The sequence below is a fragment of the Epinephelus fuscoguttatus genome, linkage group LG12 (assembly GCF_011397635.1).
Source record: "Epinephelus fuscoguttatus linkage group LG12, E.fuscoguttatus.final_Chr_v1".
Classification (NCBI taxonomy): Eukaryota; Metazoa; Chordata; class Actinopteri; order Perciformes; family Serranidae; genus Epinephelus; species Epinephelus fuscoguttatus.
In genome coordinates, this window is record NC_064763.1 from 1305412 (window position 1) to 1449590 (window position 144179).

Genomic DNA, 144179 nt, shown 5'->3' on the forward strand with positions numbered 1-144179 from the left:
CCCCTCAATTAGACAAAATTAGGAGGCCACCCCAGTACACCACCACCATTCACTATGACCTCAATAATAAACAAAGTAGAGTCATCACTTTCTAGACAATGTCAACAATAACCGGAAATTTATAAGCTTCGGGGAAAAAATCATGGTATAGCCGTTCTACTGGATTTGCATTAGATTACACAGGTGTACCTAACAAAGTGGCCAGTGACTGTATGTTACATACATATGTTGATGGTGGGATGGGACGAGAGTACGCCTCAAAATAATCAACGGAACACGGGGAGAACATGCTAACTCTACACTCATAAATCACCACAACTCCTGAGGGAACAACAACATAAAATGTTCCCTAGCAGCCTGTTTATTCCCAACAGTGAGAAGTAATGCCACTCACTTCACTATATGCTCTGGGCAAGCACTTATCCATAACATAACCACAACAACATTTGCATTTTAGCCTTATTTACTATGCTTGGGTTGTAGGCTAATGTTACTCAACATGGAAGTAACGTTACAGCAGAGATTGCTGAGCAAAATACACAATGATCACTTACCACGTCTGCTCGTTTTGTGATGCCGACAGATGGTATGGTAGTATCTTTCAAGAAAAGCGTTTGAACCATTCCTGAGCTTCTGTACTCCATCCTTTCACTGCACTCCTCCAGTAAAAAATGGTTAGAACGAACAAACATTTTCCAGACCATTTCCACAGGCATGTTGGGGTTGATGTCCAGCACAAATAGCCATTGTTTCATCCTGTCTGTATTTTTGGTCGGTACTACGTGAAACTTCACTCTGCTCCATGTCTTCGGCTTGTTACCGCAACTTTTTCAATCAATCAATCAATCAATTTTATATATAAAGCCCAATATCACAAATCACAATTTGCCTCACAGGGCTTTACAGCATACAACATCCCTCTGTCCTTTGGATCCTCACAGCGGATAAGGAAAAACTCCCCAAAAAACCCTTTTAACGGGGGAAAAAAATGGTAGAAACCTCAGGAAGAGCAACTGAGGAGGGATCCCTCTTCCAGGACGGACAGACGTGCAATAGATGTCGTACAGAACAGATCAGCATAATAAATTAACAGTAATCCGTATGACACAATGAGACAGAGAGAGAGAGAGAGATGCAGGACAGACGGTAATGACAGTAGCTTACAACATTAATGAAAGTAATAATGTTATAGTTATAGTTCTGGCTATTGTGGTACAATATGTTGAAAGTATATATTAATATCTGGCAGTATACATGTGTGACAATAATCATATGTGTATAATAACAGTAGAAGTATGACTAATGACTAATGATGGCAGCAGCAGCAGGAGGCATCTGGCAGGACCACGGCAGCAGCACAACCACACACGTCACGCTATTCAGGCACCACTGCGATATGAGTTAATCTGAGAGACAGTGGAGCACAAAGGCTCCGGAGAAGAAGCCGAGTTAGTGACATCCAGAATGGCCGAGTTAGGAAAATGCAGTAATAGGATACGAGAGAGAGAGAGAAGGAGAGAAGGTGCCCGGTGTATTATAGGGGGTCCTCCAGCAGACTAGGCCTAAGTCAGTCTAACTAGGGGCTGGTACAAGGCAAGCCTGAGCCAGCCCTAACTATAAGCTTTATCAAAGAGGAAAGTCTTAAGTCTAGTCTTAAATGTGGAGACGGTGTCTGCCTCCCGGACCGTAACAGGAAGATGGTTCCACAGGAGAGGAGCCTGATAGCTGAAGGCTCTGGCTCCTGATCTACTTCTGGAGACTTTAGGGACCACGAGTAACCCTGCGTTCTCAGAGCGCAGTGTTCTGGTGGGATAATAAGGCACTATGAGCTCTCTAAGATATGACGGAGCTTGACCATTTAGAGCTTTATAAGTTAACAGTAGGATTTTAAATTCAATTCTGGATTTTACAATACATGTGTAACCATGATTTACAGCAACACTCTGTAAACTTTTCTCAAACTTTCTGGTGCATCCACCTGACAATACCGCAAATGCAAGGCTGCAAGCAATAACAACGGCATTGTCTCAGGTGCACACTGTGTCATTCCACCCGGTGATTTACTCAAGAAAGTAGTTCCGAGTATTTGCTTCATGTGTTGTAATGTTACTTAATTATACATTATTATTTCATAGTGTGGGGAATGCGCAAGCCATGTGTTGTCCACTAGAGCGTTTTGGAGTCATTTGATGGTGTATTTGATTAGTTTTGAGGGAGGGAGGGGGCTGTACCGTTCACCTCCATTTCAGTGGGCAGCTCTGCCCCACTGATCTCAAACAGCAGGCACTGACAATTAAAGGTAATGTACCTACTCATATGACTATAGGGATTACGGCAATAGGCGAATTTGCCAAAATGTCGAACTATCCCTTTAAGACCATCTGCTTCAAAAATATGCATTATCGTTGCTGGCTTTTTCCTTCTATTGATTTGCAAACACAAAATGATAAGCTATATACTAAGGTTATATAAAGTAGACTACAATGATAAAGATCCAGTTGAGGAGACCAGATGAAGGCAGAGAAATAAGGGATGTAGCTGGAATGCAGATATTCAGATGGAGCTGTTTCTGCCAAGCGTGCCTCCTCTCCCTCCTATCACATGGACAGCAGTCAAACTTGTTATTTTAGCTTAGCCGGTCCTGACAGTTCAGGAGGAATCTCCTGACGCACAATGTCAATGTAAACAAGGCCTCAGTCTAAACACAAGGGGGTATAGAGATGGAATAAGAGGGTTTGTTTGCTTGTGTCTTTGTTTTTATTTTTTTAAAGTTTTTTTTATGCATGAATTCATGATGATTCATGTACCCTTACCTTGAAGCGTTACCGATCTGTGTACTTGGTTGACTCCAGATAAATACATGTTGTTCCCTTTCTTTGTTAATATTTGTGGTCTGTATATTATATATTTCTGTTTCCAATAAACATTTTAGGGACATTCTATTTTAATACAGAGGTGCCAGGAGAGCTAGCAGAAGGTCTGACAGCCTCTGGCCTGATGTCTTTCTTGTGTGCTATTAGATTTTATCTTTATTGTTGTGTTGCACATTGTCGTGCATAATATGTACATATGTGTTTTTCTTAACATGCCTTTGTATATACCATACATTTGTATATGACGTATGTAATGTAAATTGTTACCTCTGGGGGGGGGCGGGTGTTGTGTTTCACCAGGATCATCATGTGACTGTCATGTAACCAAAGCATGTGTATTTAAAGAAGCATCTTTATATATACAGCTAGTACATATAAAGATGCCATCTAAGTCTAAACAGGAGCGCCATCATTTGTGCATGTAAAATTGAGGACATGATGTTAAGCTCAGCTCACATCCTAGCTACGTCAGCTGATCTCAAACAGCTCAATCAACAGATAGAGCAGCTGACTGATGGAAGGGAGTTAGCTGATATATCACATGATTCCTTTTATTTCTATGCAAGCAATTGGCAAATTTATTTAGAGTACCCTATTTAAATTGCTTTGGCCTGCCTACCGTTGCTGCTCCCTCTGCAAGGTGCTTTGCAGCCCGCCTCCACCCCAGCGCTCCCTTTTCATGTTGTGTCTGAGTTATCAGTGTCATTTCTGTTTATCATTGATGCTGCTCTGTTCTGTTCCTGAGGGGTCTTTGCTTGTACTCTCTCTCTGCCTTAAGGCATTCCACGTAGGTGTATGGAAGGGCGGAGAGGTGTGCTCTCTCCACCTTAGGCTTTCCACATAGGCGTGTGGAAGAGGCTTTCTGTGTAGGCCTAGGAAAGGCAGAACAGAGCCATACCACCAAATATAATGCTGCAATTGGAAATAAAGTTTTCTTATTATCAGCGGTCCTGACTGAACTGTATTTAAGGGAGCTTCAGTTTTCAGACAGACTTTATTAGACAGAGCCATGCTAGCTGTTCTCTGTCCATTTCCTTTTTTTATGTTAACCTAAGCAAACAGGCAGCTGCCTGCAGCATATTTAATGGACAAATGTTAAAGCGAATCAATCCTCTCATAATGTCAAAATTAAACTGTACTGAATGACTGCAATAATGTGTGTTCTGTTAGTAGACTGGTCTCCATTTATACAGGAGGAGTGAAGTCATTTAAGAATAGCAGATAAACAATGGTACAATGGAAGGTGAGGTGGTGTTTTAACTGTCATTATAATGATAATGCGAGGTGTTGCATTTAACTGTTTATGTCCTCACATCCACCACAAGATGGCACCAGAACTCTCTGGTGATAAGGCAGTACTGCAGGTCTTATATCCAATCAAATGACATTGAGGTCTGCACTTGAGTATTAGAGTTGAGGATATTAGACCACAGAGAAAAAACAATACTGACTTGTTACTGTGATATTATGAAGCTGAGGAACATCTGGAAAGGTCAATTTTCAGAGGTGTACAAACTGTACCTGTTTAGCCTAGCAGAGGCCACAGAGGCCTAAAACATCTGGGCAAAGATCAGATAAAACAAGACTACAGCCACACTAGCATCACTGCAAGCCTGTACTTGGGCACACTGTACTTTGAACTAAATGCTGACATCTTCATGCTAACATGCTTACAGTGCTACACAGTACTATCATGCTGACGTTTAGCAGGCATAACGTCCACCATCTTAGTTTGGCTTCTTAGCATGCTAACATTTGTTTATTAGTACAGAGATGGGCTTGACTTTTTCAAGGGCATATATAGCAAATAACACTGTTTTTAAATGTCATAAGGGCCCATTCTCCATCCAACACGTTGTTGGTGGGCCCACTCTCTCTATAGACCCCCCAACTCATGGGCCCCAGTGCAACTACACTGCCTGCACTGTCTATATTTACACCCCTGGTGGTGGAGCTAGAGGAAAAGTCACCAACGTCAGTAGGATTCAGCCTCTGGGAACCATTAATGTCTATCCCAAAATTCATGACAACATGACAACAAATCAACTGACGGACCAACATTGCCATCCATAGAACCGCTCGTAGCTAAAAATGTGAATCCTTAGTACTGTGTTTCTAGAGAACCCATTCTTCTTTTGATTTCGGAAACATGGGTAGTATAGGATACAGGCCCACAGCTTTTTTCTTTTCTTTTTTTGGAAAATGAATTTGAACTGCTGAAAGACTTTTTATACGTGGTATTATTGTATGTCGCATGATAATTTTTTTTTATACCATCAAAGTAGATGATATAAAACAAAAAAAATTTAAAAATAAAAAAATCATTTATTTATTCCAAAATGAGTTTGAGATATGAACTAAAACACAACTACTCTTTACAACTCTTTAGCAATACATACACACATTTTTCTTTTGCACTTGGATTTTGAAAAGCATATCTGCAAAGTAAACACAAGTTTTTGCACATATTCATCAGCTGATGACTTTACTACTGAAACCACACGCAGGCACACACTCACGCACGCATGCACACACATACACACACACACACACACACACACACACACACACACACACACACACACACACACATACTTTCAGTCATACTTTGTGGCTAAGTTTATGTGTTTTCAAGCCACATTTGCAACATTTGAGAAGCTGGTGGGTTTTTTGTTTTTTTCCTCAGTATGAGATTCCCGGAGGCCACTACAGAGACAGAGTCAGCAGATTCTGGTACATGTACAAGCATGATGTTTATTTTACTCATCAGAAAGTCCTCTGTGCACAGCAAGAGTTGGATTTCCAGGCTTTAGAGAGGTCTCTTTGAGCTCAACGTAGCATTTGCAAGCTGTGGTTGAATCACAGTCACAGCTCCTTCCATGCACAATGCTGCACCTAAACACATCAGAGGAAGGGGGGTTTATTGTTATTTATATAGTATCACTTCTGTTGAATTGATACATATAAATTTGTTAAATCTTTTGAGTTTTGTACTTTTTGTAAAATATTGTGTCAGTTTCTCAGTGACACTGAGACTTTTTAGTAGGCTACATGCATATACGACAGCTAGTGCTGCCCGCCCCACAAAACTTCTCAACAGATTACCTGTAATCATATCTAATTTTACACTAATGAAGATAAAATACTCATTTTAACACACTGATTCAGCATCCCACATTTATGTAAGTAGGCTATGTAAGCTCAGTAGGAAGTCACAGAAATTTCACTGACCACCTTTTGCTGTGTTCATGTAGTATCAAAATAATCTGAAAACTGAGTTCCGAATCATATTTAATTGCTCACCTGATCTGTTTTCTTTGGTCTTTGTTATCAGTGGGTCGTTTAAACGCTGAGCATTAAAATAAAGATTTTTTTTTTTTTTTTTTTTGGCCCACCACCACCCCCCCACTTTTGGAAGACAACTTTATTTTTATTTACAGAACTAAAAAAAGTTAAACAACATAAGGAACAAGTAAGGTAAATAATCAAACAGAAAGTCAATATTTACATAATAATACACCTTGTGTTGTTAACATTGATCTTTGATGGTAAACAAGTAGGAGGAGGGTTATTGTGTGGCCTTATATACTGACAAACAGACCAGCAGACAGACAGACAGACAAACAGACAGATGACGAGATGGACAGACAAATGGATAGACAAGGAGGTAGCCTAACTAATTGGGGATTTTTGTGTATATGCTGCACATGTGTATGTGTGTGTGAGTGTGTGAGTGTAAGTATGTGTGTAATCTGTATTTATAAGTGCTTGTATGTGTGGATATTTCAGTGATAATTATGATATTAATAACAACAGCAGCAAAGAAAGAATAAAAAAATAAATAAAAATAAATAATAATAATAATAATAATAGAATAAATAAGAGGAAAAAAGAGAGAAAAAAAGAAGAAAACAAAACAAAACAAAAAACGAGGTGTGTTGCAAGATTCTGTGGAATTGAGATCAGGCATTTGTAGAGGTGGATTTTTGAATAAATGTGGACCAAGTTTTGTTGAAACGGGGTATGCTTGATTAATTGATGCAGACATTTTTTCTATTGTGGTTTGATCTATTAACAGATTCTTCCAGTGTGTGATGTTCAGTTGATTTCTTGTTTTCCAGTTTAGGAGGATTGTTTTCTTGACGACAACTAGGGCTGTGAACAGTGTAGTTTTAATGTGATTATGTAATTGTACAGATGATATGTCTCCTAAGATGCAGAGTTGAGGGGATAGGGGGATGTGGCAGCCTAGTATATGTGATAGGTGATCTGTGACCTGTATCCAAAATTGTCTAATTGGTGTACAGTGCCAGACAGCATGCATGTAATTGTCTGTGGTGTGCTGTGTACAATAAGTGCATTGAACTGATGTAGTGAAACCCATTTTATGTAATCTCTCACCTGTGTAGTGTGTTCTGTGGTTAACCTTAAATTGAATGAGTTGTAAATTTGGGATTTTGCAGTGAGTGAAGTTATTTTTGCATATCTGAGACCAGAAATCTGCATTTGGAGTGATGGAAAGATCCTGTTCCCACTTTGAGGTTGGGAGAAAAATTAAAGTGTCAGTAGTGTTTAGAAATGTATATATCATTGAGAGTAATTTAACAGAGCTGGAAATCTTTGAAAATTCATCTATAATAATTGTTTGATCTTGCGTGTTAAATGTACTGTTGATTTTGGGGAGAATGGTGGACTTAAGCTGTAAGTATTGGAGATATTGACTGTTACAAATGTCAAACTTATGGATTAATTCTTGAAAACTGATGATTTTGGAATCCTGTACAACATGGTGGAGATGTGTGATACCTTCGTGTTTCCATGATGTGAAGTTTAACGGTTTCCTGTTTATTGTAAAATCTGGGTTGTTCCAAATTGGTGAGCGAGTGGATGGTGCAACCGTGGAGCCTTTGATTGGATGAATGGGAGACCTGAAAGGTTTATATTCTTGCATAGTGCCTGTTCAGTTTCTAACCAGTGAGAATCATGATGTGAAGGGGTAAGCCATTGTTTTAGGTATTTTAACTGACTTGACAAGTGATATAATTCAAACTTGGGTGCATCTAGTCCTCCTTGAAACTTGGGTTTTTGTAGTGTTGATAGTTTTATACGAGGTGTTTTATTTTTCCAATAGAATTGAGATATTGCTGTATTGAGGGAGTTGAGCCAGGGTAAATTTGGAAGTGAAGGGATCATGGTGAATAGGTAATTAATTTTAGGGAGGACTGACATTTTTATTGTTGAGATTCTTTCTGACAGTGAGATTGGTAGATTTGTCCAGCAACTGAAGTCATTTTATATTGATTTGAGTAATGGTGTGTAATTTAGATTGAACAGCTCTGACAGCTTGGGGATATGTGGATTCCTAAATATTTAATATTTCCTATGGGAAGGTGAAACTGTGAGGTGAGGCCTGCCACATCCCTTTGGTCCATGCAGAGGGGCAGAATGGTAGATTTTGATAAGTTGATGGAGTAGTTGGATAGAGATGAGAATGATTTAATGACTGACAGACATTCTTGTAGTGATGAGTAGGGTTCCTGGAGGAGGATCAACACATCGTCTGCATAGAGGATTGTTTTGTGCTCTGTGGATATTGATCTGATACCTTTGATGTTATTGTTTCGTCGTATGCTAGCTGCAAGTGGCTCCAATAAAATTGCAAAAAGTGACGGAGAGAGTGGACATCCTTGTCTAGTGCCGTTGTGAAGCGTGAATTGTTGTGAAGTTAACCCATTAGTTGTGATAGTGGCTGTCGGTGAGGTGTATAGTGCCTTAATCCAGTTAATGAATGACTCTCCAAATCCAAATTTTTGTAATGTTGTGAATAGGAAGGACTCTATCAAATGCTTTTTGTGCATCTAATGAGAGGATTATGGTTTCGGTTTTCTTATTGTTTGAGAGCTGCATTAGGTTAAATAATTTCCGTGTGTTATAAGATGACTGCCTTCCTTTGATAAATCCGGTTTGGTCCGGATGTATTATGAACAGAATGACTTTTTCAATTCTATTTGACAGTGCGTTGCTTATGATTTTAATGTCTGTGTTAATTAGTGAGAGAGGTTGGTAACTAGATAGGTGAGTAGGATCTTTGTCAGGTTTTAAAAGCAGGGTAATTACGGCTGTATCTATCGTTGGAGGTATACTGTTGGTTATGAGCAATTCTGACAAAAAGAGGTGAGATGGTGGACCAGAAATGTTTATAGAACTCAGCAGGGAAGCCATCAGGACCGGGTGCTCTATTATTTTCCATTTTATTGAGTATGTTATGAAATTCAGCTGGGGTTAATGGTTGTTCAAGTAAATTAGTTTGTTCTGTTCTGTAAATTAATATTGTTGAGGAATTGATGTATGTCAGAAGCATTTGGGTTGTGAGAGGATGTGTATAAATCTTGATAATAATTCTTAAATACAGTGTTGATATCTTTCGGATTATGGTATGGCTTCTCTGCTGAGTCTTTAATTACTGTTATAGTTGTTCTTTATATTGTTTAACCATATTTGCCAGATATGTGGTTGATTTATTACTGTTTTGAGATGTATTAAGTCTGAGTCTTTCAATAAACAGATTGTTAAGTTCCATTGTGTATTTCTGTAGTTCGCAAAAAATGTTATCAGTAGGATTGGTTGCATGAGCGTTTTCAAGTTCTTTAATGTTCTTTTCCATTTCTAGTTGTGACTTTGTGTCTTCGTTTTTTGTATGATGAGTATGAAATTATTTTACCTCTTAGAACAACTTTCCCGGTTTGCCAGAGTAGAGTTGGCGAGGTATTCGGAGAGTCATTCATTTCCATAAAGAATGTCCACTCTCTCTTAAAATAACTGTCAAATTCTTGATCCTCCAGCAGTGATGTGTTGAACCTCCATCTGGAAGAAGTACTGAAAGTTGTCTTTGTGTGCAGTTATCCAAGACTAGTGCTTGATCACTGATTGTGTTTGGGTGGATTTGTATTTCAAATATATCAGAATGTAATGAGTTGCTAGTGAGAAAAAAGTCAATTCTAGAGTTTGTATGGTGTACTTTTGAAAAATGGGTGTATTCTCTGTCATTAGGATGATTTAGCCCCCAATCCTCCATATACTGTTTGAAAACTATAGTAGATTTAAGTGTTCTGATATTTCCTGTTGTGTTTGATTTATCTATTGTTGGATCGAGTATTGTATTGAAATCTCCACCTATGATTAAGTCTGAGCTGGGTAGGTTTTTAAGGATAGAGAAAAGACTGTGAAAGAAAGAAGGGTCATCATTATTAGGGCCATAAAGATTAACCATTGTGAGAGGGTTGCTATCAATGGATATGTTAATAATAATATATTGTCCTTCTGGATCTGAAATTGTGTTATTGTGATTGAATTTAACTTTGTTATTAATCATAATTGCAACCCCTCTTTGTCTTGAATTGTAATTTGAAGTAAAGATATGAGGAAAATGTGTAGATTTCAGAACAGTGTTTCTAATATCAGTGAAATGAGTTACTTGCAATAGACAAATGTCAGCTTGTATTTTGAGCAAATGATTAATGACTTTTAGTTGTTTTGCCTGACTCCCAATTCCACATATGTTCCAGCTTACAAATTTAATTGTGGACATGATTCAATAAACAGAAATATGTGCGCTTTGTTTTGTTTTGTTTTTTTCTTTCTTCCCTTTCTTGCTGTGTTTTGAAAAAAGTAATGAAAAGTGATTTGATTTGATTTGATTTGATTTATGTGTGTGTCTGTGTGTGTCTGTGTGTGCCTGTGCGTGTGTTGATTCGTCCCCATTCATAACATTCAACATTTCCCCTTGACCTGTCCCAATCCCTCCCCCATGTTCCCAGTGCCCTCCTGCAGGTAAAAACAAAAAACACAAAACACAAAACAAAGCAATCAAAAAGACAAAAAACGGGATAAGGGAATTCAACATTATCCGACGAGAGAGATAACAAAAAACAAACAAGAAGACGAACAAACAAACAGACAGAACAAAAAAAAGAAAAGGAAAAATTAAGGAAGAAAGCAAGCAAGAAAAAAAAGATATGTATCAGCCATACCCTACCTGCATAATTTGAAGTCACTTAGAATGAGAAGGAAAAGCAAAAAGAAAAAAAAAAGGAAAAGAAAAAGAAGAACAATTGAAGAAAAGAAAAACAGTGGACTACATCACCGTAACGAATCTGCAGTTTCTTATCACAGCATAGCCCAGATTTGTTGACAAGTATCCATGGTAACCCGTCGCTCTGATGACGTTTGATGTATGCGACTGTTTACATGAGCAAACAGCAACAAGTTGAAATTTTACCGGCTCGTGTTTACATCTCGTCCAAATAAAGATCTTCTTTGTACTGTAGCCTCCAGGCTCAGAGTGGCCATCAGACAATTCTGGCAAATGCCAGATGGGCAGGGCTATGAAAAAAGTTGTAGAAAAAAAAAAAAGAAAGACCTGCTGGCTAAGGCCCACTTCATGTTGGAACAGTACATGATTATGAGTTACATGATCCCAAAATTTTCAGTAGACTACCTATACGGTAAAGTAGGTGCAGTGTCACTGGCTGTCGGCACTTCCCCCATTCCGTCAAGTGGATTGGCCCATCATGTTATGTCAGTGGTCGAGCAGGAGAGGTCAACCGGGAAATAAATGAAATTATAGTTGCTGCGCAGCGATGGGTCGGGTCCGGGCATTTTTAGGCAATTCTGAGCAACAAGCAGAAGAATTGGAAGACATTTAGCAACACAATCTGCCTTTTGCATCAGCTGAGGCTTGAATTCACAACCTCTGAGACTAAGGATCAATTTCTAGCTCATTGAGCTAATTAGTCAGTGACAATTAATGTATAGCTTCACAAATTGACTTAGCCAGATGTGCAGGTTTAGCAGCCGTCCATGCATGGAAAAGCAGATTTCACACCACTGTAAAAAAAAATCAGTTATCGTTACAAAAATCTGAAAATACATTTATTGCATCTAGACAGCATGGAGATGTTGGTAATTTGTTAGTAACAATGATTGATTTGCTCCATAAGTGAAAAACTGATGTTTAAAATTGCCATTTTTACATTAACTCTAATTGTTCACATTAGAGCAAAATTCAAAATGCTGTCAAAAATTCAGTTTTTGAGATAAAATTCTGAAATTTGCCACACATCACCTACCATGACTCTAGAATTTTGTCATTTTTTCATGAACATTGAAGATTTATGTAGCAAGAATTTGCATATATATGTTTACAGTACCGTTGACAGTCAAACATTTTGATGCACTGTGGGCTCAATTTTTGATACATCAAAAATCTGAGAAACGTAGTTTTTGTAGGACAGTCTGAAGATGCTCTGTAGCAAGTTTGGTGTCAATTGAGCAAAAAAATTGTGGGAGGAGATAGGTTTAAGAAGTTTTACAGTTTTTGAAAAAAACAGTGATGAACTTCATAATTTTTAACAGGTTTGAATGTACAAAAGTTTCTGGGGTGCCGGTGGCTTAGTGGTAGAGCAGGTGCCCCATGTACAAGGCTGCTGCCGCAGCAGCCAGGGTTTTCACCCATGGGAAGTATGATTTCCTTGGAAGAAGAAAGAAGAAAGAAGAAGAATACCTAGGATTACAATAGTGTCCTGGCAGCTTAGCTGCCCGCACCCTAATAATGCACTGCATAATTATTATTATTATTATTATTATTATTTGACATAGACGCAGATGTTTCCAGACACTTCTCCATCAACTCTGCTAAATTTGGGCTACTTCAGTGGGGGTGTGTACCTGTGAGTCACATACCAGGATGAGGAAATCAACTCACCAGTCTATAAACTCTCCTCCCACCAACTTGTGCCATATAGCCAGCTCAAAATTTTCAACATCAGTAAATGTTGAGGGAGAGAGAGAACAGATTGGCTGAGCTGAGCTCAGCATTTGACAAAGGAAAGGAGAGAAAGGGAGGAGGTGTACGCTTCATAATAAATACACACTGGTTTGACAGTGGGAAAGTGAGGAGCTGTCTTGTTCCAGCTCTGGATCACTGCCACATGCTCTTCAGAGGTGGCTGCAGAGCGGCGTTGCCTGTATTTTGGAAGGGGTGACCATGCAGCCATCTTGTTGGGGTCAGGATGTATGGACAGACTATGATGCATCCCCCAGTAACTCCAGAGATGGAGCCATCCAGAGTCTGGAGAACCTTCCAGGAGGACACCATCAATGTCACTGATGGCATCACTAAATTCATTGAGTCTGTGGTGGATTTAATCTGTAAAACAGAAGCAATTGTACCAAAACTACAGTTAAATCATTCCATAACCAGAAACCATGGATTACCAGATCCATCCACAAACAACAGCAGCAGACAACAATATAAGAAGAGGCCGAAAGGACTAATTTACAATGCACAAGTTAAAGGAGCTGATGGGATCACATTTCTGCAGTTGTACTAAAATGATATTTATCTATATATGTATGTATGTATGTATGTATGTATCTCTCTATCTATCTATCTATCTATGTATATATATATATATATATATATATATATATATATATATATATATACATATATATATATATATATATATATATATATATATATATATATATAATTAGATAGTTGGATAGATATAGATACATAATGAAGCCTTGCCAATAGGTAAATAATTCAGACAATAAAATGATAATTGCTCTGTGCCGACATACTTAGTAATATAATTGTTGCTTAGTAGTGGAGGGCATTCTGTTTCATGTTTTTTACATGTATGAAGTTCCTGAATTGTTTGAGTCCATGTTGTTCAGTGAATGTTTTTTTTTTTTTTGCTGTACTGTTAACATAAGTTTGCAGACAAGTATAAATCTTCTGTGTAAGCTACAGTTGCTGGCTAACATACATCACCTCCCACCCAGCATGTGAATGGTTTGTTTAGTACTGAATGTGTTGGAGCCCACCAGCACATTCTACTGATTTGTTATGAGTAATCAAAGATCTAAAAAGCAGGCCTTGTTCTCACAGCTTCGCTAATAAATGCATGGGTCCTGATAGAAGTCATTCTCATATTAGCCCTAATCTGAAATAAAACAAACTCCCTCACAGCTCCTTGTATTATTTATAACCACATCACATGAAATGTAATCTTCTGTCATTCTTTTTGAATAAAAGTGGTTTGAATATTGTGATATTTTCATTTTAGTAGGATAAGCAGATCAACATGATTAACGACAGAGAAATTCTTGTGCTCTTATTTGCTTTATTTTTATTTATCGTACATGTGAATGCTGAAAATGAATCAGAACAAGAAAAAGCTTTATTAGCCCAATATGTGTACATATAGAAGGAATTTGACTCAGTTTTTTGTTGCCTTCAATAAACTCACACAGAAATAGACATTAAATATAAATAACATATCTATCTAAATATCTAGCTACGGTGTACAGATATAAATCCATTTTCTTTTTTTAAATTAAAATCTAATTCTGCAGTCATAGAAAATAGACAAGCAAACATGAATCCATTTCTTTGACAGTAAAAGTTTTATTCCATGAGTTAAAAATCAATTGGATTCATTACATTTTCTGTCTTTGCTTCTACTTCCAACAATTACATTATTTACAAGGAGCAAACTTTTGTTTTGCAGAATTTGGGAATGAGATTTAATGTAATTTTGTACTGAGACACATGGCCGTAGCCAGCCAAAAATTTCACAGATAAAAAAAAATAGAAGAAGCCCCAAACAGCATGGTAAACATATTAACACACTGGACAGCTTTTATTTTGAAACGACATGCAGGAAATTATCTAATGTATCGGTGGAACATGGAAAACTTGAATTCAATTGACAGGAAGACGACAATACTGCTCGCTGACAGATGAGGTGGGTTACAGTGTTTCCCATACATTGACAAGACTATGGCGGCCCGCCAAAGTCTAATTTGCCCCGCCATAGTCTCCAAAAATCGGCCAGATATAAAATGCCTCCGGTAAATGAACGTCACTTTGTAGCGCACCGGCTGGAGTGCCTACTGAGAATTCTTTGGCTTTGTTATTTACATGCTAACGGCAACGCCTGAACGCAACAACGCGAGCCCCGCTCTACTGTGCTGCCCTGTGTGTGTGTGTGTGTGTGTGTGTGTGTGTGTGTGTGTGTGTGTGTGTGTGTGGGCATCGGGGTGAAACTCCGACGTGCACGACACAGAGAGCAGAGGAAAATTGTAAACGTGCGACCATGTACAGAATGACAGAAATGACATGCCGTCAGGTAAATAAGATAAATAACATAAGGCTATTTAGTTTGTTTAATAAAATGACATGGTATAGACCTGTTCTATAGGCCTGAATATGAAGCGTCCGTAGCGCCAAATAATATAACTGTAGTTTCTTAAGAGCTAAGACCAAAAAAAAAAAAAAAAAAAAAAAAAAAAAATCAGCAGTGGCGGTCATATAGTTGCATATAGGGGAAACACTGGCCCTCCAGAGGCAGATCAGTACGTTAGTCATTTTTATTTTGATTACTGAAATCCTTAGCCATATTTTAAGTGTAACCCTTAACCATAACATACCACTAGTGTTTTTATCAGTAAAAGTAGAACATTCACACATAAAAAGCACAAAGATGTTGAAATCTAGGCATATTCTGCCATCATAACTTGGCTCTCAGAATTCACCAGATTGATGCCTTTAAATCAAATATATAAAAAAATTTCTCTCGGGGGAGCATGCCCCTGGACCGTCCTAGAGGGTTCTAAATTATGGTGATGCACCTGTATGTTGTACACTAGATTTGACTGAAGTGGGTATTTCATATATAATGCACTGGGAAATAAGAGCATCCCTCTATCTATCTGAACACTATTCAGTGGCTTGAAGCCTTAAACCACATCAAATAATGTTGTTACATTATGCAGCGCTTTATTCACTTATTTGAAGAGTACATGACCTTCATGTTTGTGTCATCTAGACTACTATTTATTTGTTGTTGTTGCATTACTCTTGCTAACCTAGAATTTGATAATAATCACATGCAATAATTCAACCCTTCATTCCAAATTATCTTCAAGCATTATAATGTAATCTAATCAATAAGGTCTGATCACTATCACAAAACTATCGCCTCACTGTATAGGATTATGTACAGCCTACAATAAAGTAGCTACTAGCTAGAGTGGTCAAAACTGATGTTAAAATGCATATATTTTTTGTCAAATAATGTGAACATTTTCTGCAGCCCGGCAGGCTCTCTCTCCACTCCCCTACATAAGAATCAGCTCAGATTCTGATGTCCTGTTCCAGTGACACTGAAAATGAGCACATTATGAGCATATTATCCATATAAATTTATTTCCACCATTTCTCCACTATTATATATTAGACTCTAGTGAGTGCACATAAAAATGAGACATATTATTCATGATTGTAATTAGACTTGAAATGTGATCTGACATCTGACTCCATCTCCATGTGAGAAAAGGTTTTAAAAGCTTTCTAATTTCCTGACTTAAGTGAAACTACAAAAGTCAAATATCAGGCAAGGGGTTTTAAAGGGGTTTAAAGGGTTTTTTGGGGGGAGTTTTTCCTTATCTGCTGCAAGGGTCCTAAGGACAGAGGGATGTGGTATGCTGTGAAGCCCTCTGAGGCAAATTGTGATTTTTGATACTGGGCTTTATAAATAAAATTGAATTGAAATTGAACTGAAAAAAAAAAAAAAATGCTAACACTTACACATGACACATTACGACTATAAGCATCATGGCCAAGTTTACTTGATGCCACAGACCAGAGATGAGAAATACACACGTGAAGAGATGGGAAATGCTGTCACATAGAACAAAAGTAGAATGTCTGACAACAGCTTTATAACATCATTAGTCATGGCTAGCCAGAAAGCATGTAATCCAGTTACAATAGCTACTGCCGGCAGGACATTTATTTTTAAATACACTCTCCAAATGTCATCAAGTATTAGTAATATGACCTCCTAATTGAATATGACTTATGAAATAAACTCATTTTATGAGGTTACTCCTTCTGTGCAGCTTGAAAATCAAGCAAAATTGAAAAAAATTAAATTCCCCCTCAGGGGGATTAATAAAGTATATATATAAAAAGAATAAAATAAAATAAAATGAAATAACCAGTCTTCAAGGTGTTATGAAAATTTTATAAAGTGGAGTTCATGCAAAGTATCACTGCATAGACTCACGGCTGGTAGATGACGGGAGCTGATATGACTTGCAGCCAGTGGTAGGCCAAGCTGAGCTCCATGCTTTGTTCCTGGATCGCGGGTTAATGGTTTCCCATATTGGGTAGTGAGGGAGGAGCAGCCCAGGTTTCTCAAGCATTCTGTGTCAGAAAATGAGGATGCTGCCTTTGCTGTCAGAGCCAGGGAGCTGTCTGCCACTTTCCCAGCAGCCTTTGGGCCAGTGACAGGGAGATGGATGATATCTGCAGCCTGGCCGCACTGCTTCCCCAACACACATACACACACACACACACACACACACACACCAATGAAGTTAAAAAAAAACACCTGAACACAAACTCTTTTCCTCCTTTTCTTACCCTCTCCTTGTATTCTTTTTCCCTCTGACACACACACACACACATACACATACATACACATTAAGGGGAATAAGAACCTCACAAGTGAAAACAGTGAAAATATTTTGAGGGTAAAGTGCAAGATTGTTTGCTAAAGTAGAACAAAACTATAATAACAATTTTTAAAATGACAAGCAGTTGTTGTAACATCTACAATTATTACATTTTCTTCCAAGACATAAAATCCCAAAAGAGGTCCTTAAAAGAAATATATCCCTCTCATCTCCTTGCTCCCATCCGTTGTCATTGTCCTTACTTGCTATCCCGCTCTCTGCCATGTTGCTGATGTTCCTACAGTTGAGACTCAATCCAGCAGCTTGGCAGGGGGCAGGCTGTTGAGAGAAACATTCATCATTGTTTTAAGTGACTGCGATGGGACAGAGCTGTGCAAAAGGTCGTCTAGTCTCTGCACAGTGGGCACCTGGGCAGCGCTGGGCAGCTTCCACATGACTTCAGGCTAACTGGCTCACGTAGGCTTTTGTTACAGCAGTCTGACACTTTTACTGACTCACTGCAACTAGTGCGCAAGCAAAACAAGGCAGTCGCACTCCAAACGCTATCCTCCACTGCACAGACTACACAGAAAAAGACTGAAAAGCAAGGCTGTAGACTTACCTTAGACTGTGGTGAACAATGGACAGTTGTCAGGGCTCCTGAACAAGAAGAGATAATGTTAACAATTTCGAGTAAGTGGGGGTAACAGCAAATGCAGAAGGGTTTAGCATATATGTTCACTGCCTTTACAACGATGAAAAAAACCCTCAGGAAAACTGCAAGGAAAATGTAGCAGAATTTATCTCTCAAACATCAATTCTTTTATGGTGGATTATTAAAAAAAAACACATGGTGATTATCCAATTGTCCACCTGCACAGGGCTGAACACACTAACTTTGTGGAATTTGTGGTCATGAGCTGTTTGATGGACACAAAGCAAACATGTGTGTGTGTCAGCTGGAGCTACAGTGAGAAGTTTTACTTATAACCCTAAGTCAACTTTTTTATTGTTTGTTTGAACAAAACCACTGACTGCAGCACTAATGCAGTGTCTGCATAAGGAAATGAAAAAATCACAGTTAGGCTGAAAGTGTAAACTCTGGCTGGGCACATCTGCTAAAGTTAGGACAGATCAACTGTCTGGTGGCCAAGGGGTTAAACGCATTTGCCTGTGGCTACAATTCTAGGCCAGCTATAAGTCAGATTCAAGTGCCAACCTGCAAGACAGAGCATAATTATCCCAGCCAGTTACAGTTCAATAACTCCATCAAGCTGCTAGCCAGATACCAGGTTTCCCTGGCAACACCTCCCAAGTCATAAAGAGAAGGGGAGATAAGACTGGGCCCAGTGAGTGAGCTGGGCAAGGAGGACTGAGGGGGGATTCACCCAGTAATACTGTGGACCTTTAGACAGTGCATACATGTTCAATGCCAACGTGCGCACACACACACACACACACACACACACACACACACACACACACACTCACACACATGCACATGTAAGGGACTGAAAAAATGCTCTTTGAATATGAACGTTTTAATATAAAACAAAACAGGCACAACAGACTGAGAAAATATTTCAGTATAAAACAGACAGAAAATGTTGTGATTTAATGTGTTTTAACATAAAACAGTCACCCCCTATTTTTTTATTTTTCAGATATCACATTGAGAACTGAACTAACCCTAACTTGAATACAGGGTGAAGTTATCCCACCAGACCAGTAGATGGAGCTCTAACGCTTCTGTGGGTTAGGCTGAGAGATATTTCCTGCAAGCCCAAGGTAGCGTCAGAAAAAAAATGGCGCTGGCCTTGTGAAGACGCTAATCCATCGTTTCTCTCTTCATTGATCCACAGGTACTATAAACATATGTTTAAAACTCTTTTGTTTATACTCACACAAAGATGAAGGATTAAGAAATGGTTTTGTGTGGTTTGTGATGATTTGGTGATGTAAAAGTATTGTTTTTTAAAAGCAATTTCATGTATCTCACAGTCATGATTTATATATATTTACTATAGATATATTTTGATTTGTGTCAGAAATAAAATGGCGCTGGCCTTGTGAAGACGCTAATCCATCGTTTCTCTCTTCATTGATCCACAGTGTTCATCCTGTGTATCACATGTACCGGTCCAGATACCCCTATGTCTGGAGCCAGTTACACACACACGCACACACACTATGGGGTACCATACATTTCAATATACGTGTGCAGCTATCGACTGAACGTGTCACACGCACGTGCTTTGATGCCTGTGCAGCAAAGCAGCACCTGACGTGTCATGTAGTTTCCCCATTGACTTATAACGGTCACGCGTGCATGCGCACATCTAGCCTACGCGTGATGACGGCTGCACGACGCGGAGTGACTACGCGTAACATTTATGCGTTTTTTGTCAACGCAGGCATAAACGCACACATGAAGATGCATGTAGCCTGTAGATGCATGTGCACGCACACGCACGCGTAATATGACGTACGCAAAATACAAACAAGAAGATGCGTACTGTACTTAAAGCATGTGCACGTTTGTCTGTGACTGTTGGAGAAATGTGCATTTATCTAATCTTTGTACCCAAATGATGATTGTAAACTTTTAACGCCATAGTTTTACATAGTGCAACATTATATAGCCTACAATTAGCCAATTCGCTTGCTGTCAGAACTTGTATTTAACGTTACTTAGCCTATGTTAATATACTGCATTGAGAGTTAGCTAACGTTAGCTGTAAAATTTTTGTAACGTTAGTAGGACGTTCATTCAAACGCTCCATAAACACTCCGAGGTTATTAAATAAGCCTTTACCAGTTTATTTCGTTATATTGTTATCTACACATAACAGGGCTCAACAATAAGGATTGCCTGATTGCCCGGGGCAAGAAAACTCGCGGTCGGGCATGTAGTTATTGTAAATAACAACTTCCAACACTTAAATAGGTCATAGCACAAAACAGCAGCATGTCAAGTGACTTTTTACTTTATTATTAGTGCTGCACGATTAATCTAATCGCAATCGCAATCGTGATGTCAGGCTGTGCGATTACATAACCGCATAAAAGGTTGCGATTTGCAATTTAATGTAGGCTAAATAAATGTTAACGTGTGTGCCTGTGAACGTGACTGCCTCTCCTGTAGTGTGTGGAGTTTGTTGACATCACGCCCACAAGCTATCCTGGTGCGTGCAGCCAGCGTGCAGCAGTGACCAGCACAGACGCTGAAGAAGAGCATGAGCTCGACCGTGAACAGCCTGAGTTGGTGGCGAGAAAAACGTCTGTTACATGGCGATACTTTGGATTCAGATACGGCGATGTTGAACAGAAAGACGTGCTGTGTAAGTGTAAAAGTTAGTCACCATGTCCCGTGGCAACACCCAATCTATATCAGCAGACGGGACATGGCGACTTTAACTTTTAAACGTTTATACAGCACGTCTTTCTGTCCAACGTCACCGTACCTGAAAGACGTGTTGTGTAAAAATTTAAAAGCTAAAGTCGCCACATCCCGTGGCAACACGACCAGTCTATAACAACACTTGAGACAGCTGTGTGTACAGTTTGTGTTTATGTTTATTTTATTTAAGAAGAGACAGTGCACATTAATTGACATTATCACTTAAGTCACGTAAATGTGCCAAATTTTGCCATACAGGCTAATTTTCATCTGCAGATGTGCTTCGCTGCTGTGAGCAGCGTGTTTGACTGTGCTCAGTCTGTTAATGGTCATTGACACACTGTCTGTCCATAACACTATGTCAGGTCAGTGCCCCCCTAATATAATGTAGGGGAAACACTGAATCAAGCAAAAAGACTCATGATACCATTTATTTATTACATTTTATTGTAATTATATTGTAATCGCAATCGCACATTTTTTTTCAAATCGTGCAGCACTATTTATTATATTCATTAACTGTATGTTCCTAAATCTTGAGACACCTCATATGTAAGCTAGACTGACATTTCACCTGCTCATTACTGTGCACACATGTACTGTATGTACTTAGTCCTAAAGAGCCCTTCTGGTGCCAGTAGATACACAGAAACATCCCAGCAGGCTGTGCTTTGCAAGCATACAAAAAAGTTTCACGCATGTGAAAATGATTTTTTAATGCGTGTGCTTCACCTCCGCTGCTACAACTCCATCCTAGGGGAAACACTGCTGTGTGCGTTTTGTGCAACAGGTGGATGTGGTAGTCTACTGGTAGAGTAGAGAGAGAGCTAAGTAGCGTTGAAATAGAGAAGAGTAGAGCAGAGAAATGGAAGCAAAATATATTAAACCCGGTCTTAACACAGCAGAACTGGAGAGAGGGGTGAAAAATAAATAGAGGTGGGCATGGCTCAAGTAGGGCGCAAAATTATAGACGGAGAACGATTGACAAATTTTTCACTTTAAGCCCTGACACTGTCATTTTTGTGTAGGAATTAAGCTACAATACATGACGTATGTTGTTTTAATTAATAAATACAGTGTGAATAAAGATTACATAACATAAAAATAACTGCAGTCTTTGTTATTTGATAGCTGCTTAAATTAAACAATTTTTATAGGGCAAGTAAAAACTGACTTCGGGCAAGTAGATCTCTGACCAACTTGCCCGACCGAGCAAGTGAAAAAAAACCTTAGCGTTGAACCCTGCATAAATAGGAGGTGAAAATATCGATACCAGTGTATGCATAACCTAGCGTTAGCATTAGCGGTAGTGTTAGCTCTCAAACGTAGCCTTTGTGAACTGTAGATGAGAGGACAATGTCAGCTTGGTTCAGCAACCAAGGATGCACACAGTCCCTTTTATCAATCAAAGCAATCGGATCAATTTGTAGCTGTTTTATTTATTACAGAGCCATGAGAATGGATGCGCTAACTGCGTTAACAAAGCATTGTATGCTAGCGACTGTGACAGCTGTGGATTGTGCTTGGATACAGTCGGCATAATTATTACTATAACTTATCGAAAATTTTAAGATAAAGATAAAGTCACATTACATGCACAGTATTCAGTCAAAACAGATCCACTCAGACACATACGTCACACTGGTGAAAAACATTGTTTATTTTTAATTGTGGCTTATTTGTGTGCAGTGTTTAATGTTGTTTAAGTGCACACAGCAGTTTATTCATGCATTTTGAGGATGAGCTGTGTAGTCACTGTTGCCAACTCCTCAGTAAGAAAAGTAGCTATTGGCTGTCCTAAAAGTCGCTAGAAGTCGCTAAAATACGTCACTGCCTAATTTGCATAATTGCCCATATGCATGTAATTGTAATGACTGCTGTAGGAGAGAGGAATAATGTCGTGGGAGAGACAAAAACTGAGTAAGAAAAAACACCCTGAATATGTGTAGAACTACAAATGAACCTTCTTTCAGTGATTTATATTAGACAAAGAAAATTTTACATTTACATCCCGCCCTGACTGTAAACCAGGTTGGGATCAGCCAGCGGTGGTTCCGCGCATGCGCGATTCACTTGCAGTCTGGACGTGGAGGAGTTAACACAGAGATATTGGATAAAGGAGATACCCCACCGTAGGCTTATCCAATGTTAAGAAAACGGTTACTCTTTCTGTCTCCTAAGTGGGCACGGTTAGCTTTCCCTCCAATCAGAGCCTGTTCTCCCTCAACCCCCCCTCCCCTCCCCACCACCATGTTGAACAGAGGCTCTGTGGATGTCTGTGTATGCGGATCGAGAAGCAGGTGGAATGAAAATACATTCTTCCTATTATTGCAGCCTATTGCTGTACAAAGCTTGGGCATTTTTTATTTATTACTAGCGGTAAATAACTGTTTGTAAGCTAACTGTGATTTTACCACCTGTTTATCAAGATCACAAGATCTCGCGAGAACTTGTTTTCTGAGACGGACAGGGCTCAAAGTTAATTTTCTCTTGATCTGTGCGGATGAAAAATGCAGCTTTAGTGTCAGAATGTTGGTAAGATGTGTGACTTGTGGAAAATGAACCCAATATTTATTTTAGTGACTATAGGCGAAAGAATTGACCATAAATTGTGATCACGTTCATTTTCCTCATTGACGACAATACATTCAGAGCTGCCGCAAGTCTCCTACGGGGGCGTGGCACTGACGTCACTGAATTAACATCTCCTGCTCTGACTGCTGCTGGGAAGGAGGACTGGGCCGTCTATGAGTGCTTTGGGTCAAGAGAGGAGCCCACGGCAGCATCCGCTGCTCGTTGAGAAGAATAAGAATGATACGTGCACTCACAACAAGTCTCCAGAAGTCTTCAATAACATCAGAAAAAGTCACTAGATTGATCGCTAGTCGCTTTTTTGAAAAAGAGTCGCTAGAGGGGTCTGAAAAGTCGCTAAATATAGCGTAGTTTCATTTATTTTACCTGTAAAACTAAGATTTGAGAGCTTATAAAACTAGTTTTGCCTTTAACGTTATGTGTCTGGCTTTCACCATTTTACCTTGTGGGATACACTAAGCTTGTCCTGTTTTCATGTTAGGCGTGTTGCGAAGATAGAAAGCCAAAAACAACGTTTTGCTCGCTTTGTGGACAGGTATGTGTATGCTGTACTCCCATTATCACGTTCAGTAAATGTATATTTCACTTCTGGTTTATTGTGTTAAGTGATTGTGTTTCATTACATGATATGTATTTTATTTTTGATGAGTGTGTTTCAATTGTTGACAAATACAGATGCTGTTAATATAAGTTTAATAATGTAATTGACTGTCACATAATTTCAGACAAAAATTTGTGGCATTTGTTTCTTCATATTTTATTGTACTTGTATTTCATTTACATGTTATTGAGTTAGTCTCAAGTTTAAAATCAGTCTGCACTGATCTTGACTGAGAGAGGTGTGTTGTGAAGATAGAGGCCTCTAGTTTCACAAACCGGGCGAGGCGGAGGCGCAGCCCACCTGCACTTCGCCAACTGGGTGTGGCCAGGCGGATTTTGCAAGTTTGGCACACTGTGCGCGCTGGCGCAGCTACTCCTTTTTCCCACCTCCGTCCCTCCTACCTGCGCAAGTCAGAAAGAGGGAGGAGAGAAGGCGTGGAGTGGGTTTTAAACACATCACACCAATCAAATGAGCCCCTCTCCTCGCCCTTAAATGCGCCACGCAAAGGCGTAATGAGAGTTTACTCAATTCGCCATGGCAGAAGAGAGCAGCAGCGTCAGACGGCCAAACTTCTCCCAGAAGAAACTGATGTTTTGGTCTGGGAGGTCCAAGCTTGCAGTGTCCGAATATACGGAACTGCGAGCAGACCTCCACGGGCTGATGATGCAAAGGTAGCCTGGGAGATGTCAATGTTGCATTTCTCTCGTGCGCGCGTGCTCTCTCTTTCTCTCTTGCAGTCTGACTCTGTTTCTTTTCTTTTGAATTTTCTAAGATGACAGATGCTGAATATATACTCCCTATCTGATGCTGTGGCTGTTTGTGGTTGGCTGAGAGGGATGTGAAGTCATTAGTTTGCAGCTGTGTTAATCAAATCAGTTTGGGTTTCCATTACGTGTGCCAAACAATGCCAATCCCCTTTGATCTGACATGAGATCAATCAATCAATCAATTTTATTTATAAAGCCCAATATCACAAATCATAATTTGCTTCACAAGGCTTTACAGCATACGACATCCCTCTGTCCTTATGACCCTTGCAGTGGATAAGGAAAAACTCCCCAAAAAAACCCTTTAACGGGGAAAAAAAACGGTAGAAACCTCAGGAAGAGCAACTGAGAAGGGATCCCTCTTCCAGGACGGACAGACGTGCAATAGATGTCGTACAGAACAGATCAGCATAATAAATTAACAGTAATCCGTATGACACAATGAGACAGAGAGAGAGAGAGAGAGAGGGAGAGAGAGAGAGAGAGAGAGAGAGATGCAGGTAATGACAGTAGCTTACAACAACATTATCGAAAGTAATAATATTATAGTTATAGTTCTGGCCACTGTGGTACAATATGTTGAAAGTATGTATTAATATCTGACAATAGTCAGATGTGACGGGACAGTCGATATAGAGATACATTTATGTGCTGATTGCAGATGGTTGCATTGAATAGTGGTTTTTGTGGCTATTTATTGCATCGTTAATATGCCTGACATTCTGGAGACCTGCCTGTGAGGTTTTGGTGACATGTGCGCACTGTCCGCCGGTCAGCCAAACTTCCACTTACACCGGCTGTGCTCCGCCTGCGCTGAAAGTAGACCTGGCTGGTGAGCTTTTAGCGCACCTTCGGCGAAGCCTTTTGGCACCAAACTGTCACTGCGACAAGCTGGATCTGTCGACACCTCCCCCTGCTGCGCCGCCACACCCACCTCAGAGCACCTCGGTCTGCCAAACTACCAAACTGAGCACGCCTCGGGTTGCGCTGCTTGAAACTAGCTCTGCGCGGGGTTTGCCACCCTGCGCCACCCTGCTCCGTGCCGGGAAACTACAGCCCAGAAAGTCTAAAAACAGCATTTTGCTCTCTTTGTGGACTCACTCAAACACAGACAGGAATAAACCTGGGTTCGACAAGAGTTGCCAGTGTCCAGTGTCTGATTATACACCAGAGCACAGTGCAGAGTGGTCGGGGCCTGCAGACCATCCCAGTTACACCTGCACCTGCGAGCGGGTACCTGTGGACTTTTAATTTAGCAGACTTTAATGCAGCGAGCAGACAGAGGAAGAGGAGTGTGAGATCCACGGGGAAAGGAGCAGGAGAAAGAGATTAACAGCTGTCGCCAGCGGACGGGCCTTGACTGCCAGACTAAGGGAAAATCCGAGGGCTCGACATTGAACACGGGCAGAGATTATACTCTGCCCCTATCGTGTGAGTAGCGATCCCTAGCCGTGGAAAGTTACTGTGAATGTGTGTAAAAGTACAGTGTAAACGTACAGTCAAGGCCGACGCCCGAGGACGGTGTGACAGCAGTGGTGCCAAGCGATGAGAGTGGTGTTGATCCAAGGGCTCAACAGGGAACACGAGCAGAGTTGATACTCTGTCCCATCGTGTGAGTAATGATCCTAGGATGCGAGTGAAGTGGTGTGCATGTATTGGGTGTAAAAGTGCAGTGACGGCCATCTTGTTTCCCTGACAGCTTTCGAGTCTGGACAGTCGAAGACCAGCGTGGTCGTGGACAATCAGTGTTGCCAAGCCACCACAAGAACGGACCCACGTCCTCCCATCAGGATCGAAATGTTTTATCATAGGATACAGTTGATCAGTCACAATAGCATAACTGATAAGTGAATCCTCTAAGCCAGCGTACAAGTGGATCGAAACCATGACATAATTTAAAAATGCTATGCCACTACATAAGACTCCATGGACGCAGTCAGCCAATACAGATCTAACAGAAAATGTGTCATTTTATTAAATCAATGTCTACTGTTCACAGCTGTTTATGGAAAATGAACTAACAACATTATGCTACAAATTTGTTGAGTCAACTGATTTCAGTTACTGAAAAATTCATTCGTAACATTTTGAGGCTATACAGGCACTGAGTTCATAAGTCCCTCTGTAACCTTTCACACAATTTCCAATATTAAGTTACAGAAATGTTGCTACAGTCAAGAAATAAACCTGCGCAACCTTATATAGAACAGCAGTCCTGCCTATGAGCACATTCAGATTGTTTGAGACTGCCCTGTACTGACATCTGCATTGAGAGTCGAGACCCATGAGATAATTCTATTATACACAGGAGGGGTCTCAGTGATGTCATCTCTTTTTACGCTCCATGGTTGACACTGACTTATGCGTAGGATTTGAATTTACCATTTAACCCAGATGAGGCATAAAATGAGATTTACAATGCACAGTTTGGCATATCCTGCATGGTAGTACAAATAAACATTGTATTGTCATCGATTAAAAAAAATAAAAACACTAAAATTATCAACACTGTTCCAAAACTTTATATATGTGTCACATGTGGGCTGTGTATAGCCTGTCTGTCAAAGAATTGATTTTAAGGTGCTGTTGATGGTTTATACGGCTTAGGGCGAAAATACATTGCTGATCTGCTGGTACATTATGAACCATCCAGACCTCTCAGGTCATCTGGGACAGATCTGCTCTCTGTCCCCAGAGCCAAAACTAAACATGGAGAAGCAGCATTTAGTTTTTATGCTCCACATATCTGGAACAAACTCCCTGAAAACTGCAGGTCTGCTGCAACTCTCATTTCTTTTAAATCAGGGCTGAAGACTTTTCTGTTTGCTGCTGCCTTTGATTAAATCAGATCTGAGCCTTCTTCTTCTCACATTGCACTGTAAATTTTATTCTGTTTATCTGTGTTCTGTTTTTGTTTTATTCCTGTCTCCTATCTAGGTTTTAATTCTAACTTAACTGTAGTTACATCAGTGTGATTAATGTCTTTATATATTGCCTATTGCTTTTACTTGTTGTATATTTTATGTAAAGCACTTTGAATTGCCTTGATGTTGAAATGTGCTATACAAATAAACTTGCCTTGCCTAGTGAGCTTTACCATAATTTATTTCAGTCATATATTTTCTTCCAAAATTGTCTGATATTGAAGAAAATACAAAATTAGGCTTCAGACTTTCTGTTCTTCTTTTGCAGTTTGATCTAATAATTTTTTTTAATACACACACACACAAAAAAAAACATGGTAACGGTGGGATTCAATCCCATAATGTTTAGACTGTAATCCTAGCACCATACCCAGTGAGCGAACCCTGCTCTCTGTGGTAATGGTACAATAAATATTTCATGCAAATACTTCCTTCCACAATACTAAAAAAACTGTATCTAGGCTAATAACTGTCCGTGTTTTTCCAATTACATCTAATAGTACTACTTTTTAAAAAACCTATAATTATATATGTCTATATAGAGTGTATTATTGGCTCGATGGCACATCGACTGGATGAAAATGGAACACAGAAATAGAATGAAATAGAAAAGGCAACTACATGAGGCGTTCATGTTCATGTAATGCAGATAAACTTCCGGTTGCGTAGTATCAAAAAATGCGAACGCGCGTGTGTGTCGACACTTAACCACATTTTTCCAACAGTCACAGACAGACGTGCGCATGCTGTAAGTACTGTGCGCATCTTCTTGTTACGTGTGAAATACAATCCGTATGTAACAATGCACGTGAGCACGCACGCGTACCAAAATTTAGTATGTTAATCACGGATGCACACACGTTGCTGTGCGTGTGTCTGCTTATTTTGATATGGATAGGACTTCATACACACACACACACACACACACACACACAAACACAAACACAACAAAGCAGGTGTGAGTGCATTCCGGTGGACTGTGCAGAGACCTCTGTCCTGCCAGGCCACCAGTCTGCTCCCTTTGAGTTTTGTTGTTTGGTTTTTAATCATTAACTCCACTTTCCAGACTCCTGCTCTGTGACCACAGGCCAGCCGTGAAAATCCTTAAGTCTCAGCACAGCTTGACTGTCCTTTAGATAGACACCCCCACCTCCCACGGCACATACTGTAATCTGAAAAAGTTAATGGAGTTTATCTGTCATCCCTGTCAGCCAGAGAAACTTTAGTGCTGTCTATGCATGGGGATAATTACATTACAAGTGGCACTACACTGTATACTCTTGATTGAATTAAAAACAAAATTGAATTGGCTTTAGTGCAGACTTTAGGGGTAGGGGGTGCAATAGGGTGGGGGTGTGGGGCAGTGTTTTGTGTATAAAATGTGCACCTGTGTGTTTTTGCTCAGATGTGAGTGTAGACGTGTGTGTGTGTGTGTGTGTGTGTGTGTGTGTGTGTGTGTGTGTGTGTGTGTGTGTGTTTTCTTCAGGTAACTGTCTGGCCTCCTGCCGCAGTGTCTGGAAACTCAGATCCCCCTTCTGCATAAGCTGAATTTCTGCATCTTGATCAGTTTCTGGAATTCAGTTTTTAAAGTAAATTTAATCTCTTACTTTCATCTCACTCGGTTTCCAGTCTTTTTTTGTTCTAAATTTTCACTAATTTATCATTTTCTTTTTAGTAAAATAATTTGGTTGGCTCTCTGTAAACACAGTACATTACTGTTTTTATTGAGGCACATAAAAAAACTGCTGTTGTACCCTGCTGTTGAGTAATTTGACCTTGACAGGCACTTTCACATTTACAATGACTGCAATGTTATTATATCTAAATTAGACGATGTTATAATGAGCATTTCCAGAATCAAGCACTGTTCTTATTTTAAATGAACCCTGTATTTGCATTTCATACACTTCTTAAGACCTGACTGATGTTAACACCTCTAATTCTGCATTTTTTTTCTTAAAATATTAATGACTTAAAAGGAAAAGACAAAATTTCCTTAACCTTTGTATTAACATGACTTATAAACATTATGCCCAGATGGTCAAAGATGTAAAGGTGAATTCACTGGCCTTTTTTCCCAAATCAATAAAATAGCAGCTTTTTCAGAAAACGCTGGCATGGTTTTCCTGAAGGAGACATCCTTTTTCACTGTGTAGATGGCACAAAGTGATCAGTTTAGCAGTTACTCATGAGGACTAGTTTGACTTTGAACAAACTTTTTATCCCCCATTCAACAGAGTTACAAACTCGCCAGGAGCTGGTTTTTACGGGGTGATATTTATTGGATCCTTGGCAGATTGCTCTGAGCATGCTGCTTTGTTACCGTTGGGGGAGCGGTGAGGATTTCATCAGTGGGCTCGGGTGTTGCCAGACTTTGCTGAGTGTCAGACAGACCCTAATAAAACTGTCTGGCTGTTTTGTGGGCACCAGCTCTGCTCTGGCTGTGCTGCATCTGACTGCTCAGCACTTGTCGCACTGTGCCTGGCTGTTTGGTATTCATGGGGCATGGCACTCCTTCAGCTGTTGCTGGGGGCTCTGTGGCATAGGCACAGAATGATTAGTTGGCATCGGCATTGTTCACTATGAAACTGAATGGCGAAACGGGAATAAAAAAAACATAATTAGGGAGAGGGGGACTGGAGACGGGAGAAAGATGGAGAGGAGAGTATTAGAGAAAATCAGTTGTTTTGAACTGCATTTCTAATATGGGTAATTTAGCAGAAATTAGGTTTTCAGAAAAGCCTGCTGCCTTGGGAAAAACTGAAAGTTTAAAAACCAGGTCAAGCTGTAATGGTGAATGAAGTCACATCTTTGAATAGCATAAGGAAAAATATATTTTGTAGCAGGCCTAATTTAATGTTATTGCACAGTTGTGTTAATAAGAGACCAGTCCAGTATTTTCATTTTCTATTCAATGTTCCATCGTGTCTCTTTACCAGGCTGTCTTGCTGAATTACAACGTCCACATCCAGTTTAGATATTAATTTACACCAATAATTCATTTGGTTGTGTCATCTCATGACAGTGGAAGATCTCCACAGAAATGATCAAATTAAGAAATTCCTGTGGAACTGAGAAAAACATCTCTAATTAATTTAGAAGTGTGCTTACTGATTTTTATTAAACATACTTTTTGTCTGATTTTAACTCAGTCAGCAACTTATTGCATCTGCTGTCAGTCACTGATCATTTAAATACATTTTTACAATCATAAACATGATGCATGTGATTCATTTGAACCGTTCCAGTTTCTACTAAAATAAAATAAAAAACAAACAGAAACTTGCTCTGTCATTGTGATAATACTTTTTTTTTTAAAATTTGTATTTGTAAATAAGTAGGTAAAAACTTTGGAACTTGCTTTGTGAAATGACTACTTTTTAGGGAAACACTACATTCTGATATTGATTTTGAAAAAAAAAATATTGTCCGATATTTTCACACTTTCTGATAGTTTGCTGAGAAATGTTGAAAATGATGGAGCGGTATAACTTAAATTACAGAATCTGTTTGCAAAAAAAAAGAAGAAAGAAACGAGGAGCACATAAATGAGTTCACTGCTGTCAAGGCATTGAGATAGCCATAATCTTTAGATTGAAAACATGGAAAGAGCAAAAGCAGATGTGGCAGTAGTCTCACAATTCTCCTGTACCGTCTGAATCAAGCTGGAGTGACAACACTCACAGCAACTACCTTGGTAAATATACTGCCTGGGTCTCTGTGATGCTGTGCTGTGGGGGTGACGGGAGTTAATCAGCACGAGTCTGGGGCATAGGGTGAGGAGTGGTTGGTTTCCTGCCATTTCTAATCAGATCGTTTGTTACTCGAATGGTATTAAAACAAAGATGTTGACACAAAGAGAGATTACAATGTCGGTGGACAGAACAGTGCAGTGTAGACCAGTGTTTCGCTTTTGTAGTGATGACACTGCTGTGATCATGAAAGCCATTTATAATGAATTTAAGACAGAAAAAAAACAGGCATACCAAACATGCAAATTCCTACATCACTGGTTTATCAGTTTACTTTAAAAAAAAAAAAATAATAATAATAATATGATGAACAAAAATCCTGCAACATTGCTCTTTATTACATTCAGCTACTTCCTTCTCATGTCCTCTTCCTTCTTATACATCATCCCTACCACAAGTACATTTTAACGGTGAATCAGTTGATGCTTCTTTCCGACTCCACCCTTAGAATGTTCGGTAGAAAGTTGATTGTGCCCTCCACCCGCGTCCCAAGAGCCTAACCCGTGATTTTTATTGAGAGAGCTCACAAGTTAGGGTCTCAGGGAGCAGGTGAAGTACGACAGAGTCTACTGAGGAGCCGCAGTCAGCTGCAGGACACTGAGTGGCACTGACACCTTTCCCCCCCTCCCTCTTTCTCTCTCTCTCACACACACACACACACACACACACACACACACACACACACACACACACACATGCACTCACACTGTCTCTTCCTCTACCACTGCTTAATAGTACCCACTTGCTGCCCAAAGGCAGCCTGTCTGTATTTTATGAGACATGGGCTGCAATCAAAAATCAAACGGTCTGTGTCCTGGACATAGAGAAAGCTGTCCATGTTTCTCCTTTCCTCCACTGCAGATAACTTGTTTTGTTCAGGAGGCTCAGCTTGGTTGTGCACTCAGAGAGGTGCTAAGGTAGACACATTTTCGGACAAATGCTTTCATACACCAAATACCACAAGACAACCACAGTGGCAGCGAACAAGAACATAGATAAAAAGGCAGACAAAGAGGTACATTTTTGGACAAAGCAGTGAATTCACTGAAGGCAACCAGACTTAAATTATCTTCATCGCAGCACCCAGACAGAGGCTGAAGCAGAGGCTCAGACAAACAGACAAGCCTGCCCTGCCTGCTCTGTGCTAACTAGCCTTTGTGCTGGAAAAGGACCCCCCCCCCCCCAGAGCCAAGCAGCCGGGCTTGCCTCTTTGTCCTAAACAGCATCGGCTGATCCTCACTCTATATTTGTCTCTTCCAGGATAGCTGGACACGGACCCGTCTGCTGGACCATCCATCTGTTTGCACTGACTGATGGATGCAGAGAGTCACCTAGCATGCTCAGCCTCTGGCTCTTCAGCACAGGGACAAGCAGCAGTGTTAACTCAGAAAAAACAACACAGAGCTTTGAGGCTCTGCTCTGTGGCTGCTCAGCATCGATGAGAACACAAGGCAACCTCAACACTGACTGCAACACTCTCGATGCTAGACCCTACCACCTACTCGCACAACTCTGCTGCCATGGCGGTGAGCTTGGCACGCAATGAGTTGTCAGCATCAAAGGCAAAAAGCATCAGTCATACATAAAACAGCCACTATCAAACTAAAACAATCTTCAGGCACAGTTACAAGCAAACAATCAATTGCCTTAAAATGCCAAACTGTGGTAAATATTAACAAAGTAACATTCCCTTGTCATTTTTTGCCTGTCATGTACCCAAACACACCGCTGACTGCACCCACCCCCCTCTACCCAGTCCCTCCATACTGCCACCCACCTCACAACTCCTCCCCCTCAGACTTAAAAAAAAAAAAAAAAAAATTGGATAGATGTCTCTGACTGTCTCCTTCTCTCTGGGGAACGCCAGGCAAAGTGGAGGCTTCCGGAAATGAATGCTCCGCGCCACCCGACGTGTTGCCTCACACGCTCACTCTTCTGTCTGCCACGACTACTCCTTTTGTTATCCGCCTCTGAGCTGAAGATGAGAAAGAACAGAGGGAAAAAAGGGCAGTGGTAGAAGAAAGGGGAAGAGGGGGTGAAAAAAAGAGATAGGTGGGTTGGGGTGAAGCCAAGGTGTCCACGGGAAGGTGCAACCAGACGCAGGTCAGTGAGGTGGGACACCTCTTCCAACCCCCCCCACCACACAGAGCGTTGTCAGCTCCATCTCAGCATCTTAACCCCCACCACTACCACTCCTCCTCCTCCTACCCCCTGCTCCAGACACTAAGACATCAGCCATGTCGTGACACTGTCATCTACCCCCTCTACTTTTATTTTTCCACCTCTCTCTCTTTCCTCTATCGTCACAGGTCCAACACGATGGGCTGCCATTACCGAAGAAAAAAAAGTCAAAAACAGTTGCCTCCTCAAGCTGCCGACACCACCACCTTTCACTCTCACTCAAACCCTCCCACATCTGACCCTTCCACCCCCAAGCCCTGCCTCTCCAGCATCTACTGCCCTCTACCACTATCTCTACACCCACAACCCCCACTCATCCCCTCCCATCACACCAGGTCTGTACCTGTCTGCTTGTCTTGCTTGTCTGTTACTCCCTGTCTGCAGCTGCTTGCCCAAAGTGAGATACTGCAGCAGGAGTCTGCAGCGACAGCCCTCGCTCTTTCTCTCCCTCTCTCTCTCTCCCACACCCTCCATCCAGCCTTTGCTAGTGAACACGTTCCTCCCTGTGCTGATCAATTTCTTGTCTTTTCCAGCGGCACACACACACACACACACACACACACACACACACGCACACTGCAGGGAACTGGTTGGCCATGGGGAAGGACGCACTGTAGCAATTCCAGTGTCTTATAACATGAATTCAGCTCTCACTCCCACATGCAAACATATACACAAACACCTATAAACAGATAACAGATATAGCCTGTGATACAAAATTGCAAACAGTTGAGACAGACAACACACACCTACACAACTACACACACACACACACACACACACACACACAACTGGCAGCACATGCACAGGCGACAGCAAACAAACTAACACGTCCACCCAAAAAAGACAGAGATACACAGAAAGGCATTACAGTGGCTCCGCTCGGCAAACACACACACACACAGTCACACAGACGGTGATGTGGTCACTGCAAGCATGGACACAAACGGTCACTGTCACAATATTGTGACTGAAGCTTGAAAGCAGCAAGCAGCAGTGTAAGGCACACAACAGTCCGAGTCACATGGGAAAGCCACGGCTAATATTACGTCTAAAAATGTGTTTGTCAAGAAATAGTATTGTTATTTTTTAGCTCCAAATACTTTAATATGTGTAAAATGTCTTCATCTAAACAAACACGTCTCTGAAGGGCCTTTGAAACTACACCATGTCACCACACCATGGATGGCCACAATATATACTTACAGCTATTAAATATAATATGCATAAGCAACCCATCTCACAGGATCACAAATTGCAGGGGTAAGTGAAATAGTGTGTTCATTTCAAAGTTAATTTACTTTCGGGGGTCAATTTTCTTTACTTTCTCGACTAAACATTCTCCAGATAGACTTCCCCTGTCTAATGTTTAACAAGCACGGCACAAATGGACAGAGCAAAAATCCAGTTTCCCCAGAGACTTCAAATGTGATAAATGTTTTAATTTTGAAGTGTGGGATATTTTATATGAAGAATGCTATCAAATCGAGGGGCAAGGCTGTAGAAAGAAATACCTAAAAAAAGAAACATTTCTCTCACTCTCCGTCTGTCTGATTGAGATCTGCCCTTGGCAGCTTGTTCTAACCTCACAATTTAATCACCCTCAACACCCTGGATAGATTAGGGTTATGACCCTGTGTGACACACAGGGGGCAGGGAGAGGGGTCTGCAAATGTTATCATTGATTGATTATGCCCTTTAATTCAAATAGAAAACAGAAGTTTTTTAACTCTGGTGCGACACACACAAGGTTGAAATGGAAAATGTGAGTTCATCAAAAATGGCAAATGCGTTGGTACCTTTCTATACTCCAGAAATGTACAGATACAAGGCGAGACTAATGCTGAAGAGGTATAGAAGCAAATCCTGCAGCCAATGTCAAAACCGTGGCCAGGTTGAAGTCTATGGGGGATGGTGGGTCTTCGCACATTGGCTCGGTGATGGCAGTGGTGACGCAAAGAAGGGGGGTTGGGAGTTTGCTGTATATTAAAGCCAGCAGGGCTAGCAGGGCCAGCAGGCAGTCGTATAGGTGATCAATCAGCTCCATTACAGCCGTGTCACTGCAGAGTCTGGAGCTGTCGCCGCATCCCACCCATCACCCCTCCACACATAGACACACACACTTACTCGCTTCGTTGCCAGTCTAGACTGGAAATCTGACCCACTGACATGATGAAATTTGTCCACAACAGCAAATGGGGGGACAACACAAGCAGACACACTCCAGTCATTATGTACCAATGACACATTTTCAGAGAGGCAGTGGGAATCGCAGCACGTAGGTATTTTATTAGTGTGGGATTTGCCATTGATCAGTGAACACTGAACCAAGTTGTTGTGATAGAGTTGAAGCAGATTCTAATTCACTTGCTTTGAACTGTACCAAGATAGAAATTTTCAAAGCACCCAAAAATAGGACCAGCTCCATTGTGATTGGTAAGTAGCACGCACAATGAACCAAAAGACATTATGCAGCAGACACTTGCAATGACACTCTTCCGTCTTCTACAATAAGCTCAAAATATCTTCATGCAGCCTGGAGATGCATATCTAGGCCACAGATGCCAGGCAAGCATCAGACAGGTATCCAAACAATGGACTTATCTCAGTCAGCGCAAGCAGCACAGAATGGGAACACAGAGCAGCAGAAGAAGGAGGGGTGAAGGAGGAGAGTGAAGTAGAAGGAGGAGTCTGGCAAAGGGGGAGGGGAGCAGGAGGCAGGAAATATAGGATGCACAGCGCCTTGTCAGCCAGCCAGCCAGTGGGACATTAATGACGATCATGTCTTGTCACACTAGCTGTCAGACCAGTCAGCCCCCTGGTCCTTGCCCTTTTCCAATCAATGGCATTGATCTGTCCCAGGGGTCAAGGGGCAAGTGTATCAACAGGGGGAGAATGGCTGATGCAGCAGGGGGAGAGGGGCTGACTCCAGACAGATCAATGACACCCCCAGTCTGCCATGGGTGTGTTATGATTATTCATTTGCCATTAACCTGAGCACATTAAGGGAATATCTTTCCTTGCGAAGAAATAGTACTTGAGGCTGCTCACTTTTATAGGGAAGTGAAATTTTATGAGTTGGGGGGCTGAAGTACCAGTCTGGCCAGAACTGACAGTGTTCTGGTCTCAGACGATTTGTTACTGAGGTCTCCACCCGTTGGAGACATCAGGAAAAAGACCCCAATCACTGCTCGCACATCAGTTACAAACACAAGCGGCAATTGGCTGATTTTCCAAGTATTTGTGCCTAAGAGTCACTCCCTGTGATAGACTCAGAAGGCTACTGAACACTCGAAGAGGAGAAAGGATCAGAAAGTATATTACCCACGAGTGTCGGGTCAATTCCAGTATATGTGTTTTCCCAGATTTTGATACAAAAAAAGCCAAAGTGTAATGTCATCACAATATATACACTGGATCTACTCCACTGACACTAAAATTAATTATATTTGGAGACTGTGTGTTTTTGCTTTTCTGTCTCAAGGAGCTGTATCCTCTGATGGAGCTATAAAGCTCTGAGGCTTGTCTTTGTCATTAGAGGTGTACACACCATGAGAGACAATCAACTGTTTTGACAGCAGACTGTCTAAGGCCCTGATTAAACAGACAGTGTTTTAGCAGCTTGGAAGCCTCTTTTTGTAATTGTAATTGTAATAATTGTTTTTAATGAGAATGAAGCTTTTGTCATTGTTTTTAATGAGAATAAAGCATTTTGGTCGCTGTTTTTGCACTGCCACGTGCCTCTCATTACTGCGCTCTCGGCGCCTGACATTTTTGCCAGAGTGCTCAGAACTACTTGAGTTGAAAAAAACTTCAGCTCAGGGCAGTAAAGTGCCCCACGTCATCTCCACTTTTTTCCCATTGTGCAGTCACGTAGTGGTCACGACAAGTTTACAGTTGGTAAACAATGGAGAGAGGTTTGCCTGAGCCCAACAAACTGCTGCTAACAGCCTCTTATCCTCAACCAGAGCTACAGCAAGTATCCTCTGCCTGTCCATTTTAGGTGCCAGATACTAACTACTATGAAATTAAAAAAAAAAGAAATAAACAGTAGATTGATTACACAGGAAGGTTAGGGTAAGGAGGTGATGCAGAGGTTGCCTGGCAACAATAAAAAGGTGCAGCAAGTGGCATTCAGTTTAGAATTTTTTTTTAAAGACAGTGCTATGTGCCTTAAACATATGTAAGAAATCTAAAGCAAATAGTCGTAAAATCCTCCTAATATGTCACAGAGACTAAGGAATAATGTTCATATAACATACTGATCTCACCGACAACAATAGTACGGCCAGAATATTTGCATCTAAAAAATTTTTTTTGCGGTCCGCAAATCATGTTTATGTTTTGAATTTGTGTTTTGGCCTGTTGCGCCACCCACCGCTGTCTACCAGTCACGCAGTCAGTAGAGTCTCAGCATCAGTTACAGTTACGACTGAGCTACAGCAGCACGGCAAGCAGCATTAGCAGTGTCCCAGCATGAGCAGCCAGCTTCTCCTCAGCTGTATCCCGGCAGCAGCGGTAGCAGCAGAGAAGCCGTACTTGCTTGAACGGTCCGCTGGAAAACCACAGATCAAGGATGCGGCGACGCAGCCCTGCCACGGCAGCCGCCCGTGGGCAAACAAATCAGTCTCCAGCGTGCCGCTGTCCAGCAACCTCGAATCTGTAGGGGAGGGGGGACGGACAAGACTCGCGGCAGTATTTTGAATTTGAGTGCAGTAACCGTTTTGGCCACATTCTTACATACAGCGCCTTTAAGTTTTGCAACTTTCAAAAGGCTTTCTGTGTGATTGGGATCTAATGAATGCTAGGTGGCAGTAAAGACGAATTTGAAACGATTAACAGCGTTGTATTTTTAAGAATTTTTTTAAACAAGACAGTAAAGTAGTAAAGTGTTGAAATAAGGCAGCTGTGATATAAAAACTTTGTGCAGCGGATACTTTCTTTAATAGTATATTGTCCAAAATACGTAGTTTAGGTGTATGATTGACTGTTTTTGTTGTTTAATAATTTGGTGTAAAGGTGATACCGTGTCATTGTCGAGCTTGCCAGCACTTTGTGCTACACATAATTTGCACTGTAGCATACAAATTCAATGAAGAAAATCTTTATTTTATTCATTCCTTAAGTCAGCTGAAGGACCTTGAGACTACTGGCCAGCTGACGTCACAAAGGAGCTGTTATAGCAGTGGAGACTAGACTTGAACCACCCATGTCTAATCCCATAATTTATTTTTTCAACCATCCCATAAATTAAGGCCCAGCTGGAACCAATGACTTTTAGCTATGCTGCTGGGACAGCTGAACAGAGGAGTGCTGAGGCAGCATGATTCTGAGCAGCAACGCTTTCTCTCTACACATCTGGAGGAACCATCAGGGTTCAGAGGTGAGGAAAGATGAGAAAATCTCGGCCCTTAAAATATATAAGGCATTTATTCCTAAATAAAGCATTTATTCCCGCCACTAGTTTTTCTATTTGAGCTTAATTTAGCTTCTTCCAAATGGAAGGGCAAATACAGCCTTTAGAGATTATTATTAATCATTACACATTTGATTTAAACAACACATCTGGTGGAGCATGGGACCAGTTTATTGGAAACCCTGAGCATTAAACAGCATGAAAAAAATGCAGTGTCAACCACTTGAAACCAAAGAGCTAAATGGATAAATGACAAAGGCTGCAGAAAGGCAGTCCACTAAGCCTTGGCCCTAAACACAGCACCACTGTCATCCATAAAAGCAAAAGGAGAAAAAAACACTGTTACAATGATAAAGAACTATAGCAGAAATTACAACAGCACAACCTACTCAAGCTGCATTTTAAATGAAGCAGTCCTTAAGAGTTACAAATTGTGGTAAGTCTTAAGCTGATCTACTGGGCCATGTTTCTCCTGTGTGGTGCTTTGGACTCATTTTACAAGCTGTGGCTTAGTGCCAGACAGAGGTGAAGTCAGATGCATTCAGCCTAGTGGACTACTCAAAAGTAAACAGAGACTTCAGTGTCACTGAGGCAAGCTTCAGCCTGAAACTAGACCTTATGATGCTCATTGTGTGGAATTGTGGACAATATATCACAAGGCCCAGAGACAACATATAAACATTCAGGCAAACCTGAAATATTCCTGAGGTCTGCTCAGGTCACTTGGGACAAAAAGCTTTTTATATGTTAGGTCATCATTAAACCTTGACATCCCTGAGAAATGTATCTAACCTGAGTCAGCTGTCAAAAACATTTTCAATGTACTGTGCAAATGGCAATACTGTAAAACCACAGGGCATGGCAGTCACCAGCAAAATTCTATAATACAGAACAAGTCAACAAGTTACCAGTTATTCTGATTATCCTATTTCATACTTTGTGTCTATATTGAACATTCTGTGCATCATAATGTTTGGCACAGACCGCATATCAGACTGATTCAGAAGACACGGCAGCCCCACACTCGCTAAACAGGCTGAGGTGTAATATCAGGCCACAAAGATGGAGCAACAGTTTGAAAAGCTAAGCCATCACCGTGTGAAATAGGTTCCCCCACACAATAAGTGAGAAAATGGCAATTCCAAACACAGCATAAACAGAAGATTTTAACTCTTGATTTTCTCTTACATGCTGAATTTGAAAGTAATAGCTTCAGTACATTCACAACAAGAGAACAGCTTTATATTGTTGGTTCAACAATTTAAAATGTCATTGGGCTCATTTACTACCAACTCCACTGATTGCTTAGATTTGGTGTAATTAGGTTCATCTTGTCTACTCCCATTTGTCATGAATGGGACTTGATATATTAGAGATATATACTGTATGTTTATAGACAGAGAGACAGATAGAGGAAAACAGTTGACTGCTCATTTGTTCGTTCTGTGTGTTTTGCAGTTAAAGGGACACCTGAATACAACCGATGCATTGCGGTTATTCCAACTGACCACAATGTAGTATATTTAAAAATATAATATACATCAAGCTAATACTAACTGATGATTTTGAGCCACAGCAGGCAGGCTGACCAACTATGAACCTCAGGTGGGCAAAGATTACAATAATACAGAGACCATTAACAATGCACAGAGGCATTCTAAAATGCAATGCTATAGAAAAATTCAATTCTGCATCTAAAGCAAAACTATTTTCTGTACAGACTGATGTCATACGTGTACTCCAAGGAAAGCTAGAAGGTTGTACAGTTAACTCCCAGGGTGTAATTCTAAACCATACAACCTACTACCTCAACCCGGATGCACACATTTTCAACTAGAGGTGTGCTTGTCTAGTTATTAAACAATGTATGTACATCCTGTAGCCAAAATGACTCTTTGTCCTCCTTATCATAAGTCAATGTAGGATTTTGCAACTAACAGAGATGCTGTGCATTGCTGGAATTTTTTTTTAAAGTGTACTGCCATGAGGTTAATATATATTCACCAATATTACACATTTTCACCACCAACCTAAGTTATTAAAACAAAAAGAAAAAAAAGGTTAAAAGACGATGTTCACACCACAGTGACAAAGACCCACAGAGGCGAGCTTGTGCTGTCAGATTTGCCACAAGATCGGATCTACGGGTTTGTGCCAAATGGTTATTGTCAAAGTATCAAAGTAATTGAATAAAGGAATAAAATGTAGTCTCTGACAAAGAACTACAAAGGTATATATATATATCTAGCGTGACAGAGCATGACAGTGACAGTGAGTCCAAAGTCTGGAGCAAAAGGTTTCTGAGTTCAGTTCAGCTGGCATTCAGAGAAAGAAGTTCATCAAACAGATGGTGAAAGGATTGTTAACTTACCCTTCATGCTCGGGCAGTTTTGCTGTCGGGTCGATTTTTAGTTCACCTCTCTAAAACAGCAGAAAAAGAAAGTGGTTTTAAAAAATCACACAAGGGTGTGTCAGGGATGGAAATGGATGAACAGCAACAGTGCTTATGAACAAACTGCATAAGAAACCAATAAGTAGTGTGATGGTAAGGAAGGAAAAGAGAAGTCTTATGTTACAAAACATGCCAGTAACTGTTCTGACAACATCAGACCCACATGAAGACAAAGACACGTTTAAACACAAACTACAGTACATTCTTAAGTTGCTGTGACTCCATTTTGGAGTGTCACATGCTCCAGCAGTTCCCACATATGAAACTAGGTCCATAATAATAACAGTCATAATTGTGTTGTGGACTGCTATCACAAATTAACCTGCAGAATTGCCTTAGCAGTTCTCTTTCTGGCCAACAGCAATGTGACTGGGGTGAGAGCTTAGTTTAATTTAGCCAAGACTGCAGATAACAGATAGAAGAAAGCAGAGTCTGAGAGAGATGCCAGTGTGATCAAGCATAGCACGGTCAGTTACCATTAACTGTGCCAGTGCCAGACAGCCACAAACAACACAATATTCCTACAGCTGCAGTGCAACAAAGGCAAGTCTGAAGTGAGAAAGGAGTGAAAATGACACACACCTGCATTTCTACTATCCTGTCTGATTTATCATCTCTATTCTTCTCCATCGACACTTTCTACCTGGGTGTGAGGAATGAGCTGTGACCGTTACAAGAGTTTGGGGTGTTTTTGGAATGAGAGGAATGATGAAAAGACCGGGGGGCACTTCTACACTGAGCTTGCAGCTGAGTTCTGCAATGCACTATCCGCCATTTTCTCCAAATCAAACAAGAACATGAGATGATAAAACAATGATTTGCTGACATCATTATTCGAAGTTTCCCCCTCTTCTCCCTCTGTCTCTCTCACCTGGCACCATTGCAAAACCTTGGGTGGAAAGATCACGTGATTTCTGACCAGAAAGCCACAGCATTCCCATTCTGCTGACATTGTGAAGACATCTTTTATCTAAATCAAAACTTTAGTCTGGCCTGCCCCCTCCCAAAATCTGGCACCTTCTGGGGTAGGTGGGTGTTGAGGGTGAAGGGTGGTGTTAGGAGTCATGACAACCTCTACCTGGCAGGCTGCCCAGCAGCTTGAGGAGGGGGAGTGGGAGCTAATATGGTGTCGAGCAGGAGTGCTTAGTGCCTTCCAAAGTCAACTATATAGCGGAGTGCTGGTTGCTTGAGATTTCAGCTCGGATGCCAGAATTTTTTGACAGAGTAAACACAAAAGAATGGATGCACAACAAACTACAGACTGACTCTCCTCTCCTCTCATCTACACCACGTGAGAACTTCCAGCAAACACAGACAGCAGGGGAGGCGCCCAAAAAGCCTGACACGAAAAGTTTGCTTTTGTATGCATTTTTTATTTCGAAGTAATTCATGTCATAATTAAATTGAAATTGGCTGAGTATCAATTGAAAGACTGAACTTCACACCCCTTGAAGGTGCAAAATTTTTTGGTCTGCCCGGCACTAGGATTCGTCTATAAACATAGCTGACGAAATGACTGCTTATTGTGCTGGAGCACTAATATACACTGTCATCAGTGGTGTAGTGGTAATTGATGAGGTGGGTGTACTACTAGGTAGATAGGTAGGTTTACTGATGAGGAAGTGGGCATACTCTCCTATGTATTATAATGGATTTTTAGCTGATAGGTGGGTATACTGTAACTGGATAGAAAAATAAGTGGGTATACCCCGTATACCTGAGTATACTCTCCACTACACCACTGATTGTCATGTCTTTACCGCAAAAAGGAAAATTGGGGTTTCAAAAAAAAAAAAAAAGAAAGAAAAAAAGCAAACTGACTTTGAAAAAAAAAAATATATATTAGTGCATACAAGAGATCAGGGCAGGGGGCCCACAAAGACTGCTTATATCATGCATAGGGCCCAAAGTTTTGTGCTACATATAAGCAAATCATAACTTTTATTTGTACAGCACCCAAAACAGAGAGACACCAGAGACACCACACACTGACCATATGCAGCAATTCTCTTTGTGCTATTAGAGTTATTTAGTGTTTATCAATAGATCTTAGTGAGTAAAAACATCAATAAAGTAATGTCAGACTGTGCAGTTCCTGCTAGAGATGCCATTTTAAAACAGATGGTTGTGTATATGTAGGCACAAGCAAAAAGCAAAAGCAGAGAATGTTAATTATGGTTAGAGAAGAACATGAGCAAAAATGTGAGCAATGCATAAAACACTGAACATGCATCAAAAATACATAGTGTGACCACAGACCGTCGTGGTGGCCAGGACAAGCAAAGCAAAATCTCTTTCTCATTGCAGTGCAAGAACTGGTGCAAACAGCATTATTACATCTCTTGATTTTTTTTTTTTTTTTTCATGCAGGAGAGGCAAAAAGTTTTAAGCTGCATGCCCTCCACATTAATTATGTTGTGCAGTCAACACCTCTCTGTCATACACCAAACTACTTGGCTCTAGTTGTATTCCTGTTGATTGCAGTCTGGTGGCTGTAGGTACTGGTGACATCCTGGGGACACAGAAGCACTCTGCATCCCTCAAATGATTTTTGATTCAGAGAAAGAGCTCTGTACTCTTCACTGATGAGCCATTTTCATCATGCTCCATGACTGGCACAGCTGTTTATTAAATACAGACACTATTTAACCACTACACCTTAACTATATTCCACATCACTATACCTTTTAGCACACATGATAGAGTCCACTTTAAGACACCTTCATTGTCTAAAGACACATGACTTGTCATTACAGTTGCATAGTTAAAACAGAACCCCTTAGATCTCACAGTAAAGTGGCCATGCAGCCCTCTGGGCTCATCTGCTCCAGCCTACATTAAAGAGACTCATCTGAAGCAGTTCCAAAACATTCTCCCACCAAGAGTGTCATTTCATATCCTGAGAGGAAGGAGGCCAGGGTCAAAGTTCAGAGAAGGGGGTGGGGAGGGGGCAAAGGACTTCCCTTGGGAACGCCATATACCATGGCGCTCCAGACAGGGGTGAAAAAATCAGACAGACTACTCAAACTGGTAAAATGTGATGTGGAAAATCTGTAGTCAGTTGGGGTGGTAAAGATAAAGGTGGACACTAAAACCCATTGGATGTGCACAGAATAGATATGAAAAAGCCTGTGGATGGCTTCAAAAAATAACTGTGAACATATCCTGACAACATACACCTGCATAGTAACAGAGAACTCTGTTCTGAGAGAACATTTTTAATGTCCTCATGGTGGAAAATACTGTATGTGACAGAGGAAACAAAAATTCTCCCTTTTTAATTCAAAGTAAATGTGTATCTTATTGCTGTATTAATCAGGAGTTGTTCACTTGACAATTGGCATTTCCACATTACACATTCTGTTATCTACCAAAACTCTGCACACTGGCAGCCAAAACTCTGATTGTAGATCATTTGTGCTATTTTATTCTCCACAGGCACACCAGAGACAGTATGTTATTTTTGGCTAAAAGCCAATATCTCCATTAATTTCATGTTGCCTCACGCTATGCCTTAGCCATGACAGAAAAACAGTCAACAGGTTATTGAGACAGAAGTTTATACATTTAGGTTTAATGAGAGCCATGTCCATCCAGCCATTTCAGAACAATTCACTGTGTGACTTGACCTCCCAAGGACAGAATAACACAATAAAATAAATACAGACATTTTCAATTTTTTTCAATTCAGTTTTTTCACACTTTTTGTCATTAACACACAGATCCGAAAGACACAAACATGCACAAACAGGACCTATACACGCACAAAGTGGAGAGATGTCAGAGTATGGGGGCTGCCTTGGTCAGGCGCCTGGAGCAGTTAGGGGGTTCAGTGCCTTGCTCAAGGGCACCTCGGCAGTGCCCAGAAGGTGAACTGGCACCTCTCCGCTAGTCACTAGGCTAATTTATATAATGTAAAATGCCATCGGCTGGCGCTAATAACGTTAGCATGTTGTATTTGTTTGGAAAATGTGTTTAGTATGACAGTTGTTTCGTTGGTGAATCTTGTGAGTTGTAATGGAGCCAAATTTTGTGCCGTTACCTTTGTTAAATGTTGCTGCTGTCCCTGGTTTTATATGAGAAGAGAGAAAGATTGCTAGTTGCTTGGCTAAATTATACAACGTAAAATGCCTTAAGCTTGGGCTAATAACGTTAGTATGTTATATTTGTTTTGAACATGTGTTTAGTACAAGATAGTCTTGCCACCAGACAATCAGAGATCTCCGCCTTCTGATAGTCTGGGGACACTCCTTTCTAAAGTGTGTTTAACACACCAGAGAAAACGGCTGGCAACAAAGCAGTAATATTTGATCAAGATTTGTCTTTTAATTGTCATTTAAAACAAACCTCACGGACTGCATTTTTTCATCTGCGTAATATTGCGAAAATTAGGCCTATCCTGACCCAAAAAGATGCAGAAAAATTGGTCCACGCTTTTGTTACCTCTAGGCTGGATTACTGTAACTCTCTGTTATCAGGTAGCTCTAGTAAGTCCTTAAAAACTCTCCAGCTAATTCAGAATGCAGCAGCACGTGTACTAACAGGAACTAAGAAACGAGATCATATTTCTCCTGTTTCAGCTTCTCTGCACTGGCTCCCTGTAAAATCCAGAATTGAATTTAAAATCCTACTGTTAACTTATAAAGCTCTAAATGGTCAAACTCCGTCATATCTTAGAGAGCTCATAGTGCCTTATTATCCCACCAGAACTCTGCGCTCTGAGAACGCAGGGTTACTCGTGGTCCCTAAAGTCTCCAAAAGTAGATCAGGAGCCAGAGCCTTTAGCTATCAGGCTCCTCTCCAGTGGAATCATCTTCCTGTTACGGTCCGGGAGGCAGACACCGTCTCCACATTTAAGACTAGACTTAAGACTTTCCTCTTTGATATAGCTTATAGTTAGGGCTGGCTCAGGCTTGCCCTGTACCAGCCCCTAGTTAGGCTGACTTAGGCCTAGTCTGCCGGAGGACCCCCCTATAATACACCGGGCACCTTCTCTTCTTCTTCTCTCTCTCTCTCTCTCTGGTATTCTATTACTGCATCTTGCTAACTCGGCCATTCTGGATGTCACTAACTCGGCTTCTTCTTCGGAGCCTTTGTGCTCCACTGTCTCTCAGATTAACTCATATCGCAGCGGTGCCTGGACAGCGTGACGTGTGTGGTTGTGCTGCTGTCGTGGTCCTGCCAGATGCCTCCTGCTGCTGCTGCCATCATTAGTCATTAGTCATACTTCTACTGTTATTATACACGACTATTGTCACACATGTATACTGCCAGATATTAATACATACTTTCAACATATTGTACCACAGTAGCCAGAACTATAACTATAATATTATTACTTTCAATAATGTTGTTGTAAGCTACTGTCATTAACTGCATCTCTCTCTCTCTCTCTCTCTCTCTCTCTCTCTCTCTCTCTCTCTCTCTCTCTGTCTCATTGTGTCATACGGATTACTGTTCATTTATTATGCTGATCTGTTCTGTACGACATCTATTGCACGTCTGTCCATCCTGGAAGAGGGATCCCTTCTCAGTTGCTCTTCCTGAGGTTTCTACCGTTTTTTTTTCCCCGTTAAAGGGGTTTTTTTTGGGGGAGTTTTTCCTTATCCGCTGCGAGGGTCATAAGGACAGAGGGATGTCGTATGCTGTAAAGCCCTGTGAGGCAAATTGTGATTTGTGATATTGGGCTGTATAAATAAAATTGAATTGAATTGAAAGCAACGCCTCTTGCATTTTTGAAAAGGACACACCCTCCTGGAAATGTGCGCTCCCCCTTTTCTCGTCCGCAAGGACACAAACACACTGAGAGCTTGAAAATGGATGCCAAGAGATTTAACTCCGTTTTATCAAACGTATGCTCAGTCCACAAGATTGTGGAAATGAAGGACTTACAGCAACTTGAGTCATTTTGTACCGCTACACGTGTTTCTAGTCGGACTATGTTTACGAGCACAAGAGTTCAGCGAGCCACCGAAGGGCCGCCCTGCAGATTTACTATTGGTTCTGCAACGTAGGGAGTTTTTTTAAACTCTGAAATTGTATCTGCCCATCTAAACACAAAATCAGGGAGAAAGTCATCAGTCTTTAGTTAAGCAAAGCGTCTAAAGACTGACTTGTGAGTCTAAGTACAAGATAGCTGTTTTGTCAGTGAACAGTTGTAATGGAGCCAAATTGTGTGCTGTTGCCTTTTTAAATGTTGCTGTTGTCCCTGGCTTTATATGAGAAGAGGAAAAGATCGGCAGGATCGGATTAACACAACTGTTTGTGAATGCTGCGAGTTATAAGTGAAGCCAATTTGTGTACTTGTGTTTGAAATTGTCTTTATTAAGCCATATTTAACCCTATGGGCCCTAGGCGTTTCTGGGGTATTTTCACTACCTTTACTTTTAAGCTCATATCACAGTCATTCTAAAGGCTACATACACATGCTATATCTTGTTTTTTTTCAGGACAGTGTGGGCTATCCAGATTTGCCATCATTTCATGTCCTCCTATGTGCCTGTATTTTATATTCATTTTTATATCAATGAAAAAAACAAATCTGTGTTACTAAATTCTTACATTTTTACATGTATCTCACCATAGCAAGTTGGAAAATGACATATTCTGCCATATATGAAGAGGGGAGACTCTTTGGAATCTGGCAATATAAGAACCATGATGCTGGGACATTCTGTCACTTCACAGCTGTCCAAAACATGTGGTTTGTGCCAGGCGGACATGATTGCCAGTATTTTTTCATTATTGCAAGAAATTCCATTGACTCATTCACAAGTCAAAAATGTGTTTTATCTGAAAGATACATGCAATATTTACATCTAGGATCATAGAAAAATAGTCAACCAAATGCAATGATATCCTCCAAGATAATATTGGCCACTTTGTTTGCAGGAAACAAAGTTTGTTGTTGTTTCTCAGTTTCAGTTATATATTGGGGGGCATTTTGGGCATTGGAAGGGGGGGACATGTCCCCCTCAATGTATATGGTGACTACAGCCCTGTCATGCTTGCATAATTAGGCTACAGTTGTCTGGGTGCACAAAGGTGAAGTGGCTGGTCTTGTCATACAAAGTTTGATGGAGTGTCAACTGGACAATATGGAGATATTTGCATCTTGAAAGATGGACTACAAATGTGGATAGACAGGGAGAAACACACGCAAGCCTAAGACGTGGTAAGATACGATATTCCTCACTATATGAAGTGACTGGTAACAAGATCTGTATAATGGATTGTAAAGAAATTCGTCAGGTTTTTATTTCGTAGACAATTAATCTGGATTTATAGCATGATGGGATGACAGCACAATGATGTGTGTGGTATCCCTGGAAAACTCTAGTCCTGCGCTTTCATGTGATATGCGTGGCATTTCTGTGCGACCCTGCATTCGCGAGTAATCCATCCAAGAGTAATGTGTGTGCAAAGCTGTATGAAAACTCTCTTACACATAATTTTAGTGTAACTTTATCATTGTTTTTCGCTGTGAAAACATTGGACTACTGAAAGGTGGCCTTGTCGAAAAGCTACAATTCCGCTGTTTCACGTGATATGTGTGGCTTCTTGCTATGACACACGGTCGCGGAGAAAATCAATAGAGAAGAACAGGTGTGAATTTGGATGCACTATGCGTCGTTCGGGCCCATAGGGTTAATGTGTGTTTTGGCTGTGTTTTGTATTAACATTTTACACCTACTTAACAGAAACCTCCAGCACCGACTACTGTTTTGGAGGTGTAACTGCAGAGTGACACAGACACACCACTGCACAAGTAAAAATGCTTACAACGGCGTAGGTGACGTGCATAGGGTCTACGCACAACCATAAATCCTCTTTAACTGTCTGGTCCCTCTCAGTGTTCAGACATCAACAAACAGGATTCACAAAGGAAAAAATAGAACTTTAATATGAGAACCAAGCAAGAGAGACAGGACACTTACAGAGTTTGCATGAGACAAATTGTTGTATCATTACCATTAATTTTGGAAACTGACTTGTGATGCACAGCAAGGAGTATCTCAGCCTAAAGCCATCTATTTTACAACAGAACAATAAAACACAGCTTAACTGGGTGCAAAAGACAAAATAAAAATTCAGTTATGAGAGCAACTCCAGATTCTTTCTGTTGAGCATTTTACTGAAACTGAGCCATGCATCTCGGCATTCTGGCTTTAGAGGAGAGTTGTTGCCTACACAAATATTGACTAAAGTGTTTTGGATGATAGAAATAATGTTTTGTGACTGGTCACCCAGGGTGTAATATTCCTTTAAAAGCTGACAGAGCTTTGCCGTGCAGCCAACCGTAGCGATGACTTTGTCTGACCCACCTGTCTGCTGATCTTGCTGCCTAGCACCAGACTAAACACTGACATTTCTACCAAGGCTTATTGGCTGCAGCTGACTAACCAACAGCCAATCAGCACACAGTGAGGAATGGATGGAGAGCAAGACTCAGACAGTAAGAGTATAAAGGAGAGAAAGAGGTTGTGTAGAGACAACCAAACCTCATGCAAACTCAGAAGGAAGAAAGCACACCAAGACAAAAACTGCAGAAAGAGGGCATCACTTTCTATCACTGAGCACAAAGGCTGTCTTTTGAGGTAAATATATAGAAAAGCTGCTTCTTCATTTGAAGACGGAATTACAGGCTTTTGCTGGGGTATTAAATGTTGATGCATAACAATAACAAAGCAAAAGGACATCTGTTTCTGAATGGCACCGAATTGATAATCTGGCTCCGGACAGGCAGTTATCGGACTCTGCATCGCTAAACGGGATCAATACCTAATGAATTCCTAACAGAAGTCTAAATGTATTCTACACATGAGTGCAAAGAGTAACCTCTACAGATTGATAAATATGACATTACACACAGCCAGAGGAATGCATCCTCTTAATTGACATGAGCATTTTCAAATTTATTCAAACAACAATTCAAATAAATTGGACTGTGTGGCACCTTGGTCCTGTAATCTCACACAGCACCTTGTCACTTGGCCTGGTGTTTTTTTTACCATTGTCTCCTATCAGGCAACTTAGGCAGCACCACAAAAGCAATGGAGAAATGAAAGGCTTAGTTTGGCATTTACATGGTGATAAAATTAGCACTATACAGAGATAAGGTTACAATTGTCTTCAAATCAAATACAGTTGAAAACTACATAGTTGCTGTACAGCAATGTGTAAGAACTAAGGACATTACAGGAAGCAGTAATGAAGCTCAAGATGTTTTTGTGTTCATGTGCTGTATTATCATGGCTGAGAATAAAACACTGAAAAGTTTGAAAAATACCAGTGCCAAATCTGTTCTCTAAGGAACCACCTACATGGTTAGGTACATACAACAGCTTGCCTGATCATGATATGCACATGTGAGGGGGTAGGTGCATGTTGTTATTCATGCCATTAAAAGAGATGCTTGTGGAGATAACTAACAAATGCTTTTGACATTATCATCTTCAAAAAAAAAAGCAAATCAACATTTAATCTGGAGCTAAAACACAGCAGTGTATCATGGCTATTAGATATCCATTCCAGTGGAGAGGATAAACAGCAGGTGAGCTAAAACTTGGGGGCTCAGAAACACAACTCATTCAAAACACTGAAAGTGACACAAAAGGTTACATCATCCAAAATATGATTTGTTTTATGATATCTATCTCTGTTATCAAAGTGTGCACTCAAATAGCCTATTACTGAAACGGACTTATTCAAGTATTCAAGAAGAAAGGCTCACAGTCTTCCACTTTGAATCTGGTAAATCTCTAAGCCCCGTTTCCACCAAACACTTTCAGTATAGTACCTTTGGAACCAAAAGTAACCTTCAGACATGGTACCTAGACCCTAGGTCTGTTTTCCATTTCCACCACAAACAGTACTCTTAAATGTGGGAAGGTTTGTTGTCACTCACTTCTCCATCCAGTTCTCGCTGTATTTCCTCATCACCAGTGACAGGAAGGGAAGCCTGCATCTCATTTATCATCAAGGGAATGGGGTTGCATGCTGACATTTTCAGAACAAAATGGAACAGGCTGGATTGAAGAGTCTCTGTCGATGGTATATTTAAAAATAGCGGTTTGTGCATTTAGTCCTTCTCAGGCAAGCTTAGGGGTTGAGTGTCGCTGGAGCTCACAAGACTGATGACCTGCAATGCTTATTTTCCTCTCCAAGTGAGGATTAGAATATATGCAGTTCACATAACCTTATTGAAATTAATATTTAAATGCTTTAAGATTAAGTGTATATCATCCAAGAGAGGCAATAAAAACTAATGGATTGGTCAAAGTGGTCCTATTGAAATGTAAGGTGTGTTGATGGAATCAGTCGTCAATTCATGCATTGAATAACATTACAAGTAAGCCCTCCACCTTAAAAGTTGCTGGCAGTCGGCCCAGTGAATTAAGTAATTTTTTTCTCAGTCTACAACTGCTGCGAGAGGCAGCTAAATATTTTTTCATTTTATAGTTACAGTTTACTTATATATGTAAGACTTTTAACAGTGGTAACATAAGCTTCAAAAAAGCCACAACTCAGCCCTGAACAAGAGACACAGTCCGCTATTGACAATGTGTGTTAGGTACCCCAACAGAGGGTTGACCAAAAATGGGGGTTGTTAGGAACAGTTCTATTGGTACCATCCACAACTTTTCACAGTGGAAACAGGAAAAATGCATACTGAACTGAACTGAACTGAACTGTACTGGACTGCTTGGTGTAAACATGGCTTAAAGGTTTTCTTAGGAACCAGCACACATTCACTCCTGTGTTCAAGTTATAGCCTACCCCACATTAGTAAGGTCGCCAAAGTCAACCACCATTTTCTTCTTCTTTCTGCCCTAAGATCTCTGTGACAGGTGTGCAAATTTCAAAGATAGTATAAAGAATTTTCCACAGGCTGTCTCCAGAGGAGCGGACCGTAAATGAGATTGATTGAGATAGCTTCTCATTTAGAAGGCAGAGGAGGAAGTTATCTGATGATACCTTTTCTCTACATGTCCTTACCAAACATAATCCCTCTGCACAACCTCTCATTATCAAAGCAATCACCTAACAGTGGGAAGAACACTGGAAATTACAAGAATTAGCAAAGGACTGTGAGAAAATGATTGCCAATTCAAGACTTTAATTAGGCTTGTGCAAAACAATCAGACACAATTAGGAGGTACCAATCAATAAGCTAAAACTCATAAGCAAGAGCAGATGAACTCATATTTTTAAAAGGCTGTTTGAGCTCAGATACCTTTTGCTCACAGTTGGGTATGAGATAGAGGAGAGTGTCGATGGCTCTTATTGTGGCTAATAAAGCAGGTGACTTGCAGGTAAATCAGCAGATGAATCAGCACTGCCTTCTTACTAAAATGACCATTAGCTCATACTTGACTCACTAAGCACTGTCTGAGAGGGTCTGGAAACATGCTCTGAATTGTCAAGACATCCACAGTACAACACTCAGACTTCAGAGACATCAAACTACTATAGAAGTTATGCCAAAACTTGGCAAGATTATCAGATGTCTTTCCTTCAACAAACATTACCATCCACTCATTCTAAAATGATTTAATATTACAAGTTGTTAGAATTATTTAGGCATTTCTTCAGCTATATGTTTGAAATTACTGTCTGAATACTGCTCTCTTAAGTTCAGAAAACATGACATTCTTGAAGAAGACCTACAAGCAAAGGTGTGTTTTAGCAAACCTTGGGACTATGTTGCTTACCCACATTAGTTTTGGTTAATGTTTGAACTTCACCCACAGAGAACCTCATTATTATTTAACACAAAAAGTGGCATCAAAGAAGGTCTGTAAGCATGCCTTCTTACAACTATTCTAAAATTATATTTAATGATTTTAATGATAGTATAGTGTAAAATATCCTCTTATGGCCTGGAGGTGACTATATATGTGTGTGTGTGTGTGTGTGTGTGTGTGTGTGATGCATTCCCATTGAAAACATGGCTCCTCTCACGCCAAAGCCATGTCGTCTTAAACCTAGTTCACATTACACGATTTTCACCACAATTTTGATACGCAGAGGATCTTGAGAGCCACCTTGGGTCGGAGGTGAGTCGGCAGATAGTTTGACACGACGAGTCCTTGTGTGAACAAGCCTACGAGCAAGTTGCCCCTCGTCTGTGACTGGGACTGGATATCTGGCATGCTAGAAAACTGGAGAAGTGTGACACCACTGACAAAGAGCACCAGCCAATGAGAGGCGGGATACTTCCCACGTCAGCACACAGGAGGACAGAAGATATGCGAGGAGGACAAGCCGACAACAGGGTTGTCAGGTCCGCTTATTAGCCATGACTTTGGCCTTGTTTTTTTGTAAAGTAGCTTACAAATATTGGTAGTTGCGGGTTGCGGTTATTTGGGCTTGTTTCTAAAGCAAGGTTGCTTATTTTGGGCTTGCTCTCTAAACATCGCCTTTCTCTATATATATCCATCGCTTCTTTTGGGCTTGTTTCCATAGCCCTGGTTGCTTGTTTCTCTCCCAAGATCTGGCAACACTGACAAGCGGGCAATCAACAACAACAATGGCATTGTCCACAGGATCACAGGGAACGTTTTGTGTTTGGACCCTGGCCCTGGAGGCAGATCTGATTCAACACTCCAAGTTAAAAACTGTAGTTTGGTGACGTCACCGCATTATCTGCGGCTCTGTTGGTGAGCACTCAGTGGAGAAATCTTGTGGTGTGCACACACAGGTTGTAACACAGTTGGCGAGACTCCCAATGACAGAAACACACGTCGCCAGGTATGAACACTCAAAAGATTACGATAGTCTCCGCAACGCAAAATCTGGGTGAAAATCATGAAATGTGAATTAGCCTTTACAGAGCACATGCCAGTCAACCACGACTGCAGGCAGAGCCAACAGGATGGGACAGAGCAGGGATTATAAAGCAGCCTGGTGTTTCCACCAGGGTGTCCCCTGCTGGGCTACATGGTCCCAACTCCCTTTGTCTGCTGTTAACCCGTTAAATCCCGTGGAAGAGCCCATTGAGAAATGTGTCACACACCCCAGGGGTGCATTTTGTGTGGAGTAATGATCTTAAAGACGTTACACAGCACTGCTACTGACTCCAACCCCCCCACCCCCACCCCACCCCCCAACCCCCCTTCCTCCCCACATACACACTCACACACACATTCATTTGTTTTCTGAGTTGGTTCTAGTATCAGTTATTGTTAACTGTGGTCTTAATTTCTTACTAACAGCATTGAACAATGTTCTTCAGGCAGATGTCCCAGTGTTGTCTGTCCACACCTAAAAACAACCATTTCAGTCCCCCTTCACAGACTGAGATTAAGAAGGATATTGATGTTTGCATTGTATATGAGGATATTACACCTCTTATTACTGTGGATACACTGTGGTTTGCAGTATTTTAGCAATGCTATGTAGAGCAGGCACCTCTGCTCTGCCCTTTGCTGTTGTGTTGAGCATTCTTTGTAGCTGACTGTGTGTGTATATGTGTTATGGACAGAGATAGAGAGTGCACACACGAGAAATGTTGCCAGTACACTTACAGAAAGTGTAATTATACTTCAGTAATGCCCTCCATGATTAATCTTGTGGCCCTCTGAAACCAAACCATCACACCAATGGCAAATTACCACTATAAAAATAAACCATGATGTGAACAGGTCAGCGATGCCAGAGCACAAAATGTCTCTTAGTGTGTATTTATATACAGAGTATGAGCAAGTGGGGAACGAGCTCTAGTAACCCAATTAATGTTCGTCCACTGACACAGACCAGCTCCATCCACATCAATGTTACACAGCCCTGTGGTGCTACTAAAGTGTGTTTTGTATGTATTTTGCATGGAGACATTTCTGAGAGCCTGAGATGAGCTCAGATGCACACTTTAAGGAAAAAAGCTTCATATTTCTGTGAGTGTCTGAGTAACACCTTCAGAGCTGAGAGAGAAAGAGAAAAAAGAGACAACAATGTCGTCTTAATTCTTGTTGACATTGTCCCATCATCACTGCTCTGTGAGTGAATGTGGTGCAAATGAATATCAAATGTATGACTGTATGACCTAATCTCTATGGCACAAATCATTCCCATTAAAAAAGGCAGCTTTGGCTGAATCTGAAGAGCACAATAAACCCAAAACTAAACTGCTCCACAGCAAAGTCCTCTAGGGTCCCTTAAAGGGATAGTTCAACATTTTGGCAAATTCGCCTATTGCCGTAATCCCTATAGTCATATGAGTAGGTACATTACCTGTAATTGTCAGTGCCTGCTGTTCTGAGATCGGTGGGGCAGAGCTGCCCGTTGAAATGGAGGTGAACGGTACAGCCCCCTCTCTCCCTCAAAATTAATCAAATACACCATCAAATGACTCCAAAACACACATGGCTTGCACATTCCCCACGCTATGAAATAATAATGTATAATTAAGTAGGCCTAACATTACGACACATGAAAAAAATACTCTGAACTACTTTCTTGAGTAAACCACTGGGCGGAGTGACACAGTGCACACCTGAGACAATGCCATTATTGCTGTAACTGTATTGCTGCTTGCAGCTTTGCATTTGCGGTATCGTCAGTTGGACGCACCAGAAAGTTTGAGAAAAGTTTACAGAGTGTTGTTGTAAATCATGGTTTACACATGTATTGTAAAAGGTTGCGGTAACAAGCCAAAGACATGGAGCAGTACCATCACGTAGTACCAACCAAAAATACGGACAGGATGAAACAATGGCTATTTGTGCTGGACATCGACCCCAACACGTCTATGGAAATGGTCCGGAAAATGTTTGTTCACTCCAACCATTTTTTACCGGAGGACTACAGTGAAAGGATGGAGCGCAGAAGCTCAGGAATGGTTCAAACGCTTTTCTTGAAAAATACTGCCATACCATCTGTTGGCATCACAAAACCAGCAGACGTGGTAAGTGATCGTTGTCTATTTTGCTCAGCAATGTATCTGCTGTAATGTTACCTCCATGTTGAGTAACATTAGCCTACAACCCAGGCATGGTAAATAAGGCTAAAATGCAAATGTTGTTGTGGTTATGTTATGGATAAGTGCTTGCCCAGAGCATATAGTGAAGTGACTGGCATTACTTCTCATTGTTGGGAATAAACAGGCTGCTAGGGAACATTTTAAGTTGTTGTTCCCTCAGGAGTTGTGGTGATTTATGAGTGTGGAGTTAGCATGTTCTCCCCGTGTTCCGGTGATTATTTTGAGGCGTACTCTCATCCCATCCCACCATCAACATATGTATGTAACATACAGTCAATGACAACTGACAATGTCAACAAAAACTGAAAATGTAAAAGCTTTGTAAACGTAGAATGTGTGGCAGAGATGTTGTATTGGATTGTATTAGATTGCACAGGTGTACCTAATAAAGTGGCCAGTAAGCCGCACATTTACATCACCAATCCATGCCGCCTCTGGGTCTCCCCTCAGCCCCTGGTTGCTCGGCAGCCTCAGCCTCTCTTCTTGCTCCCTCTCCTTCCAAAACCTGTAACTCTTCCTCTGTATATTCTGGCTTCTTCTCAACAAACTTGTTTTGATGACGGGAGTAAATGCACTAAACATACGCTGTTTGAAATCACTCCGCCCAGCAAGTACTATATGTCTGGAATGTAGTTCCGGCTGTGCATTTGGCTTCAAAACAACTCTGTCTCGTAATATTACATTATTATTTCATAGCGTGGTGAATGTGTAAGCTACAAGTTGTACACATGAGCGTTTTGGTGTCATTTGATGGTGTATTTGAAGTTTTGAGGGAGAGAGGGGGCTGTACCGTTAACCTCCATTTTGTGCACAGAGCAGCAGGCAGTTCTGCCCCACCAATCGCAGAACAACAGGCACTGATAATTAAAGGTAATGTACCTACTCATATGACTATAGGGGTTACGGCAATAGGTGAATTTGCCAAAATGTCAAACTATCCCTTTAAGCAGTGCAGTCAAGTTCACATTTCTTGTCAAGCACTGACTACAGCGCTCTGTGCAAACCACATTTGATTAGTTCTCCACAGCCCCTTCCATCCAACAACACACGCACACCCTTCTCAGATGGAGAGCACTTGACTCGTTCCCAAATTGAACTCTTATGCACTCTACTTGTATGAAAGATAATGCCTTTTTGTAGCCAAACAGCAAAAGAGTATTTTTTGAGAGCATGGCACTCAAAGTAGCAGGAAATAGAGATTCTTGTGGTAAGGAATCAACATTTACAGAGCCTGGGCTGGTGTCACAAACATGAAAACTATGCAATTATGTGCCACTGCACAAAGATGCTTGACACATTTATCTTCTGTATTTTCCACAAAGTTAGTGCCAGAGTTAAATCAGAAGGACCACAATATATAAAAGAGCAGCAAATATATTTTTTTTGTTTCTAAAATGTGTAACAGATCATGGAATTAGTGAAAATGAGCTGGATAATATCCTCAACTAATCTCAAACACACACACACACACACACACACACACACACAAGCGCACACACACACACACACACACACACACACACACACACACACACACACACACACCATCCTCTAAATATTAAAGATGAGTCTACTGCTATGGTTACAGCAATAAGCCTTCAGAAATCATGTCTGTAATTATGAATGTATATATGAAGAGTCGAGGTGATGGTGTTTCTTTTTTCCATTACTGAAATCTGCACTCATATCACAGAGGGCCGGACTTCACGCTCCACCAATCACCATCGCAGTCATGGCAGGATTTTTTTTTTTTTTATCATTTATTTGTGGGATTAAAAACAGACTTTCATACTTGTCAGCACACCTTTTAGTGGCCTCTTAATAAATTCTAACATCCACACACTGAATGAAATGAGCAAAACACAATGTTTCAGTGCACACAGTCCATCTTATTTTATTGCACGTTCAAACTGATATTTAATGAGCCATTAAATACAAGGTCTGTGATTTGTGGAGTATGAATTTGAAGAGTGCATGCATCTTGGTATCAATCAGACAAAGCTCAACAAACGGCTCCATTCTTTTTTAGTAACAATAAATCAAAGCATGCACATGGCCATCACTCTAAGACACAGATAATCAAAAGCAGACAGAGAGTAAGATGGCCAAACATCATGTCTAATGTCCCAACAAACCTGAGGATCAACTGTCTCCAATTAGGATAACAAAGACACATGCAAAAAAGAATGAACCCATCCACCCTGTCTCTCTTTGCACTCACTACAAAGTGCCAGGTTTTCTGTTCTTTAAAAATATATCTAAATTCAAATTGTCAATTGTTTTTCAATGGGTCTCCATGTCTCCAATTTTCTCTCTTAAACAAGAGGTGAGAAAATGCTCACACTTGCATAAAGCCTTGTGCACCGTTGTCCATGTTATTTTTCCTTTCTCTTGTCTTTCATTGCTGTTTAATCCAGTCACATCAGCTCCCTGAGCAGGTGAAGTCAGCCAAAGACTTTCCCACGGTCTGAGAGCAAATCCAAATGCCCCAAGCCCTTCCTAAGGGCCAGCCATCTGTCCGTTCTGTTTGGAGTGTGTTAGGGGGTAAAGCGTCAGCTGCATGACCAAATTCAACGTTCCAACACATCCTTCCCTCATGAAGAAAAGCCCAAAGCATCCATTCAACTCAACATACACACACACACACACATACACACACACACACACACACACACACACACAGCTTGTGCCCAAACACAAACAAATCAACAGACAGATGTGACTCCTCATTTTCAACAGATTTGCAATTCAAAGCCCTCATACACAGTCTCTGTTTTTATAACAGTTATACACAGTTCAGTCATCTGCCTCTAAATACTGACATGTCTGCTAGCTTACAGTTTTCTGCTAATAACAATAAAGAATAAATTTGTATGTAAAAGTGAAAAAAGATAATTTCCTTTCCTTCCTTCCTGCTCTGATGCTTCAAACGTGAAAGTTGCTGATTGGAGAGAATCCTCATTAAAAAAATGTCTCTGAGTTCAGCATATAAACCTTGACCTTTGCTCCCTGCAAGGATAAATCATCTGTGCCACTGACTTCCACAGAGACATTACAATTTAACTACAAATACAGCTCAAAATGTAGATCCAGCAAGTTGTAGAACACTGATGGAGCATGCCGAAAAAAATATCCACAAAAAACATCTTACTTTGAATTAGGATTTGCCATGATCATGTGATGCATTTCTTTCTTTCTCAAGCGCATGCTGCCACCCCAGTCTCAAAGCGTTCCCCATACTCTTTTTTTCTCTCCTCAAACTGACATGCTATCATTTTATTTCCCTTCTCAAAGAGCGACTCTGCCGCTGGTGGCTATGCTCCTCGCCTCGGCCTGATGCATTTTTAAAATGCGTGACATTGCCTCTGTGGGAGCATGAGAACGGAGCTTCCTCAATAGTAGGGTCCCCATACCCGGCCCGTAACCATGGAAGCAGATGCCTGCCCTCCCGGCCCTCCTTACCTCCTGTCGATCGCAGGCTGTGAGCTGCTTCGGCAGTGAAAAGAGGCTGTGCCTGCCTTTCTCCTCGCTCTGACCGAACTTGCCCCACTCCTCAAAAGGAGCCATTGAATAGGTCACTGGTCTAGACTTGTTTGCACGGTCCAGGGAGCAGCCTTGATGTAACCCTTGCTCTCCTCTCTCTCTCTTTCTCTCTGTGCCTGCTACACCAGCCGCCCAGCGACTGCAGACTGTGGAGGGGTGGCGGGGGACACACACACACACACACACACACACACACACACACACACATTGGAGACGTGGTTTTGAAAAGGAGCCCGTCCGATTTCGCCATTGTGCCTTTTCATTCATCGATCGAATGAATATCGAACCTTCTGTCCCTGCGTGTGTGAAATGGATAGCTTAGCAAGCATTTTTCCTTCTCTCTTCTGAGGTCTGTGTTGTGGGCCCAGAGCTGTGATTTTTTTTTCTTACTTATTGTAAGAATGTCATTTTTATTTCAAACATTTTTTTCTCTCTTTAATAATTTGTGCTAAGTTTAATTCTGATGTGGCCTGCAGTCAGGCAGATTTCATCATTCTGAAAAATCTGATTGATTTTCACTGTATATTTTAGAAATTGTATTTATTGATCAAATAAATGTTAACCTGTTTGCAGAATAAAAAAAACTAAAATGTAAAAGTGCAGAAAAAAAATTGAGATATGAGACACATGCAGCTGCACATTCCATTTGAATGCATTTGCTACAGTTCAAACAGAAATGGGAACCCTTTGTATTAAATACCTAAAGAAGAAGAACAGAATTAAGATAAATGCAGACATTACTGCATTATTTGACCCAATCTAATATTTTTAAATTATGTTTAAAATGGACAATATAACACATGTAAAACCATAATTATAATACAAGTAAAAAAATACACTTAATTTGTCCTGGAAATCAACCACTTTAATTAAATATAAACATTATTTTAGGGCTCATGGAATGTTATGTGTTTCTAATAAGATAACGTTTATTGACTGCTTGCAGTGAATGGTTATGGGTGAGCATATATGGGTGAGGGGACAAAGAGAGAACGCAGGCAAGAGCTTCAATGATAGCTTTAGCACAAGGTAAGACAATCAGTGTCAACATATCAGTATTGAATGAGGCCACATATAAGGTGACTTTTTGTTCAGTCAGATTTATAAAGCAAAACTCATTTTGTTGTGTAATGGACGTACGACTTGATGACTTGTTTGTTTTTATGACTTACAGTCACTTTTGTAAATACATACAGAATCTAATTTGCAAATATTTGCTCATGATAACATATTTTTAAATTTGCATTCTAGCAATTAAATATATTTCAACTGTGTTTAGTTGCATAATGAGAGTTCAAAATACAACTTGAGGTAAAAACAACTGTAAATATTGTAAACACACGGAATCAAAAAGAAACTGAAAGCGGAGCCTGCAGAGAGGAGCAGTTCAAGCTTCCATGCTCCATCAGACAAGTTGCTATGCAGGGGCCAATCAGAGGGGGAAGAGAGGGAACAAAACAGGGCAGAAAATGAGCAAATTCAAAGGCAGAGGAAGGAAAGCAAAGGAACCAGTGAAGTAAGAAGGCAAAGGCATTGTGTTCACAGAACAATTGAGGCTGCTTCCATAGTGAGTACGAGGCTGGCGCCCACCACACACCAAATCCAAATAGTACAAACCAAAGGGCTGCTGCAGGAGGTCTGCTGCTGCTTTGAAAAAATGTGGCTTTATGTGAAAATAAATGATGGAATTAAACAGCAGAAACAATTCAACATTAGTATTGCATTACTTCTATGTGATTAACATTTACTGAGATGATAATCTGAGAAATCTTCATAAACATAAATAATTCTAAGAAACACTAGTGGCTGCTCAATATGATCAGAACATTTATATATATATATATATATATATATATATATATATATATATAAACATTTATATGTATTATATATTATATATATACACATATACATATATATATATATATATATATATATATATATATATGTGTATATATAATAAAAATCTATATCATTTTAAAGAGTAAAATGTAGAAAATGTGTGGTTATTTAATAATTATGTACTATAATTTTATTTTTTTTACATTATCTTCTAGTTGAAAGGGAATATCTAAAACTGAAGAGAGAGCAGTAACCATATAAAATAAAATAAGATCCCCACAAATTGTGATTTGTGATATTGGGCTTTATAAATAAAATTGATTGATTGATTGATTGATTGATTGACAGTAATGCAGATTATTCATCCTTGAAGAGAAAAGGCAGAGATGTGATATAATAACAGCACAAGCTGCATGTTGAAAATGGAGCTGGCTGATTTGGAGCAGGAACAATGGTGGAGATGGGGGGTGGAGGACGAGGAGATGTCTTGACTGAACCAACATACAACACACCGACAGGGACAGGCTGGCATGGTCAACCTTCTTGTCTCATATTACACACCAACAGGAGGCCATATTTTACTCAGTATACAGAATGAAATGATAAAGTGGTGGGCCTGGTGTACAACTGGAAATAAAATAAATATAGGAGCATATTTCCAAATGAAATTATTTTTCCTCACTGCAGTTTTTTTTAAACCAATTCCACACTGTGGAATTTAAGTTGTCTTGGAGTACAATATGGCAGAACAAATACAGACATGTTGACGAAGACTTTTTTTTTTTTGTCTCTTCATCATTTCAGATGATCCCAGGGTGCTGCAGAGGAGGGGGTCTGAAACTGACAACCTAAATGTAGCTGATACAGAATGAACAATAACAGATGTGTTATTGTTCATTCTGTATCAGCTACATTTAAGTTGGAATTACATGACAGGCAGAGCATAAATCTATTTTTTAAAAAAAAAAAAACAAAGAACAGCATTTGAATACTCTCACCTCTTTCTTTCTCCCACACATACAAATACACACACAGATACACTGGAACAACGGTTTTGGCAAGTGTTCCTTGAAACACACAAGCAAAGCAGCGCCCATCATAACCATTTCATGCCTTGAAAAAATGGAAGCCAAATGCCAAGTGTGGCTCCACTGTGTGCTGCCACAAAGACACAACCCAGTGTTAGCAGCACACACCCTTCATTACAAGGCAGCCAAGCTAACCAAATGCAAGGCAGCGTTTACAAGGGATGACAAGTTCCAGCTCCCATTCTCTGATTTCACAATGTTTTCCCCCAACTGATCCTGTCCCAGTTTACTGCATGCAAACTGTGTGGCTACATGTGACATATCTGCACAGCTACCTTCCATTATAATATTAGATACAGACAATGTTGGTTACTACTGTTTCCCATTAGAATTGATATGAATATAAGAATTCACTTAAGTTAGCAGTCACATTTGTGGAAATAATTAAAATCCCTCCTGATTAAAAGAATATTGACAAGTGTATAGTATATGCAGTCCTCCCTGCCTCAGAATCTGTTGGTACCGGGCTCTTAAACATGTGAAAGGCCTCTCAAACAGCATTTAGACGATTGTAAGACACCCCTGAAATCCAAAGTCATGAAAATCTTTAAGGGTTGTCACTATAACAGATTACACCAATTCAAAGGCATGGAAATCCTGGGAGACAGCATGCCTTTAAATAAAGATTTCATTGACAGGCTGAAATCTCATTTCTAATCAAAGGCTGCAACAGATCTGTGTAGCACTGATACTAACCCACACAAAACTCTCTGCTGAACTAACGTGATCTGTTGTCCATTCTTAGGGCCACAAAGGCATGTGTCCCCATACCTCACGTCAAGCCCATAGGCTGCTGCACAAAACACAGACAGCACCATAATCTGCTCCTCACCCCCCTCAAGTCCACCTTCCTCATAATCCACAATGCTAAGCACATCCAAAACATCTCCATGACATGATCTGCCCCTTACTACTTGACTACATTTGACTGCTGTGTTCACAATCCTCACAATTAAATTATGGCCACTTGTTAATATTTTGGAAGATGAAAACATTATTAAATAAGAGGACTCAGATAATGATTGTGTACATGAGGGATCACCATAACAAAACTAAACACTCTCCACCTCTTTCTTTGACAAACAGTGTGAGAAGCTCTGATCATTGTGTAGTGAAACAGCTCCTGTGTTTGTCACAGCCGAGCCACATCACTGTCACCAAAGTCAAACATGAAGCTTTAGAAGGTGAACTGGAACAAAGCCCTCTCACCATAACCACCATTCAAAGCACTATTTAATTAGGTGGAGAGCAACAAATCCTGCCTATTCAGTGGCTGGACACTTGTGGTGTTGGAGTGGAGTGTATCGTCTGTGAAAGACTCCCATCATAACAGAGGAGTTTCCCCTCCCTCACAAAGACACACACTGATCCACTAATGCGTGTGAGTTAACAAGCCCATCATGTGCTTCCCTAACTCATTGTCTTTTGAATGAGTGCTAATGGAGAGACAAAACAGCACACACACACACACACACACACACACACACACACACACACACACACACACACACACCGTGCAATGTGCTGCTCTATTTGTAGACTGTCAAGACGCGTGCCTAAAATCTGAGGGACGACATACTATGCTTCAGCTCACATATTATGATCCTACTGAACACAACAGCCACCAGAAAAAACCCTTACACATCCCCACACAAATTATATGTAAAACAATTGTGTGGAGGCAAATAATGTGTCAGTGTTGAGTAAGTAGTGTTAAATTCTTTTTTAATGTCTTTTTCATATCTTTAACACTATATATAAAAAACACTGTAAAAATGTTAAGAAATGTTTAAAGGTACTTCCTGAAATCTTTGTGAAATTAACAAAAATCATCTCTTGAAACACTCACAATTTTTCAGAGGCAATTTGGTGTTTAATTAAATTGAATAAGAAAAACAACTTTGCACTTTTTATTTATCTCATAATATTTTTTGTTTTAATCCTGTAAAATGTTTGGATCACTGAAATAGGGCAAATTGCAGAAACAATTTTTAAAAAGGTTGGAAACAACAAAGAGACTTTTTTGTTACTAAATGAATTAAAACTCTACAGGCTCACTTTTGGTAACTGTCTGTTTGCATCAAACACGATGTAACTGAGACTGGGGTTGAATCTGGGTGGTGGGCTCTAATCCTGAAGGACAAAACCAGCATATCCACCGAGACAAATCTTGTTTGATAGATCCCTGCTGCTATATCCAGCTGCAGCAGTCCGGCCTGGGAGGCCTCGGGAAGGAAGCATACTCGAATTTTATTAGAAATGGGACTCCTCAAATACTATATTAATTTACAGACAACATGGTAAAACCAAATTATCTTAATCCAGCCAAGGCCTTTGCATTCTCTCACACAATTTTAATATTCCTCTTACAGTATTTATCTGCTCACACAAGACCACAAAAAAAGCATGAAACATTTTTCGATGAAATTTAATTTAGCTATTCTAATAAAATATAAATCTTCCATGACATGACAGTCTATTTTTATCCAAAACGCAGACAAACACATAACTGTCACATTAAATAGTTAAATGTAATAAAATAATGTAATAAAAATAAAACTGTACCACTTTTGGTTCTTAAAATGTTACTAATTCCTTATTTGGGTATTACATTACATACTGCCATTTTAACAATAAAATGCATAAAAACAACATGAATCAGCAGTCAAATGTCCTTCTTACTGCTAAAGGAGTAGCATCATCTGTGTGTGGAGTTGGTTTGGGTGTTCAAAAGTGGAAAGTGAGGGTTAATAAAACAAGAAAGAAAAATAATGAGAGAGAAATTAAAGAAGAGGAGCATCTTGCAACACTGACGTCTCCCTGGGATTAGGCATGGCTGTCTGTGACAAAGTGACAGAAAATGAGGCAGTGCTCAGTGTTTCCAAGTGCTCAAGTGTATCTAATTGTGTGAGTGCAATTATGGGCATCTGCTTTTTTCATCTTTAGTATAAGCGTATATGTGTGAGCACATCCATGTGAGTGTCTTGCAGCTGAAAATGTGCTGGTCTCTCTGCTTTGTGTTCTGGGGGCAGAGGCTGGCCAGTACCTTTAAGCCAGCTCTGGGTCAGTCCAAACACTGGCAGCTTTTCATAACTAGATCAAGTTGATGTGAGATTCTGTCCCTCTGCCCCCATTTCCATATGAATGTAGAATATGCATAAGAAGAAAAAAAAAAAGCTAGATCCTTGTGCCAGGAACCTCCACAGGGTTAGATAACACATTTGTAGGGACGGCTCTACATCCTCCCCCATGGCAATATAATAATATTATTAATAATATTAATATAATATTGGCATTATAAGCACATTTAGAGAGAATAATAAAAACAGCTTTGACACACAAACACACACACACACACACACACACATACATTAACACACACACACAAACTCTCTCTATCTCCTCTCCACACACATTTAAACCCAGCTGCGGTCGACGCTGCACTTGGCCAAGCAGCCTATAAATCAAAACACAAATGCAAGCACATATTTAAAAATGCTTTATCGTGAATGGACAAGCACACACATATACACAACAACAGATTTGTACAGGCTACAACCCAGCCACTGCATAAAGGCTTTAGCTAGACAAAGGGCTTGTCCTGAAAGACAAACCGCAGAAAGCAAAGAAAAAAGCAATGAACGTGATGCACAGACATCGAGCAACTCCCAGAAGCACGATGCCACACTGGAGTGAGAAGACACAAGAGTAAAAATGAACAAATAGCACAGATCTGCATACCCTGAATGTCTTGTATCCTCCCTCTGCTGCCTGGCAGGCCCCAACACCACCACGTGCTTATACGTGTGTTTCACACAGACGCATAGGCAATGTCACCCACTCCTATTGTTCCACTCCAGCGCTTGGCCAGAGACAAACCCCAGTCCTGTCTGGCTGTTTAAAGGTGAGCTCAAACCCGCAGTGATGAGGCCATCTATTACCAGGAGGGATGAGGGGAGGGGAGATACAGACCCCCAAACAGGGGAAAAGCTTACTCAGCTAGGTAACTGCTGGTGAGCCCCAACAGCCCAAAGCCTGCCTCCTGACGACCACACTGTCCTCAGCTACACACAGATGCAGTCAATATCAAAATGGCTTTTAAGATTTGTTACTTTTTACCATGTCTCTTTGCTTTGGTCACAGAGTGAGCCATAGATTATATAATCACCCTAGGTCTGACCCTTCTTTTTGATCAGAAGTATTCTTCAGAAAAACATGAACATGTGAGGAACCAATCACATGATGTCAGATAACTTAGCAGATATCACACAGATCAGATTACATTAAACATTATTTTCTGTTTCTATTGTTGGTTCTTTGCCTTCTGATTATCAAATCAATGTGGTGGTCTGACTACTAATAATAGTAACCAGCAAGTCAAAAATAAAAAAAAAAACATTCATATCTGGCTTAGATGAGCAGATATTGAAATGTTGCATACGTATTTCATTTATTTAGTGTAATTAGAGGAAAGGAACTTTCACTTTTTATAACAGCAACCCTCATGAAAAAACAACTACCAGTTTCCTTCATGTTGATGGAGGTGTTTTTTCTTTTGCTGTTTCAGCATTGTCTATTTTGCAATAGGACCTCAAATCTGACTTTATATTTTGTTTCATTTAAGGCTTGAAGGCAATAAGTAACATTTCAGGGCATGTGTAGATTTTTTTGTATCCTGTGTGGATGCAGTCAACATGCATCACTTAAAAGAATCACGGTAATGTTAATAAAACAGTTACACAACACATGTTCCAGTCCACACTTCTCATCAGTAATATGTATGTAAAATTATTCTTTGTGTAGGCTTTTAGAACAAATAACCTAAATCTGTTTTACTAACGTCAGGAGCAGCATGCATTGCTGGCCCCAGTGCAGTAACTGCAGACCAAGCACCATGAACAAAGAGAGAAAGGCAAACAACCCAATACAAAAACAGTAAGTAAAGAGTATGAATGTAAATTCAGTTGGTGAATGTCCCTGGCAGAAGAATAATTTTCACTCTAGCTTTCCTGTATCATTTTCTTTTCTGTGACACTGCGCTCCATTTTACAACTGTTGGGGTCTCAAGTGTTGTCAGTCATACTGCTCAGAAATATGGGTCACTGGAGTGGATGTTCATTTTTCGATTTACAAAGAGCCAATCAGACAGCAGGGATTTGGCCCCACTCCTTGTAAGACACAGGGGATTTCAAAGCCAGTCATTGTACACGATTTACACTGAACACATCCTGATGAGATTTCAGAAAGTTGGAGTTACTACTGTGCGTTGTACAATGTTTCAGTGGTCCTTATATAGTTAAGCTCTCTGTTACAAAGACTTGTTTCTCACATGCAGACATCCGTTGGGTCTGGTTACCATCAGCCCAGTGCCAGCCACCTGTGCACAGGCCCTCCTGTATTTATGTTGTGATAATCACAACCAGATTGTATTTACAGTGAGCACTCTTTATAGATAACACGTATATGTCTTATCTACAAAGAGTGCTCACTCTCGTCCAGATCAGAAAGTTAATAGAGACTCAAACAGATTCAAAATTTGGAATATTGGCACAAGACTTCAACTGTCAAAACAGAACCAGAGAGAAAACCACAAACTCAAACAAAAAAAGAAACAGATTTTTATCGCAACAGGGACAAGAAATGACACTTGATTGGATCCTAGTTTTTGGACAATGTCCTACGGAGCTGTTCTGGTCAGGACTGAGTCATAGTGTGCGACCTTCTCCAGCATCACACCAGTCTCTGCCAGCTACACAAACAGTGGAGAGAACATGACATCACCCCTCTATCATTCTGTAGATACACTCAAGGCTCACAGTTCAGCTGGTTTAAATGCTCGGTGCAGATGGAGGCTAATGTTAACTCACTGAGCAAGAGATTCATTAATCACAGGGTTCACATCCTCCTATTCTAATTGTCCTTGAGCAAGACACTGAACCTTAAGCTGCTCTCAGTATGCAGCTCTGCTGTTGTTGTTATATGAGTGTGAAGAAGAAGCAAGAAATGCTTTGTCTGTTAAGGTAGAAGGGTGTTATGTAATGCAGTTATCTTACAGAAATATTTTGTAAAACATTCCCTGAAACATGGGCCTGCTAAACAGACACTGCAAGTAATTACAAGGGGAATGTGTTCTAGTTTGGTCTGAAGCAGGCTTGTTTCTGTCCTTACATCATCCCTTAAAAAAACTAAACTGGTGACAGAAGAAGACTGACAACAGTTTGACCATACTGGATGCTGATGTAAAGGTAATGCAGTCTCTCTGTAGGCCTGTGGAGGATTTTCCTCCCTGACCATGCCCATTGTGATAAGTATGGCCAACCTAAGGCGGAGTAAACAGAGACACAAATCTCTCTGGCCTCTAGGCAGTCCAGGCAGGAGACATCAATTCCCAACAATCACCATGTCTGCATTCAAACAGATTTCATTACACCCTCACCACATTACACCCTTCAACAGCTAACATGTGGAAATGATTCTGGATTTTGTCCCTGTTTAATAAACACACCCCAACAAAGACTTTGACAGTTGGCAAAGAGTGAACAAGTGCATTCTCTTTTTTAATTGGTCTAAAAATGAGGGGTCATTATCATAGCGTAAAGCAGTCATGACCCTTTGGTGCATTTTTCAGTTCACCTATAACATGAAAAAAAAATAACCTAAAAAATATAACCATGTCTTACTGAAGAAGAGTGAAAGCCTTTGGAGGAAGAAGAACCAAGAAGAAGAAGAAGAAGAAGAAGAAGAAAAAACAGTAGTCCACCATGTGGCTGCCAATCTATTCATTGCTCCCATTTAATTTCTTTTGGGTGCAAAATCCTTTCAGTTTCAATAGCAAATTTAACAGTCCCCAAGGCCTAAGCACCAGACTGGTCAATACAAAACCAGACAACTAATTACTGAGCACACCACGCTCTCCTCTACCCCCTCCTCCTTCTTCCTCCCTTCTTTTCTCCCTCATTCCTCTCTCTCTCCAGCAGCTGTGGGGTTCATGTACACAAGAGCAGCAGTCAGGCAGTATTAGGTATCCACTTCGCAGCTCTCCCTTAAAAGCCTGTCCCATATTGGCCCTTCAGTCACACAAACAGGCATAGGGTTTCATACAAAAAAAAGCACACGCTGTTAGACAACTACATGTGAATATACAGACATTAACTTGGGCCATTTTCAAGATTCCTAAAAGTCTACATTTGTTTTCTAGGTTCATCTTTTTTTCCCTTTTTGTTTCTCAAGTCTTTTTTCTTAATTTGATACAAAACAAAAATTGTTTTGGTGATATTGTTTCCTTGTGGCTCAACAAGCCTAAGGTAAATTGCATGTTTACTGAGAGGCAGCTAAAGAATAGTTAATATTGTGAAGCAGTAAAGCAGTGGCTTTATGACCGTGTAATTACCATGTAATTGAGGCCTTGTTTTCAAGTAATAAATGAGAGTACAACTTGACAGGCTGTTAAGCTAATAAAACAGGTTCAAAGCTAACCTGCATCTACAGTGGTTAGTAAAGCTGGAATGAGTAATCCCTTATTCCTTTAGCTGATTGACAGAATATTTATCAGCAACTATTTTGATTATCAATCAGTCATTGAGTTATTTTTTCTCCTAAACTAAACTTTAATGTGAATAGAGAGTTTGGAAACTTGCATTTTAAAGGGCAGTGGATGCATATGGTTTGGGAGCCCTCAGCTGACCCTGTGACATATGGTGCTTGTCTGTTTTTAGTGTAGATGAGAAAGAACGTATCCTGTGCCTCCCATGAGTGAATACAGCGGCTGCGACAATAATAACATGGTCATGATAGCATGCTCAGTGCTAACTCAGGCCCAGGTTGTGTGCTGTTGTGACTGCTGTCTTCTGCTTCACAGCCGGCCTCTATAAACACACACACTCTCCGGGCTTTGATCATGACCCATTACACACTGCATCTCAGCACAGCCCCAATTTACTGATGGGTTTAAAAAGTCCCTCAGTTAAGATCACTTCCCCAGATAATAGGAAGAGTTCACCACCACCTTCCTGATGAAACAATGTATCATATTTTTACACAGACTAGACAGGTGTTTGTTATGTGAACCCATCTCTTTCCCGTGTTTTTGTGCCTACCCCCCACACGTGAACCACACCTTCCAGACTAGTATCATATCTTCACACAGAATCTCGTTTAGTCTGGCAAACAGTCTCAAAACGTATAAGAGTGGTCTCCGCAATGCCAGAGCAAACTATTAATCAGCTTTAACAGAAGAAAATAAGAACAACCCCAGGTTTCTTTTCAGCACTGTAGCCAGGCTGACTGAGAGTCACAGCTCTATTGAGCCTTGTATTCCTTTAGCCCTTAGCAGTTATGATTTTATGAGCTTTTTTAATGACAAAATACAAAAAACTATTAGAGGCAAAATTCATGACCTCCTGTCCTCAGATAGTGCCTATCTGCCCTCAAACACAGCAGTAAGACCTAATCAGGGGTCGTGTTAACCGGATATTCTTGATCATTGATCGTTTTTTTACTACAATGACCGGAAAATCTGAAGGCCGTAGGTTATTTTGACCGGTTGCAATTACCACCCCTGCCCACTTGGCAGCGGAGTGCGCAGTCAGTAGTTTAAGTGGCTGCCGTTTTCACACTGCAGAGAAAAAGTCATTCATCTGCTTCATATAGCGTTGTTGACATAACGGCCTGGACACACCAGATGCGGTAGTGCCGTGAGTGTACTCGCAGGCGCTTGACTGTCCACACAGGCAGTGCATTTCTCCTGCACTCTCTGCGCCAGTTAAACATCGACTCCACTCGTCTGTTCCCGTCAGTACTTGTTTTTTCACTTCAACAGGTCATTTTAAACATGGGTAAGGCCATATTTTAATCGTGTTTTTATAATGTAATAAGTTAATGACAATTTGTCATTGCATGTCCATGTATTGAGCGTGTTGGATAAACACTGAATGAATAGGGCATATTGTTCTGACCATTTTATTCATGTAGTTATGTCTGTAGGCTCGGTGACACAAAATTAAAATTGTAATGAAGTGATTAGGGTATTGAAAAATGTGTTCAGTTATGCACTGTTGTATTATTTTGAATTATAAACATGGTATTTTCTCCTCACATTCCTCAGTGCGTGCTGTTATTTTATTTTGAAAATTGGCCGGATTCTCTCGTCTTTTCTGTGTCCGACTTCCTGTTTGGTACGATCCGCTCTATCCAGCTTGACAGAAGCGCTCGCCGCTCATATGAAAAATAGGCCAGACGCCAAACTGAAGTGCTGCGGTGTGTGGATGTGATTGTTCATCTTTTCGTTCATGTCCTTATTAATGCACACTTTATAACTTGCTTGTTGGATTTATTAAAAACGGATGAATGAAAACTAAATGTCTTTGAATATATTTATTATCATTTAAAAACAAAAATTAAAATGACCGGTAAAAACAGATTATGACCGGATTTTAATGACCCTGTCGGTCAAAATGACCGGCGATGAGAAAGTCTAGCGCAACGTCTGGACCTAATATATATTTAGATTGCTTCTCCCCGATTTCTCTTCAAAAATTGACCGCAGTGATTTCTTCATCTAAATCATCAACGTGTCTCTTAGACCCCATCCCAACTAGGCTACTTAAGGAAGTCTTACCTTTAGTTAACACTCATATATTACATATGATCAGTATATCCTTACTAACAGGCTATGTACCACACTCTTTTAAGGTAACTGTAATTAAACTTCTCCTAAAAAAGCCCACCCTGGATCTAGAGATGTTAGCCAACTATAGACCAATATCTAATCTTCCCTTTCTTTCAAAGATCCTTGAGAAAGTAGTCACAGACCAGCTGTGTGATTTTCTCCATGATAATAATTTATTTGAGGAATTTCAGTTAGGATTTAGAGTGCATCATAGGACTGAGACAGCACTAGTTAAAATTACAAATGATCTTCTGATTGTTTCAGACAAAGGACTCATCTCTGTACTTGTTTTATTAGATCTTAGTGCTGCATTTGACACAATTGACCATCAAATTCTGCTACAGAGAATGGAACACTTAATTGGCCTTAAAGGTTAAGCACTAAGCTGGTTTCAATCTTATTTATCTTATCGTTTTCAGTTTGTTCATGTTCACTATGAATCATCCTTACGTACTAAAGTTTGTTTTGGAGTTCCGCAAGGTTCTGTGCTTGGACCAATCCTATTTACTCTATATATGCTTCCTTTAGGTAACATAATTAGAAATCACTCCGTAAATTTCCATTGTTATACGGATGATACACAGTTGTATTTATCGATGAAGCCAGAAGAAACTAATCAATTAATTAAACTTCATAATTGCCTTAAAGACATAAAAACCTGGATGAGCACTAATTCTCTTATGATAAATTCAGACAAAACTGAAGTTATTGTTCTTGGCCCCAAACAACTCAGAGACTGTATCTGATGACATAGTTTCTCTAGATGGCATTGCCCTGGCCTCTAGCACTACCGTAAGAAACCTTGGAGTAATATTCGATCAAGATTTGTCTTTTAATTCTCATTTAAAACTGTTGGGGTCAACATATTTTTACCTCACTTGGTGGCACCATAAATGTTGGGGTCAACACACTAGGTTTCACATGGAGGCACCAAATATGTTGGGATTTAATTGGCTATTGGAAATAATTGACAATTATTATTAATAATTAATAATTATGTTAAATAATGTGACTTAATTAACATTAAATCACCTCGTGGGGCACCATTCCCGTAAAGGGAAAAATGATAGCCAGTTAAAGATATTAGTCTCATAAAATACGCTAAACTATTAATTTGGAGTTTGATTAATAATTAAATTAATGACAACAACCAAAATTAACAGTAACGATTTCGGAGTTCTTGACGCAGCAGAGGTTGACTATTCATTCACCCTTGTGCAACATTAAACAGACCACAGGCATGATTCCAAAGAATTATATTTATTCACAAATTAGCAAAGCAAACCAAAACACACAAATTCTAACTAACTATATATAAGCTTGGTGTGTATATGTGTGTATGTGTGTGTGTGAGAGAGAGAAAGAAAAGAAAGACAAAGGCGGCTGTGGTGATCAAGGAGCCGTTTGGCCTACAAAGCAAAATGGCTGACAACAGAGAATTACCAAAATGGCCGAATCAAGGCTGCTTCAGTTTCGGGGGAGGTGTTTGTCTGACCGTGTGGTCAGGGCAAAGACGAGAAACGGGAACTTTGAAATGCCTGTTTGGGTGTAGCTCTGTTGAAAGCCTGTTTGTTAATGAGTATATGTCAAAGTGACGTGTGTTGCAAACAGTCTGGATTAGTGCAGAGATTGTTTAGTTGTGTGCAAGAATCTGTTTGTGAACAGTATTAGCACACTAAACACTTAGCTTTGGCGAATGACCTAACTGCCAACAATAACTCAGTGAACAGCATGAAATCACGTACAACAAGTCAAACAGTCTTGCTTAGCCTGTAAAGCTGTGATAAGATATGCCCAGTTGTTACATTACCGATCCTTGAGTGGATGGGAGAAATGGGAGAAAGAGTTACTTGGTGGTGTACTGCTTTGTTAGCTGGCAGAAGAAGGCTGGGAAGGTGTGGCTTCAGCTGCAGTCTTTGTTGTGTCCTTTGTTCCAAAGGTTCTGATCCAAGGAAGCTGATCGCTTGGGGTCCTTGCAGAGTTAGACGCTGGGTGCTAACTCACTTAGTTCCTTGTTGCTGGAAAGCTAGTTGCAATGGCCTTGTGTTTGCAACAGAGTCTATGATCAGTTGCCCTCCCTTTAGTGGTTTGGGCTATGGAGCAGGGGTTTGGGCCTCTGCTGTCCCAGGCCCAGCCAGAAAGAGGGGTGCAGCTGCTACAGCAGCTGGAGCAAGAAGAGAAGAGAGATCTGAAGGGAGCAAACCTTGTACAGATGCCTGTGACATCACAGAGTCACATGTCGCTGTAAAAGTACTGTCCAATCAAGTTGTGGGACTTGAGTCTCACTGAGGTGTGAGGTGAGATCTCCTGTGGAGATGGGGTCCCCTAGCTGTCGTTGTTTGAAGACAAAGAACATACAGAGGAAAAAGCCTTTAAATCTACAGTTTAGATTTTACAAAATGATACATCATCTGTGGTCCTGTGAATCCCAACAAAAAAAAACCCACGGACTGCATTTTTTTCATCTGCGTAATATTGCGAAAATTAGGCCTATCCTGACCTGAAAAGATGCAGAAAAATTGGTGCACGCTTTTGTTACCTCTAGACTGGATTACTGTAACTCCTTATTATCAGGTAGCTCTAATAAGTCCTTAAAAACTCTCCAGCTAATTCAGAATGCAGTGGCACATGTACTAACAGGAACTAAGAAACAAGATCATATTTCTCCTGTTTTAGCTTCTCTGCACTGGCTCCCTGTAAAATCCAGAATTGAATTTAAAATCCTACTGTTAACTTATAAAGCTCTAAATGGTCAGGCTCCGTCATATCTTAGAGAGCTCATAGTGCCATATTATCCCACCAGAACTCTGCGCTCTGAGAATGCAGGGTTCCTCGTGGTCCCTAAAGTCTCCAAAAGCAGATCAGGAGCCAGAGCCTTCAGCTATCAGGCTCCTCTCCAGTGGAATCATCTTCCTGTTGTGGTCCGGGAGGCAGACACCATCTCCACATTTAAAACTAGACTTAAGACTTTCTTCTTTGATCAAGCTTATAGTTAGGCCCGGCTCAGGCTTGCCTTGTACCAGGGCCTAGTTAGGCTGACTTAGGCCTAGTCTGCCAGGGGACCTCTTATAATACACTGGGCACCTTCTCTCCTTCTCTCTCTCTCTCTCTCTCTCTCTCTCTCTCTCTCTCTCTCATGCCCTGTTACTGCATGTCACTAACTCGGCCGCACTGCATGTCACTAACTCGGCTTCTTCTCCAGAGCCTTTGTGCTCCACTGTCTCGCAGGTTAACTTATATCTGTCTATCTATATCTATCTATCTTTCTATCTATCTATATATATATATATATACTGTATATATATATATATATATATATATACATATAGATACAGTATATATATTTATATATATATATATATATATATATACAGTTATTCATGTTAACCACATTGTTCACAGCTAAAAAGTGTTAAATAAAAATTTGGTGGTGATTAAGCCACGCCAAAAACAACAAAAGCCTAACAGAAAAGTTCACTATCCACACCAGTGCCACCATCTTGTTTTTCCGAGAGAAACACACACCTACCCGCCCGCTGCAGCGTGTCACTCACGAGACGCGTTTGCAGACACTCAGGAAAACCAGCACTTAACTTAACACTTCACTAACACTCAGAAATATCAGTACTTCAACTTAACAGTACAGAATCTGGCCTAAATCTCTCTTATTTATAACACACACATAACAGTAACGTGGCCCAGTTCGTTTGAGTATGAAGCATCCATGGTGGTATGAAGAGGGTCCAAGGGAAAAAGAAAGCCCAACCAACAATGTTAAGTTGTAGGTTGGGCAAAACAATGAAAATGTCTTCCCAACAGGAGGTACACTACTGCTAGGGCTCCAGTGCCACCATTCACGAGTCAAATAATGTTAACTGAATGAAAGTTAGTCTTACTTTCTGCTGTGTTGTGTGTGTCTTAGCTGTAATGCAAGCTAGCCAGTTAGCCAAAGCTGTCGCCGGTGACAGAAAATGACATGCATTTTTCAAATTACCGTAACTCCTCGATCATTCACGCTATCGACGTAATTCCAACGGATTCAGAAAGCTGAGAAGTGGATGCATTACAGTGCATTACAGTAGTGGCAGGAGTGCCTGTGGGGGAGAGGGCGGAAATCAGCCGAGTAGGAGAGCGTCAGTGGATCAAAGCGAGTCCAGCTTGTGAGTGTCATAACGATATTTTAGCGGTGTTTTCTTTGTAAATAACATCTTCATCTTGGTGTTGTAAATAATTGTATTAGAGTTGTTTCTGACAGTTTTGGAGTAGTTCTGGAGCAGTTTTTGCCGTGTTTTCTCCATGTTTTTTGCCGTTTTTTCTCTATAGTTCGTCTTTGTTTGCTATCGTTTCTCTTCTTCACCATATATACAGTACAGGCCAAAAGTTTGGACACACCTTCTCATTCAATGCGTTTTCTTTATTTTCATGACTATTTACATTGTAGATTCTCTCTGAAGGCATCAAAACTATGAATGAACACATGTGGAGTTATGTACTTAACAAAAAAAGGTGAAATAACTGAAAACATGTTTTATATTCTAGTTTCTTCAAAATAGCCACCCTTTGCTCTGATTACTGCTTTGCACACTCTTGGCATTCTCTCAATGAGCTTCAAGAGGTAGTCACCTGAAATGGTTTTCCAACAGTCTTGAAGGAGTTCCCAGAGGCGTTTAGCACTTGTTGGCCCCTTTGCCTTCACTCTGCGGTCCAGCTCACCCCAAACCATCTCGATTGGGTTCAGGTCCGGTGACTGTGGAGGCCAGGTCATCTGCCGCAGCACTCCATCACTCTCCTTCTTGGTCAAATAGCCCTTACACAGCCTGGAGGTGTGTTTGGGGTCATTGTCCTGTTGAAAAATAAATGATCGTCCAACTAAACGCAAACCGGATGGGATGGCATGTCGCTGCAGGATGCTGTGGTAGCCATGCTGGTTCAGTGTGCCTTCAATTTTGAATAAATCCCCAACAGTGTCACCAGCAAAACACCCCCAACCATCACACCTCCTCCTCCATGCTTCACAGTGGGAACCAGGCATGTGGAATCCATCCGTTCACCTTTTCTGCGTCTCACAAAGACACGACGGTTGGAACCAAAGATCTCAAATTTGGACTCATCAGACCAAAGCACAGATTTCCACTGGTCTAATGTCCATTCCTTGTGTTTCTTGGCCCAAACAAATCTCTTCTGCTTGTTGCCTCTCCTTAGCAGTGGTTTCCTAGCAGCTATTTGACCATGAAGGCCTGATTCGCAGTCTCCTCTTAACAGTTGTTCTAGAGATGGGTCTGCTGCTAGAACTCTGTGTGGCATTCATCTGGTCTCTGATCTGAGCTGCTGTTAACTTGCGATTTCTGAGGCTGGTGACTCGGATGAACTTATCCTCAGAAGCAGAGGTGACTCTTGGTCTTCCTTTCCTGGGTCGGTCCTCATGTGTGCCAGTTTCGTTGTAGTGCTTGATGGTTTTTGCGACTCCACTTGGGGACACATTTAAAGTTTTTGCAATTTTCCGGACTGACTGACCTTCATTTCTTAAAGTAATGATGGCCACTCGTTTTTCTTTAGTTAGCTGATAGGTTCTTGCCATAATATGAATTTTAACAGTTGTCCAATAGGGCTGTCGGCTGTGTATTAACCTGACTTCTGCACAACACAACTGATGGTCCCAACCCCCTTGATAAAGCAAGAAATTCCACTAATTTACCCTGATAAGGCACACCTGTGAAGTGGAAACCATTTCAGGTGACTACCTCTTGAAGCTCATGGAGAGAATGCCAAGAGTGTGCAAAGCAGTAATCAGAGCAAAGGGTGGCTATTTTGAAGAAACTAGAATATAAAACATGTTTTCAGTTATTTCACCTTTTTTGTTAAGTACATAACTCCACATGTGTTCATTCATAGTTTTGATGCCTTCAGTGAGAATCTACAATGTAAATAGTCATGAAAATAAAGAAAACGCATTGAATGAGAAGGTGTGTCCAAACTTTTGGCCTGTACTGTATATATACATACATATATATATATATATATATATATATATATATATATATATATAAAGCAAGACAAACTGTGATTTGTGATATTGGGCTTTATGAATAAAATTTAAAATTGAATATTTAGATGTTTCAGCTATTGTGGTATGGAGGGTCCTGGCAAGGATGTGGAGGTGGGGGCACTAATGTCACCGGCAGCAGAGGGAGCACATGAGAGGCAGTTAGAGCTGCAGGCTACAATGAGGCTAAAAACAGAGTTCAAATGACATTTTTCCAAACAACTTTTTATGTCGGGGCTTCAGGACACTTGGATCACTATGAACGAGCAGTGTGGAGATATTTTGTGGTTTCAATTATGTGTTCTTGGATGTTTTAATCTGGGGCGCCGTCAGCCTGCATTAGGTGCAGTTGTGTTGCCACCCACTCCCCCCTTGGATCTCCCTAAGTGTTGTGAGGACTCTAAAACCTCACCAGAGCCTCCCTCGGCATGAGGGTGAGTAGATAATGGCTGAATTTTCATTTTTGGGTGCACCTTTAAGGTGGAGATATGTCTATGTGTGTATGACATTAGAATGTGTTAAACAGGTAGACAAGTGATATTGATGAATGAGGACCAACATTTGGGTAAGTAGTCAGTTGGCTGTTTTTAAATGCTTTTTGCCTTTCTATGGAAATGCACTCAATGCGGAAAATTGGGCCCCTTGGATCAACTCGCCTTTCCACCTCTGTGTGTATAAACGCTCGCAGCTGGCCGGCAAATCAGCCCAACAGTCGCGGAAAATCTGGCAGTGTAAAAGGGGCTATTGTGTGGTTTTGTTTATGTGTTTGTGTGGATGACTCGACTGATAAGTAAGTCACTTGTCATGCTGCGTACTGCATGTGCTACAATTACTGAGCACTATGTGTGCATAAGATTACAGTACATTACAATATGTATTTAACAGTCATAATCACAAAAGTAGCAACAGTATTATCAGTAATAAAGGCTGTAGTAGTATGTGAGAGATGGAAAACACTGATATATAATGTGTAGATGCTGTTAAAATGGAAATTATACTGCTGTAATCTATCCTTTAAACACTTGCCAACTCTGGTTTGGTCAAAATAAACCCTTAATTCACAGAGTTAGATGCAAAATTATACTGGATCTACATACAGTTTGTCCCCATAACTCAGCAGCAGGGTACACTTGTTCTTCTGAACCAGCTAGAGTAGGCCTATATCATGTTGCAACAAATGTGAAATTAATGCAACAAAAGCAACAAGGAAACAGCAGTTATTGTATCTGATTGCTTATTTGAAAAGGTAATGTTGCTACTCTACTGTTCCTTTGTTCATTAATGCAAAACATCACCTGAATAAGGAAGCAACTTGCTGAAAGATTAGTGTGCTTATACCAAAGTTTATATAGAAGTTAGCCTGGTATAAGTTGCATGGGCAACAGTACATATAAAAATGGCCACCGCTCCGACCATCCTGCTTCGTTGATTTGAATGGGAATGTCCTTTCTACTCTCATTCTATTTCTGAGAACAGTCCTAGTGTTCCCCTATCACTATGGTACTACCTTTAGATAATCACTGCCCGCAGGGTGGAGAGTGAAACATGATGTGCCTGTCTTTAGAATACCATTTGACGTCTGAATTTAAACTGCAGCAGCTCAACACTGGTGTCACATTAACTGTATCAACCTGGTGGTGAGGCTGCATGTCCACTAGATCTACTGAGAATCAGTTCACAAAAAAGCTTCAGTACTGGTAGAATGAGCCACAGCAGTGCCTAGAGCTGGTGGGTCTCGACAACAGAAGCTTGTGAAAATGTTAAGTCAGTGGAAGAGACTCAGGGTAGTTCCTTACCATTATAGTGTACAGAAATTGAGTGGGAGTGCATCCCAGAGTTTGGTACATGCTAGAAAACCAGAGAGTAACTAAGTGACTAACTGGGCACAAGGTGCACAGGACTAGTTTCAAACTTACTATTTCTTCTACAGCAACAAGGAATCCAGACAAGACAGCACTTATACTTAACCAACCAAAGGTTTACTTTACTGATCTAAGGTTTTACATGAGGCTACTGTCAACTACCTCAACCAGAGAGAAACATTCAAGCTTTTAGCGCACCTTCAGCGAAGCCTTTTGGCACCAAACTGTCACTGCGCCAAGCTGGATCTGTCGACACCTCCCCCTGCTGCGCCGCCACACCCATCTCAGCACACCTCGGTCTGCCAAACTACCAACCTCGGGTTGCGCTGCTCGAAACTAGCTCTGTGCGGGGTTCACCACCCTGCGCCACCCTGCGCCACGCCGGGAAGCTAGAGGCCAAAGTCTGAGGTTTGTTACTGAAAATATTCCTTGTTCAGGAGGTAAAAACTGTGTTTTTCTGCCTGAATACTGATGTGTATGACAGAAAGTGTTGTGGACAGAACAGGAGAAACAAACAGGGTTTTGATTTATGATGAATCTCTTATTAAATGCCAAATATATGTAAAAAAAAAAAAAAAAAAAAAACTGTATCAGATTAGTTTTACATCAAAACCCCTGTCTTTTCTCTTCCTGTAAAACCAGATCAAACAGGTTCAAATGTTTATTGACTCATCCAGCACTCAGGGGTGTCTACAAACGTTCATCCAATCAAATGAGACTTTGGACCAGAGTCCTGCACCTGGTCAGGTATCCAACACTTAGCCGGCAAAAAAGCTGTGTAACGGGAAAAATCATGTGTATGTGAGAATGTGGAAAAGGTAATATTTGTTAGTGACACAGCAGGGTCATAGGACTGATCACTTGTCCTCAGTCCTGTGATCAGGTGCCAATCAGGAAGTGATAAATCACTTCCTCTCTTAGTAGAGAGCCTTTGACTTGGCTGCAGCATCCGGGCGTGGTGAACGCTTCCTTTCACACAGGTATGCAGGTTATTGCTTTGGTGTGTATTCGGATAATGTTATCCTTAAGTGCAGCGTAAGGTTGAGTGTGTGATTTTAATTCTGCTAGGGTGATAACCAGACATGAGTGTTCTGTCCATCACAGAGCTGGAAATAGAGCGAAACTAACGGCAATGCTCAGTGGTCTAAACATTGTTCAGCAGTGAGTAGCTCAGGCTTGGGCTAGCCTTTGTTTGGTCTCACCTATGCGACTTCATGTCTGTGTGCTACCAATGCTCTTTGTGTAAAGTATTTTTTAACCTGTGTAGAAGCAGTAATGTTACCGGAAAGTTATTTTAAGTATATTTTATCGATTTATGTTTCAGCTCAGCACTGACGTGACCACTGACAAGATGCAATGGCTAGAGACCCAAAGATACTGGTAAACAATATAAATATGTTTTTCTGTATTTTAATGTACTTTCAGATTTGTGGTATTTATAATATTTTCTTTTAATAGCTGATTTCTCCCCCTCCTCCAAAAATATCCTTCTACGGAAGTTTGTGTACCTTTGCAAAGTAGGCTTTGGCGCTACAGACGCTTCATAACCAGGTCAATTCACACACTTGTGAGTAAACCATATAAGAGGAGAGGAGAGGGCTCCGTCTTATCTCTTCATAAACTTAAGTTATATTATTTTGCGTGACGCTTCATATAATAACATTATACTAACGTTTCACTTAATAACGTGATAAATTATATTGTATACATGACAGCATGTCATTTCTGTCTCTACATGGTCGTGCCTTTACAATTTTCCTCTGCTCTCTGTATCGTGCACGGCAGAGTTAGGCCCCGATGCGCACGCACACACACACACACACACACACACACACACACACACACACACACACACACACAGACAAACACGTGAGCACACACAGACACAGGTGAGCACACTAGTGCATGGCTCGGGCTGCATTTTCCTGAATCCGAGACATTTATAACCAAGCCAGGCCTGAATCCGCAGCATGGCACTGTGCACACAGTCAATGGAGCGGAGCCTGTGTTGCGTTCAGGCGTTGTCATGTAAATAACAAATTCCAGCACTTGAACAGGCCATTTATTCTTTATTCCACAAAATTAGAGACACTTTGTTGGTCAGTCTTTAAAATGGAAGCGAGTTTTATGCGTATCACTCTGCAATTTAAACATGCATGCTTAAATTAATTAGGGCAAGCCACATCGCAAGCCCTGCGATGTAAATATAGCACGTTTGCATCGCAAAGTATCGTGTACTGTGCTGTGCTGTGTCCCTTGTCCTCCTCCTGATCTAACAGAGAGGCAGGTGTGTGTGGAGCCAACAGTCTGCTCAGCAGCCGATTCCACTGTAGATCCATATCGCACTAAACTCTCATTTTTTGGCAGTCTAATCAAATGTGAAGGATTTAATGTAAAGCCCTCTTGTAACTGCAATTCTCACTGGGAAATATGTCACAATACAGAAGCTAAGGATGCTGGCACTGAGACTTGCATTAAGGTGGTGATCAGAGTAGCACAACTCCATTCACACAAATTGATTACTGTTTTACTCTCAACATTTTAATTTAATTTTATATACTTTATTAATCCCCGAGGGGAAATTCAATTTTTTCACTCTGTTGTCATTTACACACAGGTCCAAACACACACATGCACAAAAAGGACCTATACATGCACTAAGTGGACGCTCCGAGCGGTTGGGGGTTTGGTGCCTTGCTCAAGGGCGCCTCGGCAGTACCCAGGAGGTGAGCTGGCACCTCTCCAGCTACCAGTCCACTCTCCACATTTTGGTCCGGACGGGAACTTGAACAGGTGACCCTCCGGTTCCCAACCCAGGTCCCTATGGACTGAAATACTGCCACCCCCATGCATGCGCCTAGTTTCTTTCAGGGTTGTGATTTTTGCACATGTCCCACAAAAGTCACAAAGAGTGAACCCGATGCAAAGCAGGAAGAGCCACCAGGCAGTCAGCCATGACAAAAAAAAGCATGCTTCTTGGGACAACAGCAAATGGATTTTCAACTGCAAGCACCACTGCAAGTAACAGAGGTTGTGCTCATTCTACATTCCTATTTCTTTTCTTCATGGCTGTTAACTATCAAACAGCTCATGTGGAGTAGGGAGTGGCGCTATGAACATGCTCTCTCCACAACTAAAAGTTTCCTTGGAAGGCATATTAAAAGGCAAATCATGGCATTTTTTCTCTTGGTTGTGGCAGAAAAGGAAACCACCTCCTATTCCCAGAAGAAGTCAGATCCTGCCTGCTTTCAGAGTTTCTGTTTTTATCTTAAACAACATAAATATAAAGAGTGTTGGAGAGAGGATGACCTGTACTGTATCACCTGACTTCATGGTGACCCACAAAGCACCATAGTCCTTTTCTTTAAGCACCTGTGCTACCTAAAATGTGTTTGTTTTTAGCTGACAAATGACTTCCTTATTTAGCAATTTTGCAATACTGGTTACATTACTAGTTACTCTGTAAAATTGCCTGAAATGCATTGTCACATAATTTGCCAGTTTACGATATAGCATTAAACCTTACATATGTGTAACAATCCTAAGGTAGGTATAGTTAACTAGATGAATATACCCAGAGTCGGTCTCGTGAAGCCGACTCTGGATATACCCAGAGTCGGCTTCACGAGGGGGCACCAGGGGGCAATGCCCCCAAACTTCATTCACTGTTCCCCCTCACTTGTTTAAAAGCATATATTTTCTCCCATCAGTATTATGCTATTAGGCTGTTGCATTAGGTGTCAGGCCAGAGCTTCTTGTTCATTGCACAGCTGGTTCACAAGGTAGGCCCCTAAGCAGACTTCCCTCTTTCTCTCCTTAAGTATTTGCAGGGTTTCCCCCAGAGAAGTTGTTATGCCAGGCAGGGGGTGGTTACGGTGTGTAAAGGTGTTATGATTATATCACTTGCCCACTGCCCCACAGTCATTTAGTTAATTTTTGCATATCAAATAAAAAAACCTCAAATTTGTAAAATACTAGGCGTATTATCAATACTTAGTAGGACAACAGACGTTACAGTTATAAACTGAAAGTGCGTGCTCCGTTGCAGCACAGAAAAGTGGAGTGAGACGTCTGTTCTTGCTCCTGCTATCTGCTGTAAACACATGAAGCTGCTCCCATGTCTCCCCGGGTCTCGGTGCTTGTTTGCGGCGGAAACTCTCCCATCCTCCGGCTCGTCCCCGCATCTGTGTTCGCCGCTGACCAGCTGGACATGGAGGACAACCCATTGGCAACAGCCTGAAGCCCGTTGTCACTAACTCTTAAGTAAGGGCAAGGTCTAATGATGAATTTATGTAAACGCAAGTAATGACTTAAGTGTTTGATTAGTAACTGTAATGTGATTCCTGCATTTAGGGACAGTAGAGCCTTAAGGCCCATTTATGCTCCCTTTACGTATGAAAATGTATACGTCCGTTTCAAACAATGTTACCGTCACTGCCCACATACTTCCATGCGTCCTTTACGTTGGCATGGATGTTACCCAATATATCCACCAGGGGGCAGCCCAGAGTCAAAAGTTTGACAACAACAAACTCAAAAACAAACATGGAGGAGATATTGATAATGTACCTCTTGCATAAAAGACAAAAACAGACGCAGCGTTGTAGGAGGCGGTGGTTGGTGAGGCCGTTAAATATATCGCGACTGGAGGATGGAGAATTTTTTTCTCTAGGACTGCTGATGAGAGAAATTGACGACAAGCGCCATTTCCAGTACTTTAGGATGTCCGCCGGGGCATTCGATAACTTGCACAAACCTCCACTTCTCCTTCGCTACCGACCAACTCACATTTAATTCCCTTCCAATCTCCTCCCAGCTGTTCTGTAGCATGTGTTTATCCCGGTGTCCAGGAGAAGTAACATCATAGAAATGTATATAGTTTGTAACTTGTTATGTCTTCTTCGTGTCTCACTAGAGCTACGTATCGGGTAGTGACAGCAACACTGCCCCCACGGTTTCCAGTGGTACTGCTCCGTTTGGCCCATATCTGTAAGCTTTATGGAAACGTGCAGAAATACGGACAAAATGAACGTGGAGCACGGACAGAAGGCTCCGTCCGTATCCGGATCCGTATTTAACGTTAAGCATAAATGGGCCTTTACACTACTATTTTTGGTGGTAACGCGTTACCCTTAACACTGTTTATGATATATAGATGAATATCACTACAATTGGGATATTAAACAATATACACAACTGCAAATTCTGGAGCTCTAAAAATCTACAAAATGACTACAAAATGTCATCTTCTGTTTCCCAGTGCTGAGCAGGCAATCTATGCTTCTATATTTTATCATGATATATGGCTGAAGCTGACTGTTACTTTACCAGTCCACATAAAGAAAATGTGCAGTGCTGCTTCATTAGATTGTGACCCACATGCTCGAAATAGAGAACTAGATTCTGCAGCAGGCACCGTTTGTGTGTATTTATAAAGGAGTAGTAGTAACTGAAATCCAGAAAAGCTTCCCAGCATGCTTTGTTAGTTAAAAAGATAGCATTTGGTGGTGAGGCGATGGCAGCATAGAGCGACAGGCTCCCAACAATTAAAAGTAAAAGTTGCCCAACAAACTTGAATTTTCTTTGAGAGTTGCTGAAGTAGCTGCAGATACAGCGGGCGAGCAAAAATGTCTAAAAAAGGAAAGAAAATTCTCACACAAAATGAGCAATACGAAGACGAAGAGGAAGGTCAACTGTCGCAAGCTAGCAGCAACATGGAGGATGATGCATAGCAGGAAAGTGATTCTGTGCCGACTCGAGATGCCAACCTGGAGTTAATTCTGAAAGAGTTATGAGAATTCAGAAAGGACTCCAGCCAGCAACTACATGGCATAAGAGAGGATATTAAAAAAAAAAACAGACTGAAGCCCCACCAAGATCAAATGTGGTCAAGTTTTCAAGCTTCAGAGTGAAGGACGACGTGATCAAAAAAGCCTGGCAGAAAAAAGGTTTCGACTTTCAAGGAAAAAGAGTACACCTGGACCATGACTACGCACCAGAGCTGCTGCGGAAGTGGAGGGAATATGCGGAGGCCAAAGCTACACTCAAGGAGAGGGATATCCCGTTAGATTCTGGCTTGATTGAGGGTGTTTTATAAGGACGGCACAGTGGTTTACAACTTGGCAGAAAAGGCAACGGCGGGCATGGCAGAGAGAGGGATACCGGTGGCTGTGCTCCAAACCCCAACTTCTCTTTTGGATCAGATTAACCAGCTGACATGGCAAACCAGCAGCAAGAGGGGAAACCGGGAGACCACAGTCGCCAAATGAGGCTTCAAGGAACAGCTCCAGGCTTTTCGGCGATAAACTCCTGATAAGTAGGCTACATGATTAAGGCATGATCTGCTTTGATAGAAATAAGATAGAAATAATTACATTAACAATATACCTCCTAGAAATGTTAAATAATGTTAAGAGACAGAGTACACCATTATACTTATATGTAATTCCTAATATGATACTAAACTTAAGAGAAAAATATTGTTCAGGGCATACAGAGGATATTTTCCGGTCGGGAACCTCTCATTGGACACCATGCACCTATGTATCAGCTTAAAGGCTGAAGAGGGCCTTCTTTCATTGCCAAGAGGAAGAGACTTCCTTCTATATTCCAACAGATTCATAAGGCTATAAACAAAGCCTTTAAATTGGAAGTCATTTGTTGTGACAGTGTTCATTTTGTTACTGTGTTTCTGGTTATGTTTCAGTTTTGTGCTACTGTTCCTTGTAGCAACAGGGGTGTAAGACATGTTTTTTTGTTTATGCAGGCATGGAGCAGGGATGTGAAATATAGATAAAGAGTCACAATGCAAAGTATCAAGCCAATTAAAGTAACCACCTATAATGTGAATGATGTGGGAAATCCAATCAAAAGGTGCAAAATTAGCTATGGCAAAATTAAAGCGGGAGGGAGTAGAAATAGCCCTCCTCCAAGAGACTCACTTAACAGAAAGGGAGCATGAAAAACTTAAAACATGGAAATTTAATCAATACTCATCTTCCCATAGACAAGGCTCCAGGAGAGGGGTAGTAACTTTAATCTCTGGAAAATTAAACTTTGAATGCGTTTGTGAAAAGAAAGATAGCGAGGGAAGATTTGTACTGGTCCGGGGATATCTGCAAGGAGTTCTAGTTACTTTTCTGAATGTATACGCCCCTCCAGCTTCTGAGTGGAAATTCTGTAAAGTTTGAATTATTAATCTTGGAGGCTCAGGGCATCCTAATTTGTGGGGAAGATTTTAATGTTAGACTTCAACCGACTCTAGACACTTCAAAATCTTATTATTCAGGAGAGAAGAAAATTAAAAAAAATATTAAATTAATGATGGAGGAGCTGGGACTCTCAGATGTATTGAGGGAGCTGAACCCTACAATGAGAGACTATACTTTTTTCTCTCACCCGCATTCTGTTTACTCTATATTGGACTATTTTTTTATGTTTTAAAGGGATTTATTTAGGGCATTTAATTGCAATATTGAAACCATGGAGTTGTCAGATCACTCCCCAGTTTCTATAGACCTAATATTAAGGTTCTGAAAAAAAGAATACTATTTGGAGATTAAACACAGGGATTCTTAATCAAATAAGGCAGCAGATAAGGACAGATATAAAAGATTATTTTGACAAAACGATAATGGGGAAGTGTCCACACCAATACTTTGGGACGCCTTTTAAAGCAGTTCTTAGAGGGAAATTCATAGGCTATCTTACTATATAATGACGAAAACTCTGTCTGTGTGTCTGTGGGTGTGTCTGTCTGTGTGTCTGTTCCATGTTTTTCTCCTCACTGACTTGGTCAATCCATGTGAAATTTGGCACAGTCATGGGAGGATGCGAATGAAGCAATATTACATCAATTGGCCAAAGGTGGGCGCTACAGCAACCAACTGAAATTGCAAACTTTGAATGGGCATATCTCATGCCCCGTATGCCGTATAGACATGAAACTTTGCACAGAGATGCCTCTCTTCATGAGGAACAAATTTGCCTATGAGCTCATAACTTCCGGTTTTGAAGATTTTCTGCCATTTTGAATTTTTTGAAAAACACTTAAAATCAATGTCTTCCTAGGAAGTTTAACTGATCTGCATGAAATGAGGTGAACATAATCTATGGACCAATATCTAAAGTTCCTTCTTGGCAAAAGTTGGAAAACTTAAACTAAAAACTAACTAAAAACTAAAACTGAGCTTCTATAAGGCAATGAATATTGCGGAGGGCGTGGCTCATCACATAAAGGTGTATAACATCTCAAGGGTTTCACCAATCACCACGCAACTTTATAGGCATATGACCACACATAATCTAAGGGGACCCCTCCATTACTGACCCAATCAAACAAAATCATATCAATTTTTACTCTTCTTAAGGGGTTCAGTTGACTATTTAATCTGCAATTTCCTATGACCTGTATCCCAAACACACACCATGTGAAATTGTACATGGGCAATTCTGCATTCAATGGGTATGGACTAGTAGTTCTAATTTAAAAAAGCAGAGAAGGGAAAAAAATGGATCAGTTACAAACACAAATAAAAATCTTGAGAACATGCATAAAAAAAAAACTTTGAATCAAGGAATACGAATGGAAATCAACTGGAAAAAAATGAACTGAATAAAATTTACTCAAATGACATTAAAAAAAGATGATCTTTCTAAAAGAAAGATATTATGAAGCGGGAGGAAAATCTCTTAAATTACTCGCTTTTAAATTAAAAAAGCAGAAAACACAATCTATAAAAAAAAAGGACCCTACAACAAATTCCATACACTGCAAATTAAAAGACATTCAACAATCATTTGAAACCTTTCATAAGAATTCATATATACAACCCAAAATAGATTAAACGAAAATGGAGGTTCTTCTTGACCTGTTAAAACTACCTCAAGTGAATGATGAACAAAACAAACATCTAATTAGTAAAATCACAGATGAGGAAATTAAGAAGGCAATATCAAATTTATCACCCATTAAGGCTGCTGGACTGGATGGTTTTCCCAGAGAGTAGTACAGGGAAATGAAACATCTGTTGGCCCCAAAATTGAAAGACACCTTTAATTATGTGCTTGAGACTGGTGAAACTCCTCCCTCTTGGAGAGAAGCAGTTATTTCCTTAATATCAAAAGAGGGTAAAGATAATTGTGAATGTGGAAGTTATTGGCCAATAAGCGTACTGAACCAAGACTATAAGATTTTTACCCACATTCTCACAAAAATCCTCACCCAGATAATAAGTTTAGATCAGACTCAAGATAATATTCGTCAAACGCTACAAGTGATTGAACATAATAGAAAACAAACTCCAGGCGGTGTTACTGGGCCTTGACGCGGAAAAGGCTTTCGATGTAGTTAATTGGGAATTTTTATACAAAGTATTACAAAAATTTGGATTTCACCAGACCTTCATTAAATCTCTTCAAGCACTGTATAATAATCCAAGGGGAAAAATAAAAATAAATGGATCAATATCAGACCCCTTTAGCCTGGAGAGAGGGACCAGACAAGGTTGCCCAATAAGACCGTTACTGTTTGCAATTTTTATTGAAGCTTTATGTCAGGGTATCACTCAAAATAGTAATATTACTGGTAATAAGATGCTAGGTCAAGAACATAAAATTTCATTATTTGCAGATGACGTCTTAATTTATCTGTCAAACCCAAAGAGTTCAATTTTGAGTCTGTTGTCATTCATTGAATGACAGCATCCAATTGGACTGGGATTTGGATCATATGAGGTACCTAGGAGTAAACATCCCTAAAAACTTAAAAAAAAAAACCCTGTATGATTTAAACTTTAACCCCTTAAATCAGAAAATAAAGGAGGACATAAAGAGATGGAACTTAATCCCAATATTAATGTTTGAGTCACAAATTAATTAAATCGGTGAGAATGAATGTCCTGCCAAGGGTATAATATTTGTTTCAGACTCGTTCGATTGAAATAACTGAATAACAATTTAATGAGTGGGACAAATTAATATCTAGATATCTGGCAAGGGAAGAAACCAAGGACAAGATTTCATACTCTGCAATTGTCAAAGAGCAAGGGTGGACTTGTGCTCCCCTGCCTAAAAGACTACTATATATCGGCCCAGCTGAGGAGCTTGTTTTGTTGGTGCAATTCTGACTACCAAGCGAGATGGAAAGAAATTGAAGTGAACGTGTCTGAGGAAATTCCAATTCAGGTACGGTTAGAGGATAAAAGATTGATTAAAAATCTAATGGACAAAGGTAATAAGTGGATAAATTTGGCTCTTAAATTATGGTTAAATATCACTAGGGGTGGCTTGCTTGAAGAAATAAGGATTCTGAGATGGTGTTCATATGACCTTGACTTTGTCCCAAACAGGATGGACGTGAGATATATTGGAAAACAGTCTACTGAAAGTTTTTATTAGTGCTTATAGAGGAGATTGTGGAAATAAAGTAATTTCAAGACTTTATAAGGGACTCCAGGAGATGAAAACAAGAAGTACCATTTACGTAAAACAGAAATGGGAAAGGGAATCTCACAGTTGCATACCAGAGGAAGTTTGGTTAAACTACTGTGAATATTAATGGAGAATATCAAGCTCTGCCTCATGGAGAGTGTTTGGATGGAAGAGTCTTAGTCGATACTTTATTACTCCTGTTCAAAAAATCCCATCACTCTGCCTCTTCCAGTTGTTGGAGAAGATGCGGCTGTCAGAAAGCTAATCATCACCACATGTTTTGGGATTGTCCGAAAGTAAAAACATTTTACATTTTTAAAACATATAGACAGAATTATTGACTACATTCAAGATAAAAATAAATTTCAATTGGGACAAAGTGCTCTTTGGCAGTGCTGGACTGGCCATCGGGCATACCGGGCATTTGCCCGGTGGGCCGATGGTAATTTTGGGCCGGGCCATTTTTTTTTTTTTTTTTTGTCATGTCATGATACCTATTGGTACACAAAACTGGTAGATCGGCCCATTAGTCATGATTGATTCTGGGCTGGACCAATTACAGCCGAGGGCCGATGCCCCCTCCCACTTGGGCCTCAGCTGACAGTCAATCAATCATACAGAGAGAGAGGAGATTGAAAATTGAGAAGAAACTCAAAGGAGGTGCGGAAAAAATAAGAAAAAGAGACAAGCCCTTTAGGAAGATGCTGCCAAATGTGTTAAAATAACACAGATGTTTGCTGGCTATGGTGGAGCTTCTTCTGCAGCAGCATCAGTGACCACACCCACACTGGCATCCAAAGCAGCCACAGCAGGTAATGATGGCGGAGGTGGCCGTCAGCAGGTGGATGAGACGAAGGGGAGGCAGGAGGAGGAGACCCGCGGCCGCCGCATTATATGACGACGCACAGTTGGTGCGACTGGAGGGGAATTTGAACTTCAGGTAAGAAGTGATGAACAGCAGTCTACCTGTGTCAGATATGAATCAAGTTTGGTTGATAGTTTATTTTCGTTGTGCTTGCTAACTCTTAACACAGCATAGTTATGAGTAGGCCATTTAACAATTTATCTGGCTGTTGAGCAGCATGACAGGGTTTCTCTACTGCTGGGCTGTTTCTATGATGTTATACTAGTGATGGTGATCTTAGTGCTTCAGTAACTTTTTATTTTATTCATTTAGTTAAGTATAGTCTTTATTAGTTAGGTAGTAAAATATTTCAGCGTCTATTAATTGATATAAGTGCACTATGCAGTAATTCTTTACTCTGAAACAGCTAAAGCTCAACAGAGCAAAAATGTTCATGTAAAACCAAATGATTAGGCTAGTATTCATCATAAACCCACTTGCAAATATAATTTAGACTGAATCAAATTAGGATTTGCCAGGAGATGTGATGCTCATTAACATAAAAGTGGCTTGGAGTTAAAAGTAACTACTTAAATGTATTTGTCTTTTATACATAAATATCCTCTTTATTCTAGATATGTTGTGTTTTTATCTTATTGTTTTTTTTACTGACATGTAACAGCAAACTCTTGTGGACAATAATTACCTGTATTTTGTTTTTATTGTGGGCATGTTTCCATTCAATTTAAAATATCCCTTCACTTTTTAAAGGTTGCCATGTTTGAGGAAGTATTATGTGTTGCTGTGCTGTTTATTGATGTGGTGAGTACATAGTCTATGAAAATATTACTAAATCTGTCATTTATTAATTTTAATATTCATCAATGATCATGTCTCACCTCTGTTCCTCACTGTCCAATTTTCAGGATCCCATCATACGTTCATTGTTCAGGAGGTTCACTAGACCAAGCAGCCTTTTGGGTTCCTCTAAGCAAGTACTGTACAGAATAATGGGACTGGGAGGATGGTGTAGGTTTAAATTTATTAGACAAGTACATATACACCAACAAGACAGTGTACAAGCGGTGTCACAAGAAAGTTTTGTGTGTTTTCATTCATAGGCTTCATTGTCTTTCCATCAATACCTGGTGGGCCGGACTAGGCTCAAAATGCCCGGGACGATTTTTTGTCCCAGTCCAGCCCTGCTCTTTGGGCTTCTACCATTTTACTAAGATGTCTAATGAACGCTCTTTCAGAGACAAGGCAGTGAGGTCAAAACCCCTAACTGCCACTGAACAGTCAAAGCGACACACATCAACAACAGCTCTCAAGTTCAATAGCTTCCCAAAAGGATTTCACCCACCCACTTAGCTCAGCTCAGTTTTACAGACTCACCAATGCCACATCTTTTAGGATGCACATACCTTATACTAAGAAGAGAACAGAATATCCATTGTGTCTCAGAGTTAATATACTAACTTGTAAGGACCTTTAGCCCTCTCTTTGATCTCAGGCAACACTTTGTGTGTTCAAACCTAGTCAAAAACATAATGCTATATTGTTTGTTTATATAGTAAAATTAAATTTATGGGAAACGTTACTTGAAATAATTTTTCATCACTGCCATTACTATAAAATCTACAATGAAAATTCTAACAGAAAAAAATGTCAAAGTATAGCTTTAATTGCTGTATGCAATGTCCAATGCTTGAGAGGTATCCCTTACATTTATCACATAATGGAGTCATTCAGACATCCTGCAGTAATGCAGTAGTTTGCACTGTAAGCAACAGCTACCACGAACTTGGAATCCTAAATTTCTATCTCATTGCTGCGTTAGATAAAAACAAAGCTACCAATGCATTTCTCATTTCTGAAATGCAAATGAGTATAGAATACACAATGAGACGTGAAACATATGGCTGATTTTTGTCAGGGTGTTAAAACTTTGATGCTTAATGTCTCAAAACTGCACTCAACCTAGACTTCAAAATTCCAAGCTCATGAAAAATTGAAACCACTGAGCAACTGATCAGTTTCATCAGATAAATAAACGGCCTCCACAACAAAGCTCCTATGAGCCAGCTCAAACATGCACTATTTGGCAGGTTCTGAGGCTGGCACATGTTCTGCAGTTAGAATGTCATACTAGAAAAGTTTTCAGAGCCAAGTTCAATTCTCTCTGACCCCTCAAAATTCCCTTCCCCCCATCTGCCCCCACTCCACCTCCTTTTTCACTCTACCATGACCCTCAAAACTCGGTCCAAATTCAAATGCACAAAACCCCTCTCTTATCACCAGAGCTGACAGATCTATTGTTACAATAAAACATGAACTTGAACACATTGACAGGAAGAGGAAGAATGTTCTTAATTTTGATGCCCAAAAACTAAACTGCAAGTCCAACAATAAAACTCAAAATAGGTAACTGGGTAACTGCTGGCAACCAACACGTGAATCAAAGCAGTCAGAGCTCAAACACAGTGAGAATCCAGACATTTGGAGAGTCTTGGTACAGGACAGGAATTTCTAAAAAGTGAAAAGACAGAAAGAGAAGTACATACCACATAGATACCGACATCCAAGCCTAAGAATGACAGATTCCTCTCTTGTCTATCTCTGATCCACTTCCATTTTTCTGAGCTCCCACATGGCACCCCCACCCCTCAGTGAGGCAGAGAGCAGAGAGGGTGCGACAGAGGGTGAGGCAAACATACAGATCGGGGTGGGGGTGGGGGGGGTGGGGGGGGGGGGGGGTAGTAGTCCTGGTGTGGGGATGGAGGGGACTGTTGCAGCTGTGCACCCCCGTCAGTATCTCCTCAATTCTTGTCCTCCTCTATTGGTGTCTGCAGCAGTGCGGAAAAAGACAACTGAAACAAAGTGATCCTCTTACACACAGCCCAGAGAAAAAGAGAGAGAAACAGGGAGAGGGAACGGCAGGGAAAGAAAACAAGTGAGCTAGCGAGAAGGCCGAGGCAGCTGGAGAATAGCAGGTTCAAGTTCTCAGCGTTTCCATGACTGTGTCGTAAAAGTGGGAGGGAACAATCAGCAGCTTCTAGGAAGCCAAGGAAATAGTGCATAATACCTTCCAGCTTCTTTCTGCCCCCACTTCTCTCTCTCTCTCTCTCTCTCTCTCTCTCTCTCTCTCTCTCTCTCACTGGTAATATGCCTGGCTGGAATGCAAGGCAAGAGTTTCAAGAGGCCCAGTTAGACAACCATCAGAGTCACTGCACCTTGACCCCTGGGTCAGATGCAGTGCATGTGTGTGTGTGTGTGTGTGTGTGTGTGTGTGTGTGTGTGAGCAAGGGGCGGGGAACTTTAGCTGTGTCTGTGTATAGGCTACTTAAATCTGTGGGGCCAGCTTTGCCTCAGGAGAGCACATAACCATACCCAGACAACCACTTGACATTGGAAATACCGCGGGACATTTACACCACTGTCACAATCAGTGTTAACACTGATTGGTGTTATGTGCACACAGTTAATGCCTTCACTCCTAAAGAGGTGTTGTATTAAGCTGTTTTCCAAGTGGACAGAAAAACAGATTAGTAACCCTTTATCTTTCACTTTTTACATTGGTCTTCTCTAAGTTATAGTGGTTCTTCATTATTGTGTTTTTGCTAAATCAGATGTTTGACTGACTCACTTTAAACAATTTGTCAAATACACAATATATAGGCCATGATACTGGAGACCCAGGGGCAGTTTGCAGTGTTTGACACATTATAAAAGCTGCCTTAATTTATTTTCATCTGTAGTTCATGATTTTTTAAAAAATATATTTAGAAAACTTTGCTCCACAACAAAAATACAACAACAACAACAACAACAACAACAAAAATAAAAATAAAATAATGATAGTACTGAAATGAGTGGAGAAAAGGAAGAATTGACAACACATTCAAACACTGCATGCAAGGTGCTGTGAAAAAAAAAATCAGCAGGCTTTTGTAGCAGACATACTGACAACGTTCAGGTTCGTGGCAATAAAACTACAACACAAACTTTTGTTCAGACGCTGTGCTAAAACAAGTTTTTTAATCCCTCCAATCAGACAGGTCTGCGCCATTTGAATCAGAGAGGCTGATACTGTCTGCCAGTCAGGGCCGAGTATTGTGGCTGCTCTGCATGTAAAAACCTATTCTTCAAATTCAGTCAACTGTCTCAGCTAATATAGGTTGCTCTCGCTTCCTCTGTCTCTCTGTGTCTGTCTGTCTCTCTCAGACACACAGAAAGACACAGACTATATGTTCACTAACAGCTTTCGGATATAAAAACATTTTGATCTATGGTCAGTTTTTCTCTTGCCAACATGTTAAATATAGATTTAATTAACTGTGAATATGATGCAATTTTCTTTTGCGTGAATTACTGTTGTGTTTAAAATGTAGCAGTATTTAAGCATTATTGAAATACACAATGCATTCTGTGAAAAAAAAATCTAGCTTAATGCAAACTAAACAAAAACATCCACTCACATACACCTCAACAGCTAAATAATAGGACAGTAAAAAGAAAACCAAAAGACCAGATCACTTTAAGTTTTTAAGTTAAGTTTATTCACTTTATTAATCCCCCTGAGGGGAAATTCAATGTTTTCACTCTTGCTTGTCAATTACACACAGGTCTGAAAGACACACACATGCACAAACAGGACCTATACATGCACAAAGTGGAAAGATCTCAGAGTGAAGGGGCTGCCCTTTGGTCAGGCGCCCCGAGCAGTTTGGGGGTTGGATGCCTTGCTCAAGGGCACCTTGGCAGTGCCCAGGAGGTGAACTGGCACCTCTCCAGCTACCAGTCCACGCTCCAGATTTTGGTCCGGACGGGGACTCGAACAGGCGACCCTCCGGTTCCCAACCCAAGTCCCTATGGACTGAGCTACTGCCGCCCTCAAACTTAAACTTAAACTTAAAAACTTAATATGACAGTAAAAAGAAAACCAAAAGACCAGATCACTTTACCGTTGGAAATTTATATTTCTGCCTCATCTACCACGGCAGTCCTGACAAAAGATCTTGTTCAATGAGTATTACACATTATACATCCACTTCCAGGGCCAAGCTATGCTTCTATTATGGAGCAAGGCTATATGTAAGGGATAATGTATAGTGAGCCGGTGATTGTTGAAAAATAACTCCCGACAGGGGAATGGAAAAAGGGAGTTATTTTTCAACTGTCACCGGCTCACTATACATTATCCCGCTTAGAGCATGGCTTACTACTAAAACATTCAGTGATGTGACACAAAATAATGATTAAAGCACATTTTTATTTATATAAATGTTAAAAGTGATGTCCTGAAAATGCTGCATTTTACCACTCCGAACCTATTTGGCCTGTGTGGACTAACATTAACTGATTTTGATGCTCCTCAGTCTAAGGCCGTTGCTATGGCATCCCTAGCAATGGAGCAACGGAGCAACGGAGCAACCAATCGTATTTGCATGACACATTTCATTTCAAGTAAGCAACATCAGCTAATGGTAGTTAAGGTAGAGAGTAATACTTTTCTTTAAATGGAAAATTTGAGATGTCTTTTAGTCAGTGTTGTTGAGTCAAGTTTCAGACAGTCAGACGTGTTTAGCTAGCTAACATTACCAGACTGCTGTCCAGTATTAAACATGCTTAACGTTAGCATTCACAAGCTAGCCAGCTAAGTATCTGAATCTCATGAATGTGAGACATGGTTAAAGTGAGCCATTACAGAAATTAAGGTTAGACAGCGCTCTGTCCAACAGCTGTTATCCACCTGTATTTTCTTGTGTAACATTACCAACCAGGTTCAAATAGTATGTTTGCTGGTGTTGCCTGTGTTTAGCCCACAAGCAACTACATATTGTTTCCAATCAATCAATCAATCAATCAATCAATCATTTATTTGTCACATAGAAATTTTACAAGGTACAACTCCAGTGAAATGTGATCCCATCAGCTCTTTGAACTTGTGCACTGTGATTTAGTCCTTTTTTTCTTCTTCTTACTTTGTTGGCTGTTGCTTTATAATTGTCCAAGTTTTCTGGATAGTTCTGGTAATCCATGGTTTCTGATTGTGGAATGATTTAATTGTCCACACATCCCGACCTCAATAAGATGCTGCAGGGTTGTTCTTCCTGAACAGGGGCAGCACTGCACTGCAGTTGCCTCTGAACGGTGTGATGTTGTAGCAGTGATCCACAGCAGGACCAGAAGCACCTCACATTCCCATCAACACACCAGACCTTATTCACCGCAAGGCACTAGGCTCCTCTCCTTCTCTCACTAGAGCCCTTTTCCCTGTCAGATCTAGGGTTGCCACATGTTCTGGTTATCACAAAATTGTTCTCTTTTTTTGATCGAGTGCTCCAGAAAATGACTATTCTTTCCCAGGACAGGGCCTGGTACGTGCTGACGTATTGCGGTAAGCGAGTTGTGTCATTTCCGGTGTTTCTGTGACAGCGTCTCTGTACTGCTCTGGTGAATTCCACTTGCCTGCTTTCTCACCTCAGTTGCTTTAACGTCTACTTCAAGTCATAACCCACACTGGTTCTGTTTAAGCACCTATAGCTCTCCTCCTTTCTACGACTTTCTCGCTAATCTCTTAGCTGTTGTTTGCACGCTCTTAGCCTTGGTAGCTACATTAGCTTAGCCATGGCTTCTCCTTCTCCTGCCCTCTGTTGCCCGGTGTGTCAAATGTTCAGTTATGCCTCTGCCTCCTTTAGCGACAGTGGTAATTGTAACAAGTGTAGCTTATTTGCTGCGTTGGAGGCGAGGCTTAGTGAATTAGAAGCGCGGCTCCGCACCATGGAAAACCATTCAGCAGCTGCGGTAGTTAGCCAGCCCCCTGTAGCCGGTGCGGAGCCACATAGCCTAGCCTTAGCCTCTGCTAACTGTCCTCCGGTAACTCCTGCTCAGCCGGGAGGTTGGGTTACGTTTCGCCAGAAGCACAGCTCAAAGCAGAAGCCCACGGCTCACCACCAGCCTGTTCACGTTTCCAACCGCTTTTCCCCACTCAGCGACACACCCGCTGAGGATAAAACTCTGGTTATTGGCAGCTCTATTCTGAGAAACGTGAAGTTAGCAACACCAGCGGCCATAGTCAAATGTATTCCTGGGGCCAGAGCGGCGACATTGAATCTAATTTAAAACTGCTGGCTAAAGCTAAACGTAGATTCAGTAAGATTGTTATTCACGCCGGCGCCAATGACACCCGTTACGCCAATCGGAGGTCACTAAAATTAATATTGCTTCGTGTGTGAATACGCAAAAACGATGTCGGACTCGTAGTTTTCTCTGGACCCCTCCCAAATCTGACCAGTGATGACATGTTTAGCCGCATGTCATCATTTAACCGCTGGCTGTCCAGGTGGTGTCCAGCAAACAATGTGGGTTTTGTTAATAATTGGCAAACTTTCTGGGAAAACCTGGTCTTATTAGGAGAGACGGCATTCATCCCACTTTGGATGGAGCTGCTCTCATTTCTAGGAACCTGGCAAACTTTATTAGTAATTTAAATCCCTGACAACCCAGAGTTGAGATCAGGACTCAGAGTCGCAGTCCTAAACGCCTCTCTGAGCTTCTAGTTCAGTTACCCAGCCATAGTTTTAATAGTTTTATACAATCGGTGTCTGTCCCCCGACCGCCTAAATTATCTAAATCTAAAATTAAACAAAGAGGAGTTGTGCACAACAACCTCATAAAAATTAAAACCTCTTCTGTGACAGAAAGACAAAACAGGAGAATTAAATGCGGACTGTTAAATATCAGGTCTCTATCGTCTAAAGCAGTGTTAGTAAACGAATTAACATCAGATAATCATATTGATTTACTCAGTCTCACTGAAACCTGGCTGTGTCCAGATTAATATGTTAGTCTAAATGAGTCCACTCCTCCCAGTCATAATAATACCCACATTCTTCGAGGCAGCGGCCGAGGAGGGGGAGTTGCAGCCATTTTTAACTCTAGTCTGTTAATCAGTCCTAAACCTAAACTAGATTATAATTCATTTGAAAGCCTCGTTCTTAGTCTTTTACATCCGACCTGGAAAACCTCGCAGCCACTTTTATTTGTTATAGTGTACCGTGCTCCTGGCCCGTATTCTGAATTTTTATCTGAATTCTCAGAGTTTTTATCCAGTTTAGTTCTTAAATCAGATAAAGTTATTATTGTAGGCGATTTTAACATTCATGTCGACATTGATAATGACTCCCTGGCTACTGCGTTTATCTCATTATTAGACTCCATTGGCTTCAGTCAGGGTGTACATGAACCCACTCATTGTTTTGACCATACCCTTGATCTAGTTCTGACGTATGGAATTGAAATTGATAACCTAAAAGTCTTTCCACAGAATCCCTCGCTATCGGATCATTATCTGATTACTTTTGATTTCTTTTTACTCGATTACACGCCACTCAGCAACAGTTACTATACTAGATGTTTATCAGATAGTGCTGTCGCAAAACTTAAGGAAAAGATTACTTCGTTAAATTCAATACCAATACCTTCAGTAACAGAGGTTTACCGTGCTGACTTTAACCTCTCCCGAATTGATCATTTTGTTGATAGCACCGTAGGCTCGCTACGAACAACGCTCGACTCTGTAGCTCCTCTTAAAAAGAAGTTAAAAAAGCAAAGAAAGTTCGCTCCTTGGTATAACTCTCAAACCCGTAAGTTAAAACAAATATCATGAAAATTTGAAAGGAATTGGCGATTAACCAAACTGGAAGAATCTCGTTTAATCTGGACAGACAGTCTCAAAACTTATAAGAGGGGCCTCCGCAATGCCAGAGCAAACTATTACTCAGCTCTAATAGAAGACAATAAGAACAACCCCAGGTTTCTTTTCAGCACTGTAGCCAGGCTGACTGAGAGTCAGAGCTCTATTGAGCCTTGTATTCCCTTAGCCCTTAGCAGTAATGATTTTATGAGCTTTTTTAATGACAAAATTCTAACTATTAGAGGCAAAATTCATGACCTCCTGTCCTCAGATAGTACCTATCTAACCTCAAACACAGCTGTAAAATCTAATATATATTTAGATTGCTTCTCCCCAATTTCTCTTCAAGAATTGACTGCAGTGATTTCTTCATCCAAATCATCAACGTGTCTCTTAGACCCCATCCCAACTAGGCTACTTAAGGAGGTCTTACCTATAGTTAACACTCATATATTAGATATGATCAATATATCCTTATTAACAGGCTATGTACCACAGTCTTTTAAGGTAGCTGTAATTAAACCTCTACTAAAAAGCCCACCCTGGATCCAGAGGTGTTAGCCAACTATAGACCAATATCTAATCTTCCCTTTATGTCAAAGATCCTTGAGAAAGTAGTCGCAGACCAGCTGTGTGATTTTCTCCAGGATAATAATTTATTTGAGGAATTTCAGTCAGGATTTAGAGTGCATCATAGCACTGAGACAGCTCTAGTTAAAATTACAAATGACCTTCTGATTGCTTCAGACAAAGGACTCGTCTCTGTACTTGTTTTATTAGATCTTAGTGCGGCGTTTGACACAATTGACCATCAAATTCTGCTGCAGAGACTGGATCACTTAATTGGCTTAAAAGGTTCAGCACTAAGCTGGTTTAAATCTTATTTATCTGATCGTTTTCAATTTGTTGACGTTCGCAATGAACCATCCTTACGTACTAAAGTTTGTTTTGGAGTTCCGCAAGGTTCTGTGCTCGGACCAATCCTGTTTACTCTATATATGCTTCCGTTAGGTAACATCATTAGAAATCACTCTATAAATTTCCATTGTTATGCGGATGATACTCAGTTGTATTTATCAATGAAGCCAGAAGAAAGCAATCAATTAACTAAACTCCATAATTGCCTTAAAGACATAAAAACTTGGATGAGCACCAATTTCCTGATGTTAAATTCAGACAAAACTGAAGTTATTGTTCTTGGCCCCAAACAACTCAGAGACTCTTTATCTGATGACATAGTTTCTCTAGATGGCATTGCTCTGGCCCCTGCCACTACCGTAAGAAACCTCGGAGTAACATTTGATCAAGATTTGTCTTTTAATTCTCATTTAAAGCAAACCTCACGGACTGCATTTTTTCATCTGCGTAATATTGCGAAAATTAGGCCTATCCTGACCCGAAAAGATGCAGAAAAATTGGTCCACGCTTTTGTTACCTCAAGGCTGGATTATTGTAACTCTCTATTATCAGGTAGCTCTAGTAAGTCCTTAAAAACTCTCCAGTTAATTCAGAATGCAGCAGGACGTGTACTAACAGGAACTAAGAAACGCGATCATATCTCTCCTGTTTTAGCTTCTCTGCACTGGCTCCCTGTAAAATCCAGAATTGAATTTAAAATCCTACTGTTAACTTATAAAGCTCTAAATGGTCAAGCTCCATCATATCTTAGAGAGCTCATAGTGCCATATTATCCCACCAGAACACTGCGCTCTGAGAACGCAGGGTTACTCGTGGTCCCTAAAGTCTCCAAAAGTAGATCAGGAGCCAGAGCCTTTAGCTATCAGGCTCCTCTCCTGTGGAATCATCTTCCTGTTACGGTCCGGGAGGCAGACACCGTCTCCACATTTAAGACTAGACTTAAGACTTTCCTCTTTGATAAAGCTTAGAGTTAGGGCTGGCTCAGGCTTGTCCTGTACCAGCCCTTAGTTAGGCTGACTTAGGCCTAGTCTGCCGGAGGACCCCTCTATAATACACCGGGCCCCTTCTCTCTCTCTCTCTCTCTCTCTCTCTCGTATCCTATTACTGCATCTAGCTAACCCGGCCATTCTGGATGTCACTAACTCGGCTTCTTCTCCGGAGCCTTTGTGCTCCACTGTCTCTCAGATTAACTCATATCACAGCGGTGCCTGGACAGCGTGACGTGTGGTTGTGCTGCTGCCGTGGTCCCGCCAGATGCCTCCTGCTGCTGCTGCCATCATTAGTCATTAGTCATACTTCTTCTGTTATTATACACATATGATTATTGTCACACATGTATACTGCCAGGTATTAATACATACTTTCAACATATTGTACCGCAGTAACCAGAACTATAACTATAATATTATTACTTCCATTAATGTTGTTGTAAGATACTGTCATTACCTGCATATCTCTCTCTCGCTCTCTCTCTCTCTCTCTCTCTCTCTCTCCCTGTGTCATATGGATTACTGTTAATTTATCATGTTGATCTGTTCTGTACGACATCTATTGCACGTCTGTCCGTCCTGGAAGAGGGATCCCTCCTCAGTTGCTCTTCCTGATGTTTCTACCGTTTTTTTTCCCCCGTTAAAGGGGTTTTTTTGGGGAGTTTTTCCTTATCCGCTGTGAGGGTCTTAAGGACAGAGGGATGTCGTATGCTGTAAAGCCCTGTGAGGCAAATTGTGATTTGTGATATTGGGCTTTATAAATAAAATTGATTGATTGATTGAATTGATTGACTCTTTTTTTGTGAAAATGCACTTCTAAATTTAGAGTGTCAGAGTTCCAAATGTAACCACTTTCTTCTACTGCTATTCTGTTTTTTTCCTCTTTACCTTTAGACATCCAATCCAATGTCTGTAAACAGGTAAAAATGAGTAGAACTTTTTATGACTTCAGTTAATGGTCAGGTGTCGTTAGTGAGGTTTATATCTATAAATGGGCAAAGAGGAGAAAGAGGAGGAGATGCAATGTTATACAGGTAAGAGAGGCAGTAGGGAGTCTTTGTCTGTTAACACAGTATATTTGCAAATATCGTTTAAAGCCCTGCATCACCCATCAAATGTTCTAGTTTTTCACAAATCAAATGTGGCAACCCTAGTCAGACTGCCAAATAGAAAAAAGTCACCTTTTTTAATGGCACTTATCAGGATTCAGCCAAGTTTCGATGACTCAAAAGAATATTACAGTTCCTGATATTTCTCTGGTAACTGATGCGGCACAGAGTTTGTCAGTTTATTTCCTTATCCGCTGTGAGGGTTCTAAGAAAAGAGGGATGTCGTATGCTGTAAAGCCCTGTGAGGCAAACTGTGATTTGTGATATTGGGCTTTATAAATAAAATTGATTGAAAATTGATTGATTGGCTGCAGATGTATATTATGCATTAATCCGTTTTTGAAGCACGTCTACAGAAAGTATTTTGTTAGAGACAAGCCAACTATCTGTCTGTCATCTCACCTGTACTAACGTTTTGCCTAGCCTTGACCAGCGATTTCATCAGCTTGTAACAATTCGCCAACAGAAACTGAGGCTTATGTCACAAACGCTACTTTTACAGGTCACAGGAGGCACAGCCTCACAGTGTCAAGCTAAAACCCCTGATATAACATGAAACCCCAAAAAAACGTAAAGGGATAGTTTGACATTTTGGTAAATTGGCCTACTGTCGTAATCCCTATAGTCATATGTATGAGTAGGTACATTACCTTTAATTGTCAGCCCCCTCTCTCCCTCAAAACTAATCAAATACACCATCAAATGACTCCAAAACACTCTAGTGGACAACACATGGCTTGCACATTCCCCACGCTATGAAATAATGTATAATTAAGTAACATTACGACACATGAAGCAAATACTCGGAACTACTTTCTTGAGGAAACCACTGGGCAGAGTGACACAATGCACACCTGAGACAGTACCGTTGTTATTGGTTGCAGCCTTGCATTTGCAGTATCATCAGCTGGATGCACCAGAAAAAAAAAGTTTACAGAGTGTTGTTGTAAATCATGGTTTACACATGTATTGTAAAAGGTTGCGGTAACAAGCTGAAGACATGGAACAGAGTGAAGTTTCACGCAGTACCAACCAAAAATACGGACAGGATCAAACAATGGCTATTTGTGCTGGACATCGACCCCAACACGCCTGTGGAAATGGTCCGGAAAATGTTTGTTCGCTCCAACCATTTTTTACCAGAGGACTACAGTGAAAGGATGGAGCACAGAAGCTCAGGAATGGTTCAAACGCTTTTCTTGAAAAATACTGCCATACCATCTGTCGGCATCACAAAACGAGCAGACGTGGTAAGTGATCGTTGTGTATTTTGCTCAGCAATCTCTCTGCTGTAACGATACCTCCATGTTGAGTAACATTAGCCTACAACCAGAGTTGGGTATAACACATTACAAAGTAACGTGTTAGAGTACTTTGATTACTTTTTTGCAGTAACAAGTAACCTAACGTGTTAGTTTGCTGTTTAAGTAATCAAATACTTAAGTACATTTTCAAACAAGACATCAGTTACTTCCGTTACATTTAGAACGCTGGTCCTTCAGCTCCGAAACAGCAACAGCTGTCGTTTGGTTCTAATAACGGAGATAATGTTAAACCTATCACTCTGAAAGAAGCCACGGAGCTTGTGGCTCGCTACGTGGTCAGAGAAATGCTGCCGTTGTCTACGGTGGAGTCTAAATACACTGAACAAAAATATAAACGCAACACTTTTGTTTTTGCTCCGATTTTTCGTGAGCTGGACTCAAAGATCTAAAACTTTTTCTATATACACAAAAGACCATTTCCCTCAAATATTGTTCACGAATCTGTCTAAATCTGTGTTAGTGAGGACTTCTCCTTTGCCGAGATAATCCATCCCACCTCACAGGTGTGGCATATCAAGATGCTGATTAAACAGCATGAATAATGCACAGGTGTGCCTTAGGCTGGCCACAATAAAAGGCCACTCTGACTCTGTGCAAACTCTGTGCAGTTTTGCTTTATTGTGGGGGTCTGGGGGGGTCAGAAAACCAGTCAGTATCTGGTGTGACCACCATTTGCCTCATGCAGTGCAATACATCTCCCTCGCATAGAGTTGATCAGGTTGTTGATTGTGGCCTGTGGAATGCTGGTCCACTTCTCTTCAATGGCTGTGCAAAGCTGCTGGATATTTTGGCAGGAACTGGAACACGCTGTCGTATACGCCGATCCAGAGCATCCCAAACATGCTCAATGGGTGACATGCCCAGTGAGTATGTTGGCCATGCAAGAACTGGGATGTTTTCAGCTTCCAGGAATTGTGTACAGATCCTTGCAACATGGGGCCGTGCATTATCATGCTGCAACGTGAGGTGATGGTCGTGGATGAATGGCACAACAATGGGCCTCAGGATCTCGTCATGGTATCACTGTGCATTCAAAATGCCATCAACAAAATGCGCCTGTGTTCAGTGTCCATAACATACGCCTGCCCATACCATAACCCCACCGCCACCGTGGGCCACTCGATCCACAACGTTGACATCAGCAAACCGCTCACCCACACGACGCCACACACGCTGTCTGCCATCTGCCCTGAACAGTGAAAACAGGGATTCATCCGTGAGGAGAACACCTCTCCAACGTGCCAGACATCATCGAATGTGAGCATTTCGGTTACGACGACGAACTGCAGTCAGGTCGAGACCCTGATGAGGACGACGAGCATGCAGATGAGCTTCCCTGAGACGGTTTCTGACAGTTTGTGCAGAAATTCTTTGGTTATGCAAACCGATGGTCGCAGCAGCTGTCCGGGTGGCTGGTCTCAGACGATCTTGGAGGTGAACATGCTGGATGTGGAGGTCCTGAGCTGGTGTGGTTACATGTGGTCTGCAGTTGTGAGGCCGGTTGGATGTACTGCCAAATTGAAACGCCTTTGGAGACGGCTTATGGTAGAGAAATGAACATTCAATTCACGGGGAACAGCTCTGGTGGACATTCCTGCAGTCAACATGCCAATTGCACGCTCCCTCAAAACTTGCGACATCTGTGGCATTGTGCTGTGTGATAAAACTGAACATTTTAGAGTGGCCTTTTATTGTGGCCAGCCTAAGGCACATCTGTGCAATATTCATGCTGTCTAATCAGACACAATCAGACAGATCACCTGTGAGGTGGGATGGATTATCTTGGCAAAGGAGAAGTGTTCACTAACACAGATTTAGACAGATTTGTGAACAATATTCGAGGGAAATGGTCTTTTGTGTATGTAGAAAAAGTTTTAGATCTTTGAGTCCATCTCATGAAAAATGGGAGCAAAAACAAAAGTGTTGCGTTTATATTTTTGTTCAGTGTAGGTGGAGTAGGACTCACTGACAGACATATTTCAGACTCAGGACTTGCATTATGCCTGGTACACGCTACACGCTGGTACTCACTAATTATCCCTGGTCGTCTTTCACGGCGTGTGTGATGTCATCGGGTTATTCTTGTCCTATTTTTATCACTTTTACTATTATTTGAGTCACTGCCAGAACTGTGTCTGTTCATGTGCCAGCCGACATATTGTTGTAGTCACCTAAAAGTGTCAGCAGATGGTAGGAGCTACATTTGTCTAGTACTGCCAGATATTAATACATACTTTCAACATATTGTACCGCAGTAGCCAGAACTATAACTATAATATTATTACTTTCAATAATGTTGTTGTAAGCTACTGTCATTACCTGCATCTCTCTCTCTCTCTCTCTCTCTCTTTCTCTGTCTCATTGTGTCATGTGGATTACTGTTAATTTGTTATGCTGATCTGTTCTGTACGACATCTATTGCACGTCTGTCCATCCTGGAAGAGGGATCCCTCCTCAGTTGCTCTTCCTGAGGTTTCTACCGTTTTTTTTCCCCGTTAAAGGGGTTTTTTTGGGGAGTTTTTCCTTATCCGCTGCGAGGGTCATAAGGACAGAGGGATGTCGTATGCTGTAAAGCCCTGTGAGGCAAATTGTGATTTGTGATATTGGGCTTTATAAATAAAATTGATTGATTGATTGACATTAAAAATACAGTTATCAATTACTTCAATTACATGTGATAATACAACACATCCAGTGGATTTTAAGATTCATTATGAGTGCAGTTTTGATTTTCTAGTAACCACAGTTTTAGATGCTTATTGAAAGAGGTAATAGTTTGTAAGTCTCGTACGTTACTTGGTATCGTGTTCCATAGGTGTGATGCGCGAGATGAAAAAACTGACTGCCCAAAAGCACTTTTTCTGAATGGGACCAGACAGTCACCTCTAGATCCTGATCTAGTTGATCGATTTAAGTTTGTCTTTATAAAATCTTTTAGTGGAGGTGGAGCTAGTCCATGAAGAATCTTGTACACTAAGGAAGCATCTGCATAATTTATTATATTTTCCCAACTCAGCAATTCATGTTTCTTTAAGATGTTAGAATGATGGTGTGTGTTGGGTTTTCTGTCTAAGACTTTTAGAGCTTGCTTGTATGCAATTTCGACAGGCTTTAATGTGGACTTGCATGCCGATGCCCAAGTTGTTATACAGTAGGTAATATGTGGCATGATCATTGCATTTAGATATAATTTTGCAGAGTCAAGAGTTAAGTTATTTCGAATGTATCTAAAATTTGACAGGTTGTATTTTATTCTATTCACAGTTTTTTTTACTTGTTGTTTAAAACATAGCTGTGTATCAGTGATAATTCCTAGATATTTAAATTCCTGTACAACTTCAAGCTTTGTTCCATTTACATACACGTCAGGAGTTATGTCAGCATTTGCCTTCTTAGAAAAAAACATACAAACAGTTTTTGACACATTAAGATGCAGATGAGAAAGATTCAACCAGTTTGACACTTTGGACATAGCACCTGTAGATCTTGTGCAGCTTGGCATTTAGTTTTTGCATGCACATACACAACAGCATCATCAGCATACATCTGGAACGTTACGTTTGACGGACAGCTATTTGGCAGATCATTAATGTATAGACTGAACAACAATGGTCCCAAAACCGAACCTTGAGGTACACCAAGAGTATTATCAGAAGTTTCAAATGTAGTATTGTGTACTCTAACACACTGTTTCCTCTGCACAATATATGATTCTATCCATTGCAATGTATTTGCTGACAAATTAAAATAAGACAGCTTAGTTAATAAAATTTGATGATTCACAGTATCAAATGCAACACCACCGCTATCGATTTTAGACTTTAAATTTTCCACAAAAAAACAAATTGCCATCTCAATAGAATGTTTTTTTCTGAAGCCAAACTGCATTGGGTTTAAGTTGTATGGACTATTATTCAAATATTTAATGAATTGCTCTGCCACCAGTTTTTCAGCTATTGGATGGCGGTACAGACAGATCAAAACAAAGGACATCTCAGTTGATAATGTAACCTCCACCCCAACACATTCTAGCTCAACTTCCTCTGGCCATTCAATCTGTTTGCATTGCAAGGTGTTTTTAATGTACAACAGAGCGCCCCCACCCTTTCTTTTAACCCTGTCCTTTCTAAAAACATTGTAGCCTGGCATGTTAACCAGAGCTTCTGGAGACATGCGTTTAAGCCAAGTCTCTGTTAGTCCCAAGCAGTCAATGTTTGAATTAACCAGTAGATGTTCTAGCTGTTCGTGTTTGTTAACCATGCTTCTGATATTTAAATGTCCTCTAACTTTGCGCCGTGGGTCCCACACTATTTTGCCCTGATTAAGTGTCTGAAAAAATTTGGTGGAACGGTGTTTTTTAAAAACTGGGTTTCTAGTTTTTACCTCTGTGGAGGACCGGGGTGACAACCGACTATGAGCTGCTGGGCGTTGTTGTGCCATCAACGCGGCACCGCTGATAGCCGGGGTCGGATGATCTTGCAGGAGAGCGCCGTTGTTGTCCTGAGACCCGCTACTACATCCCGGGGTGGAGACTGCCTGGAGCGCAGCCGATGTCCGTCCAGACAGATGACCGTCATCAGGCAGTGAGCCGACGGTGGTGGTGGTAACCGGTGTGCTGGTGCAACACCGGGGTGACAGCCGACTATGAGCTGCTAGGCGTTGTGCCGTCAGTGCAGCACCGCTGATAGCCAGGGTTGGGTAGCCTCGCCAGGGAGCGACGCTGTTGTTATCCTGGCTCCTGCTGCGTCGCGCCATGGGAGGGACTGCCTGGAGCGTAGCCGATGTCTGTCCAGACACCGGATGACTGCTATCAGGCAGCGAGCCGACGATGATGGTGGTAACCGGTGTGCTGGCGCAACACCGAGGTGACAGCCGGCTATGAGCTGCTAGGCGTTGTGCCGTCAGTGCGGCACCGCTGATAGCCGGGGTCGGGTAGCATCGCCGGGGAGCGATGTCACTGGTTCCCGGGGTCCTGTCGCGACACGCCGTCTTTGAGGCCTGGAGCGCCGCCGGCATCTCACCCAACATCGGATTACTGCCATCAGGCTTCATGGCGTCGGGACCGACGACAGGGAGACACAGCCGCCGGAACACTGGTGGAGGTAGGTGAAGCCAGGCTAGCAGGTTGCTAGCCTGGCTGGTTGTTAGCGGCCAGGCTAGTTGCTGCTGGATGTTGTTAGCTGGCCTACTAGTCCAGCTATCATGTGTCAAAGGTGCAACAGTCATCCCGATGTCGACAGATCCTGGACCTGGACATGGGTGGATGTCGCCGGACAGAAGCAGGCACAAGGAGATAATTACATGAAAATCTTCCTTTCCTCTCCGTGTTAGTGGATGCAGCGAGTGCCGCCCCAGCGTGTCATAAATCACTGCATGTCCATACCCGAGATGTTTCACTCCTCGGAGATCTTCCTGGATGTAAAAGTTTGGAAAGTTTTCCATACTTTCTCCAACAGGTACTTTTGGGGTTGGACTGTTTCGTAATTGTGTAAGGGCAGTTAAAATCGTTAAAATTAAACAAAGTCCATGGACTGTGCAAGACGCCGTACTCCCTGCCATACTCCCTGCTGCTGCCATCTTGCCAGATGCCAGCAACGCTGATGGGTTGCTATCAACACTCTGTGTGGAAACATCCCTAGAGGAAATATTAAAAATGCTGGGGTGTTGTTGTCATACAGTTGTCTACGGCAGCAGATCATTCTGTGTTTCTGCTGGTCAAAGTGACGGCTGTGATGGGAGAATTGGATCTCAGTGAAGGGCAAGTGGTCCATAACTTTAATTTTGGAGACAAAAAATGTAGGCTTAGCGCCCTGTGGTCCATTGCCCAATAGGAAATGTAGAATATTCAAAAATACTTTAAAAGTGCTTGAGTTACTTTTCTCAGGGAGTAACGTTGGAAGTACTTTTAAAGTAATTGAGTTACTTTACTCAGGGAGTAACGCTGTAAAGTAACTGGTTACTTTTTTAAAAAGTAACGCAGTAACGTACTTTGAATACTTTTAAAGTAACCCTTACCCAACACTGCCTACAAACCAAGCATGGTAAATAAGGCTAAAATGCAAATGTTGTTGTGGTTATGTTATGGATAAGTGCTTGCCCAGAGCATATAGTGAAGTGACTGGCATTACTTCTCATTGTTGGGAATAAACAGGCTGCTCGGGAACATTTTAAGTTGTTCCCTCAGGAGTTGTGGTGATTTATGAGTGTGGAGTTAGCATGTTCTCCCCGTGTTCCGGTGATTATTTTAAGGCATACTCTCGTCCCATCCCACCATCAACATATGTATGCAACATACAGTCACTGGCCACTTTGTTAGGTACACCTGTGTAATCTAATACAATCCAGTAGAACGGCTATACCATGATTTTTTCCCCAAAGCTTATAAATTTTCGGTTATTGTTGACATTGTCTAGAAAGTGATGATTCTACTTTGTTTATTATTGAGGTCATAGTGAAAGGTGGTGGTGTACTGGGGTGGCCTCCTAATTTTGTCTAATTGAGGAGGACAAAATATTAGGAACACTTTTCAATATATTGCACTCCAGTACCCCAGCACCACCCACTACGACCTCAATAATAAAGTAGAATAATCACCTTTCTGACAATGTCAACAAAAACTGAAAATGTAAAAGCTTTGTAAACGTAGAATGTGTGGCAGAGATGTTGTATTGGATTGTATTAGATTGCACAGGTGTACCTAATAAAGTGGCCAGTAAGCCGCACATTTACACCACCAATCCATGCCGGCTCTGGGTCTCCCCTCAGCCCCTGGTTGCTCGGCAGTCTCAGCCTCTGTTCTTGCTCTCTCTTATTCCAAAACCTGTAATTCTTCCTCTGTATATTCTGGCTTCTTCTCAACAAACTTGTTTTGATGACGGGACTAACTGCACTAAACATACACTGTTTGAAATCACTCCGCCCAGCAAGTATTGTATGTCTGGAATGTAGTTCCGGCTGTGAATTTGGCTTCAAAACTCTGTCTCATAATATTACATTATTATTTCATAGTGTGGTGAATGTGTAATCGACAAGTTGTGCACAAGAGTGTTTTGGAGTCATTTGATGGTGTATTTGATTAGTTTTAAGGGAGAGAACGGGCTGTACCGTTCATCTCCATTTTGTGCGCCGAGTAGCAGGCAGTTCTGCCCCACTGATCTCAGAACAACAAGCACTGATAATTAAAGGTACTGTACCTACTCATTTGACTATAAGGGTTACGGCAATAGGCGAATTTGCCAAAATGTCAAACTATCCCTTTAACTCTTTTTGCTTTCAAAATGCAGCAATAAATTGTATAAAAACGAAAAGGACTCGTATGGTTAGTTTAACTAAACAACTTCAGTATAATTAAATTAAATCAAACTCAAATTAACACGCGTCCGGCTCGGACAATTCACTCAATTAACACAGCGTGTCACACCGATACAGAAAACAAATAACTCCCACTGTGCATTTACTGCTTGTTTATTGATTCCAGTCCATTTTATGTGTGTGAGATCCTGCTTGTATGTGCATGCACCTTGAATATCATATGTGAGGCTATTTCATAACTAAAATGGTGATGAAAAATATTTAACTTTGCTAGACGGCATTTCTCTGAGCCATTCGTTAAAAGGAAATAATTTATTGGCTGTGGAAAGGAGACAACATAATGCGGAATTTTAGGTTAAACAATCTTTGCTTCCTTTAATTTAGTTTGGATAACAGTAGTAGCCTAACAGTAGCTGCAGCAGCAACAGCATTAGTTGCCAACAGCTGTCTCGTTTTTATTTCTTTATTACCTCCACCAAGGAGGTTATGTTTTCACTGGCGTTGGTCTGTTTGTCTGTTTGTTTGTCTGTTTGTTTGTTTGTTTGTCTGCAAAATAACTCAAAAAGTTCTGAACGGATTTTGATGAAATTCTTAGGAAAGGTTGATAATGGGACAAGGAACAGATGACAAAATTTTGGTGGTGATCGGTTGAAGCGAAGTGGATATAATAATAAAATGGTGGGAAATCGTTCTGCGTTCTCCGAGTGCTTTTGTAGTTACAGATATGCAACGTTATTTGGCCATGGTGATCACTGCTTCCTGTTGGTTTGCAGGACTTCTGTTTTTCTGCTGGTGTTGTTTTTTTTTTTTTTTTTTATCTATGTACACTGTCTTGGTTCGTCATGTCAGAGGTAGTGAGTTTTGGAGTATAGACATTTGTTTGTTTTTGCATCTTCAGCACCAAGGACAGCGCTTAAAGTGATTTTGTTATAACCACTGCGTGTAACAGGCTCAGGGACATCTTCAGCACCAAGGACAGCGCTCAAACTACGGTAGTTCTTGTCTGCTTTTGTCATGTGGTGAATTCTACTGTTGTTGAATTCTACTTATGGAAAAAATGTTATAAAATCTGCATTTGTTAGAATTTCTTAATGTTTTATTTGTGTGTAGCTTATGGCAGCCAGTCAGCAGCCTAGTGAGTGGTGATGTGCGATGCGCTATACAGCAGGAAAAAAAATACAACAATGTCACTCATTCATTCATTCAGTTGGCAGCCCCCCCTACTTAAAACATCTTCCCGAGTGTGGGGAATACCAGGATGTGTTATCCAAATAAGGGCATGTACATCACATATAGCAGATGATGTGATTTCCTGTCGATGAGATAAATGCAACTGTCCTCACAGTCCGCGCATAGAGACACTGCAGCTGTTTAGTGGTACCGCTGCTCTGTGTTTACTGAAAGGGGGCAGTTGCCTGGTCCCCCCTGAAATGTAACTTTACTGCGGTTGGATTTTTGGGAGGTCAGACTAATGGCATTCAAATACTAGGTCGAACCTTTGGGAATTTTTTCTTGTAAATCTAACTTTTTGTATTACATTATGCAAAGATATGAGAGTTTGTTACACATACTGTATAGCCTGGTAATCAGAATCAGAGACTGTTGATCCCTGGTGGGATTTTTTTTGTAATAATGTTTTTTGTATTACATTAAGCAATGATATGAGTGTTTGTTAAACATACTGTATAGCCTGGTATTCAGAAAAAGAAAGACTATTGATCCCTGGTGGGAAATTCTTGTTACATAAAGCAAAGATATGAGTATTTCTGTACTGCTTCTGTTTGTATCTGCCAGTACCTGCTTTTTCCCAGTAATTGTTTTGATTACAATAAATGTACACCTTTAAATTAAGCTGTATATTTGTCTTTTTATGGAAAAGGATAACTAGCCTATTTTAAAAACAATGAATCGCCTAACACATACAGTACAGGCCAAAAGTTTGGACACACCTTCTCATTCAATGCGTTTTCTTTATTTTCATGACTATTTACATTGTAGATTCTCACTGAAGGCATCAAAACTATGAATGAACACATGTGGAGTTATGTACAGCATAACAAGAGTTATGTACTTAACAAAAAAAGGTGAAATAACCGAAAACATGTTTTATATTCTACTTTCTTCAAAATAGCCACCCTTTGCTCTGATTACTGCTTTGCACACTCTTGGCATTCTCTCCATGAGCTTCAAGAGGTAGTCACCTGAAATGGTTTCCACTTCACAGGTGTGCCTTATCAGAGTTAATTAGTGGAATTTCTTGCTTTATCAATGGGGTTGGGACCATCAGTTGTGTTGTGCAGAAGTAACCTTAATACACAGCCGACAGCCCTATTGGACAACTGTTAAAATTCATATTATGGCAAGAACCAATCAGCTAACTAAAGAAAAACGAGTGGCCATCATTACTTTAAGAAATGAAGGTCAGTCAGTCCGGAAAATTGCAAAAACTTTAAATGCGTCCCCAAGTGGAGTCGCAAAAACCATCAAGCGCTACAACGAAACTGGCACACATGAGGACTGACCCAGGAAAGGAAGACCAAGAGTCACCTCTGCTTCTGAGGATAAGTTCATCCGAGTCACCAGCCTCAGAAATCACAAGTTAACAGCAGCTCAGATCAGAGACCAGATGAATGCTACACAGAGCTCTAGCAGCAGACCCATCTCTAGAACAACTGTTAAGAGGAGACTGCGCGAATCAGGCCTTCATGGTCAAATAGCTGCTAGGAAACCACTGCTAAGGAGAGGCAACAAGCAGAAGAGATTTGTAATCAATTAACTAAACTCCATAATTGCCTTAAGGACATAAAAACTTGGATGAGCACCAATTTCCTGATGTTAAATTCAGACAAAACTGAAGTTATTGTTCTTGGCCCCAAACAACTCAGAGACTCTTTATCTGATGACATAGTTTCTCTTGATGGCATTGCTCTGGCCTCTAGCACTACCGTAAGAAACCTCGGAGTAATATTTGATCAAGATTTGTCTTTTAATTCTCATTTAAAACAAACCTCACGGACTGCATTTTTTCATCTGCGTAATATTGCGAAAATTAGGCCTATCCTGACCCGAAAAGATGCAGAAAAATTGGTCCACGCTTGTTACCTCTAGACTGGATTACTGTAACTCTCTGTTATCAGGTAGCTCTAGTAAGTCCTTAAAATCTCTCCAGCTAATTCAGAATGCAGCAGCACGTGTACTAACAGGAACTAAGAAACAAGATCATATTTCTCCTGTTTTAGCTTCTCTGCACTGGCTCCCTGTAAAATCCAGAATTGAATTTAAAATCCTACTGTTAACTTATAAAGCTCTAAATGGTCAAGCTCCGTCATATCTTAGAGAGCTCATAGTGCCATATTATCCCACCAGAACACTGCGCTCTGAGAACGCAGGGTTACTCGTGGTCCCTAAAGTCTCCAAAAGTAGATCAGGAGCCAGAGCCTTTAGCTATCAGGCTCCTCTCCTGTGGAATCATCTTCCTGTTACGGTCCGGGAGGCAGACACCGTCTCCACATTTAAGACTAGACTTAAGACTTTCCTCTTTGATAAAGCTTATAGTTAGGGCTGGCTCAGGCTTGCCCTGTACCAGCCCCTAGTTAGGCTGACTTAGGCCTAGTCTGCTGGAGGACCCCCCTATAATACACCGGGCACCTTCTCTCCTTCTCTCTCTCTCTCTCTCTCTCTCTCTCTCTCTCTCTCTCTCGTATTATATTACTGCATCTAGCTAACTCGGCCATTCTGGATGTCACTAACTCGGCTTCTTCTCCGGAGCCTTTGTGCTCCACTGTCTCTCAGATTAACTCATATCGCAGCGGTGCCTGGACAGCGTGACGTGTGTGGTTGTGCTGCTGCCGTGGTCCTGCCAGATGCCTCCTGCTGCTGCTGCCATCATTAGTCATTAGTCATACTTCTACTGCTATTATACACGACTAATGTCACACATGTACACTGCCAGATATTAATACATACTTTCAACATATTGTACCACAGTAGCCAGAACTATAACTATAATATTATTACTTTCAATAATGTTGTTGTAAGCTACTGTCATTACCTGCATCTCTCACTCTCTCTCTCTCTCTCTCTCTCTCTCTCTCTCTCTCTCTCTCTCTCTCTGTCATTGTGTCATGTGGATTACTGTTAATTTGTTATGCTGATCTGTTCTGTACGACATCTATTGCACATCTGTCCGTCCTGGAAGAGGGATCCCTCCTCAGTTGCTCTTCCTGAGGTTTCTACCGTTTTTTTTCCCCGTTAAAGGGTTTTTTGGGGGGAGTTTTTCCTTATCCACTGCGAGGGTCATAAGGACAGAGGGATGTCGTATGCTGTAAAGCCCTGTGAGGCAAATTGTGATTTGTGATATTGGGCTGTATAAATAAAATTGATTGATTGATTGATTGATTGATTTGTTTGGGCCAAGAAACACAAGGAATGGACATTAGACCAGTGGAAATCTGTGCTTTGGTCTGATGAGTCCAAATTTGAGATCTTTGGTTCCAACCGCCGTGTCTTTGTGAGACGCAGAAAAGGTGAACAGATGGATTCCACATGCCTGGTTCCCACTGTGAAGCATGGAGGAGGTGTGATGGTGTGGGGGTGTTTTGCTGGTGACACTGTTGGGGATTTATTCAAAATTGAAGGCACACTGAACCAGCATGGCTACCACAGCATCCTGCAGCGACATGCCATCCCATCCGGTTTACGTTTAGTTGGACGATCATTTATTTTTCAACAGGACAATGACCCCAAACACACCTCCAGGCTGTGTAAGGGCTATTTGACCAAGAAGGAGAGTGATGGAGTGCTGCGGCAGATGACCTGGCCTCCACAGTCACCAGACCTGAACCCAATCGAGATGGTTTGGGGTGAGCTGGACCGCAGAGTGAAGGCAAAGGGGCCAACAAGTGCTAAACACCTCTGGGAACTCCTTCAGGACTGTTGGAAAACCATTTCAGGTGACTTCCTCTTGAAGCTCATCGAGAGAATGCCAAGAGTGTGCAAAGCAGTAATCAGAGCAAAGGGTGGCTATTTTGAAGAAACTAGAATATAAAACATGTTTTCAGTTATTTCACCTTTTTTTGTTATGTACATAACTCCACGTGTTCATTCATAGTTTTGATGCCTTCAGTGAGAATCTACAATGTAAATAGTCATGAAAATAAAGAAAACGCATTGAATGAGAAGGTGTGTCCAAACTTTTGGCCTGTACTGTATACATAACACAATAAAACAAGATTACTGTGAAACTCAAAAAGTTAACTGTACTGTTATTAGTCTATGCACATTAGATCATTAGTAACAATAAATGTAACACAATAAACCAAAGTATATCAGCAGCCATTTCCTTAAGTCCTTCTGATAGTTTTTTACTAGCCTATATATTACAACAGTATAATAAAATCCTGAAATTATGGCTTTTAGTTTTGGTGTGCCATCCCAAGATTTTAAGTGGCCCCATCTGGCCACCCCTATGAAAAATTTCTGGAGGCGCCCCTGGATCTCCCAATCCCGTTTTTCAGATGTGCTGTCTGAAGTCCTAAAAGCTATGTTGTGCCGGAAGGCCAGGTTTATTAGCAGTGGCGTGCACAGACTTCTTGAAGGGCAGGGGTGAAAAGAAAAAAAAGGGCACATACAGCGCGTTCTCGCCACTGAAGAGGGCACTAAGTTCCACATGTTTTCGAGGGCACTTTAGACATGTTTATATGTTATACAATTGGCACATTATCAGGGCTGGACGGGGACAAAAAATCGTCCCGGGCATTTTGAGCCTAGTCCGGCCCACCAGGTATTGATGGAAAGACAATGAAGCCTATGAATGAAAACACACAAAACTTTCTTGTGACACCGCTTGTACACTGTCTTGTTGGTGTATATGTACTTGTCTAATAAATTTAAACCTACACCATCCTCCCAGTCCCATTATTCTATACAGTACTTACTTAGAGGAACCCAAAAGGCTGCTTGGTCTAGTGAACCTCCTGAACAATGAACGTATGATGGGATCCTGAAAATTGGACAGTGAGGAACAGAGGTGAGACATGATCACTGATGAATATTAAAATTAATAAATGACAGATTTAGTAATATTTTCATAGACTATGTACTCACCACATCAATAAACAGCATAGCAACACATAATACTTCCTCAAACATGGCAACCTTTAAAAAGTGAAGGGATATTTTAAATTGAATGGAAACATGCCCACAATAAAAACAAAATACAGGTAATTATTGTCCACAAGAGTTTGCTGTTACATGTCAGTAAAAAAAACAATAAGATAAAAACACAACATATCTAGAATAAAGAGGATATTTATGTATAAAAGACAAATACATTTAAGTAGTTACTTTTAACTCCAAGCCACTTTTATGTTAATGAGCAGCATCACATCTCCTGGCAAATCCTAATTTGATTCAGTCTAAATTATATTTGCAAGTGGGTTTATGATGAATACTAGCCTAATCATTTGGTTTTACATGAACATTTTTGCTCTGTTGAGCTTTAGCTGTTTCAGAGTAAAGAATTACTGCATAGTGCACTTATATCAATTAATAGACGTTGAAATATTTTACTACCTAACTAATAAAGACTATATTTAACTAAATGAATAAAATAAAAAGTTGTTAAATGGCCTACTCATAACTATGCTGTGTTAAGAGTTAGCAAGCACAACGAAAATAAACTATCAACCAAACTTGATTCATATCTGACACAGGTAGACTGCTGTTCATCACTTCTTACCTGAAGTTCAAATTCCCCTCCAGTCGCACCGACTGTGCCGTCGTCATATAAGTGCCTCCCCTTCGCCTCATCCACCTGCTGACGGCCACCTCCGCCATCATTACCTGCTGCGGCTGCTTTGGATGCCAGTGCGGGTGCGGTCACTGATGCTGCCGCTGAAGAAGCTCCGCCATAGCCAGCAAACATCTGTGTTATTTTAACACATTTGGCGGCATCTTCCTAAAGGGCTTGTCTCTTTTTCTTATTTTTTCCGCACCTCCTTTGAGTTTCTTCTCAATTTTGTCAATCTCCTCTCTCTCTGTATGATTGATTGACTGGCAGCCGAGGCCCAAGTGGGAGGGGGCATCGGCCCTCGGCTGTAATTGGTCCAGCCCAGAATCAATCATGACTAATGGGCCGATCTACCAGCTTTGTGTACCAATAGGTATCATGACATGACTAAAAAAAAACAAAAAAAAAACGGCCCGGCCCAAAATTACCATCGGCCCACCGGGCAAATGCCCGGTATGCCCGATGGCCAGTCCAGCACTGCACATTATATAGCCTTAAAACAGACTAACTAGACAGACTACTCAAGTTAGTTTGTAGTTAAGATCAGCATCCACGAGAACTGTGTAGATTCAACGTTGGACTGTGAAGAACACACAGAGACACGGATGTATGAAAGAAATAAATCCCTGGGTGGGGTCTGGGGGTCTTCCCCCAGAAAATTTTCAATTAAGTAGATGCCATTTCCTGTATTCTAGTGCATTTTAACACCATATAAGCACCAGATAATCCAAACTGGTGCTGTGAGATATAGTTCTGGCTCAATATAGATCAAAAAAAGGGCCCAACATAAAAGTCATTGCAACAGTAATGTTTTTACCACCCAAGAGGGCAGTTTATCATGTTTTAACCAGCCAAGAGGGCAGTTTAGTGTGTTTTTTTCCACCCAACAAGGCAGTTTAGTGTGTTTTGTCAACCAGGAGGGCACTTTAGGACACGTTTTGACCACCCAGGAGGGCATTTTGGCTGCCAAGAGGGCACTTTAGCGTGTGTTTTGGCTTCCAGGAGGGCACTTTAGCGCACGTTTCAGCTCCCAAGAGGGCACTTTAGCGCACGTTTTGGCTCCCAGGAGGGTATTTTGGCTGCCAATAGGGTATTTTAGCACGCGTTTTGGCTCCCAGGAGGGCACTTTAACGCGCGTTTTGGCTCCCAAGAGGGCACGTTAGTGCACATTTTGGCTCCCAGGAGGGCACTTTGGCTGCCAAGAGGGAACTTTAGCGTACGTTTTGGCTCCCAGGAGGGCATTTTGGCAGCCAATAGGGCACTTTAGCGCGCGTTTTGGCTCCCAGGAGGGCACTTTAACGTGTGTTTTGGCTCCCAAGAGGGCACTTTAGCGTGTGTTTTGGCTCCCAAGAGGGCACGTTAGCGCACGTTTTGGCTCCCAAGAGGGCACTTTGGCTGCCAAGAGGGCACTTTAGCGTGCATTTTGGCTCCCAGGAGGGCACTTTGGCTGCCAAGAGGGCACTTTAGCGTACGTTTTGGCTCCCAGAAGGGCATTTTGGCTGCCAATAGGGCACTTTAGCATGCGTTTTGGCTCCCAGGAGGGCACTTTAGCATGTGTTTTGGCTCCCAAGAGGGCACATTAGCGCGCATTTTGGCTCCCAAGAGGGCACTTTAGCGTGTGTTTTGGCTCCCAGGAGGGCACTTTGGCTGCCAAGAGGGCACTTTAGTGTACGTTTTGGCTCCCAGGAGGGCACTTTGGCTGCCAAGAGGGCACTTTAGTGTATGTTTTGGCTCCCAGGAGAGCATTTTGGCTCCCAAGAAGGCACTTTAGCAAGTGTTTTGGCTCCCAAGAGGGCACGTTAGCACGCGTTTTGGCTGCCAAGAGGGCACTTTAGCGTGCGTTTTGGCTCCCAGGAGGGCACTTTGGCTGCCAAGAGGGCACTTTAGCGTACGTTTTGGCTCCCAGGAGGGCATTTTGGCTGCCAATAGGGCACTTTAGCTCGCGTTTTGGCTCCCAGGAGGGCACTTTAACATGCGTTTTGGCTCCCAAGAGGGCACTTTAGCGTGTGTTTTGGCTCCCAGGAGGACACGTTAGCGCACGTTTGGCTCCCAAGAGGGAACTTTAGCTTTTGAGCCACGAGGGGGGGCAACCGCCCCCCCGCCCCGTGCACACTACTGTTTATTAGGTTTCCATGCATTCGGCACTCCTTGAATGAGACCAAACAAGGCTTCTTTGCAGTAGCTGGATTTCCCAGAGTAGGAGCGATTGACTGCACCCATGTGCAGCTTGTGCCCCCCGCAGACACTGAGCATGTGTACAGAAATCGCAAACACACACATTCATTTAATGTGCAGTGCGTTTGTGATGCATCATTACCAACGTTGTGGCAAAATATCCCGGGTCAGTACACGATTCTTTTATTTTGAGAAACAGTTTTCTGTTTTCCAAGTTGCGAGATGGCGAGTTTGGAGATGGCTGGCTTGTAGGTGAGTCAATTTGTAAAATCCTTTGTAAAATAATTACATTGAAAACAAGAGCGTGTTTCATATTGATTCGTATGTTTTTTAAGGTGATAGTGCATACCCCCTACACCCTTTCCTCCTTACACCTGTTCTCAACCTGACCACTGCCGGAGAAATAAGGTACAGCGAGGCCCATATCCGCACACAGAATATTGTGGAGCGCACCTTTGGAATCCTGAAGAGCAGATTCCATTGTTTGGATCGCACTGGAGGAGCACTGCTGTACAGGCCAGAAAAAGTGGCCCAGATTGTAGTGATGTGCTGCTTGCTACATAACATTGCCAAGCAACACGGGCTGGAGCATAATGCCATGCCGGAGGAGAACGCCGACCTCGAGGTCACTTCTTGTGAGCTGTTTGGTATATGCATTTATTTTTCTATTTTCATTCAATAATATCCAATGCAGAAATACACCTTGATTAAACATATGCTGTAGATTAGAATACGAGTGCTAGTGTGACCCAATAAACTGCAGAGCATTGCAAAGTTAAGCAAATCAACATTTATTGAAAAAACATGATTGAAATCATTTTCTACATTCCAAACATTATTATCAAACGAAATACACAGTCTCATTAACGTCTAATTATGTTAAGCCACGCAAAATCATATTAAAGACACATTGTTTCAGTCACAAAACTATAGCTCTAACATTTATCGTGGCAAAAAACAAAACTAAACAGTTCTTTATCGTATAGCCTATTTTACACAAAATTAATATTCACAGCCAATATAAGAAAACTTAAACGTGACAGTTGAGTGTATTATTTGTGTTTCCTTTTACGCAGGTGGAACTTGCCTGCTGTGCGCACGTCTCCTCCCTCTCCGGTCCGTGGCTGTTGGCAAGAGGCATCTCATCTACTGTGCCCCCACCTGTTTTATTTGCAGACATTTTATTATACGCCAATTTTTCTTTTGTTCTTCTGATGCCTTGATATCTTCTTTTCACTTCATCCACTGTTCGCATCGTTTTATCAACAGCATTTACTGTTTCACAGATTTCTTCCCATATAGCGTTCCTTTGTGAGACAGTCAGGTTTCTTTGCTGTAGCTCATTTAAAGGGCCAGTGTGTAAAATGGGTTGAAAACAGTGACATGTAGCGTTTAGATTCTAGATTTCAGCGCTCACTCGCTCGCCAGTGCTCACCCTTCCCGTCGGCAAAGTTACGGTGGCCTCCGAGGATAACAAAAGTGAATTCACCGCACACAGGGCTGAATTGCTTCTTATTTTATTAATCAGTCTACAAAACAACACGTTTCACCCATGGTTTCATCAGGTTTGTTACACAGTCCACAGCACAGGTGATTTGAAATAGGCTGCAGCTGTACACAGTATAAACTAAACTAATTTCCTTGAGGAACCTTTAGGGGTTCTTCAATTTGACACTGTGGAGGAACCTTTTAAGGTGCTTTGAGGAACCGTAAGAAAAGCTTCTTCGAAGAACCCCTTCTTTAGGTTACTTGAGGAACCTTTCAAAGTCACTGTATATAAGCGACGTTTATTGATAATTAGAATAATATTAATATTACTACTACTACTACTATTATTAATAATAATAAATTATGATGAAACAACAGCTGTCTTTAAGCAAGGTTTATTTACATATCTGATTTCGCAAAAATAGAGTCAAATACAAAATATTAATAAATACAATAAATTCAATAAATGCAAAATATTACAGGAATAAATACAACAAATAAGAAATATTACAGGAATAAATTAAATAAATTCACTACATGCAAAATATTACAGGAGTAGATTCTATAAATACTAAATATTACACGAAAAAATACAATAAAGTCAATACAAAATATTACAGGAATCATATATTATATGATATATGATTCCAGTATAGATTCACTTAGAACAAGAAATCTGCCATTTTAATTACCCCTGCTACAACCTTTTCGTTAGATTTACTCCCAATCATGCACCGCTGCAGAAAAATTAGAGTCTTGCCATCTAAGATTTGAATCTCGATAAATTAAAATATCTTGAAAAACTAAAGTAATTTTTGTCGGTTATTTTAGAAAGTGAAAAAATAAATATATAAAAATATTTTCAGACAACCTTAAAATATTTAGATATAAATATATATGTTTTTACTTTCCGAAATAACTGACAAAAAAATACTGAATATTTTCACGATATTCTAATTTATCAAGATGCACCTGTACTTATGTTGCTTATAGCTTATGTTGTGCAGTTTTCAAATTTCAGTTGAGAAGAATTAGTCAGCACATCTGATATGTCCACCGTCCATTTTGACACGTCAGTCACTCTAAGAACATACAAAAACGGAAAACTGTTAACTGAAAATACTTTGTTCATTTTAATCAGCAAAATAGCTAGCTTCAATTTATGTGACAGTCCACAACATCATCATTACAACACCGATAAATCATGTTTGAAAAGGCACAGGAAATGTCTTACTTCTTGGACAATGTCTCAGTGTGGAATTCCATTTCTCTGTGGGAATAAGTCAGAAAGGACAAATGAGGACAAATGAAAATAACTGTAATGTACCTAAAGTTTATTATTCTTTATTATTATTAGTTGTATAAATTAATAAGTACAGAAAGTATAACTTAGTGTCTCAAAATAGCACAGTTAAGTGCGCTTAATTGTATTTAAGTAGCCTACAGCTTCAGTACAGTTTGAGTGTATTTAGTGTACTCAAAAAATAATTAATACACTTTTAAAAAGTGTGCTAGAATAATACACTTTAAGAACATTAAATTTTTCACCTGAGATGTCAAAGACAAGTCATCATCTCGGACGGTCTGTATGCTTGCTGCTGCAGTGCAGGCTATTTAAAGAAAGACCAAGGTCAGTGAAATAAATGTAAAATAGCATTCATTTTTTTAACTGTATTCATATTCATTTAATCTTATTTATTTATTTTCTGAACTCTGTGATACTAGGTTTTTGTTAATTTTGGGCACTGGCAAGTCAGCAAAACGGTGCTATAACATTAGTCATGGTTGGGTTTATCAGAATTATAATGGTCTAGTCCTCCCCACATTAAAAAATGTCTTACTAGGAGATAAATATTACAGCCCAGCTGAAAAGAGGAATGCCATAACATATCCGGACTAAATGGGACATCTTGCTGGCCAACTTTGAAACATTAAGTTTCATTTTAAGCTGTTTAGCGTTAACTGAAAACAACCGTTAACTAGTGCTAGTTAGTTAGCGCTAGTTAGTTAACGTTAGCCCTTTGACATGTCCTTTTTAGTTTGAAAACGCGGGTCTCTCTATTTGTAACTAAGCACGTCCCTGCTACGTCTTATCAACATGAACGTATTGCTTCAAAACCAAACTAAACTATTAAGGTGTAACCTGTTAAACGGTAGCACTCACCTTCGTTTCGGTCCTGTTTCTGTCCCCCTGGAAACTGACGCTGAAGATCTGCTCGGCGCATGCGCGCGACCAAACTGTCTCTTCCCACAGCTGGATCAGTCCACATTAATTAAAGATACAGACACGTTGTATTTGCCAGTTTCATGAACAGCTGGTAGAGGCAGAGATACGGATGGCTGCATCAAACCTGATGACGCGATGACAGATTGGCTGGCTGTGAAAAGCATGGCCTCTGCTGAATATGCAACAGCTTCCCCATCCAGCTGAGGGCACCACAGAGACCTGACCCCTTTAAAACAGGCCTGAAAACGTTTTATTCGAAAAGGCCTTTGACTGTTAAACTGTCTTTTATTATGATTACATGTTAATGACATTGTGTTATTATTCTGTTGACCTGATTCTTTTGAAGTACTCTGGGATTCTTTTGAATGAAAAGTGCTTTATAGATAAAAATGTATGATAATTATTATTATTATGATTATTATTATTACATAATACGGACATCCTAAACTCATCCTCCCAAGCAAGAGACATCGCTCAGTAGTTTTGATTTGTTAGTAGCCTACCATTATGTCATCACAGTGACAGCTTTTTTTTTTACTACTTTATTTCTAACATTTACAAACACATACAACAGTTACAAAACTTATTGTTGAGAAAGAAATGGAGCAAACAAGCACTTTAAAAAAAAAATTGTCCTGTGGCAAGTGGTTAGGGTAGGGGGCATAACCTGTTACTGTACACCTTAAATTCAATAATGTGATCATATTAGAGCTCAACTGATAAATCTTCTAGGCAGATATATCTGCCTAATTAGTTTATTGCAAATATTTCATTATCACCATATATGCTGGCTGATAAGTAACAAACACTGAAGTACAGAAATGCCCTACTAGGTTTGAGGTCATTTAGAAGTACAGTAGTTTAGTAGTTTTAGTAATTTAGAAGTACAGAGTTTGTCCACCAGACAGTAAGTTTTCATATGTCTCCGTAAGTACCTTGTCACAATTAACAAAAAAAAAGAAGAAAATCTAAAGGATCTGTATTAAGACTGTTGTCTATGTTCTGATTCATTATTTTAAAAAATGACCATTGTTTCCAATGTTTTTAATTAACAATTTAACTAATACTGATAACAGTATTGGCTTTAAAAACTCCAGTATCATATCTCTGACCTCCTCTACATGGGGATGCTGCATTAAGAAATGACAGTGTGACAGTGAGAAAGCATGCACAATACCTGGACCATGAAACTCAAACAGCTGGATGGAATTCACCCATCTTTATTTTTTTTTTATTCACACCATGACATGTCAAAATGTTTTTTGTAAAATCAAATTTCTGGCATGGTATATTTGTACACTCAGAATAGAAACATCATTAATGTTAAACTGCTTTTCCCATTAATAAAAGTAAACGTGTCTGCTGAGAAACTGATGAGCTAGTATCAACAAGCATTGCATCAAGGATTATATTTGGTATTATTCATATATTACGCTCTAACTTGTGAAATGCTCTCTAATTTAAAAAGTCTTATTTTCCCTGTGGCTGTTAGGATAATTGAATAGGTTGACTTTAGCTTAATGTTAACAGATTTGGAAATTCAGGAACTCTTAGAATTTAGTATTTCCACATATTGATATAATGATCAGATAAACTAGCTTTCAGTATTTCTCATCACCCTCACAATCAGTGTTGGTTTTCTCTTTCCTTTTCTTATTCTTCTTTTAACTCTACATGCAGCCTAGATGTATGATGTATCTCAAGCCTGCTGCTGCCCTCTACAGACAATAAACAGACATACATATTCAGTTATTGGTCAGTGAAAGTCAGATCAGTACATGTTCTCCTGAATGTTGTATTTTTATTTAAAAAAAGAATGCTTCAGCCCTGATGTTTGGAGGTGTTTGGGAAGAGCTTAGTTTGGGGGAATAATCAGAAATATATTATCTTATATTAGCAAGATAGAAATTTGCAAGAAATTTAAAATATGCTGCATTCAAGCTTGTTACTTGTTGTCTTACTGTTTCTCATCTAACTTTTTTTGAGATCCAGCAAATTAGAGGTTAAATTATGTGTTTATTTCCTAGAGAAAGAGAGGCGTCTTTTTTTTTATTACACAAAGGCAGGGAGGGCCTGCCTTCATCTAAGCACTCCAACCACAACATGTACACAAACACAGCAGTCCTCTGCATGCCCCCCCCCCAAAACTCTTACAGTGGCTCTGACAGGTTGAACATGTGTTGGGCATGGGTAATGGCCCACACCACACAAGGCATCCAGTGGCGCACTGTCAATACAGGCAAACCAGGGAAACCCTTATTCTCCCAAAAAAAGGGAAAAAAAGGGAAAAGGGGGCCCCAATGGTCACTGATTTTGGCACATTCTACAACTATCATGCTGTGTTCAAATGGAATCAGGCAGACGGTAGATGGTGGAGGAAAAAACTGCTTCTGAACTGCACAGGAAAATCGAATAGTCCAATAGAATTGCAGGACGGTAAAACAAAACATGCATGATAATATGTTGGTGATGTCATATTGTTTACAAAGAATGGAATAAAAAAATATGTATATATCTTTTTTTTCTCTTCCTTCATTCATCTTCTAACCGCTTTATCCTTTTGAGGGTCACGGGGGGGGCTGGAGCCTATCCCAGCTGACATCGGGCGAGAGGCAGGGTACACCCTGGACAGGTCGCCAGACTATCGCAGGGCTGACACATAGAGACAAACAACCATTCACGCTCACGGACAATTTAGAGTTATCAATTAACCTAATCCCCAGTCTGCATGTCTTTGGACTGTGGGAGGAAGCCGGAGTGGCCGGAGTGACCAGACAGAACCCACGCTAACACGGGAGAACATGCAAACTCCGCACAGAAGGGCTCCCACACCCGGGATCGAATCGGCAACCCTCTTGCTGTGAGGCGACAGTGCTAACCACCACACCACCGTGCCGCCCTATTTTTGTCTCTATTTTATGTAATTATTCTACAAATGTCCAGTAATTGTCCAGATGGCCCATGTTTTCTTCTTGTGCCACAGGCTATATATTAGCTAACTGTAAACTGCTGTGGCTGTTGCTCAGGAAGTAAAGTGGCCCATCCACTAATAGGGAGATCAGCAGTACGATCCCCAGTTTGAACCCTGGCTCCTCTTGTCTGCAGGTTGAAGAATACTTGGGCAAGATACTAAACCCCTGTGGCTGAGCCATCGATGTGAGTGCATTTAACCTAAGTAGCAGGTGGTACCCTGTGCAGTAGCCTCAGCCACCAGTGTGTGAATATGTGTGACCATGTAGTGTAAAAGCACTTTGAGTGGTCGTAAGCCTAAAAAGGCGCTACACAAGTACAAGTCAGTTTACCATCAATTAAATTCTGTTGCAGCGACAAGTTAAAATATTTTAAATTCTACAGTCTACCGTTACTGTCGCCAGTATTCTCTGCTGGCCTCGCCTAATTTTATTGTCCCAGTCTTGTCCATTAAAATGATGTGCTTTTCACCATCTGCCAACTGCCTGATTCCATGTGAACACAGCATAAATCCCCTTAAACTTCCCTTAAACTGCCCAGTGCACCTCCACTGCCCCAAAAACCTCTGATCTAGCAAAACTTACTGAATGTATTTTAACTGGGGTGTGCAAGGCTTGATGGGCCTCAGAGTCTAGGATGGCCACTGCGGCATCAGGTGGACTGTAAGGGGAGTGATGATGGTAAAATTACCTCCCCAGTCACCACTACTTAGGCTCAACAGCCACAGTAGGGGCACCAGTGGACAAAGGCTTGTTGGGAACTCTCAGGTTTAAAAGCAATAACATGGCTATCACGAATAATTAACAGTAATTATTAAAAATAATAAATAAATATAGCTGCAAGCAGCAATCTGAGAGTTCTAGCCTTTTCAAGCCAACAGAAGGAAGCAGCTCCTGATGGTCACAGCAAGCACTTTTTTGGCTTCACTTCACTTCATCTCACTTCACCTCAGCTTGTTACCTTCTGTCTGAAGAAGGAGTAAGACCAATCACAAACTTGTCCCATCATTATAATGTATGCAACATTTCAATAACAGCACACTCAATGTCGCAACATTTGCTTCCCTTCATGGATTTGAGGAAAACTTGGTCCGTACATTCAGATGTTAGAAATTGATGTGTCCACTAAGTTTTTATAAGGATTGCTCAAAGGACACTTGTGTTGTAGCCTATGTCCTGCTAAAGTTTTTTCATTCATGGCAGCCCAGTTTTTCAATCAATCTTGCTCATTTATGATAGAAAGTTGTATATTCATTCAAACATGCTGTATACCACGTTTCAAGTTGATAAACACAAAATTCACCAAGTTCTATTAATTTTATTGCAACAATTCAAAATGGCAGAAAAGCAAATGGGTGGATTTTTGCAGAGCACATTGAGCTGGACTTGTGTGTCAAATTTCAAATCATTAAGGCGTATGGGATGAGGGGCATGGCCTTTCCAATGTTGGCCTTAATTACAGCACTACCACCTGACCAATTGGGATAATTTTTGGTAGGCATGTTCAGAACACCACTCCAAATGTCTCCAGTGGGATTCATTAGGAATGTTCGAAGTCATCTTGAGTTTTGAGTTAAAATTTAATTATTAAATTTGGTATGCATGCCCAAAGCATGCATACCAAATTTAGTGAAATTCTAACCACTGGTTTTTGTGGAACACATTTTTTTTAAACAATATATTTATTGACATTTTTCTTATATGCACACATACACTTGTAAATATTTACAGAATTATAGCAAATATTTAGACCTGTGCCTCATTAACAAAGGCACCTGCTGTGGTACCAGTGTTGTAAACAAAAACAAAAAAAAAACAAAAATCACAAACAAACAATACACATACACATCACAAACTTAAAACATAAACATTTGTGCACAATTTAATGACCTATTACAGTTACGGGTATTTGAACTCATTAACCCTGTTATGAGGTTTACATCACTGAATGCTTATTCCTCCTCGTTGTCATTTGCTAGATTGATGGTTTTAACAAACACATTAAACGGTTCCCATATCTTTTCAAACATATCCTGCCTTCCTTTTCGTATGTACGTAACTCTCTCTAAAGGAAAAGTTGTCAGCATTTTCCTTACCCAGTATGTAACACTTGGCCTGCTAGTCTTTTTCCAAAACACTGCAATGGATCTTTTGGCGTGTAAAAGACACATATCTATTAATATTCATTCACTTTTGTTGTATTTATGACCTTTTGGATAAAGTCCTAAAACAAAAAGTACAGGATCCATTGGAATGCTTTTCAAAATCATTTTTTCTATTGCTATTTTAATCTCCTTCCAAAAAGATTTTATCATACTGCATTGCCACACACAATGGAATAATGTCCCCTTCACCTCAGTGCATTTTGTACATTCATCTGGGATGTTCCTATTGTATTTATTTAATTTAACTGGTGTGATATAAGTTCTCATTAGCCATTTATACTGCAATAATCTAAATTGGGTATTGATTAATTGGGTGTCGGCCTTAGTACGTACTGAATGCCAATCCTCTAATGATATATTTGTACCTAGATCTTCCTTCCATGCTTCTCGCTTATGATCTGCATTCTTCATTGAATTAGATAATAAATAATTATATAACTCTGATATAGCGCCTTTACTTAAGCTGTCCTTAGACACGATTTTTTCCAAGTCCGATGTTGAAGGTTTGGTTAAAAGATTATTTTGGCTTGTCCTAATGTAATTTCTAAGCTGGAGGAATTTAAAGAAATATTTTTATATATGTCATATTTACATCTAATTTCTTCAAATGACAGCATGTTATTGGAGTTAGGCAGATATAAATCCTGAATTTTCTCAAATCCCTTCAATGCCCACTTTCTAAATACAGCATCTGTTCTTCCTGGTATAAAGCGCTGATTTGCCCAAATAGGACTGTACTGAGATAAAAGGCAAGTTTCTTTCGTAAACTTTTGTACTTCAAACCACACTCTTATCATATTCTTAACAATTGGGTGAGAGGTTTGTTTTATCAAGTTTGGCAGTTTATCAGAATAAAAATACAGGGGTAAAGGCAAGCACAAACATACAGATTCCATTTCTTTCCACTGTGATACATCCCTTGTTGCAAAATAAAATTTAATAGTCCTTAATTGCACTGCCCAGTAATACCACGTTATATTTGGACACTTTAAGCCTCCACTTCTATGTAGCAGGTGCAGCAGGGATAGTCGAATTCTAGCTTTGTTGTTTTGCCATATGAAACCAGTAAATAACTTTTTAATTTTCTTAAAAAAATCATCAGGTGGAGGCAGTGGGATATTCTGAAATAAATACAGTATCTTAGGAAGTGTGTTCATTTTTATAATATTGATTCTACCAATCAAATATAAGGGCAGGGATGTCCATCTATTAATTGTCTGTGTTTTTTCCTCTTTCAATGGTTCATAATTAGATTTTACAATTAGAGCTAATTTGGACGTAATTTCTATTCCCAAATATGTAAATTGATCTACCACTTTAAATTGAGAAACTTCTCTGGGTGGATTTTCCCTCCCTCTCTCCTCAAGTAGTAGAATCAAGGACTTGATATTGTTGATTGTGTATCCTGAGATGCCACCAAATGCTTTTATTAACTCCAGCAACACAGGTATAGTTCTACTAAGATGTGAGATGAACAAAATAACGTCATCTGCGTATAACGCTAATTTATGTTCCGTATGGCCAATTGTTATTCCAGCTATTTCCACACGCGTTTGTATAGCTATTGCTAATGGTTCAATCGCTAGAGTGAATAATAGCGGCGACAATTGGCACCCTTGACGGCATCCTCTTTTGATTGTGATTGGTTCTGATATATTTTTGTTTGTTAATATTTCTGCTGTAGGATTTAAATACAACAACTGAACCCATTTTATAAATGTATTTCCACATCCAAATCTTTATAAAATATCAAAGTGATAGGGCCAATCCACCTTATCAAAAGCTTTTATAGCGTCTAACGATAGGAGTGCCTTATCGGAGGGGTCTTTCAAGCCTTGAGTAACATTAAGGACTCTTCTGACATTATGGAATCCTTGGTGTCCTTGAATGAGCCCATTTTGATCCCTATGTATTATACCACGTAGTATTTCTTGTAGCCGCCTTGCTAAAATTTTGCACAAAATATCAGGTCAGATGTCAGAATTTAATAAACTTATTGGTCTCATATTTTCACATCTGTTACTGGACTTTCCAGGTTTTGGCAACAATGTTATTAACGCCCCTGTCATTGATTTTGGTAGACTACCACTATGGAATCCAATAACACTTCTAGTAATGGCTTCAGTAACTTGGATTTACATTTTTTATACAGGTCAGTTGGTAGCCCATCAGGACCTGCCGTTTTGCCTGCTTTCATGTCATCAATAGCTATGCCTATTTCTTTTAGGTCTGCCTCCAACTCTTCTACAAATTCAGCTGAGATAGTAGGAAATTTCAGTTTATCCAAAAATAAATTTTGGGCTTGTGGGCCATATTCTACTTGAGATTCATATAGATTTTCATAGTATTTTCTAAATTCCTAATTTATTTCAATAGGGTCTGTTACTGTATCGCTGTTATTATTCGTTATTGAAGTTATAGCTTTCCTTGTTAGGGTTCTTCTTCTTCTTCTTCTTCTTCTTCCAAGGAAATCATACTTTCCATGGGTGAAAACTCACCAAACTTTGCACAAAGGTCCAGTCTCATGCCAGATATCCTCAGCTGTACACTCAAGCCAGTGGTCCTGATGGTGGCGCTACAGCAAGCGTCTAAAGTTCAAAACTTTGAAAATTTATAACAAATCAACCATACGTGCTACAACTTCACAACTTTCATCAAACTGTAGCCCCAATACTGAAGAAACTTTTGTACACTTAAACCTATTAAAAATTATGAAGTTCATCACTCTGTTTTTTTCAAAAACTGTAAAACTTCTTAAACCTATCTCCTCCCACAATTTTTGCTCAATTGACACCAAACTTGCTACAGAGCATCTTCAGACTGTCCTACAAAAACTAAGTCTACAATGCATCAAAATGTTTGACTGTAAACGGTACTGTAAACATGTACATGCAAATTCTTGCTAAATAAATCTTTAATGTTCATGAAAAATGACCAAATTCTAGAGTCACGGTACATGATGTGTGGCAAATTTCAAAATTTTATCTCAAAAACTGAATTTTTGACAGCATTTTGAATTTTGCTCTAATGTGAACAATTGGAGTCAATGTAAAAATTGCAAATTTAAACATCAGTTTTTCACTTATGGAGCAAATCAATCATTGTTACAAACAAATTACCAACATCTCCATGCTGTCTAGATGCAATATGTGTATTTTCAGATTTTTGTTTCGATAACTGAATTTTTTACAGTGGTTGGAAATCTGCTTTTCCATGCATGGATGGCTGCTAAACCTGCACATCTGGCTTAGTCAGTTTGTGAAGCTACACATGAATTGTCACTGACTAATTAGCTCAGTGAGATAGAAATTGATTCTTAGTCTCAGAGGTTGTGAGTTCAAGCCTCAGCTGATGCAAAAGGCAGATTGTGTTGCTAAATTCCTAAATGTCTTCCAATTCTTCTGCTTGTTGCTCAGAATTGCCTAAATATGCCTGGACCCTACCCATTGCTGTGTCGAGGTTTGCATCTTTGCTAGCTCTGTGGTCCATGCTTTGCGTCCCAAAGCTAATTAACTTTGCCTGCATCAGGGTTTTCCCTCTATCCCTGCTTGTTTTCCCAGGATTTGGCATCACTGCGTCGAGTCCAACATTCGCTTGCACTTTTCAAGATTAAATTTGCAATTTACATCAGGGTTTGTTCAAGTTCGTAGCGGAGCAGGGTTGACCGTGACTTTCTAGCTCGCAGCCATAACCGGAAGTCTGGAACACATTTTTTTGTATTTTTGGCACCCACTTTGGGTCTGACTCAAAATGCTTTGATGGGTCTCTTGGTAGTTGCTCTCTCAATATATCTACAAACACCATGATGATTAATTATTTTGTTAATGAGTTATGGCCAATTTATCAAGGCCTGTCCCTTTGTGAAATTTTATTTGCTGATAGCGGCCATGTTTTTAAACTAATTTTGCTCATTTATGATAAAAGTTGTTTTTTTACCCTAAGATGGTGTGTACAGATTTTGGTGTTGATAGACTCAAATCAACTTCTATTTATTTAACTGTTTATCAAAAAAATTCTAAGTGGCTGAAAATCTAGGTAAACGGACCTTAATGGTTCTTGAGGCTGTTCTGTAGAGCACATTGAGCTGCATATGTGTGTCAAATTTCATGTCAGTTGGACTCAAAGTGTGATTGGCATGGCCCTTTGAAAATAAAATTTTGGGGCATAAATTATAGTTCCACCACCTGGCCAATTCAGGTCATATTTGGGAAGCATTTGCACATCACTTCCAGCCATGTTTTTAGCTCATTCCACCTCACAGCAATTTGAGTCATGGTGGAGGACAACAAATAATAAATTGGCACAAAAACAACAGTGTTCTAGACCAGACTTAAACCCTAATAATATTAAAAAAATATAATTTAAATCACCTCCTGGCACCTCCTTTTGAAAAAGGAAAATGATATCCAATCTCATAAAACATACTAAACTATCCATTTGAAATTTTGATTAAGAATCAAAACTATGGAAGAATAACAGTTTCATCATCAGTTGAAATTGAATTTATAACACTGAATTTTTTTTGTATTGAATTTCTAACAATGAATTTTTTTGTATTGAATTTATAACACTGAATTTTTTTGCTTTGAATTTATAAAACTGAATTTCTTGTTGCATTGAATTTATAACACTGATTTTTGTTTACATTGAATTAATGTACCTGATTTTTTTTACTTTTGTTTTTCAATGTTCACAAATTCAGAATAAAAAAATTCAAGTCTGAAAAAATTAAAATAATTTTTTTAAGCTGCTCAAATTCAGTGTGCTCAAATTCAGATGCAAAATTCGCTGTAAATAGGCTCTTTCGAGATGAACTGCGCCTCGCCTGGAAAGTAGATGAGAGCAGGCGGCCGCAGCAGGGGGCGGTGACAAAAAGCAACGGTGAAGTCGGACAGTTCCCCGACAGTTTCCAGCAGCCTTCAGTCCATACAGGAAGTCACAGACACACTAACATCCTGTCTGGAATGATGTCAGTTCATTAAAAAAGTAATCAGACCCATATATCAGTTTGTTTTCAGTCTCCAGTTGTTTACTTATGATAGATTTATTTATTAAAATGCTTTACAGGTGATCTGTAGTTTATGTTCATGATTTATCCTCCATTTGATATGAATTCTCCTGTAAATCAGCATCATATCAGTTTGACCTGTCCCCTCAACTACACAGGCTGAATAAACTGTGTTTGACTATAAGGTTCATATTTTCAGAGTAAAAAAAAATACAAGACAACAGCTTTCATTAAGGCTCAGTCAGATACAGTCAGGGCTTCACATCTGATGTTATTTTAAGAATCCTCACATCCCACAAGTCTCTGTGTTTCTAAATACTTAAACAATTAAACCGTCCAATATTAATATAGTACAGTAGACTCTGTATAGTTTATGATGAATGTATTCAGTCTCTGACAACTAAACTTCACCATCAGTCACACAACATGTTTTCTGTTCACATAATAAACCTTCAGATCAGACAAATACAGTCTTAACCTCTAAAATTTAACAAAAATGAGTAGTTTATCTAAAACGTCATACTGTTGAGTCTGTAGAGGCTAAGCCAATGCTTTAAGCCACTGAGGCATTTCAACAGGAAACCTAATTGAGGCGCTTTTACTTTACCATGACGGATGAATGAGAGTCCACTTGCTTTTCAGTTACAATGCACACAAGTCCATTTATTTCACATCTCATTCTTTAAATCACACATTCTCACACAACACATCTGCACGGAGCATAACGTGTTGCTGTACAGCGGTCAAAAACTGTTTTTCCTGTTCCGGTTGGAAACACCTGACGAGCCACAAAGGTTCCTAGGCTATATAGGCTGACCCACCAATCACATTCAGACCATAACACACAAACAATTAACATAATCTGCTCTTACACACCGGCCCCTAATTGTTATGGCCAGCAGACATGGCAATTCAATACAGACAACGACAATAAGAGCACGATATGAGTATATGAAAATACAAATTTACACTTCTTGTACCAGACAAAGCTTAGTCACAGGTCTCTCAGTAACACTGTTTTCAGTCTGTAACTTCACAGAACGCACCATGCCTTTTGCATCAGGAAAAATCTCCAACACTTTCCCAAGAAGCCAGGAACCACAAGGAGCTGAGGGATCCATAATGACAACAACATCTCCAACAGCCAGACTCTGTTTCCTCTGATTCCACTTCTGTCTTTCTTGCAATAGGGGCAGATGCTCCCGGATCCATCGCTTCCAAAACAAGTCTGAAATGTACTGAGCTTGTCTCCAGCGCCGCTTCACATACATGTCAGAAGATTTGTAAAGTCCCGGTGGTAAGGCTGGTTTTCCCTTTAGAAGAAGAAGATGGCTGGGAGTGAGTGCTTCCAAATCGTTTGGGTCGTCAGACAGCTGCGTGATAGGACTATCATTAAGAATGGCTTCTACCCCACACATGACAGTGTGGAGCCCGTCATCATCAAGTGTCTGCTGGTGTAAAACTGAGTTGAGAACACGCCTCACTATGTGTATCATGCATTCCCAAACTCCACCATGATGAGACCCGGCCGGTCGATTGAAGCTCCATTCAACTCCAGCTGCAATTAAAGCTCTTTGAATGCGCTCATGATTCAGCTCACCAACAGCCTCACGTAGTTGTCTCTTGGCTCCAATGAAATTTGTTCCATTGTCTGGTCTGATGTGAATGACTTGACCTCTCCTGCTGATAAAGCGTCGTATTGCATTTATGCAAGCATCTGTTTCCAATGAGTTTGCCACCTCTAGATGAACTGCTCGGCTGGCCTTACAGGTAAATAACACTCCATACCTCTTGCAAGTCGCTCTGTCTCTTTTTATCTCCACAGGTCCAAAATAATCAACTCCAACGTTTGTGAACGGAGGCAAATCTGGAACAATTCTCTCCTTAGGAAGATCCGCCATCTTTTGTTCCATGGCCCTGCCATTAAGGTGTCTGCAATAACTGCACTGGGATATGATCTTCCTCACAGCCGCATTGGCATTAGTAATCCAGTAGTTCCTCCTGAGTGTAGATAGTGTATGGTTTCGCCCACTGTGTCCCAGCAGTTGGTGCATGTTCCTGAGAATAAGCTTGGAAATATGCTGCTCCTTTGAAAGGATGAGGGGATGTTTTTCCTCTGACGGCATTCGCTCCTTTGGCATCTCCCTCCCACTCTTAAGAGCCCATTTTCCAAAATGGGATCAAGCTTGTAAATGGAGCTTTGTCTGCTTACTGTACCCTTCTCAGACAACAGTGAGGAAATTTCAGTTGCAAACCTTTGCTGCTGACAGTAGCAAATGACAGCCAGTTCAGCCTCCTCCAAATCCTTTGGTGTCAGGACACTGCTCCGCTGTTTAACAGTATCCTTTTTTCCTCCCACTTGACCAGTCTGTGGTCCAGAGGCCTTTCGCTGACGACTGAGCTCCAACAGATGACCTTTCAACCTCAGGAACCAAGCCACTGCCACTTTAAGTCTTCTCCAACATGAAAAGTAACTTACGAGATGGTCAGTAGCGTTCAGTGCATCATGAACAGTGACATTTACATAGGCATCCTTCCTGACCTCTGGATCATCAGAATCCATCCTGACATCATGATTACTCACTGGCCACTCTGCCTCAGACTGCCAGAGAAAACTGGGTCCCTCCAGCCAGCTTTGATTTTTTAGAAAATCTAACACCTTCATCCCCCGTGATGCAGCATCAGCCGGATTGTCTTTGGTGCCAATGTGCCTCCATTGAGCAGGGCTTGAGATTTCTCGTATGGCTGAGATCCTATTTGCCACAAACGTGTGGAACCGCCTATCTTCATTATTGATGTATTTCAACACTGACGTACTGTCCGTCCAGAACACAGACTCATCCAGCTGGATTTGAAGCTCGGCCTTTAGCATAGCATCCACTCTGGCAGCCAGGACGGCAGCAGTCAATTCCAATCTTGGGATTGTTACAGCCTTTAAAGGTGTGACTCTGACTTTGCCCAAAAGGAATGTAACATGATCATCACCTCTGGAGTTCTTCAGCCTGATGTAACTTACAGTGCTATAGCCATCTTTGCTGGCATCTGCAAAATGATGCAGTAGCCTACATATGGGGTCACCAAAGTTTTCTGGCTTTAAACAGCGTTCAGCCTTGAATGATGACAGTAGCTTGACCTCCTGTAACCACACTTCCCATTGCTGCAAAATGTCTGGTGGTATGGCATCGTCCCATCCACAATTTCTTCTGCAGAGCTCCTGTTGTAGCATCTTAGCAGACAGAGTTACTGGCAACAGAAATCCCAGAGGATCATATACAGAGCTGGTTGTAGACAACATCCCCCGTTGGGTTAGAAACTGCTGTTTGACTTCCATCTTGAACTTAAATGAGTCTGACTCGACACACCAGAGCAGACCCAAAGCTCTCTCATTGGGAAGTTTGTCTCTGTCCAGATCAAGCTCTTTTAGGTCCTTTGCCCTCTGATCTTCAGCAATGCTCTGCAGCACTGAGCGACTGTTGCTCACCCACTTCTCCAAGACAAATCCACCTCTCTTACAGAGAGCACTGAGCTCTTTGACTCGTTGCTTTGCTGCCTCCTCAGAGCTCAAACTCAGCAAACAGTCATCCACATAAAAGTTTTGTTTAACAGCTTGAACAGTTTCTGCAGAAAAATCAGAGCTATTGTCATCAGCAGTCTTCCTTAGCGCGTAGCTAGTGCAACTAGGTGAGGACACAGCCCCAAACATGTGCACTGTCATCCTGTAGCCTGCTAGTTGTTTGCTGAGGTCTCCATCCGGCCACCAGAGAAAGCACATAAAGTCTCTGTCTTCTTCTGCCACCTTCACCTGATAAAACATTGCCTGGATGTCACCCATACATGCCACAGGCTCCTGCCTGAAACGAGTGAGGACTCCCAGCAGCAAACTGGTAAGATTTGGCCCTTGCAACAGTTCACTGTTCAATGACGTACCTTGATATGTGGCTCCACCATCAAACACCACTCAAAGAGAACCTTTTTTGGGATGATAGACACCGTGGTGGGGTATGTACCACACTTTTCCTGGTCTGCCTTGTGACTGTTCCAGAGGCACCTTTTCTGCCTAGCCCTTTTCAATGACATCATTAAGACAACTTGAATATTCCCTGTGAAATTCTGGGTTGCTCATAAACCTTTTTCTGAGTCCAAGTATCCCTTGCTTTGCTACTTTAAAGCTGTTTGGCAGGTGAGCATCTGGTCTCTTGAAGGGCAACTTAAGGCAGTATCTTTCTTTCTGTAGAGTTGCAGAGGATTCCATTATCTCCATGAAGTTTATGTCTTCTCTAGACATCTCTTTGTCCTCTGAAGGACGTTCATTAAAATCATGCTTATACTGATTGTTCAGCATGACTTCCAAATTAGACACTGAAATTCTATTCATCACAACAGAGGAAAGCTTCATTTCATCATTACTGCAGTTTCCATTGAAAGTCCTGTTGATAACCCAGCCCAACACTGTTCTTATAGCATATGGACCGTATCTACAACTGTTCACCACCTCCCATGGTTCCAGTAACCTGGGAGCATTGGTTACTATCAGTAGGTCCACATTGGCCTTTATGGAAGAGATGTGAACCTTGGACAAATAAGGCCACCTTTCCAAATCAGCAGCAGTGACAATGTTGTCGGGGGTGACTGGCATCTCCCTCTATGTGAGAACTTCAGGCAAAGGGTAAAAACTTTTTCCTGCAAGATCTACAACCTCCATTCCAGACACAGAAAAAGTGGGAACGACCTTTTCCTGTCCCATTGTTTTCAAAAGAAAATTTGTTCTTTTTCCTGTGATGTTCAATCGCTGAGGTGTTCAGAGCAAAATGTAGCTGTGCTACCAGGATCCAAGAATGCATATGTCTGAATGATTTCATTTCCTTTTGTAGATTTGACCAGCACTGGGACAATGGAGAGAATGCAACGGTCATTACCGGCCCCTGTGCATCCACATACCTGGGAAGAAGTTGATGGATTTTCTTCAGGTGGCTCACCTGTGCGTTGCAACTCAGCACTGGTCTTTGGGATATGAAGTGCAGTGGGATGTTGTTGATCACAAACCTCACAAACCAAGCGTTTATTACAGTCACGGCTTATGTGTCCGACCTTTAAACAACCAAAGCATATTCCCTTTTTCTTTAGGAACTGCATCTTTTCTCTGTGCTTTTTACGTTGGAACTGTTGGTATTTCTCCAAGAGGTGAGCACGTGAACAGCAAGAACAATACAAAATGTCCTGTTTCTTTGCATTGCTTGTGTGAGCATTTTCTTCAGATGAATTAACAGGCATTACTGTTGTGGCAAAACTACTTCCTTTCCCTCTGAATGACTTTGTTTGCATTTTGGATTTGTTACAGGGTTTTGATGCAGTTACATTCTGTGGTACAGGTGTTTCAGTATTTCCAAAAATTGGATCAGAAAGGATCCTCACTTGCTTCTCCAAAAATGCAACAACATCAACAAAATGCGCCCTTTGATTGTATTTTTCCATTTTATCATGAGCAACAGCTCTCCACCTTTCACAATGTTTATATGGCAACTTACAAACCACTGTTTTCATGTTGCTTGGCATGTCCATTTCCTGCATATGAGGAAGCTCCTCCATCACATTACAGCATCCATGTAGAAACAAAGCGTAGGCTTACAAAGATTTAACATTCTCCGACTTTACTGCTGGCCAGGCTAAAGCCTTTTCAATATATGCATTAGCAAACTTGTAGTCATTACCGAAATGTTCCTGAAGAAGAGCTTTAGCCACAGTGAAGCCACGTTCAGGGTCCATGTGTTGACAACTTTGCATTAGTTCCCTTGGTTGCCCTCTGGTAAACTGTTCCAAGTAGTACAAGCAGTCAGCCTTACTTGCTTTGTCCTCCACACCTTGTTCAAATGATTTTATGAAAGCTTTGTATTGAAATGGATCTCCCTCGAAAGACAGGTATGTCTCATGGTGGCAGAGAAAGCAGGCGTTGTTGGTTCACCAAAGAGGCTGTGATTTCATTTTGTTTGCACATAATACTCACAATATCACCAAGTGGAGTCTGATCATTTTGTCCATGATTCATGTGTTGCCTCCTGTTTTCTGTCATCCAAGCAGTTGTATGATCATGCTGCAAACCTTGTGATGTTTCCACAGAATTTGGATTATGTGTCTTATTGTGTCTTGTTTGCATATCCATTGAGTGTTTTTGATTTTGTTGCATTGACCAATCCCCTTGCTTTTGTGTGTTACAGGCTGCAGGTGCATACTCCTTGGCCAATGGGTTGAGTGTTTGTTGTGCCAGTTTCCTTTTTCCTTTTTCAAAATAAGAGCTCATACCATCTGTTGGTGCCTGAGAGAGCCTTTGTCCATCCATAGCTTGCAAAACCGCCAACATAGCATCAGATGCAGCAAGTTCTGTCTCCAATTCGAGCTGTTTTCCGTTTTATTTTTTGCTCCTGTTCCTCCAGTGCATGTCGTTCCTTTAAGGCTGCCATTCGAGCCATGACTGCAGCTTTTTCTGCTGTTGCCTTTATTTTTACAGAGGAAGCAGTGCTTGACCTGTGACTTGTGACACTTTTGTTTGAAATTTTACCCCCATTAGAAACACTGTCATTTATATATATATATATATATATATATATATATATATATATATATATACATATTCATATTGATTTATATCATCAATTTCAACACCTTTATCACCATTATTTTCAGTTTCAGACACCTTATTTTCATTTGATTTCACCCACATTTCAACTTCATCAGTAAATTCATCATTGAGCATCATTTTAGCCTTGAACCATATTTCATGCCTTTCTTTTTCTTCCTGTGGCAACAAAATCATTAAAGAATCATGCAAACACCTTATTTCTTCACACAGTTCAATAAACCCGTGTAGAGAATTTTGTTCCTCAGACCTTTTAATGCTTTGCATAGACTCTTGTATCGTTTTCCTTAAAGCACTTGCTTTGTTTAGTTTACCCTTTCTAGCATTTTGCAGAAATGTCGGTCGATCTTGTCTGCGAGTTCTTTAACAGAAAGTTTGACCACTCATTGGCTTGTCCGTGTGTCGCTACTGCCAGCCACAGTGTCCGGTCTATGAGTATCAGGCAATATGGTAATGAAAATGTGTTCAGGGCGGGACTAATATGAATCATGTGAAGTTTGGTGGAGATGCCAAATTATGCCAAAGCTACAACAATTTCGTTTTTCATGGCAAGACCTCAAGATTCAACGCTCGGCAGTGGGCGCACCATTCAACATTGGGCAAATCCTGTGATAACTTTTGGTCACAACGTAGTCACGTTTACATACACCAAGTTTGGAGCCAATCTGATTAAATCTGTAGGACAAGTTCGTTAATTTACAAGCCCTGGAAATGGGCAAAAACGCACAAAAGTGTCACAAGTAAATTCAAAATGGCGGATTTCCTGTTGGGTTTGGAGCATGGCTCCACGAGACTTTTTTGTATGTAATAGAGTGTTACAGGTGCCTACCAAGTTTCATACATGCAGGTCAAACCAGCTTTGGGGGCTGCTAATTGAAATATTCTAGGGGGCGCTGTTGAGCCATCTTGGTGCATCAAAACACAAAAATCACATCAGACAACAGGACTTGTGACCTGTGATGTGTATGCCACGTTTGGTGAGTTTTCAAGCAGTAGGTGGTGCTATGGTGGTGATTCAAAATTCCTCTGTAGATGTGTTCAGGGCTGGACTGTCATCTTATGTGTGAAGTTTTGGCAAGATATTCCCACGTGGAGTCAAGTTACAGCAACGTTTATTATCATGGCGAAACATCAAAGTTCGCCGCCACGCCATGGCCACGCCCTTCGACGAAAACTCGCAGTTTTCACAATAAAGCGTCATCAACGTCTTGTGACTTTTTTCACCAAGTTTGAAGTGGATCTGGTCAATTCTGTAGGAGATGTACATTACAGTCTAAAACATGACATTTCCTGTTGCCAGTAGGGGGCACTATGTTTATCTCTAATTATTGACATGTAGATGTGTTCAGGGTGGGACTGTCATCAATCCTGTGAAGTTTGGGCAAGATTGGACCATGGAGTTATAAACTACTTCCTGTTTAGTGGCGAGATCCCTAACTTTGACGCCATCCCACGGTCACACGCATCAACGAAAACTCAAGCTTTTGATAACTTTTCATCTTCAACGTCTTGGGATGGGACAGACCAAGGTTTGAAGTCAATCGGATGAAATCTCTAGGACTAGTTCATTCATTTATGACCCCTGGAAATGGCCAAAAATGCATCAAAATTGCACAGTAAATTCAAAATGGCCGACTTCCTGTTGGGTTTAGAGCATGCCTCCAAGAGGCTTTTTTGTAGGTCCTGGAGTGTTACATAAGTCTACCAAGTTTCATACACGTAGGTTAAACTGGCTTCAGGGGCTGTTTCCTCAAACTTTTGTATGGGGCGCTACTGAGCCATTTTTTGTAATCCACGCACGAGACCCTTAAAATATCAATTTTTTCACCAGTTCTGAGATGTGTGCAAAGTTTCATGAGTTTTCGGGTATGTTAAGCCTCCCAAAAAGGCAATTCATTTGGAGGAATAATAATAATAATAATAATAATAATAATAATAAAATAATAATAAAAATAAAATAATAAAAAATAAATAATAAATAAAATAATAAAAAATTGCATTTCAATAGAGTCCTCACACCGCTAGGTGCTCAGGCCCTAATAATAAAAAATCCTTGCATTTCAATAGGGTCCTCGCAGCGGTAGGTGCTCGGGCCCTAATAATAATAAAAAATCCTTGCATTTCAATAGGGTCCTCGCACCGCTAGGTGTTCGGGCCCTAATAAAAAATCCTTGCATTTCAGTAGGGTCCTCGCACCGCTAAGTGCTCGGGCCCTAATAATAAAAAATCCTTGCATTTTGTTGTTTATTATATAGCGATGATGTGAAGGTGCTGAAGAAGACTCCGATGACACTGTCCTGCTTGCATAATGAAAAGGTTTATTACAAGTAACACAGCATCTATCAAGCATCCAGGATACTTGGAGAGGGTTCGATACCAATATGAACTGCTCTGCAAAACAGTCCCAAATTCCCTGTTTATATAGACCTGGTGGTGTTTGTGAAATGTGAGACAAAGTCAAACAGACAACAGAGGGTCACCCTAGTTGGACATCACCCATCTTTAAACCTGGGCCATAAATATCTTATCTGACTCTAACCATATATGTTTTTTGACCCTAACCATATATGTTGTTTTTGACCCTGG

At 40.6% G+C, this 144179-nt stretch overlaps 1 protein-coding gene across 7 annotated transcripts; it reads right to left on the minus strand.

Moving 5' to 3' along the window:
- Nucleotides 1-5542: 5542 nt before the first annotated feature.
- LOC125897992 (uncharacterized) lies at nucleotides 5543-94539 on the minus strand. 7 transcript variants are annotated; one of them, XR_007450548.1, is made up of 7 exons: nucleotides 59933-60143; nucleotides 41410-41459; nucleotides 18028-18065; nucleotides 17669-17744; nucleotides 17015-17272; nucleotides 12637-13080; nucleotides 5543-5768 (listed from the first exon to the last, which is right to left on the minus strand). XR_007450548.1 is itself a non-coding variant. In XM_049591570.1 (7 exons), exon 7 carries the CDS (start codon nucleotides 7822-7824, stop codon nucleotides 6550-6552), a length of 1275 nt encoding a protein of 424 aa, XP_049447527.1. In that variant the 5' UTR covers nucleotides 7825-11255; nucleotides 11371-13080; nucleotides 17015-17272; nucleotides 17669-17744; nucleotides 18028-18065; nucleotides 41410-41459; nucleotides 59933-60143; the 3' UTR covers nucleotides 5775-6549. The 7 variants fall into 7 exon arrangements, 6 of the variants coding, with proteins under 6 accessions (XP_049447527.1, XP_049447528.1, XP_049447530.1 ...); XM_049591570.1 differs by lacking the exon at nucleotides 5543-5768 and adding an exon at nucleotides 5775-11255 and having other exon boundaries at nucleotides 11371-13080; XM_049591571.1 differs by lacking the exons at nucleotides 5543-5768; nucleotides 59933-60143 and adding an exon at nucleotides 94355-94539 and having other exon boundaries at nucleotides 5775-13080.
- Nucleotides 94540-144179: the final 49640 nt, after the last annotated feature.

Bases quoted from the DNA above. Each gene is read 5' to 3' on its own strand.
- LOC125897992 (XM_049591571.1), bottom strand. From the start codon at position 7,824: ATGCAAGAATATAAACCTTTCAGGTCTCCCATTCATCCAATCAAAGGC.